Source organism: Trachurus japonicus, chromosome 24 (genome assembly GCF_045865225.1).
Source record: "Trachurus japonicus isolate A0001 chromosome 24, Traja_1.0".
Taxonomy (NCBI): domain Eukaryota; kingdom Metazoa; phylum Chordata; class Actinopteri; order Carangiformes; family Carangidae; genus Trachurus; species Trachurus japonicus.
Window position 1 is genome coordinate 14,190,804 of NC_140930.1, and position 144,179 is coordinate 14,334,982.

At 41.0% G+C, this 144,179-nt stretch overlaps 6 protein-coding genes across 7 annotated transcripts in view; all 6 read right to left on the bottom strand.

Annotated features, from left to right (window-relative positions):
* Positions 1–581: 581 nt before the first annotated feature.
* Positions 582–29,369, bottom strand: ezrb (ezrin b). Its single transcript, XM_085771568.1, has 13 exons — positions 29,219–29,369; positions 22,373–22,456; positions 17,001–17,096; positions 13,482–13,756; positions 12,538–12,621; positions 12,268–12,414; positions 8,831–8,927; positions 8,144–8,307; positions 6,379–6,509; positions 4,887–5,047; positions 2,811–2,903; positions 2,389–2,628; positions 582–1,438 (listed from the first exon to the last, which is right to left on the bottom strand). The coding sequence occupies exons 1-13, from the start codon at positions 29,228–29,230 to the stop codon at positions 1,274–1,276; spliced, it is 1,749 nt and encodes a 582-aa protein (XP_085627694.1). The 5' UTR covers positions 29,231–29,369; the 3' UTR covers positions 582–1,273.
* Positions 29,370–34,079: 4,710 nt separating this feature from the next.
* Positions 34,080–37,897, bottom strand: rsph3 (radial spoke head 3). Of its 2 annotated transcripts, none has more exons than XM_085770390.1 (8): positions 37,648–37,897; positions 36,892–36,973; positions 36,661–36,802; positions 36,427–36,572; positions 35,988–36,191; positions 35,127–35,289; positions 34,873–34,959; positions 34,080–34,243 (listed from the first exon to the last, which is right to left on the bottom strand). In XM_085770390.1, the coding sequence occupies exons 1-8, from the start codon at positions 37,755–37,757 to the stop codon at positions 34,164–34,166; spliced, it is 1,014 nt and encodes a 337-aa protein (XP_085626516.1). In that variant the 5' UTR covers positions 37,758–37,897; the 3' UTR covers positions 34,080–34,163. The 2 variants fall into 2 exon arrangements, with proteins under 2 accessions (XP_085626516.1, XP_085626517.1); XM_085770391.1 differs by lacking the exon at positions 34,080–34,243 and adding an exon at positions 34,682–34,726 and having other exon boundaries at positions 34,814–34,959; positions 37,648–37,894.
* A 6,596-nt stretch (positions 37,898–44,493) lies between these two features.
* On the bottom strand, positions 44,494–66,919 carry tagapb (T cell activation RhoGTPase activating protein b). The gene is made up of 14 exons (XM_085770757.1): positions 66,844–66,919; positions 60,908–60,993; positions 55,391–55,561; positions 52,815–52,985; positions 50,952–50,993; positions 50,417–50,501; positions 50,270–50,323; positions 49,750–49,819; positions 49,368–49,525; positions 48,746–48,907; positions 48,009–48,118; positions 47,467–47,653; positions 47,062–47,143; positions 44,494–46,260 (listed from the first exon to the last, which is right to left on the bottom strand). Exons 1-14 carry the CDS (start codon positions 66,916–66,918, stop codon positions 45,077–45,079), a joined length of 2,637 nt encoding a protein of 878 aa, XP_085626883.1. The 5' UTR covers position 66,919; the 3' UTR covers positions 44,494–45,076.
* Positions 66,920–75,105: 8,186 nt separating this feature from the next.
* opn8c (opsin 8, group member c) lies at positions 75,106–83,137 on the bottom strand. Its single transcript, XM_085770861.1, has 4 exons — positions 82,788–83,137; positions 79,803–80,096; positions 78,649–78,980; positions 75,106–75,627 (listed from the first exon to the last, which is right to left on the bottom strand). The coding sequence occupies exons 1-4, from the start codon at positions 82,888–82,890 to the stop codon at positions 75,106–75,108; spliced, it is 1,251 nt and encodes a 416-aa protein (XP_085626987.1). The 5' UTR covers positions 82,891–83,137.
* A 7,445-nt stretch (positions 83,138–90,582) lies between these two features.
* ppp2r5a (protein phosphatase 2, regulatory subunit B', alpha isoform) lies at positions 90,583–133,756 on the bottom strand. The gene is made up of 13 exons (XM_085770134.1): positions 133,499–133,756; positions 116,946–117,142; positions 107,499–107,600; positions 107,306–107,398; positions 100,280–100,410; positions 98,358–98,417; positions 97,652–97,760; positions 96,885–96,938; positions 96,642–96,692; positions 96,410–96,529; positions 94,829–94,956; positions 92,716–92,817; positions 90,583–91,094 (listed from the first exon to the last, which is right to left on the bottom strand). The coding sequence occupies exons 1-13, from the start codon at positions 133,644–133,646 to the stop codon at positions 90,743–90,745; spliced, it is 1,647 nt and encodes a 548-aa protein (XP_085626260.1). The 5' UTR covers positions 133,647–133,756; the 3' UTR covers positions 90,583–90,742.
* A 2,333-nt stretch (positions 133,757–136,089) lies between these two features.
* dtl (denticleless E3 ubiquitin protein ligase adapter) overlaps positions 136,090–144,179 on the bottom strand; it is a 9,117-nt gene continuing 1,027 nt past the window's right edge. Inside the window, exons 2-15 of the mRNA XM_085770133.1 lie at positions 143,622–143,759; positions 143,414–143,506; positions 143,266–143,327; positions 142,288–142,408; positions 141,911–141,976; positions 141,618–141,733; positions 141,451–141,524; positions 141,227–141,333; positions 141,025–141,129; positions 140,395–140,507; positions 140,212–140,301; positions 139,898–140,021; positions 138,146–138,816; positions 136,090–136,971 (exon numbers count right to left, since the gene is read on the bottom strand). Of these exons, the coding sequence (XP_085626259.1) occupies positions 136,906–136,971; positions 138,146–138,816; positions 139,898–140,021; positions 140,212–140,301; positions 140,395–140,507; positions 141,025–141,129; positions 141,227–141,333; positions 141,451–141,524; positions 141,618–141,733; positions 141,911–141,976; positions 142,288–142,408; positions 143,266–143,327; positions 143,414–143,506; positions 143,622–143,759 (1,946 nt within the window). The 3' untranslated portion in view covers positions 136,090–136,905. The remainder of the gene's footprint in view (positions 136,972–138,145; positions 138,817–139,897; positions 140,022–140,211; positions 140,302–140,394; positions 140,508–141,024; positions 141,130–141,226; positions 141,334–141,450; positions 141,525–141,617; positions 141,734–141,910; positions 141,977–142,287; positions 142,409–143,265; positions 143,328–143,413; positions 143,507–143,621; positions 143,760–144,179) is intronic.

Here is a 144,179-nt window from a genome sequence, read left to right on the forward strand (position 1 = left end):
ACCCTCATTTCACCTCAGTGGAGGTCCAACACTAAATCAGAGAGTTACATCCATACATTTTGTGACTGTGCACCTTGGCTATGAAGTAAAGACCGACCGTCTGGGCCTGCACCCTGCAGAGGCACAGCCAGAGAGAAAGGCCACTTGGGAGGGTAAAAGCGCACAACACGCGCTCATCTCATCTCTCGCTCAACAGCGACATGACGACAGACGGAAATAAAATATATTAAACCTAAGTGTCCCGGTCAGTGCTCTGAAGATAAAGACATTCCTCAGCATGCTGTGAACTGCACGGCAAAAAAACAAAACAAAACAAAAAAAAACAACAAACCAAAAGTACCTAGATAGATAGCAATCTCCTTAACTGATTGAATGGCATGCAGCTGGATATTTCCTATAGTAAAAAATAAAAATAATTTACAATTAAATCTCTTTAATTTAGTGATCTAAAGGAAAACATATGGAACACAAGACTGCTATTATTTTTGGTCAATATATAAAACCTTTGAAACATATTATGTTTTCTTTATCATTAGTAGATAGCAAAATAGCAAAAATATACAAACCAAGATGAAATACCCTTTTTAATGTCCCATATACAGTATAAATATCTAGGCATAATTTTAACTACTGTATAGCAGTATTTAACATAAATGGAAGTGTTCAAATATAATGGAAAACAAAGACAAACATAAATTTTTCCTGCTTATACTGTTTTCCCCTTTCTGAGTGGTCGCCATAACGACAAAGTGTCCTTTTCGTCCTACACAACAAATGACATCGAAAAGAAGCCAGGCTTTGATTACATGTACTCTATGTGCACATCATGGAATAGTAATAGTAATAATAATAATAATAATAATAATAATGATAATGATGATAAAATTTGGCTATTCCCACTACTTCATCACACCTCTGGTTAAAAACAATCATGATTTGGTCTGAACTGATCAGATTACACAATCAAATACACAAATAAGATCTGAGACACTAAAGAAGAGAAGGAGGGAGGGGGAGGGGTTTGGCACTAAGTTTTCTTCAGAGGATTTGCAAAGCCCTGCATCCTGCCAGACGAACCCGTAACAGGAGTTCATCCCTGTATAAGTGATGCTTCTGCCGTGCTTATACTGCTCCAGTTAAGTCTGCAACTTGTGTGTATGTGTGTTGGGTGAGTGTCTGTGTGTGTTTTTGTGTTATGTCAGCCAAGGAGCGAGATGTAGTGACCATTCAGAAAGGGTACGTGGCCCCGAGAGGCCCGGAGGCCGACGGCTGCTTATAAGGCCTCGAACTCGTCGATCCTCTGCTTGGTGTTGCCCTGTCTGATCTGTCGCAGGGTTTTGTATTTGTCTCGGCCGGCCCGGACGTTCTCAGAGTGAAGGAGGTCGTTCTGGGTGTTCTTGGACTCATCACGCGCCTGAGCCAGCTCTGAGGTCAGGGCCTGAGGGCAGAGGAGGAGGAGGAGGAGGAGGAGGAAGAGCATGAGACGAGAGGACAAACAACACCACCATACTGCTGCTTCTACACCTCCAGCATTAAGACACTGTCACATCTCTTGTTCTTCTTCACTCATTCACTTACACTGTGTAGTTTACATTAAGTTTACATTAAATTGAGTAATGAACTGAGGTTTTGTGAGTTTCTTGGTGCTGATGCCAATATTCATATTTGAATCGAATAACCGATTCATTCGACAATCATGTTTATCAATACCCTTTTTTGTACTGATTGCTCCAATAAGGTTCAAACACTTGTGACAAATATGAACTGGAGGCTCAACATTTTGCAGTTTAACATTTAACAATATTATAATAATATTCTAAATGGCCTCAGTGCAGCACTGCAGCAAAATGTAAATAAAAATAACATAAACTGCAAGAATATTTGTCTTATTTCTTGTCAAAATGTTTAATTTCTACTCAAAACTAATCTCTTTCCACTTAAAATAAGACTCATCACCTTAGAAATGATCTTGTTTTTAGATCATTTTCACTTATTTCAAGTGCAAATATGCTTGAAAGAAGTAAAAAGTGTCTAAAAACAAGCTACTTTTTATGTGATGAGTCTTATTTTAAGTATATTGACATTGTTTCGACTAGAAATAAGACAAATATTCTTGGTAAGAGTTTTTAGTTTTTGCAGTGGAGGGCTATGATGCCATACAAGGCCATGAAGCCTACAATGAACTATTACACTTACACTACTGTGTTGTGTGGGGCAAAACTGCATAAATGAGACAGAACCAAAAACTGAATGAACATGACAGAAGCAATATTTTCCTCTAGCTGATGTCATTTCTAAATCAAACCCAGACTCAGATGAGTCCATTACATCAGTCGGGCCTTAGCGCTTCAATAAAACTATGGGATGTGTGGGATCCAGCGAGCTCACCTTCAGCTGCTTCTGGACGCGCTCGTTCTTCTCGGCCTCGGTCAGGCGGTCCTCCTCGTTGCGGTGGTCGTTGATGCCCTCGTTCTGCAGGTCGGCGCTGTGCTCGCTGGCGTTCTCCTCGCTGTCGCTGTTGTCGTCCATGTGGTCGTACATGGGGGGAGGGGGAGGTGGCGGGGGCGCCGTCATCACCATGTGCAGCTCCTCTTTGGTCTTGACCAGGTCGTCCTGGGCCTCCCTGGCCTGGATGAACAACACACACACACACAGGTTAAGTCAGTTTACTCCAGTTTGTGTGTGTTAACCTGAACTCACCGCTGTGCTTCCTGCTGCGTGGACAGTTATCAGGTCAGAGAAAGTGGCTAAACTGACCTAAATCCAGGCCTGGTTACAGTGTTTATGTGTGTTTATCTGCTGCCTCTCACCCTGAGCTGCCATGAGTCGGCCTCCTCCTCCTTGCGTCTCCGGGCCTCCTCCAGCAGGGTGATCTTGGCCGTGTGCTCTGCCAGCTCCGCAGCCTGAAACAGACACGCACCAGGACAAGATTATTAAAGAGCTCAGACGCACACAACAAACACACACTCTGAATATTTAGATTTTTAATTGTTGTTTATGTCGCATGTATGGCAGGTTTGCAGTGTCAAATGTCGGTAACACTTTATAATAAGTACACACTATTAAGCATTAATAAATATTGAATTCTTCATTTATAACGCATGAATACTTATTAGTATGTTTATAATTTTTTTTTTTTTTTTTTTTAGACTTTATTTATTTGCACATAAAAAATAAAACAAAACATTTACTTATCTCTCTTACTAGTAAGAAAGATACGAAAAATAAATGTGCAGGTGAGGTCTGAAACCCGAAAGGCTTATAACATGACCTCACCTTGATCTAACAAATAATTAGTACAGTACAGTAGAAGTACAGTCAAGAAATAATAATCACATACCTTGTGCAAGGTATAGAAATACAGTTGGTGTTTATCAATGATGTGTAAAACATTTTTAACTGTGTTTATAAACTACATACTAATGAGTATTCATGTGTTATAAATGATGAATTGAGTATTTAAAGCTTAACTAATGCTTAATAGTGTGTACTTATTATAAAGTCTCATTGATCTAAGCAACAAACAGTTCAGTTCATATTTTGCTTCATTCTTCATCCACTTGCGTGTAAACACTGAGAACCACTAGACACCTGTCTCCTATCCTGATGTGTTTATGACGGATGTGAAGCCAAGTTACGTAACACTGAGTGAAATTGTTGATAATGCATTTTAATATTCAAATTTAAACGGTCCACAGTGCAGCAGGCTAGACTAATGTAATGCTGTAACAGAAAGTGAAAATCATTGCTTTAACTTTCATTTTTACTCAAAAAAAAGTGAATAAACTATAATGCTGTTGAGGAATTACTCATTTTCATTTTGAAGTGCACATTGTCATATGAATCTGGTCCCCTACAGGCTTCTGTACTAAGACAGTTTCCACAAACAAGCTCCTACAGTAGTGTTGTAAAAATTGTTTTTCATATATTATTGTAACTTCTACCTGACATCTGTGTATGAAACAACCTAAAACATCGTCATCATAAATAAAATGTTAAAATGCTCATTTCTGCCAAATAATCACACTAAAGAAGTTAGTAAACTGTTTGCGTTGTGTTACTTGTGGGTTTAAAGGCACTGAGATAAACATTCACTGTGGTTTCCAGTTAAGTTGTGGCACAGTATTCTGGTGGTTAAACAATCTTAAATTTGATAGTACAGTGACTTTAGCTTCTAAAAGCTTTCTGGACTTTTGTTCCTATTAGTAAAATGTGCAATAATGTGACTATAGAACATGTGAATGTTGAATTGAATGTTTTTGAGGAGCTTGCTTTCTCTTGAGCACCACAATGACATCAACAACAGCTTTTCTTTCCCTCTGTATTTAACACTGCACCTGCTTCAGTGAATGAGAGAGGGTGTGAGCTGGCCACTCAGTGCAAACACAAGGACATTGTTAATGAGTTGTCCGTGCTTTAAAAAGTTGGTGACGACTTCCTCCCGTCTTTTCCCATCACAGTCAGTGGAAGTTAATCCACTGCACAATCTTCTTAGTAAGGTTTAAGTGTACAGTTACAGCGAGTGTCCGTCGGTGCTGCAGTCATAGGAAAACACAGCCTTTCTGTCAGGACTGTTAAAGTGGAAACACACACACACACACACACACACACACACACACACACATGTGGGTGGTCCACAGCCGAGCAGCCAGGGGTGAGGGGGCGGTAAGTCTGAAGTAAGTGGGGTGTGGTCCAGCTAGATGCTACAAAGTGGTTTTGTCTGGAGCTGCAGTAGCGGGGCGCTGCTGAACACACGTTGCTGCTGCAGAGCTGACGAACTAACGAACTAACGGCTACATGTGGACTGAAAACCTGCTGTTGACACATCTGGGACCGTTGTTGCTTAACTCTTAAATAAAATAAAGTAAAATAAACAAAAGACTGACCAGCTGCTCCTGACTCTTCTTCTGGTCCTCGGCGTGGCGGGCCAGCTCCTCTTTAGCCAGCAGGGCGGCCTGGCGCTCGGCCTCCAGACGGGCCGCCTCCTCCTCGGCTCTCCTCCTCTCCTGGTCCAGCATCATGGCTCTCTGCAGCTGCTCCTGCAGGTCTACACCACACACAGAGACACGTGAGACCGACGCTAAGACGGACTACAAAACCACATCGTACTGTATGTGTGATCAGAGAGGTCGCAACTGATGATGATTTGTGATTGAGCCGATAATTATCGTGATCAATGGATACATTGTTTCACCTATGATTAGACAGAAAACCATCCATCATGATAGGTCACATCTTCAAAATGCATGAATCATTTAAAATAAGTCAATTAATTTTCTTTCAATCAACTAAAACTGAATCACAGTTCAATTGATTACATTGGATAAATTCTTATTGTTACTTTTCTTCTACCTATTGCCTATACTCCATTCTGCTTATTTCTTATTAGGTCCTTATAAACTTGTGCCTGTATTTGTTTAGATGATTAACATAATTAATGGTCTCACTTTTCTTCACAATACAACTTGTGTGTTTGTCACTTTGTATTACCACTGATTCATGTGTATTCAGTTCATCTTTTATTATAATTGTATTGTATTTCTTTTATTACACATATCCAGAGTGGTATTATTTTGTTCATTTGTGACATTTGACCAATATCAAAGCTGCTCCACAACATCAGAGCTGCAACAGTGGTAGATATTATCTACAGTATTTTGTTGTTGTGTGCTAACAGCTGCGTTTAGACCAATGAGTGTTGTGCTTGTACTGAAAACAGAGATACAATGGCAAGACAGCAAATGATGGTTTGATAAGATAAAGTTTCAGGAAACTACAAACAAACACACCCTGGACATCAAACTCTGACAAAATGAACCTCCTGGTTTTTTCTATACCTATAATCAACTGGTATTTAAAGCAATTCACTACACTAACAATCACTACAAATCACTTTTATAATAAAACAAAAACCCTTCATAATCTTAATAACTCAAATTTTCTGTAACACTGTAATTTTGTCAACACTTAGCGACCTACTTCCTGAGGCCGATCAGTGCATCTTTCTGCTCAAATGCCTGTAGACAAGATTTTTACCACCACAAACTGGTGGAACTGGAAGTGAAGCATCAGGCCGCTCACACGTGGGTTTTTTTTTTTTTTTTGGTTTGGACAAAAATAGAAACAGGAAACTAATAAATACAGTATTGTTGACCAGGCTTCATGTAAGCAGATTATATAACCACTGAAGTGACTGTTTCATCATCATCAACAGTATCAAAACCTGCACATGTGACCTGTCAGCCTCTCTTTCATCTGCCTGCATAAATCACACATGCTGTAATTATGTGCACATTACACACACACTTTTCTGTTCTCAGGCTGAATGATGGATGGCAGCCACGCCTCCTCCCTCTCTCCCTCCCTCCCCCTCCTCACCTTTCTCTGCCTTCTTGGTCTTCTCCTCAAACTGGTAGAGCCTCATCATCAGATCCTGCTTCTCCCGCTCTATCTGCTCCTTCTCCTTCTCGATGGCCTCCCTCTTCTTCTTCTCGTTCTCCAGCTGGGCCCTGCAGATAACACACAGCAGCCGGTGGTGAGGCGACACAAAGGGCGCTGACACGGCTGATGCATAGTCACCGCACACACACACACACACACACACACACACACACACAACTCACTCACTCACTCTGCATCTGTCCCGGTCACGTGCAGATTACTGAACTCTTTCGGTCAAATGTCGTTTATCTCACGTGATTTGCAGCTGAGCGACGTCAAATTGCTGCACGTTCACAAGCGTCGGGTGACAGTTACCTGTGATTAACCTCCACTTTACAACATCCCATAAACGGTGGCATGACAACAGCTGCGGGAGCTGCAGCTGTGAGACGAGAGTGCGGTCATCGCCAACAGGGAAAGACTGTACTGTAACTCAGTTCATGGCTGCAGCTATTGTTTCATTATTGATTAATAGGTTGATAAGTCAGACATCATTAACATGAGAGCACTAATGATGCCTCTTCCAAAGACCAAGATGTAGTAACATTCATCTTTTATCCTTAGATCTGATTAAAAAACAATTTTGCACTCTAGCTTTTATTCACCCGTTTCTCCAGTTTTATAAAATCACCAGCTTATCTTCTATTTCAGTGTATTTAAATCTTATTTAACTTGTATTTTCTTTTCAGTTTTTTTTTATTTCTTAATTATATTTTGTGTTGTGTCATGTGCAGCACATGTTTAGTTTATTTGTACCAGGGACAATGTAAAAAATAACATTAGTCTCGAGATGAGAAAATATGCTTTGTACTTTCAGTTTTCTTCCTCATGCTACAACATTCTTATTATTAAAATAGTTTTAACTTATTGTACTTCTCCTCAGGTTGCACCAACAAGCTGATTTCTCCCTGACAGTTTCATTAGATTTCAATTTCAGCTTCGCCGGAAACCGTCTGGTCAAACACACACACACACACACACACATACACACACACTGACCGGTCAGAGCTACTGTGTGTGAACCCCAACTGTGTAACTGTGTGTGTCGGGGCCTGGTGATCTAACGGCTCTCTCACTGGTGTTTACTGTGTCGTCTGGGCGCTGTTACATCACTGTGTTTGAACAGCTGTATGGGACAGACAGTGGGCCGACAGCTGTAGCCCAGACCAGGGTCAACATCCATTCACTTTCAGTTCAGGCAGTTCAGGAAGTGCATTTCCCACACTCGAAGAGGAATGCTGCATTATTACCCAATGACTGGTACTTTCACTTTTACGTTTTATGGCCTTAAAACAATCGATCAATTCATCAAGAAAACACTTGCACATAACCGTTAGTTGCAGCTGTAAAACTCTTGTTGGTGCAAAGAGGGAACATATTCAGAGATGTAAAGTCAAAAAATATTGCTGGACCACATAAATAAAATCTAATTCAGTGTTAATATACTGTATTTTGTAAATATTGGTGTATTATTGTTTTGAAAATTGAATTATGTAAAACCAGACATTAAATAATCAGACTGAGCATGAATGGAGCTGAAATTCAGTGAACAATTAAATGAATTATCACCCAGTAGAAGTCAAACCGCCACAATTTTAGGCTGAGAAAAAACAACTGAGTGTCTCAAAACATCCCTTAAAAAACAAGATTTAGACCCTTGTTGTCTGTTATTTTGTGACAGTGTTGACGTTTCTCTGCGTACCTCTCCATCTGCTTCTGATGCTTCTCCTCCCGGGCCTGGACCTTCATCTGCTGCACCTCGATGGTGTCGGGCTTGCGGCGGCGCATGTACAGCTCGTGGTTGCCCATGCACAGCTGTAGGATGCGCTTGTTGATGCGCAGTCTCGGAGCGTAAAACACAAAGTCCTGACATTTGGAGAAGAGACAAACAAACAATGAGGGTGACAAGTGAACACAAGGGCCAAATAAACCTCCTGCTGCTGCTGCTGCTGCTGCTGCTGCTGCTGCTCCCTTTCTGTCGATTGTGCTCTGCTGATAAAGGACAAAGACTGCGAGCAGGTGCAGGGAAACCTTAAATACAGATTACTGATAGAAAACACTTGTACTCAGTCTGCTCCACTTATACTGCAGCCTGAGGGACCCAGATACACCACTTATACTCCTCTGTGTGTGTGTGTGTGTGTATGTGTGTGTGTTTGGAGTCCAGCACTTAATAGCACTACCTGGAAACTGGCCCTGGATAATGTGTATGCTGGGTCAGACTGAGGATGTGTCTAATGGGTCTTGATACATGATACGGAGATGCTGCTGCTGCCAGGAGAAGGGAAGCTGAGCTGAAATAAAGAGCTGAATTCCACCTAAAGACGAACAGGAACTTCTAAATCTGTCGTGGAAAAAAAGGAGGCGGAGGGTGTTGGTGTTGACTCACCGGAGATTTTTTGTCAATGGGCTTGATAATGAACTTCTTATCGTTGAAGGAAATGTTTCTGATCTCACTCCAGGGGAAGCCGATCTTTGGGGTCAATCTGAGGAAGCGACAACACAAACATGAGCGTTATCCTGTGATACTTGGCTGCAAAAACACACTCACTCTGAGGGAAAGCACGCTGAAGGTGTTATTAGAAGATTATTGAAAGAGGTGGATCATTGAAAAAAAAAAAGGACAATTGCAACACTAGCAACCCAACCCAAAACAATCAGTGAGCAGACTCCAGCTTGAACCGAAGCACCAGAGAGGAGTTCACACCCATCTCAGCGTGTTTGCACTGGCTTCCTGTTTCGCTTGGAATCGATTTTAAAATTTTATCACAAGTTTATAAGACTTGAAATTGTTTAGCAGCACTTAGCTGACTGCCTCTCCCTCCAATCATCAAATACTGCCGGTTTAAAGGGTTCACTAGTTAAGACAAAGAGGAAACAGATATCTTAATCCTGATTCAAGTCATTTTTATTCTTACTTACCAAATCTTATTGAATGTTTGTATTTTTATTCTTTTTTTTTTTTAAGCAACGCTGCATTTACTGATTGATTGGTTCGGTCATTTTTCAAGCAAAATGCCAAATACATACGTCATATGAGTCTGAAGGCTGTGACTGCGAACATGGATTTCTGTATATCCACTGTTGAAGTGCGAGGGATGAATCTGCGGGTGTGGCTCACCGTTCTATTGTGCCAGACGCACTGAACGGATGCCAGTCTCATTCAACACAATACAAAGTAGTACTGTAAACATTGACAAGCCGATAGTGTTGTAATCTAGAAAAGCAGCCATCCAGCACGACCTCGCAGCGAAACTCTGCTGTGAAACCGGCCGCTGCCCGACTGGAATTTGACTCCGTTCCCGAGCCTGACACACGCTCGTGGAATTGACTAAACAATGTGGAAGTTATCACAACAATTGAACATTTCTCTGTCAGAGAGTCTTGAGATTTATTGAGCTGCAGATCGATAGATTCATGTCTGTCGGTCAGACCACAGCTGGTGCAGCTGGATTTCATTACAAAGCCTCTGGTTTTTTCTGCATAATGTATTGATGAATAAAGTATTGTGGGATATATTAGCACTTGGTAGAAATGTCTGGGTACCGATGCAGAGTAAAACTGTGAACTGCAATTACTTGTTTCTTTGTTTTGTTGGATTATATTTTCATTTGCCATTACTGGTGCATCTGATTATTTTTTGATTTGTTTGTTTGTTCCACAAAATGTCAAACATAATGAAAACAGTCTGATTACAACAAAAACAAGGAGATATTTTCAAATTGTTTCTTTTGTCCTATTAACAAAACCAGAAATAGTCTGATTATAATTATACAAAACAGGCAAAAGTAGTAAATCCTCACACTGAGAAGCAGAAACCAGCTTTTTTGTTTTAATATGTTTACTATAAAAATGACTCTGGGCCTGCAACTAATGATTACTTTAATTATTTCCATGATTAATTGTTTTTTTTTCCTGTCAATCTATGAAAAACCTTTGCAGCTATTTGTTTCTGCTCTAAATGAGTGCGTGAAAAAACAACTTCAGATACACAATACTAATTACTACCTTTGTACGATTCATTTCAATCATTTAATTTGTCGTAATTTGCGATTTGTAATTTTGAATAAGTGACTCTGGAAATGAAATGCTGTGTGTGTTTGACTTCAGTTGCTAAGAGCTAAAACTCTGGGCTCTAGGAAACCTCTAGAAACTCTGTCCTTTGGAAAAAAAAAAGAAAAGAAAAAAAAAGAGCAGTGCTGTGGTCGGAGCAACAAGGAGTTAAACCAGCACCAGACACTGCGCCTTGGCGAAGCCTTGACTGAACTGCTGCATTGTGGGCCGGCTGCCCTCATTGGAGAGACAGTGTTGTAGGTTAGCCTCACATTCTTAAGTGCCGCACAGCTTGAAAAACCAGTCGGCGTAGTCATGGCTACAGCAGAGGGCACCGTGGAGGAGAGGCATTTCTTTTTTTGCTGATCCCAGGGAGCACATAAAGAGACAGACTCACACACACACACACACACACAACACAACACAACACAACACAAGAGCTTTGTATGTTCCTCCACAATGCGTTTCCCACTTGTTGGGAGGTTTCATACCGCAGTAAAGTCACAATCTGGGACGAATGAGACGGCAGATGAACTTTCACACAATAGCAGTTACGAGTAATTAAATCATTTAGACTTGACAGGAACCTCCTGTGCTCATATGAGACGAGGAAGCTCCAGTTAAAGGTTCAATTAGACGCCTCATGGGGCAGCCGGCTGCTTAAACGCTGTCATTACCCTGCCACCGACGAGCTGCATTCAACTCCTTCCACTGAAAAGGCGGACAAAGTAGACCAAACTGCTTTTCAATAGACGCTGGCATGAAAGCTGACACACACACACAGTGCAGCCGTGCTTTTAATACGGAAAGAGCGACAATCTGGCAGCGAACAAACAACACGACCGAGCCAGAGGAGGAGGACGGCTGGAGGGATTTCCAGCTCGGGGTCAGTGACTGAAAGGCGAGTCACGTGGGGATGAAGAGTTCCCCCCCCTTCAACACAGTGTGTTTCACTTCAGTGAACCCCGCAGACCGGAGGCCACCCACCACAGGAGCTCTCAGACCTCATTTTCGCCCAAATAGTCGGTGATTACCTCCCCAAACTGTCTTGTCCTAGAAACAAAGTGGCAATCACAGGCCAGACTGGCTGCAGTGCTGACAGCCTGCCAGGTCTCTAAAAAAAAGTAGGTTTCCCTTTGACCACACTGCTTCAAAAGGGATAGAAATCACCTAAACAAACAAATACAAAACAGGAATATTTCTTTTTTTTTCTGCCACACTGTGTGCAGGAGGAGAAAGGAGAAGTGGGTAGTGATTAACTACAGAGATGGACCTCGCCCCTGCGCTTCTTGTTTCTTGAGGCTGAAACGAGCAATGGATTAAGAGGAAAATGAAGGTCTGCAAAAGGACAGCACAGATTTTATTTAAGTTGAACTATCTGCAGTATAAACGGTGCACAAGTGTGTGGCTGTGTTGAGACTGTGTCAAGCAAAAAACATATTTTCTGACAAAATTGTGCCCGAAAACCTTGAGATAAAAACTGATTTGCTGAGATGCTGCATGAGTGAGTTACTGTAAGTAAACTGCTGAGTCTGAATGTTACAGCTCCTCCTAAAGACTGTATCCATCTGGCCTTGATTGTCACTCCTGTCATACTGTCTTGCTGCGAAACAGGATGAGTGATTAAGTGCAGACGTGGACCTGGCCCAGCCTGTTTAGCTCTGTGTGTGTGTGTGTGTGTGTGTCACAGGGCTGCAGCGAGACACAAGAACACAGACACCAACCAACAACACGGCTGTTTGCTCCGAGGGTCTGTCCTAACACAATGCTTACTTGTCTTCCTTCTCGTAGATGTTGAGTCCCAGGGCGTCCACTCCCAGCAGCAGCTCTGTCCCCTTCTTGTTCTTGATCTCAAAGTAGTTGACTCCGTACATTTCCAGGTCCTGGGCGATCTTCAGGTACTCCAGCATGGCGTCCTCCCTGCGAGGATGGACAACGGAGATACAGGAAATTAGCCGCTGTTGTTTAGTTTTTTTTGTTTTGTTTTGTTTTTATTATTTGCATTTTATTCGCGACTTTATATCAAAAACATTTCACACTCACTTCAGCATCCCGCGGTGCTCCTCGTGCCACACCTGGATCCTCTCCTCCCACTGCTCTCTGGACAGCTCGTGCTGCTCCTGGACTCTGCAGACGGGGAGGGAGAAGACGACAAAGATCAGCCCCCGACCACCGCACAAACCGCTAACAGACAAGACCATCTGATAATCTCTGATGTTTGAAGCAACATTATGGGTCATTTTCATACAAACGCATTATGCAAAGCTCATCTTCGTGATGGCACAGTGGACATTTCCCTGAGGTGCAGTGTTTTTCCTTGTCTGCACCAGTTTGGCACTGTGGTTGCTTCTCGTGCACCACAGCCAGAGGGAAAAAGCACAATAAGGGGTGTGACACCGGGTGCTGTGGCAAACCAGTGACACTGGAATCCAGTGCCAAGACAGACATGTTTTTTTTTTAGCTTGTAATAACAATAATACAAAACATCTGTCCTCCTCTTCAGTACTGTACATCAAATCAACTGTTGAGGCTTATTCACTCTTGACAGCTCTTTTAGTTGGTGCAGATCTCTGGAGACGCTGCCGACCTCTGGACCGACACAGATCACACGCTGCAGAAAAGTGCAACGACCTCCCGACTCCTGACATATTCAGAAATGTCAACTTGCCGTTTGTTCCTGACGGGTACAACACTTTCCAGTTGGTCCAGACTCTCCTCTCTCCAAACTCAATGAATCACTGGAGCTGAATGGAGACGATACCAGTTCCCGACACGCCCTGCCACGGTGTCGCTTCCTATCTGTCCCTCGTTATTAAGCCTCATTATGACAATATCAAATCAATGTCTGCTTTCCTTTTGGCTGCAGCTGAGGCCACTTTGTATCCGGTACTGTCATTAAATTAATCATGCAAAGCAGTTTCATCTCCATCTCGAGTGCATATGCATGTATCATATAAATTTTCTAACTCGCTCCCCTCTGATCTCACCTGTGTGGCAGCAGACGTTCAGACAGCAGGTATCCGGGCCGGTGGACCTCGTTGTTGTAGTCTCCGAACTTGGCCTGGACGGAGTAGGAGGCGAGCAGCACGGCGGTCTCTGGCGGACAGTAGACCTCATCGGTCAGGATGGTCTCCTTCACCTGCAGGAAGAACAGCTTCTGCGTGATGTCCTGGATCAGCTCCTCGGACACGTCCTCCGGGAAGAACTTGGCCCGAAACTTAAACTGGAGCGGGTTGTCTTTCTTCACGTCCTGGGACGACACCTGTCGATGAATGAATTAAAGCAGAATTACAAACTGTTTTGTTTTTGTTTTATGTTATTTTTATTCTCTTCTTCCTCTTGTGTGCCGCATATAAGGATGTGGTTTTCTTTCTGTAATAATTATGTGAGTGTCAAATTTGTTTGATATATCCTGTTTGGAAAAGAAAGTCAATTTAAAAAAAATACAGTTTTACAGCAGGTCTGTTTGAGCGTTAAAGGAAAACATAGACATTAAATAGCTAGACAGCCCATTAGCTTCCTTGTGTAGAGTGAGATTAGAGGATTGATCTCTCTCTTAGCCTTTGGCTTAGCCTACAGAAAGTCAGGAAAAAAACACTTAGCCTAGTAATATGCATCTTATGCTTCATCTGATTTGTTCAGCACAAAAACTATGTACATATATTATAAAGTGTAAAAACGTCAAGTTGGTGCATCAAACTATTTCTTGGCTTCTGTTTCCAGTCTTCACGCTAAGCTAAGACAGCAGCTCTGTTGTCTCCAGCTACGACCGACAAACTGAAAGTGGATAGTTCAGAGAGTTGTGATGATGATTATGCAAAAATATTACCACTGTACAATGTTCTCTCTTTAAAACCTGTGCTACTGGCTAACACGGTATTACCACATAAATCCTGTGTGTCAACACTTTACAAGTAGGAAACAATACGTTCTGCAGTTTCACGGGCGCCCTGCCCTTTCCAAAAAGGGATCTACCGTTCTCATTCAGTGGAAATAGACTTTTAATAACTCCCAGCTACAGTACAGTATGTGTTTACACAATGTGCCTCTTCCTCTAATTTCAAAGCAGGAACCAAGCGGTCTTGATAGAGAGAATGGGGCCGTGCACGACCGGGAATATTCCAGTTTGAGCTTTGCATTGTGCTGATGAGCTGCAGCGCACTGTCAGCACACAGTGTACAGTTTACTGCTGCTGACCGAGGCAGGCGTAACCTTTTCTCTCTCGCTGCGACCCTCCTTTATTATTAGGAAGTGCAAAGAGGCAATATGGAAGTTTCTCTAGATGGATTAAATGTGGTTTCCTACGTTTGTTTCCGTCAGGGAGGCATCCAGCAGAAAACATCTCTTCAGCCCCATTAGACAGCGACGGTCTCGTTCTGCTCACTACATTATTCACAACGTCTGATCAATGTTGTGCGTTAAAGGCAGTAGAGTCAGGTGCATGTTAAAGGGATAGTTCAACATTTTGGCAAATTGGCCCATTGCCATAATCGCTATAGTCATAGCAGTAGGTTCATTACCTTTAATTGTAGGTGTAAGCTATTTTCAGTACGGCGGAACGCAGCAGCTGGCTGCTCAGAGCTACGCTATGGAGGCTAAGGGAATTTCTTGGTTTCCCTCATTAAACTCATCAAATTCAACATCCCAAAACTCCACAGCGCTTTTGTAGACAAGTTGTGACCTGCACAACCGCCACGCTATGAGATAATGACGGAACGATACGAAACGGAGCCGTTTTCGAGGTAAATACAGGGTAAATACGGAGACTGCTTGCTGAAAAACTGTCCCTGAACTCAACGCGCATCAGCGGTTTTGTATGAATTTACCTCGAAAACGGCTCCGTTTCGTATCGTTCCGTCATTATCTCATAGCGTGGTGGTTGTGCAGCTCACAACTTGTCTACAAAAGCGCTGTGGAGTTTTGGGATTTTGTATTTGATGAGTTTAATGAGGGAAACCAAGAAATTCCGTTAGCCTCCATAGCGTAGCTCTGAGCAGCCTGCTGCTGCGCTCCGCTGTACTAAAAATAGCTTACACCTACAATTAAAGGTAACGAACCTACTGCTATGACTATAGCAATTATGGCAATGGGCCAATTTGCCAAAATGTTGAACTATCCCTTTAAAAAACTGCTCTGATTTTTACACTGCAGTCCTACATATCATCCAAACACACCAGCTTTTCTATTGCACACTTTTTTTTCTTCGCATCCAAAACTTGCGCCGAAATTACCCACAATGCAACACCACCATTTTCAGTTTAGTCTGATTGTGCGCTCCATAAGAACTAAGGAGTGAGATTTTTCAACTTCTTCAGAAACCTCCCCTGCAGTCGAAACTTCAACTCTAAGGAACTGAGTAACACCAAGTTTGCAATCCAAGATGGCTGCTCCGTGCATCCACACTGACTTAATTCAATTCAATTCAATTCTTAAGCTGTATATTAACCTGTTTATTAATCATTTAGTCCTGTTTTTACATCATCATTAAGTTAGTTATACTGACAGTACTGTGCAGCTTCCACCTGTTGACCTGTTGTGTTGCTTTCACACACAATCATGCAGCTGGTTGTGATTGGCAGCTTACATAAGGATTGCTTTTGCAACTTGTTACGACTCAAACCGACACGAGACAGTTTTTTCTTTTTCTTGTTTTTTTCTGCAGACACGACAGACTTCTACAAAACCTGTTCTCCTTTAAGAGCCTGTAAGTAGAGAACCAACTGGTCTAAAAACAAAAAAAAAAAACTGCAGGTCGATCATATAGAACCGTGGCAGCAAAACAATCTGGAAATTTTTCCTGTGTCCTCTTTGACTTTATTCTTCTGCTCTGTTCCGGTCACAGCCTTTGAATTGGTTAGATCACTGGTCTCAGGTCTTACAGTTAGTGAAGTCCAGCTAACCCGTGTTTACTCAGGGCAAACACAGAAGAGGCAGAAGCCGTTATGGTTCACAGAGAGGTCACGCTGTTGTCCAACAATCCACCTCCAGCAGCTGATTACATGTACAGCTCAGCGGCAGAGTCAGAAAGTCAAAAATAAGCCGCCATGTCCCGAGTGGAACCTCGATGCAGCATACGATTATGTACATACTGTAATATGGTGGCTACTGATTGACTGAAAGGCAAACAGTGAAGGTCTGATCGTATCGTCCCCTTCAGAAGAATGCATTCTTTCTCTCTTACTCCACAAAGAGCAGTGTTGCAAAATCTGAATTGTCGGGACTTGATACATTGAAAAAAAAAAATGACCCGAGTAGGTGGAGGGTTTCATGATGTGTAATGAAAGCGGAATTTTACTTTGTTTAAAAAGGGAAATATTATGTCAACAACTTTGAAAACAAATGAGATGAAGTTTCTAAAAATAACACAATGATGTATAACTGTATCTATAGTTACTGTAGCCTACTGTCATTTATGACTAACTCATGATGGAGGATTACAACACAGAGTGGAGGATTTTTATGAGACAAAGTCAAGCAGCAAACATCTTATTTTAGCTGCGTCTTACCTTTTTGTCCAGTTTCAGCCAGGTGTGGTATCTTTTCTCGTCCATGTACTGAAGTCCAAAGTACCAGACCTCACGTACGCCGATGGTTTTCACCACCTGCACAGAAGAAGGCCAGTCTTAAAACACAGCAGCTCTGCTTACAAAAGACTATTATTGATTATCATTAGCTGCGGTTTGTTTTCTCATTAATTCATTGACAGTTTAGCCAATGAAATACCCAATAGTATTCAATTTACCGTCATACATTATGAAGAGAAGCCAAAAATAAACCCTCGCATTCATTTTTTTCACCATTTTTGTTTGACAAATTATAAAAATCACTAAAAATGATCAACTTATTATCAATATAGTTGGTGGTTTTTTTTACAAATGAACTTTTAAGGGGACGTACTGAGCTACCAGTATCACACATCCTCCCCTGTTGCTTGGTAATGATACAAACTGTAGTCAACTACTGTCAAGATAAAACACAGTGCTTTTCAAAACACAGTTTATTTAATATCTACAGGAAGTCAGCTAAAGTTGAGGATGTCCTACTGATGCTTAACTTTGGTCATTGAGGTGCAGAAACAACAACATTAAACACTATCGATATCGCTATATAATAATTATTAATTCATACATTTTCTCATAAAATGTGAGAAAACTGTGGAGAAAATGCACTTCGCAATGTGATGAATTCCTACGTGAAGTCTTTCGAATTGCTTGTTGTTTTCTGACCCAAATCCCCCAAAATCAATTACATTCATTTCACATCGTTTTTTCGCTTAAAAAATGTAATGAACAAAACAACGACTGCAGATTAATCATCTGTGGGTTTACTAACTGATTAATAACTAATAATGTCAGTTGCAACTGGCTCCTGAGCCGTTAATGAAAGAGACCAGAGGCTGTGGTTTTAGTTTAAAGTGTATGAGGATCGTCGTGGGAGGAAGTCGACATATTTATAACCGAATCCAACCCATGTCATTCTGAGCAGCTCCTATACCGTTTCAAACAAAGCGGTGCTATTGTTTGAGCTTCGAGGGGGAGTGAGACTGGACCAGCATCCTGTCTCCGACTCCAGGAACATACTGAGAAGACCGGACCGGAGCGCCCCCAGCTTTACAAGGCAGCCCGTTAGTTTTCCCGGCAAGTCTGCAGCAGCCAGAACTCACCGTTATTATCGTTATTAATATTAACGTCTAAAAAGGCAGATTATGAGCACAGTTTTTCAACCGCACTGGAAACATCAATCTAACCTCGGAAGAATGTCGTCACATCAGCAGTTCTTCGACTTGTTCAACCAGTATTTTTCGACTGTGCAGCAGCTGAGGCACAGAAGAGTGAAAACCCAGTTATAGATCTGGAATAATCACTTGCGCTGCAGGAGGAGCTGCCATTTTCCACTGGCCTCCGAGAGAAACCTCAACGACCAGAGGCTCTTTATGGCCGTCAGACAGGGAGAGTCATTTTTCCAACAGCATCGTGCAGGAATTCATCTTTTTATGTGTGTGTGTGTGTGTGTGTATGTGTGTGTGTTAAGTTAGACGGGCCCTTATTGAATGCATCCCTGCCACATTCCCCACCCAGTCAGCAGGTGAGGTGCTAAGTTTCCTCGATAAACTGTGACTCAACACTCTGGCACTTCGGCCAAACCCCAGTCCCAATGATAAGCTCCAGCCAAGGTTCAAATTAAAAATCAGCCCCTCCGCCCCCCCCCCCCCCCAGTCTCTCTCAGCGGGCGACACAAAATACAGGGCAGGCCGACCTGTGGGAGTGAAGATGAATGGCTTTTTCTGATGGATTGTATTTAGCACAGCGCCGCCGCCGACAACAACAAGCGCGAGAATGGAGCCTGAAATGAGAGAGCACTCGAGGCCGCCGCATCTCACCTGTAATGAAACTCATACAGTAAGCTCCCCCTGAAAACAATCGGCCCTTTTCATGCTGCTTTTTTCCCTTTGGGGTCGGCAGACTGGGAGGCAGAGACAGCGAGCAGCGAGAACACAGACACCTTGAAGCAAAGATTGTTTCTTGTTAACCGTTAGAAGCTGAAAAGCGATTTCCTCCTGCGCGACTTGCCAACTTCTAATAACACCACGCTTGACTTGACAAATAAATAAACTACCTTCCATAATGTGCTGAACATGCTATGTGCTCCCGCTGATAAAGGATACTGAAAATAATAGAGTTCATTAGAGGAGGATTAAATCTGAATCTGGGGACACAGGTTCAGTAAACTGACATTGCTTTGGCAGGCTGCCTCCACTTTAATGGGTTGCTAGTTTGCTCCAATGTACGTCAAGAGCTATTAACACCTCGGATACTCGCTCTAAGTAAGATTACTGAGAGCAGAGCACTCCCATGCAACAAGAAGGATTTTTGCAGGGGTTGATCTAGTTAAATAAAAAGACAAATTCAATCTGAATTTGAATGTTTATAAGACTTTGTTTGCTACAGTAAATCTGTTAGTGACTGTATCCAACCCTCGAAAAAAATGATCCCCTATACAGTATATCAAAACCGAAGGCCAAACTCAGTGAGAGCAGCGTTTTATGAGCAGAAGCATAAGTCTAACTTCATTCTGGCAATGATTAAAAAAAAAAAAAAAAAAAACCTGTAAACTCCGTGAAACATTTGCAGTCGAGTTGAAGGGACTAAAATCTTTACAGATTCTGTGTCGGGGGGCAAAAGTCAGTCGGCGTGACTCGAGTGAGTCTGCAGCCTCGTGTATCACACTCGTCTGTCAAGAGAGAGTGAAAGTTTCCCGGTCTTGGTTAAGAGGGGTAGCGCTCCGGCCCTGTGGCGAGGGAGAAGGAATGCCACTGGGCTGAGACGGCATTACTCACTGCATCCTCTCTGGGCTGAGTAACGTGGAGTCAGTCCTCCAGCGGGCCGAGGGAGGGAGGGGTTCGTCCGGGGAGCAGGGCCCCAAATAGGGACCGACCGGTACAAAGATGAAGGAGCGTGTCGGAGGGGAGGTGGGTGGGCACTGGCCCAAAGGAAACTGCTCTGTTGCCGTCAGACCACACACTCATTGTGAACGGTGAAGGGAGCGTTACAAAACCAAAATCCTGCAGCGTGTTCCCTCTCTTCACTTTGCAGCCATATTATACATATCTTTATATAAATACACAAACATCTATAGCTGTAGTTTTGATATGCGTGTCTGGTGTCTTACATGAATCTGTTCCATATGTTGCTCTTGGCACCTGTCGGACACATAACTCAGACTTGGATTCAGTTCAAGATATGTATTAAAAACTGTTGCCATGCCGATCCTCTTCCATTTTTAACCACATCCAAACCATTCCTCCACAGCTAACAGAGGAGACTGGTCAGCAGGCCGTAGACTAGGACGTCAAACTGACAGCGAAAACATCTATTGTAAACTATGATGGCTGTCATTTTCACTATTAAATGTAACAACCAGCGGCCGTCGTACAGCAGTGAAACTGTGCGAGGGCGTGTTGTTGGGGAGTGGCAGCCTTTTCTCTTTGAGAGCAGCATGACAGGGACTAAAGGCTATGATCAGCCCTGACCACACGGGCCACACCAGGCCTCGCGCTCGCCCCGACGCTGAGCTCACCGCTCGTTACTCAGCATTTCCACGAGGCCTCTCGAGCACACTGTGACTCCTGTGTCTCCTCCACAGACACCCGGGTGCCGAGCGCTCTGACTTCAGACACGTTTCCCCATGCTCAAATTAGAAAAACTACTACATCTTTGCACTTAAAATAGAGCACTGACCTGTCTGACACTCTCACAGGGAGGTGAGTGATTACCGAGGGCCGCTCGCTCTAACAAGTAGGGTGGGGAATTCACCATCTCCCATAAATAGAGACGGATGTCAAAAGGTGAACGGCTCTTCCTTCCTTTACAAAACCACATATTATAAAAGCTGTTCACATCAAAAACAGTAGCTCTTCTGATACTTTCTACAACTGCTGATGTGGTAACAGACATCCAGCTGTGAGATTCATATCACACAAAGCAATAACTGACTGTTTTTTTTGTTTGTTTTTTTACACTTAATGTGAGTCTTTCTCTAAAATCTCCTCTACAGAGCTGCTGATATGAAAGTGAATCCCTTGACACGCAGCCAGCCACGCAGTCGGCTAAACTCATAACAGAAAAACGAGTTATACAGGAAGTGGCTAAAACAATGCCTTTCCTCCCCCAGTGATGTCATACAGCTCCAGACTATAAGAGCTCATACTAATAAAACGTTATTGACATTTGGATTTTGAAGCTCCCGGGATTCACAACAGCTCTGTACCAGAAGAGGAACAGGCGCAGATCACATGTGACCAGCGGTGGGAGAAACACTGGGTTAATAGTCAAATATCATGCGATACCGTCGTCATAGTTATTGCACAACCACCATCTGCTGTAATAAGGAAATATTAATGAGTTTACTTCAAAATTAACAGCTGCACAATCAATTTAGGGTTAAAATATCCCAGTGTTCCTTTACAAATACGTATTCTGAGATTATTTTAGTATAAACAAGACAACATGCTTTTTCTAAATAAGCAATAATAAGTACAATGGGATCATTATCTCCATTTCCATGGTAAAAAGTTCCCTATAGTAGAGAGCACCAACCACAATAGGAACATCTTCAGGTTTCGTTTATTGTCATTACAGCTTTCACTTCCTTCACAGACTTCATTCAGGACTTTACAAAAATCACCACAGCCATTCACCGCCAGTCACGTCAATTCACCACAGAAGTTATAATCTCACAGCAACTTCTTTAGACTGAAATGTTTATGAACCAGGAGAAAACCATTAACCTCCCTGACTCTCACCGTGAAGACAGAGACTGATAAGGAGTCAGACTCTCCACGCTGCTTTAATCTCGTCTGTAGGAGATAACTTTTCCGACCTGGATGTAATGAACGGAACAAGGCATGATGGGCCGTTTCTCTCAGTGACGTCAGCTGAGTTTAACGGACACAGCGACGGATGCTGCTGCAGCGTGTGAGTGGGTTTCTTTTTAGTGACGCCAGAGGAGACGTTAAAGCGAAATACAGCTGGACTCTTAAACTCTTCCACAGAAGAAACTCAATTCAAGTTGCTCAACATTCCTGAAAAAGATAGTTATTTTAATTATGTGACTGCGGCTACAGTATTTTGCATAGTTTATCTTAACTGAGGTTAGGATAAATATAGAAAACCTGAAACTAAACTCACTAATGAACACATGATGTCTTGTCTGTTTTAAAACCCCATATAAATCACAATTTGTCATTTGTCGATGGGTGGATTGTCTGTATGAAAGTGATTTTATTTCATTTTATTTTATTTTGAGGCCATGATGATAATATATTCGTGCCAGCTCTGGTGCAGGAGGTGAGCATGTGACTGATGGTGTCCCACTGTACCTGGTCAAACAGCTGCTTGCCGGTGGTGCTGGGCTGGATGGCAAACTCCAGCTCAGCGTCCATGGTGGTGACGCGAACATTGACCTGTGGAAAAAACAAGAGAAAGCAGGAGTTCAGATTAGAAAGCTGACCCAGTCAGACCAACAGGCACAGGCTCTCATAGGTAATTACCAATATGTGGTGGTGGTGGTGGTGGTACTGCAGAGCTTTACTCTATGTGTGTGTGTGTTTGGGAGAGAGGGTGTATTTGCAGAGTAAACACACGGGGCTCTGTGTTTATCTCTGCTTTCTCAGAGACAGACGGGCTGTTTGAAGGGAACTCAAAATGTTTAGGATGTAATATGAAGCGCACGAACATGAAGCATATAATCATCGCTCTGTGAACAAAATAAAAAAGGCATACAGTAACTAACGCTACTCACAAGCTAATAACAGGCACCACATGTTATTCTGTGTGGATGAACTGAGCTGAATAAAGCAGCTCCTTCACTCACTCACTCACTCAACCCCATTCACAGAAAAAAAAAAAAGAAAAAAGTCATCATTCAGCTCTCTGTTTAATGATTGATCAGAGTGACCTGTGCCTACAAAAAGAGGCGGTCCATCCATCCATCACAGTGAAACCTTCCTCACAGTCAGCCGATGAACTTAACGTCCACTAACAGGGATCCACCCCAGTGATTAATGCACAATTTCAAAACCATTACAAACCGCATGACTGATGCAGCGGTGCACACACAATAATAATAAAGAGCTGACGTCAACCGCAGTGTCCCATAATGGGAAGAAACAATATTCAGTATTGTAAGGTCGGTCCGTAATCAGCAAATGGCATCTGAATTTCACACAAAGGCCATGCAACAATGCACAAATATTTACAATAGCAGCTTTGAGGTAATGCACATAACTGAATCTCCTCTCTGTGAGTATAATGTCAAATGTGTGCGGTATTTGCGTGGGAGATGAGGGGGGGGTAGGGGGTTATGAAAAGACACAGACCCTCTGGGTATTGACTGAACTTTATTACTGCTCAGTGACAACGACACAAAGAGGTGAGCGTCGGACACAGAGTGGCGAGAGAGACGCAAACCCTCCGGTGACATCTTTCAACTGCGGCCCATTGTGAGCGGCGCTGAGCAAATTCAATGACAAACCCCGCTGCAAAAAGGGAAGTCTAGAGGCTGCAGCAGCGGTGACTAAAGTCTGGGTGAGTCGGAGGCTGAGCTACAGTGAGTACACACACATAGACACACAACTGACTGACGGACTTAAGTCCTCCAATTCGATCACAGCATTGGATGGAAAGGACCTAACAACCAGGATAATGTAAGAAGAACACAGCAGCAGTCTAGACAGTGGATGTTCAAGGATGTCCCATTTTTTTTATCCATGTGTGTGTGTGTGTCTGCTGATGTTAAGTAAGGTTAGCCGAGCTGACTCACTCTGGAGATTAGAGGCCGGGATCTGTGGCGTGGCAAACTTTTTACTTTACCAACGCAAATCAGAAATAATGAAACCCTCAGAGGCTCAGAGTTTGTAGCTCGGCCCCAACACACACACACACACACACACACACACACACACACATGTGCATACAATTTGAAACTTTTGGATTCAACCACCCAGAGTCAGAGTGACTTACACCAGCTTCAACTGACTGCTAGAAAAAGCAGGAGGGGAACGAGGAGGAGGAGGAGGATGAGGGGGAGGGGGGGAAACGCTGCATTTACTTTACCAGAGCAAAACAAAGCTCCCCTTTCAGCTGCAGCGCCCCAGCAGCCCCTCACTATCATCATCTACATCCTAAGTGGAGCCAAATAACCCCCCCAAAAAACGGCAGCAGAAGCGATATTCTGCCTATCTTCTTGTTTAAAAAACTGATTGTGGGAACTGGTAGATGTAGCTTTGACAGTTTGGGATGATTCCCTCAATGCCACGGTTTATATTTTAGAGCGAGAGGGGGAAAAAAAGAAAAGAAAAACACACCCTACCAGGCAGAGAATGGAACATGTGAATGTGCGCAGCAGCAGCAGCAGCGGAGGAGCCAACAGAAACCACTGAGTGAGTGATATCTGATCTCAAAGAGAAGTCCTCCAACGGCAACTCACAATAAACTGAGGGCCATTCACAGAGGTAAAGAAAACATGACACATGTGCTAAAAATACACAGAGCGAGGACCCAGAGTTCCACAATGAGCGATTTTAGTCACAGGAAAGTACAGGCGTTCGTTTTTTTTTTTAACCGTATAAATCCCACGTAGCAAAAAAAGTGTGACGTAATCGTTTCAGCCACAGGGGCCTTGGAGCCCGGAGCTGACCTGCTGCAGCTACTGTATCATGACACATAGTCACACTACTGCTTTAAGGTACAAAACTCTGGTTACCAAGAAACAGAAACAACAAAAACACTTGAGCTCTATGGTAGCGCAGGAAGTACAGATAAATAAATTAATTAGTTAATAATCTGTCATACACATAGTGAGAGCAGTGTGGGTGAAACCATAGACTGTATATGGATGAAACACTGAAATTCCCTCTATTTGTCAGATGCTAATTAGCTTGTAGCTACAACCTAGTACAGGAGTCAAATAGTGACTTTAAGTTGTGCAGTGTCACTTCCACAGAAATAATAAATAGCCTACTCTCTTGTGGCTGTTTAGTTAGTATGAAGTTATAGTCAACTAGATTAACTAGTTTAGCTAACATATAGCTTGGCATTGCCCCAAAGGAAACTAAAGCCATGTTGTAACCACATAACATACTTTATTAACTACTTTTCAGTTTCTTTTCCTCTTTATGTGCAATATATTTTCATCAAAATAAAAAAACAACATACTAATCCAATGTAGCCATAGCCAACTGATTTATTTAGGATCCCTGTCCAAATTAAAACAAAATGCTTTTAAATAAACCAGGACTTTCATTACTAATCATTTTCTTAATCATTTGTCTATAAAATATCAATGTACTTTTTTCAATACAAGTCAAAGGTTATCTATTGAAACATTGCAAAACCCAAAGGTTTCTTAGTTTACTAGCACATCAGGACAAAGAGGGCGCATACAGAGATTTCAACCGATAGCTAAAGTCTAGACAATCCATTGATTCATTGACTGGAAAGGGTACGGTACTTTTCTCTTACTCAAACAATCAATCTAGCCATTTGCCAAGAATTCAAAATATTTTCTAGTTTTAGTCACCAACATGGAAGTAGGCCTACACACCTTCCTACACACTATGTATGATCATAAATTGAATAGTTGTCCTTCCGCCTTTTCATTGGAGAGGTTAAGGAGCTGCTGAGGGTCGGGTTAAGGTGGTCATCACTTCAGTAGTTAAACTGTGAATAGGCTGCACTGCATTCTTCAGCTGAGACCATTCAATATTTAACCCTCTGCATAGTTTGCGTGGCTTTAGAGGAGTATTTGGTCGCAGTGAGTTGCTATGGGGAGCAGTACAGCCATAAATGAGCCGCTGCCATTCGAATGTAGAGCGGCAGGCAGCACAACAAGGATGGAGGAGAGAAAAGGCCCATTGTGTTTTCAGTGAGGCATTGAAAAGTCACATACATTGTGTGACATTAAACACAATTAAAGAACCCGTAACCATTTTGGGATTCATCAATCAGGACAGTTGGGCGTGTCAAACATGAATGAGTTATCAATTATTTATTTAAAAGAAAGAAATATTAACAATAGGACTGGACATGAAAAAGGATACACCCATACATGTTGACTGTGACCACGCCTCGAAAATGGGTTTGTGTCACGGGGCTGCGACCGCAAGGAAACAGGATTCTGGGAGAGCCAAGGAGCGCTATCCTTTACTTCTGACAATGTGTCATTCAGATAAGTGGAACATGAGTCAGAAGTCTTCACTAGCTGCTCAAATCTGGTCCAACCTCCTCCTGCTACTGGGCATCTTGGTCCGCTCTGGAATAAAAACCAGTTTCTGTTTCCCTAACACACCATGGAGGAATGTTTGATTTCATGCCAAGTATCTGAACTGTAATAATTCAGACTGTCAATGTGTCAGTCAGAATCAAAGCCGAGGCAGGCGAGCACTGTTATCCTCTTTGATCTGTGATTAGGAGGAGGGCCACTACACTCGTCACTCGTCCGTACGACTTTACATTCAAATTAGTCAACAGTGATACAGCAGGTTTATGAAAGGCAACTTTTAAAAGATGTTAAGACACCCACTGTTTGTCTTATAGATTTTTGTATTCAGTGTTAGATGAGAGGTGAAAGGTCGGGAGCAAAAGCAGGATGACATAAGAGGAGGATGCCGAATTCAGATTCCTAACCTCAACTCACATTAACTCCTCTGTAGTTGGAATATAGTTTTATTTTATAAACATTCAACGTGGGTGTTGTTCCTTTAAGACTTTCTTAGAGATTTAATGATCATTTACTTTTCTGAAACTTTACTTTTATGACTTTGGGGTCAAAATAACCATGACACTATAAGTACATGAAAACTGACACTCATAGGGGTCAATGTTAACAATATTTAGTTTTAAGGCAATACTTTAGTTACTTTATCTATTGAATATTCATTTTTGAACATCCACTTTTCCATTCATTTATAAAGCATTACCATTAAACCAGTAGGACATTTAACCTGGGCTGGAACCATCATTACTTCATCAATCAATAGGGAACAAAATGATCTTGTATTGTCTGCTTCCAGCTTCTCAAATGTGACATATAACAATAAATGTAGTATATTTTGGGTGTGTTTGCTAGTTTAATGGTAATTAATTCAATTTTTGCAGGTTTTGTGTAGCTCAAGGTTCATCTCGCTGTAGCTTTAGGGGTTGGTTCTTCACATCCCATTCCCACCATCCCCAGCCGGCCTCACCCACTTCAGGCTATACAGGCCTAAAAACCACTGACACTCTTCAAAACTTGAAATCCAATTTCACACTTTTCCCCGAAGCCCAAACATAAACCCCTTCATTTACATGTCTCACCCCAATGCTAAAAGTGAAAGTCTTAGCATTGGCAGGATTAATATGAAGGCAGGAGGCTCTCCGCGTTCTGCTGCAAAACAGCATCAAAGGAATAACTTCATTAAAATAGACTTAGTGTCCAATTCATATCATTCATGCTATGCTGTAAAAGCTGAGTCGGCTGTGAGGCCACAAACTCAACAGCCTGTAAACTGAAAGACAAAAAAAAAAAAAAAAAAGGAGTTCTTGATATCATGGAAAATAAAACAGTCAGAGATTATCGTCTAAAAAGGCTGTTTTGTGGCAACTGGGCAGCTGCTATCTGACAGTTATGATGTCATTTCCACAGTGACGCTCATGACAACCCCGAGGCAATTCTAAACAAACCGACAACACACTTTATGACACTGACCCAGGCTTTAGTCGCTGTCATCACGCCGCTCTATTCAACTGCTACACATCTGTCACAGTCTGAGACCAGCAGGACTCAGGCTGCAGACGCTCTTCACTCTGTTATTGACTAAAATCTTTCCCAAATTTAAATGTGTTACAGATTAAACTTCAACATTTGAATGTTCTCTGACGACTTTCCATCCCACTTTTTTTTAAATAAAGGACAAAATAGGCTACAGAGAACAAAGTTGTAAGTGTTCAGTCCTGAAAGAAATGTCCACATTTGATGAAATTTCCATCCCATTTTCCGTCGTACTGTAGAATATACATACGTGGGCTGTTTATATGCCTACCAGAAATTTCCAAACAGTGAGCTGTGCCATGTGCCACTGTGCAATATGTAATAGCTGGCTGGGGTGGGGCAAAAAGCAGTACAGAGTAAAAAAAAGAATCTATTTTTAGTCTTTTCTTTTGCTTTTCTACTGATGAAAAACCACAGACAGTCAGTGACTACTTCACTTTTCCAAGATGATCACGAGAACCCAGATTTGTCAACCTGGAAAAATAACCTGTAATGACTAAGGAGGCGACTGTGTATTCATCACAAACTGATGCTAATATAAACAAGAGATTTCCCACCACCACCCCTCTTGTTTATGATGTAATGTTGCTTGAGGGCCAGATACTGCGAGTGCTCTTAAAGATATGCATCTTGTGACTGTGAACACATGAGAAATGATGCTTATCTGATATCCATCTTTATGTTTCTTGCTCCTAACTTTACTAACGAGGATGTTCTCATACATACACATCCATCTGTCTATCTATTCATCCATCTATGGGACAGCCCCTGGGGGTAAAAGATGAATGTGTGATTTGACCGGCATTCCCCTTTAACAAACACTTCACTGTTTCTGTCATTTTCAACACCATAATTGCAAAGAAAAAAAATGGTAGAACTTTGCTTCTGATTCAGTGAGTGAAGGAGTGCCTGTTTATTTCAAAGCCTCTTACAAACCATTAATTAAAAGTTTAACAGAAGCCCCCTCTGAAAAAAATCATTTGAATTACCACATCATATGGTCTCACAGTGATCAGTAGGCTTGAAAGTTAAGGAACTGATAGCATCCTCTTTACACTGGCAATCTGCTCCAGCTAAGATGTGATTTGAGGTTTACTTTATCCAACTGAACAACAAAAAGTGAACTTATTAAAATATAAAATCTCAGATCAGAGTTATTCATTTTTTACAATCAATAAAATATTCTAATGTGAGTATATTAACCTTACCTTTCACTGTACCACATATTCAACAGTTTAAAATCAAAAAGTAGGCTACTCTTTACTCTAGACTAGAGTGGTAAAAGATGTTAAGGTTGTTTTTAAACACATTGGCTTCATGAACCAATCCTCCATAAACGCCCCCTGTCATGTTTCAGTCAAGCTTGACAACAAAAAACCAGTGTGTTGAAAATATCAATAAACAAATGGCTTCTTACCGCTTTAGGCATTTTGGTGTCCTTTTCCCGGCTCTAGTGCGAGGAGCTGTTCAATTAAATAAAAAAAGGGGGAAGTTTCCAGAGAGACTTGTGCTCCGTGTGTCTGCGCTTCTCGCCGTGTCTTTTCTAGAAACAGAGAAAGAAGAGAAACGAGTTTCAGCCACTTCTGCGTTACTTAAACCCGGCTGAGAGCAGCTCGGCACTCCTGCAGGCGACAGTCATCAGGATGAATCACCGCCACGGCCGACAAGCTGGCGGAAGGAAGCGCCGGAAGCTCACCTGACTGACCTTCACAGTAAAAGCACGAGTCTGGTCAATACTGATTAATTCAGGGTTCAATGCACACATTGTACATTGTACCTAACTCTCTGACCCTGTGCTTGAAGTAAGTTAGGACTATTACTACTGTTAAAAAGACTTCCTGGAAAAGAGGCCCATTGATAATAGTTGTTAGGTATAAAGTTGTTAGGCAAGTTAAAAAATTGTCTACTTAATTACATTCATTTATCTATGTATTTATGTATTTAAATATTTTATTTATGCTAAATGCACTTTATTAGGGACACCATAACAATATTTTTTGTTACCAGAAGAGTCTGTTTGTCGTGGCATTGACACTTCAACTACACTGAGAATCTGCTCCATGTTGATATGATTGATTGATTGATCGATTGATTATCATATCACTTTTGCAGATTTGTCAGCTGCCACTCACCTGTTGTACCACACCCTAAAAGTGTTGGATAGGTGTTGGATTCACAAGGCTTGACTATCCCAAATTATCATAAGGTGCGTTTCCACTGCAGGAACTTTGGGGTAATGTTACGGGGCCGGGGCCGTTGGTGCGTGTCTCCACTGCAGGAACTTCCCCAGCAGGGCCATTTACAGGAACCTTTACGAGGCCGAAAGGAGTCCCTACTCGGATCGGCCCCCGAAAAACTCCCGGGTGGGGCTTGAGATTTAGCCTATTCTGAGCTGATTGGTCAAACTCAGAATGGACGTGACGCCAAGAGATCAGGAACTATAGTCAAACTAGCGTGGTCATCCCTGTGACCTCTAGGTCATCAAAGCCACATTTCAGTTGGCAGGAGTGCGACTCGCTGGATGTAGCTATTCAGCTTTTCACACAGGTGTCGCTAAAAACAAAAAGTGCTGCAGTGATTTTCAAGAACCCAAAGTGTGGTTCTCAGATTGCTTCCAGGCAGCATATGGAAATTACAATGCTACAAAACAAAGAACAACTGTAAATCCTTACATTTAAGAAGCTGGCCTCAGATGTTGAGTATTTTTCATATTATATGACGTAATGCCTGAATTATTTCTCAATTACTTTTCTGTGAGCCTAAAGAGTTTTATTCTGAAAATCGCCACCGGAAACGCTCTATTTCTATTCTACCTTGACATGGCTGAATCATCCAGGCACCGAGGCAGGTTAAATATGGTACTCAACATGCCTCACCCACTGGTCATGATAAAGTTATAGTCCCCACCCTGCTCTGTTTTAAGCCTTTTCTTTTGACGTCTTCATTTGCTAACAAACCCACACCCCAAATCCATCTTTACGGAAGCCGCTTTGGTCTTGTATCGCTCAATAAGTCGCTTTTAGAAAACACAGTTGTTAACAACAGGTGACCATCAACCAACCAAGACGACCGTCCACTCACACTGTGACATTTGGAGGCTGTTTTGACACAAAGTGGTGATTCTCACTATATAGTATATAGGCTATATATATCCTATAGCTATTCCCTGGATAAGGCTGCGTCTATGTCATGGGTGAAGTGAGTACACACCCACAGCGACAGGGAAGCGAGTCCAGCCCATGAGCGACTAATTCCACCTTTTTACAGATGACAAAGATTTCACAATAACTCATATTGTAATACTGTTTAAATACCAAACCTTTTCTGTCTTATCTGAAGCTGTTACAATGTTTCCTCTTTGTGCGCGATCAGCTTCCTCCGCCACATCCTCCCTGTCCCTGTAATCCCACTGACACCTGTTGTGAGATTTGTCTCCTTTGTGCAGAGCAGCAGAAAGTGCGCGGAAAAAAGTGCGAAAAAAGTAGCCTACTACATGCATGTGTAGCTATATCTTTTACAAGGCACAGCTCCGAGCAAACTGGACTTTAAGGCTTCAGACTATGTGGTCCACTTCGTGTTGAAGTCTCTTACCGGAGGTGTTGTGGAGGTTGTTGGGGGCAGACAGTGGGTGATGGTTGTAGCCTACCGCCGCGCTCGCAGCCGCAGATTTCCCCTCCTCCCTGTTCAGCCAGGCGCAATATGGCGCTCATACATCCAGCCTGTTCCTGCTGTCACCGGTAGGCTGGAGGGTTCACAAGCCGGGGTCCGGGGACCTGCACCACACCACCTGTTTCATTAATTGTGCAAGTGACATTTTAACTAAAGATGGTCTAGCTCAGTTTTGCATAGAAACACACACTCTTAAAAGTAGTTTAAAAAAATCACATATGTTTCTGGCATGGACCAATGGGAATGACCTAAAACATTATTGCCAGTACTATGTTTACTAGTGACCCCTAAAACAACACATCAAGTGCAGGTAATAAGCATCACCATGGCCTCCATTGTTGAAAAATCCAATGGTTACAAAAGCTTCATGTCAATAACAGACACAAAAGTAAGACACCAGTTTGTGATGTGTATGGTCATGTGCCACACACACATAGTAGGTACACAAAGGGTATTGGTAGGTAGATTTAGGAGCCAATAAAACTCATTCAGACACGAAAATTGAAACCTAAATTGGCAACCAGTGTGAAAACTTACTATGGCTTTTGTTTCAAGTTTACAGAGGTTGTGGCTAAACATTGGCACACTGGCACACAAATCAATGTGTTTGATAAGTCTACACAGGCCTATATATCTTAAGATACTGATATCTATTAGGGTTATGAGATTATGTTGTAAGAATTTTGTTGTTTGAATCATTTATAGTTATCATTAGCCCATGAGTTTCTGAGTCTAAAAGACAATGAATGACAAACCATACCATGACTTAACACTCAAATTACACGTAGACCACATGAAGGTCAGAGGTATAGTAGGCCTACACATATCCTGTTACCTAAATTCAACAAATCTTATGTTTTATCAGTAAATACAGATGCTACTCTTGTGTATTCTGTACCTTTTTTTTATTTCCATTTTTATAGTTTTACCCAAAAGTCAGTCTCATATGCTATAATAAAATAAAAAAAAGTTTGAGAATAAATTGTTATTGAGTAATATTTGAGCAATGACTGTCAATACAATCTATAACACTGAATAAATACAATAAATCTGCATTTATCTGTTGTGTAAAGTCTGAGGTGTCACCTTTTCTCTACAGTGGCATCACAGCAGAAACTTTTTTTTTTTTTTTTGCTGCTCTGAATTCACTGGGGAAATGAAATGGGCGTCATCTGTCCCGCACTGAACCAAGGAAGCACGGCTGAGCGAGGTGGGAGGCGTCATAGGTGAGCTGGCCAATCAGGAGCCTGGATTAAAATAGAGTCGTATATATCGGAGGTTAGACCTACTTCTCACCATAATACGAAACCGAAGAGTGATGTGACAGTCGTGCCAAACACTTTGTACTATTTCACCTGCTATGACGTTCACCATCATCGTTATTCACCACTGCTATTAACGTCAGGGCAGGCCCGTCCTTAACTACAATAGTTTTTGGATCAATAGAAATAAAAACACAAGTTAAAAAGTCAAACAATTAATGGTTTAGTGCATTCATTTAAGTAGCCTACACATAGAAACCCCTATAATCAATAAGAAAATGTGGTATAACAATCAACCCTGTATAACACTGTTTTTATTTTGTTTTGTTTTGTTTTGTGTAGCTATAGTCAGATGAATAAAACAGAAGAAGTCAGTCCCGGCAATGCAAAATATTCTTGAATTTGCCTGTTAAGGCACCTGAATGAACTGTTTGCTGAGCAATACCAGATGCAAATAGACAAAAGTCACAGGGGAGCACTTTGAATGCTTCTTTAAATATTAAGAGTTCCTAAAAAACAAAAAAAAAGAACTGTTGCTCACCTGCTTTATGACTCCTACAGTTTTTAAGATAAAAAAACTTTTTCGGTCAGATTTTCTTTGGCTTGTGTTTTAAAAAGTAAACAGGAGGCAGGAACTTCCTTCTGATAAGCAGCAAAATGAACAAATATGCTGCATACCTAACAGAAAACAGACTGTTATGATTGATTATCACAAAAATGAGGCGAAGGACAGAGACTCAGATAACTAAGAATGAGTCTAGACATGAAACACGTCCACATTTCACATTATAACTGCACTGTTCTGGTTTTGACTATAGTCACTGAATATCTAAGGGCTCAAGCAAAAGAAAATCACCAAGTCGATATAGGCCACAATATGACTGAAAGTTTCATTTAAAAGAATCTCATACTGCCTCATTCATGAAGCGCGAAAAAACAGGGATAATAAAACAATAAAATTTTAGAGCCAGGGTTCAGAGGCTTTGTATCTGGAAAAAATAGAAAACACAAAACTGCTTTTACTGTTTAAACACTGAAGAAACTGTCAACGTCAACTTTCATTGAAAATTTAAATAAACTCTTCATTAACCGAAACCGTTGACTGGTAATAAACGAGGACTGCAAATGCGAAAAATGTGTAATAATACAACATATAAATTTGCCAGTATTTTACCAATTGACCATAAATCTATAGATTTTAAGTTTGGAGCAAATAAACTTAAGATCGCAGAATAATCCTCATTACACTGGTATCAGATGTTCCTTGATGTATCGTGGTCATTTCGATGTTGTACCCTGAGCTTAATACACTGGTTTTATGTCAACAAAGAAACAAACGGTGGTAGCTTTGTTTGCAAACATTTATTTTTACTTATACATTCATATCATCGATGTACCTCGGTGAACTTTTTAGCGCTGAATGGTTCTGTGCTAAGTGTCAGATTTGGCTGGTTGTGTCTCCAGCTCCTTGAACCTCGTCAGCCTCTTCTGGGTGACATCATGGATGATCGCTGAAACAGACAGACGGGATGGAAATGTTTTAGTTTCATTCTGCTCTGTGAACAATGCTGTATGTCTTGACAGTGGTGACCTCTGTAATGTTTGCAAAGAGCCACTAGATGGTACTCCAACAGTGTCTATGACCCGATGACCCCTGGAGGAGGACTTGTGAAATACCTTCGAGGACAGTAACGTCTGCCTTGAAAAAACTAACAAGTGAAATCTATAAAACTCATGTTTGGTTTTCAGATGGAACTCTTTAAAGGCTAAAAACGTATTGGCTCAATCTTAAAACAGATGTTCTTAAATTGAAGATTCAGATGTTTTGTTTTGTATTTTGTGGAGACCCTTATCTTAGATTTTTCCATCAGACAATTATGGGTTTTTTTTGTGTGTGGTCTGATATTTTGTAGCCAAGCAACGCTGAGTTTGTGCACTGCTCAATGAGAAAATTCAAAGTAATACTAAGAAATACAGCTGCACAAATTAGGTAACTGTAGAAATTGAAATATGTCCGTGAAGGTTCTCCGTCATCCAGGTCATCTTATTCTTGTGGAGTTGTAGTAAAAAAGCAACTGGACTTGTAGAAATTGAACACAGGAGTGCCTTAATTTGAAAATATTATACAGTCTTCCCTTACTGTCCAGCATCTCTCTGGCCAAGTATCTCTTCTCCAAAGTGTTGTTAACCTCATCCATCAGCCATGGGAAGAAATGAGTCTCGATATCTGGAAAGCAAACCACAAATAGGTTAAACACTCATAACAAAACTCTCACACAGAGTATGAATGAGGTTGTGTGTCAGGCGACCAGTAGCAGAAATGTCCATGGAGTGCACTGATGCCCTCATGTGTTGGAAAGGGGTAGCTGTGTGTGAATGGTGCAGGAGGCCGACCTCTCTCCACAGAGTCATAGAAGTAGCCGTGGCTTCTCAGAGAGCTGAAGACCGCAGGTAGAAGATCAGACAGGTACTGCTGGGTGTACGCGCGGGCGGCAATCTTCTCTGCGGTCTCCTTTTCTTTCTTCAGCACCTCCTTCTGCTGGGCAATTCTCCGCTCCTGAGACAAGACAAAACAAGATCATTGGTATCTCTTTTTTTTGGGTAATATGCCGTTAAAGTTGTTATATTTACTGTCCTAATGTTTCGTGTTTGGTTCCATTCTCAATAACAATGGTATTTTATGACTGACTACTGAGGGTTGCCATTGAATAATTAGAAGAAGAACTGAGAAGGAACCGACAAAGGGGGAAAAAAAGCTATCAAAGTGGTGGGCACACTTTTTCTGTTTTTATGTAAATAACAAATTTGCACGTTGATTAGATATATAAACATAACATATAACCTAACATAAACAAACAAACAAACACATCAACTGTTATCAGAGTCTAATACTTTTGTACTATTTAAGTCTAACTCTGATAACAGTTGAGTCAGTGACCTTTTTCCCACACAGAGAGATAAGCACAGTGAAAGCGCACAGTAAAAGCACATAAATACCAAAACCTCTGGTGTGAAACAACCATTACACTTCTAACCATGCTAGACAACAGTGTGGCTCTGCAGGGTCACATGTCTTGCAGTAGAAGAGTTAGAGTCTGGGAATGTAAGGTCAAATCTTCAGATATGATCCAGATTCTTGCATTTGGCCCGGTCTCAGCTGCATGTTCAGGACTGATGCATGTATGGCATCGTGGCTACTTCCTGATTTTATCCTCACTGGTGTAGACTTACTCCTATTTTCTTTCATTTGCTTACTTTCTCCTCTCTGTGGCGTCTCTCCTGCTCCTGAAGGCGTTGCACTTCTGCCAGCTCATTGTTTCGGAGCTCTTCGAAGGCCCTCTGCTGGGCCCTCAGACATGCCAGCTCCTCCTCCTCCATCACCTCCAGCAGAGACTGCTCGATGGTCTTCCCCACCAGGACCTCCAACACCGGCTGCACCTCCCTGTCAAAGTTGAACAACTGCAGAGGATACTAGTCGTCAAAATGTCGTCGTTGATTTGATTAAACCTCCACTATTTGTATATCGTATTTGTCATTAATATCTTACACAACAGTTTTTTCTTGCACACGCTTTGGGGACTCACAATTGACAGAGACAGTAGATGACATACTGTATACTGCAACATATTATTGGGTCAAAGTAAAAAAAAAACACTACACATCGATACAACGACCTGCCATTCAAATCACCCACCTCTCCCTCCTCTATCTGTGTTTCTGCATCTTTGCCAGATTTGGCAGGTATGAAGAGTGGGGTTGCGGGTCTGTCCAGGAAAGAGTCAGTCTGGCATTCAATGTCTGTAGCCACTATAATATCACCCAGTTCTTCAAGATAAAGATCTGGAAACAAAGTCAAGAGCATTAATGCTTCTGGTTTTCCAAATATATGGAGGTAATAGTTCTCTAGTTGTCAGGAGAGACGCTTCACCTGTTTGCACATCAATGTGTTTTCTTCCCTGCATGGCTTCAGGAGTCTTGGGTTTGAGCTGCTCTCTGGCGCGTCTTCGAGCAGCAGCTCTCCTCCTGATCTCCTGTTGCCTTTGTATTTCAGCAGGGTCTGGCTGAGCTGTCTGTCAAGGGTGCACAACGAAACACATTTTCAGGACTAAGTGGAAGGTCAGCAGTAAAAACACAGCAAGATGGGTTATTTCGTACTTACAGTCGGTATGATGTGTTTCGCGTAAGTGTTTCCTCTGACAACACGGCGGTCATAGGAAATGTTTCCATAATGACTGCGTGTTCTGAATTGTAAAAAGAAAGAAAGAAAGAAAGAAAGAAAGAAAGAAAGAAAGAAAGAAAGAAAGAAAGAAAGAAAGAAAGAAAAGTCCAGTTGATGCTGACACTTGTGAGCCATTTAATCCCATCGGTCACAAAAGTGACCGTAAAAAATATGTAATCATGTTGGCCTAGTATGTGAAAGTTAAATATGGCACAGTATTTGAGATATGTCTTAGGTATTTTCCTCTTGTCTGGAGGCGGGGGAAGTATTTAGAATATTTCCTGTAAAGGTAATTTTACTACAGTTTAAAAATGTACTTTCACTTCAAAGTGAAATGTCCTTCATTCAAACTATGTTCAAGAAAAAGTATTTACCTCACTATGTAATCTTATATACATATTGCATAACTTTTTCCTATTTATTATCAATAATTTAACTAACTGAGGTGCAGGTTATAACTTATAGTTTTTCGTTGGTAGCTAATAATATCAGTTTGATAAATAACATGGGAGAGTATAAAGTGCAAAATGTCCATTTGTTGAAACATAAAGTACCATAAGGTGCAAGTTACGGATGTAAATACAGGCTGACAGCAAGTAGGCCAGATTACACTGGATGGGACGAGTTACTTTCAACATCTAGCAGTTTAGCTGTTCACATTTAGCATGTAGCATAAACAACATTAGTGACACGTACTGTTCAGACGGAGGGTCTCGGTACTTGGAGCGGTTCTCCACGGGTCTGGGCCGACTGGAGAAGGTGTAGGTCGCGTTTGGTTCTCGGTGGCTGTGCGAAACAAAAGCCATCTGTCCGAAACTGCACCAGAAAACCGCCAGACACTGGAGTGGTGAACGGTAACGTTGATGTTTGTTTGTGGCGGACAGGCTGCTAACGCAAACTGGAGGAAGGGGAGCAACGAGTTGTTGTAGCAACCGTATCCAGGAAGTGCAGGTAACAGTCGTGACGTCACTTCCGCCTAAAACATTAAACCGTGGATGCGTGGAAGTGCAGATCCTCTGTTAGTAGTAGCCTACTAATATTATCTGTAATATTGTACTACTACCAGCAGCACTACTAGTATTAAGATTATTACCATCACCACCACTAGGCTACTAACTACTACCAGGCTACTATTACAGCTACCACTACTAGCTACCAGCCTACTACTTAGGAATTTACCAGAAAAACATTTTAGGGTACTTTTTAAGGAGTATTTGAACTGTTTTATTTTAACTGTATGACTGCGATTGAGGGTATAGCTTTTATGTAATATTAGGCTATCTGTATGAGTTTTGTTTTTGTGTATGATGCCATTCATGTGATGTTTTGGTTTTTGTCTGTTCTATAGCTATTGTATTGTGTTTCACTTCTACTGTATTGTGTTTGTATTGTATTCTGTAATGTTTTTATGCTATGGGCTCTTGGAAGAAGAGATCCAAATAAACAAACAAAAACTGCCACTACCACCACTACTATTATTACTACTACCACTACCACTAGTTACCACCACTAGGCTAGTTACTACTAATAGCTACTACTACCAGTTTTTATCTTCAACTAGAAGCAGCAAAGTCTGGCATCTCAGAGTTTTTTACTCAACCTTTGCTTTATTTTTCTTGTGTTTTTGTATGTTTTTGTCGTATTTTGTCAGCTACTGATGGATACTTCAGTGTGGAGAGGAGTTTGTTCAGGAGAGAGGAGCTTCTTTCATTGAAAATGGACACGGTCTGGAGGATACCATGCTGTTCCAGCTGAGATGAAGCAGTGCTTTCATTGTTGCCGTGTGGATGGTGCAAAGGTCAAAGGCCTGGAAGTGGAGATGTAGACTACTGTAGGTCCTCTCTGCTGTCAGTCATCATGGGAAATATCAACTCTCTGCCCAACAAGAGTGATGAGCTGGAGATGTTGGTGAAGACTCAGAAAGTTGAAATGTTTTCAAATCACAACAACACTTGTGTAGCTACATCCCATCCATGGCAACTGCTGAAGTTCCATGTGAAGTTCTCCATGAAGTTGTTGCTAGGATACAGACTAAACATCCTGATGCACTTTTAATAATCAGGAGACTTCAGTCCTGTTTCCCTGATGGATTCACTGGGGGATGTGGTGGAGACTGAAGATGGTAGAGTCCATCCTAGACAACTGGGATCATCCACTTTCCAACACCTTGATGAAACAAAATAAATTGTGGAGGTGAACGGCTCCTCTCTCTTCAATACAGGACAGAGAGATAGGCTATAGGAGGGGCGCATGGCGTCTGTCCGACTACCCATTTCTCCGACCATACATTTCTTTATTTTTGCGTCCATTAGTCCGACCTCCCACTTCTCCGACTTAAGTATCCCTAACCCTTAACCTTACCCTAAACCTAACCTTAACACTGTGGAATGGGTAGTCGGAGAAATGAGCCGTCGGACTTTTGGGCAGTCGGACTGTTGTATGCTGCTCCCCCTATAGGAGATCCTTTGTAGCCTACAGCCATCAGGCTTTTTATTTCTTCTGCGAATGATAGATGAGCTGACAAATTCATTTCCTTTGGGGGATGAATAAAGTAATTTGTATCGTATCTTTAAACACAAAGTGGAATTTAACTTTCATTTAGTAGCTCTAATGGATCTTTCTATTATACCACACAGTCTTCTTTAGATGATTTAAGTTTGCCCTGGAAGTTAAGGTATTTTTTTCTGAGTACTTTAATTGCTTCTTAACCATTGACTAAAGGAAAGAACTTCTAGAACAAAAACAAAAATGTAGTCAGACTTTTGCTAAAAGCAATGCAATTTCCAAAGTCAAGGATGGCTTTACATTCTCAAAATATGGAGAAGCAAATAAATAGGCTACATGAAAAAAAAAAGAAAACGAAAAAACCTTGAACTATATCAAACAAAGGTCAGCAGACATGGAGTACAGTAACACAAAAGCACAGATGCTAAAGGAAGAACTTTCACCCTGTCTAGTATCTTCTTCTGTGTTGCAACACATGAAGTTCTGAGTATTGATGCACGGACCACTTCCTGCATAAAGACGTCAAAAGGTGACAAAGTAAACCATGTGCTGCTCTCTCGGCATTCACTAAGTGAAAGGTGAAGAAGAAAATGTGATTTAGATTTTAAAAATTTCATATAGCATTTACACATTTCTGTTGATACCACTTGTTGACATATAGCAGAGCAATTTATTATTGTGGTTCTGAGGTGCAGGCCAAACATCTGGTAAGACCAATCAAAGCAAAACTGTGCCACATGTGTTTTGCTCACAAGCAAGACTGAAACGTGGGTGGCATGAGTCATTTAGTGGAGGAAAGATGAAACTTGACTGAAGATGTTGTTAACCACAAAGACCATTTTCAGCTCTACGAAAAGACTCAAAGTGTAAAAGAAACACACACAAAAAAAACAAAAAAAAACACCGAAGCACCAAGATCTACATGGTACTGTGCCAACTCTGTGGTCAGAGGTGCTGGCACGTTTGTTTGTTAACTGTATTGCTTCCTTATATCAAAGATGATTGTGCCACAGTTTTTCATTTTCATTTGTTACATAACAGGGCTCTGTCTAAATAAGCAAACAAAGGGTGCTTGTATAACATTTCCTTAGCTACTTACATTTCCTACTACTACTACTGTTACTATTATTATCACTATTACTACTGCTTCTGCGTGTGCTTATACAGTATGCGACTACCTCTACCATTTTGCTACCACTGCTGTTACTAGTATTTCCACAACCACTGTTACTGTCACTACATGTGTACCACAGTTCTGCAGCACAGAACAAACATAAACTACTAACACTATACGACTATTTGATGCCATTTTGCATATTTGTTACATAACAGGCAACACTCACACTATTTAAATAGCCAAACAAATGATTATTATATAACATTTCAATGAAAATTACACCACAACAAATGACCAAATATAGCCTCAGCTGTACGAGACGACCCTGCCAGAGTTATGTCATGAGCTTCTGATCTTTTTTTTAAAAGGGAATAATTAATGTCTATTCAGATGAGTGTAGAGGTCTCTGTGCCATAAAAGGCTGTGAAGTGCTCTCCTCTCTGCATGTTATATTGTTTACGCTTCAGCTGTCACAAATCATTACTCTTTATTGAAGGGAAAGCTGTTCAGCTTGCCACTGCGTTGGCCTCTTCTCATTAGTGCTGACTGCCAGCCATGAGCTTACGCAACCAGGAGGGCATGTTTCCACATTCACACTTTTAGTCCTTTAATATACACACGTCTACTTCTTTTTTTAATTAAAATCTCCATATTTTATTCCAGACTTGTAGCATTTATTCCCCTTTACACCATTCACAATCTTAATTGGGACACTTTTCACAATATTTCTCACTTAACTTACGCATAGAGGAAGGTAAATCACACACCTCAGCGTGTTGTCAGGCTGACTCACTCGCTCAGCCTTTTTAAAACAGCAGGTGGCAACTCGTGCAATTAGGAAGACAGGTGGTAATGAATCCAGACAGGCAGGCAAGTGGAAAAGATGGGTTATTAGTTGCAGTAATGTAGCTATATGTACAGTGAAAGAGAAACAGGTGATAATAAAAACCATTAGGAGGGTGAAATGTGATGGTGAAACAAATTACTGTAGATGAGAACATAGAGCATTGTAATTTATAAACTTTACAATGTTAATGGGTAGAATACAATAACAGGTACTGTAGAACAGGCCTCAACTATATTTGTAACAAAAACAAAACGTTATCAGGAAGTCCATGTGACGTGTGGTTGAAAGCTTTTGGAAAACCAACCTTACTGAAACAATGAATAGATTTTGTGTTCAATCTCAGTCCCAACTATTGTAAAAACAAAAACGTTTATTTTGAAATAAAGTTTAAAATATATAACAAATAATGGCATGTCCACACAACTTTTTCATTTCAAAATGTATCTCATTTGCCTGTAGAAATGGCGGCATGCACACAGAGATGTGTGACACGTGTATGTACTGTGACGTCAGTTCACTTTGAGCAACACTGATTATTGAAAAACCTAGGCCTATTACTTTTCCAGTGGAAAAAAAAAACTGGCATGCTATTACTCATACTGATTGAGCTGAGCAGCCAGGAACAATGTAGACTGACGAGCACAGTAAAATGGATAAAAAAAAACATCTAAAGAGGCATTGTCCATCAGCTGGCAGGATGTTGATGACCACAGAAGGCAATGACGATATAATGCCTTTCATGAGGCCCTATAGGTCGCTTTACAACAACATGAACAATAACCAACATGGCCAACCAAATTAGCGGGCAAAAGCCTGCAAGAACAGGTGCCTTCAGCATCGGTTTGAAAGAGTCCAGAGTCTGTGCTTGGTGAATCGCCAACGGGAGCGAGTGACACAAAAGTGGGAGCTGCCACACCGAAGGCCCTGTTCCCAAAGGTGCCCCTGCTCGTGGGGGAGTATGAGGAGGAGAGCCAGGCTTTAAGTTCTACTCTACTAACTTTGCTTTCTTTAAGCATTAACGTGTACCGCCTATATGACAACTATACTGGGGCACAGCTCATTCATCCTGGGGCAAATCTTCCTATGGGGTCTGGTGACGCCCCCGCCCCCGCCCAGGTCAGCAGACAGCAGGTTCTGTGAGTTGTGGAGAACATGAAGGAGGTCCGTTAAAGAGGAACTATGCAAGTCTGGACGCTTTTCCACTGTTTCGCTAACCCTCCACCTGGCCATGTGCATTTGTTTTTAACGAAGTCGGCGAAAAAGCAATCAATGGAGCGATGGATAACATTATATAACATATACGATGTTACAACGTGTATATTTGTGCAATCTTGACTGTCATAAACAAAAGATTGCAGGTTACGGAGAGCGTTTGTGCCACAAAGATCAGAGCTGGGACACCGGGGCGGCGGCCAAGTACTACACTGATGTTACAACGTTGGTTTTCAGCCAAGAGATGCCAGGTGGAAGGCAGAGAGCCTCCATTCTCACTCGTAACAAGTTGCAAGTCATTTATTTAACCATCACAATTACTCCGAAGCTTTTTAATTAAGGTAAAAAATGTAGCATAGGCATGGGAAAAATCAAGTGCATGAAGAGATTAGTGGGTAGGCTGTACATACTACGCATAGTAATCTTGATTTCAGTCAGTTCACATGACTATGATACAAACAGCAGCAGGTTAGCATGGTGATGTTAGCTTTTAGCCCAAAGTAGCCTACTGCTGTGGCTGTGGACATTCAGCCAGTTTTTATCATATTTTAGAGATTACTTATTTGATAACACAAATAATCAAATATGACCTCTACTATTGGTCACTGCTGTAGTTAGTTAGTAATAACATATTCAAGTATGATAATGGAAATATATCTTTGATGTTTTCACTGGTTCTCCAAAGCCTCTAGGTTCTGCAAGAGTTTATTGAAAGATTTCATCAGTTGCTGTTAGGAAATCACCTGTAACGCCACCTCCATGTGTGGGCAAATGTCTGCAACAGTTGATGCAGAAGGCTTTGCAGATACAGATAAGAGTTCCTTCAGATCTTGTTGTTTGACAACGTTGCATGAACATACAATCTGCGTCACTGGATGCTCAATTACAGCCCCTGAGGCAATGTGTCGTAGTGCACGTCGGGGTTAGAAGTGGTATCAAAACCGACCACAATTCAAGCTGCTGACCTAATCCAAAGTCATGTGACCTCTTTGTTTTCTCAAATCTCAATCTCAAAAGTTTGCAGTTATACATATTGAGGAGTGTCAGAGGTGTTATGAAAGCAGTATTTGTTCCAGATAGTGTGTATAGTAATATCAATAATATATTAATTTTTGCTGACATGTGTGCTAATTCAGCTTGTGGTGATATTGTGTTGCAGTACGTGGTGAAGATCTTCCTGTCTTTGTCCCCCCCGTGCAAAACTGTTTAATAAACACTTCTAAGTTGTTTCTGTTGACCTACTAAAATGTATTTCTAGATTATAGATGCTGTTTTTGTTTGTGTATACCATGTGTTATTAATTACGTATTGGGCATTTTTGGAAATTTTCAGTCCTAATATTCAAGACAGTTTTGCCCAATTGCACTCGACCTCAATCTCGCTGAAATATTTGGATGATTTAAAATCAGCTTGTTGAGGAAGGAAAGACTGTGTTAAAATACTTCAAGAGAGGAAGGAAGTCGAGGTGGCATCTGCTCATCTTGCACTCAGCAATTCAGAGAAAAACCAAATCCGTCCATGTGACCATGTCTGGTTTCCTTCTGTTTTAGCATATGTGCCAGAACAGACTGTTCTCTCAATGAAACCTGTGAGTCTCTCTCTGTTATGCAACACATCTAGCAGAGAGAAGTTAAACCAGATAAGCTTTTCTAAGAGGTCTATAACAGAAACAGAGGGAGAGGACACTTGACACTCTTGATATTATTTTGTTATTGTCTTTTAATCATTGCTTCCATTTTGTTGTGTGGTTACATACAACCTTTCATACTCCAGAGGACCCTCTGGTAAACTTTACAAATCTATATATCTATGTGACATATTTACATTTTTTTAGCATACAAGTCAACAAAGCATAGTTCAACATCCCAAAAGTGCTTTAATGTAGTGGAAGAAGGCGCCCATGCAAGGTGAAGAGGATTTACAGAAAGCAAAAATAAACACTATATTAACAATAAACTCATAGCATATTCAATTATTTTATAGCTTCATTGTGATAGACTAAATATCTATCATGATAAAAACATATACAGTACATGTACTACAAATAGTACTACATAGACAGTGCAACCTCAGAGGTGGCACATAGCTGACATTCAAAGTGAAACAGTGAAGAATGAATATGTACATTTGTATAAAGACGTTGCTCTGGCACAGAGTTCAGTGATCGGGACCTTGAACACAGTTTCTCTGCCTGATCAGTCACAGGACAGAGAAAACATGTGGAGTAAAGAGCAGGAAGTAGCTGCTGCTGTTATAAAGCTGCTATATTAAGTTTTATACAGTAGGTCAGAGTGAACCTGACTAACAATGCATGACACGGCCTTGAAGGAATCAAAGAGAATAGAAGAAGCTTGGTGAGTGAGTTGCTAACTTGCAGTTCTGCCTTTATAAGAAGTGTCCGTATACAGATAAAACCAGATCTATGAAACAGTCCCAAAAGCAAATCAAACATAAGACTCCTTGGCGTAAGAAAACTCCTCAAACACCGGCTGGCTGCATCTCCGTGACAGAGCCTCGTGATGGCGGCCCGACACGGACTCGGACATGGCTCTCTGGCGGAAAGGCTGCCGCCGTTCGACCACGTCGTTGGCGCTGTCCTCTGCTGCCGGTTGTTGGGCAAAACCGTCCGTGTAGCGAGCAGCAGCAGCGGCGGCGGAGGAGCAGGGAGGCAGGGCGTCATAATTTACAGAAGATGGACGGGATCTCCTCCCCAGCTCGATGGCGTCCTGTACGGTCATCGCTCTGTACTGCGGAGGGAGACCCACATTCTGCATCGCCTGGTGGTACGACGGCGGCCGGGAGGGCATCCGGCTGTCCGCGTGTTTGAACACCTCGATGGCCGACAGGGGGCGTGGGCGTGGAAGCTCAGCGGGTGGATCTGCTTCGCTCTGAGAGTCCTCCTGCAGCGTTTCACAAGGGAAGGCGTTTTCCTTCTGAGAGTCCTTCTTCATGCTGCCCCGGCCGAAGGCTCCTAAACTCCTGGTCCTCAGCAGGGATTTAGTGGCGACTCTCATCGACTGCGAACGCCTCTTGTCCTCTGAAATCGGCCGGGCGACGACGTCCTGCGGAGCCTTCACAGCCGCCGAAGCCTGGCTGCCGGTGGTGTTTGCTGCTTTCCTGGAGCTGGCCGGCGATCCCGTCGGAGAGCTGGTGAAAACCGAGCCCTCCGATTGGTTCGAGGCTGCACTCTCCAGGGAAGAGCATGAACTCTTGACGTAAATACTGTCCATGTTGGTGCTGCTGCTCAGCTTGGGAAAGGACAGGACCGACCTGGGTCCGCCTCGTCCCCGGAGCAGGAAGGAGTCGTCGGAGATCTGCTTTTTCAGAGGCTGCTCCTCGAAGTCTCCTCTCCTCTCCGTGGAGAAGTCCTCGTGGCTCCTGGCGTGGGCGCACAGGCTCTCGAGGTCGGGAGAGAGCAGGATGATGGGCTCGGAGCAGCGGCGGTTGAACGGTGCCTTCGGGTTGAAGGCGCCATCGGACGCCCAGGAGGAGTTGGTGGTGGAGGGGCTCAGAGAGGAGGAGGAGCCAGAGCATCCATGTGCGGAGCTGGTACTCTCCCCGACCTCACCATCTCCATCTGGGTCGGTGCTGTCGTAGGCAGAGTCGTGATGCTGGGAGGACAAGGAGTCTGCGGAGCGAGGAAAAGAATCGACAATTAGCATCTTTAAATTTTAACTTTTAAAGCAGTACTAAAGAACTTTCAGTTTTGGTTGAGTTTGGCGGCGCCTGTGGACCAAAGCGGTAGTGTTTTGCCTGAAGGAAGACTCCATTTCCCATGAACACTAGCGTGAAGCCCTGTAAATATCCTGCATTAAAATTAACAGAAGACATCAAAACTAAGTTTCTGTTTCCAGTGGATCATTTCAAAGTGAAAACACAAACATAATCCATTGCTAAAGTGCTGTTTTGCCTGTTCCTTCCTTGTTGTGACTCACAAAAGTGAAAGTGAAACTTAAGTGAGAGCAGGGTTCCTACCATGCTCCTCAAAGCTGCTTAGTGCCAGAGAAAGAGATACAGACCCCCTCAGGCCATGACAGAGGTGTCATTCAACTTTTTGTAAGTCGATGTATCATCACAAAAGTTATGAAAATATTTTATGAAGGTTGAAAAGTTCCTTAGTGTTGGTTTAACTCAAATTAACTTCAGACAGGAGGTGGAGAGTGAGTTATGTTGTGTTCAGTGCATCAGATTAACATTTCATTTCATAGTTTTTCTTGCAGAATTTTCTATGTATAAAGTGAGTCACATTATTATGTGGTCACATCTTTATACATCTCATATTCATAACCTGTTTATTCTCTGTTTGACCATAGAAACCTGAACTTATTATCTCTCGAAAGCAGAGATGACTCATTCCTCACTTAAAAGGAGATCACAACCTCACGTGATAAGCGGTAATAGGACAAAATACAATGATGTGCAAATGTACCTTCATCAGTGTCAAGCAGATGTGGGATATTTTCACCGAGGAGCTCAGAGTGGTTGATTAGGAACTCAGTCAGCTCTGTAGCCTGAAAAAAGGAAAAACAAACACAATCAGTCAAATTAACAACATCTGTAATGAAAAGTGAAACTGAGAATTAGATAAAGAAATGCGAAAATCAAAGCTTATACAAAAGCAGGGATACGATCCAGACACAGCTCAGCGCTACTCTCAGTTTTTTTTTTTTTAGTTTTGTTTTAAAGTAACACCTGACTAAACAAACAGCAAACAGGCGTCGGTGCCAGCACACCTTTACTTCTGAAACCTCCTGAGGTTTTTCTGCACCGTGAACCACAAGGCTTCGAAGCAGCAAAAGTGAGAAAGTAACATTCATAGCGAAACTTTCTATACCTTCTCCATCTTTTCCTTCTGCTCGTCCAGCGGTGTGCCGTCGAGCTGCAGCAGCGTGGGGGCGATGCACACCGCCAGGTTGTGGGCGTCCATCTTGTTGATGTCAGCGTTCTCCAGGATGTGAAGGAGGACGCAGACCAGATGCTGCAGGAGGAGTTTGTTGTGGCCCGGCAGCCTCTCTAACACCCTGAGTGGCAGGTAGCAAAAAAAAGGGGAAGGAAGAGAAGAAAAAAAAAGGGAACAGGAAGATTAAATTGGCGGTCTTTTCTGTTTTTTTTTTGTTTGTTTGTTTCTTCCTTTTTTGAGAACTGACATATTTAAAAGGAGAAGTGTCTGCACTCGGCCTTCTCTGGGGGATTCTCCACAAAACTCCACTCACAAAAAACCCCCCATCTATATAATTGCGACCACAAACGGCCATGCAAATATCAGACCAGATTTCCCTTCTTATATAAATGTCATGAGTAAATACAAACAAAGGTTGAAAGCTGCAGGTAAATGACACTGTTGTCTAGACTCCTTAGCAGGTATCGATTACTTACTTCCTGATTTCCTGAGCTCTCTGCTGAGGGTCCTCGTGGCCCAGAGCCGCCATCCAGCTGTCATACAGCTCAGACACCAGCAGGCTGCCAGGAAGCTCCCTCAGAAAACTCTGCAATAAACACGAGTCAGGCAGAGGAAAAGAGATGAGTGATGGCTGATGAGTGATGAGTAACAGGAATAGCTAGGTGTGGCACTTAACGGTGGTACAGTATCTGGTGCTCTCTTTGACCACAGTTTCTTTTTTAGCTCTACTCCAATACATATATTAGCAGATTTAATTTACCTTGCAGATTATGAATGCTTCAAGATATAATCAGCGAATGATTAATGATGCATTAGCATTGATTAAGCTACTCAGCAGTGTATGAATAAGAGATAGTTACAGCCCCATCATCATCAGATGCCACTGTATTATGCATGTACTGTATATCATGCATATATAATTCTCAAATGGGACAAAAATGTTCAAATTTTAATGCTTGTACCCCAATTTTTAATCATTTCTTAACATCTCTTAACAATGCATTTATACATTGTGATATATTATTGTAGTAGCAGCTGCAGCTGTGGAAGCATGGCAGTAATTGTTGCAGTAGGGATAGTCAAAGAAAGTGTTGTACTGTAGTAGTGGTGGTTATGATATAGTTTTAATATAAATAGTGATACTAGTGGGTGAGATGAATTACCCACTGCTTCAGTTGAACCTGATACATGTGTGAGGTGGGAGGTGACGTACTTTGAGAAGATCGTTGAGCAGAAAGACCGACTGGCCGTCCAGTTCGACCTCCACACCGCTGTTGAGCTGCTCTCTGATGTCCTTCATGATCTTGCTGTTGCCGGCCTTCCTAAACACTCCCTCAGTGGATGGGCCTCTCTTCCTCAGCAGCACCAGCAGCTCCTGGTCAGAGGAGACAGAGGAGACGACAGGTGAGGTTTTCATAGTACAGAAAAAAAACAAAAAGAAAGAAAACAGACAGGCTGTGTGGGTGTGGGGGTGTGTGTGTGTGGGTGTGGGTGTGTGTGTGTTCTGAGTGGGATTCGGGCTGAAACTAAACAACATGCACTTCAGACACACTCGCAGTTTCCTGTTGTCATTAGAAATTCTGAGAACTCCTGTCAAATGCCACTCACTTCGAGCGCTTGTGTGTTTTTCATGCTCACATGAAGGTGAATTGTGTTTGCCCTACATTCAGACTTAAAAAAAAAAAAGAGGAAACTCTACCAAAGCCGTTATATAACTCTGAGGTGACACTTGATTCTGGATGCAGAAGTTTCGCAAAAGAGCAACTTGACAGGAAGAGAGACGGAAACAACTTGACATTAACGTCTGACATTTTATGTTTGAAAACCCAACTTACCATGACTGGTTTGGGAAGCGAGTTGTCGGGGCATATCTTGTGGAGCGGTCGCCCAAACAGCTGAGTCTTGGTGTCTGAGACCGATTCTGTTCGGCTTCCTTTGTGGATGAAACTAGAGCCCTTCCTGATCCGCTTCACCACTTGGTTCCACTTATTTTCTGATGGGAGCAAAAATGTTTTACCCATTAGTTGATTCGATCATGTCTTTTGTTTTTTTTACATCAGTTACAGGTTTTTGTAGGTGTGCAACATTGCAGAGCAACAGAGGATGTGCAGGAGTCGAAGGCACGGTGGCATTCGCTCATTTATCAGTAGTTGTTCTCTTCAGTCTCATCTCCACACATTTCACAATTAATGACCCCTCCCTCCTTTTCAAACTCACCAGTGGGCTGCGCCTGCTTGTCCTCTTGGTTATTCAACTGTTTTGACAGAGCGCCAATCTTTGTATCACCCTGGCAACAAAATAAAGAAGGGGGAAAAAAAGCATTGTGGTTATGTTTATGCAAGAGGAACATGAGCATGCAAACACGAAGAAAGAACGATAGACTGTGCCCTTTTTTCTTTTTCAACTGCCATGCACCACACACACAGCCCTCGCTCTCCATGCCGACCAACACGTGATCGGCTCAGACGGATATAATCAGACTACAAAAGACACTAATAGTAACCAGAGACCAATCAAATCCACCAGATAAAAACACTTTCTTGACATAATTGTGTGCGCTTTGAATTGTGCAATTTTTCTGTAATTTGCAGCAGTGTGTTTGTGTATAATTTTATATATACTGTATATACATATATACTGTCCCAAAAGCTGTCTCCTTTTAGCACGTGTGGAAAGCTGCGGGCGTCTTAATGATCTTTGATCTAAAGAAACCAGTGGAAAAGGGGTTTTTACTCACATCACATGGTAGCTCGATGATTTGCTCCATTCCTCCTCCTGTTAGAGTTTTAGTCTAAAAGAAACAATTAAGAAATGTCATTTAGTGATAGCTCTTTCTTTTTTTTTCTTGTTAAACATGGTCCGGTGGACAGGGTGCGAGACTTACCGCAATGTTGCCACTCAACACCTTCATGAGGACGTCCGGAGGTGAAAAAACACAACCTGCCCTCGCTTTTGCGTCTATAATTTTTCTGCCATAAGAGGAAAAAAAACAAAAACACTTCATAAGTCTATGTTTTCATCAGATCTCTGCTTGGGCACTCACATTTTTTAGTCCTCACTGTAATTTTACATCACCACGGTCATTTTTAGTTATTGTGCATCAATTTAACAGCGAATCAATATTTATTTTAGTACCAGACACAGCATGAATTAATTCTCCGTTGTTTTACAGTGCTATCTTGATGTTATCACCCTTTCTTTATCTAAAATGTTGAAGATTAAAGATTAATGTGCCTTAAACTCTTTAATCATTACTAAAAGTTCATGTTAATCAGAATTTGTACAGTATTACTTTGCAAAACAGAGAGACTTTACTATCTAGGTCAAGTACTGTCCAGCTATAACCAGTCATAAGGAGTAAAATAACATTACTGATGGTTAATTGGTGTAAGGTAATAAACAATGATGTTGATTCTTACCTGTGAAGAGTATCTAACCAGCGTTCTTTCACCTCAGGGGAACTGCAGGCAAAATAACAGCATGGTATGAGTTACTGATCCACAGAGAGAGTCAAACAGGCCGGTAGGCTACAGTGGGTGGAATGAAGCGACTGAGCCACCAGCAACCTCTTTTTACAACTCTAATGGAAACCGTAACTCAGTCATGGGAACAGGAAGCAGCGTCACGGCGCGCCCCCAACCAGATACCTTCCACTTCCTCATAGACGAGCTCCGGCTGTGGCTTAGCGTCCGCCGGTGGAAACATGTCGACGACACCGACACGTATTACCTACGTACACACCTGTAGAGCTTAAGCTTGTTTTTGTTGCTTTTTTTTTTTTTACAATGTGTAACATCTTGAAGCATCGTGTAGGTGCCAACAACAGTGAACATGTCAACATGCGAGCACATGGTTTCTCGTATACAGGCTACATGAGCGTCTTCATGTTGACTGAGAAGTAATGAAAGTTTCACACAATGAATCATTACAAGAAGCAAACAGCCAATCAGAAACAGGATTCTCATTTTAAGACAAAACATCTCAAAACCCCTCCGGGGCATTCATCACTTTCTTGGAATAGAAAAACAGCCTCATGGTTTGATTTACTTTGTAAGAAATGTGGGCGTAAATGAATAACACAAAATGACTGGCACATACAGTATGTACCATTTTCTAACTGTTGCCATTTAGGGCCTTTGATGAAGAGAAAAACAACATGCAATTTCATGGTAGTTGATTAGTCTGTACAGAAAAGCACCAGGCCAATTACTCCTGATCATCATCTTTACTGTAAAAGGTCAGTGTTTCAGGATAGAGGCAGCTGAGGTAAGTCCCATCACATGAAAACTGGTTTTACAGCCGCATTTCCTATTTTGCAACCACTTGTCTTGTGATTCTGTCAGGAGGACTTTCTCTTTGCTGCTTCCCCATTTTCATAAGTCCGGCCGTTTACCATTTAGGGCATTTACTACAAATGTTGAGTATTTCACGAACAAGATCACGTTACTCTGATGGCATTTAAGTCTGGAAACTCTTTTAATTCATATGTGAACCAGTTTCAGACACTTAAAGGAGATATTTGTATATTTTCTCTGCCATCAAGCATTGTCTCTTGCTTGGTGCGCTGGTGAACGTGAGTGGATTCAGTAACATTTGCATTGCTTTCCATCACTGGACACAGCTCTTGATGAGTAGAGGAATTAAACTTGATGCTAAATTAGCATGTTAATAGCTGTTAATGCTAAAACCTGTTAGCATTGTCTACTTGGACCCAGCTCTTGATGAGTTTGATGCTACTCTCACATGTTTCTAGTCCTTAATGATACTGTAACTTTGGCTTTGTGGCACTAGCAAAAGATTAACAGAGGAATAATCTTGAATAATTTGGGTTATTAGCTTGATTAGATGATGGATGCTAGCCCGAGGAAAAAGTGAAAAGGCCTACGTCTCCTACTCAAAATGAACAGCTATATAAATCACGGCAATAATAAATACAGGAATAACACAGGAGGATGAATAAGTGTGTAGACTTTGGGTAAAAGTAAGTAGCTTAATTTGCTTACACATGAATAATTACTAATATGACAATTTAGCTATTTTAGGTTTAGATCGATGCTAATATTTTCCGTAAAAACAAGAATACATTGTGAATTAAAAATTGTAACTTGTTCCACTAGCTACATTTCACATCCAGCCATTCCTTTAAAGTGAAATCTCTTCCTCTTTATATGCATGATCCTTCCTCAGTCAGCGTCCACTCAGCATATAAACACAGGTGAATAAAAACACGGCAGCTAGACAGTGGTGTCTGTCTGTGAGTCATCTGCTGTGTGACTGCTCACCGGAAACACACCAAACAAACAGAGAGAGCCCAGGCCAGGACGAGGGTCAACCTCAGGTCAATATCCCCCGTCGTCGTCGTTCCCTCCTCGTCCTCCACTTCATCCTCAAAGCCGTACAGCCAGATGTCCTCCAGGCTCACTTTGTGCTTCAGGCGGTAGCTGGCAGTCGACCTGTTGAAAAGAATCAGAAAAGAAAAGCACTGATCTTTTAGGAAAAAAAGTCCTTTCTGTCTCCACCTCTTACTGACGTTTTTTTTCCCCCCCAAGTCAAGGTTTCAGTTCCATAACTTTCTGTCTCGGTCACTTTTTAAAAAAAATAAAAACAAATTGGACCACAGTTCAAAAAAACCTTGATTTCCTATTTGTGTGGGAAAAAATGTTTTAAAACCTGCATCATCAAGCAAACATAATTGTCTGAATGCTAGTGGTGCTGAGAAACCTTGCTCTCGCAGTGGAGTTTGGATGAATAGCTGCACTTAAATGACTCTGAAACAACTTTCACCAAGAATGACTGGTGGAGTTACAGTAGTAAATCAGTCAGTCAGTGGATCCATCTTTTCCCACTACACCTCCATAAAGCCATGAGCCTTCAGGTGACCCCACCGACCTCTGGGTGTTTGCAGCAGGGTCATGCTGACTGACTCGTGAAGCGCTGATAGATTGGAGCCGGGGGGGAATAAAGACAGAGGGAAGGTATCTTGGGGATTCAGGAGGTGTTTTTGGTATAGAAATAGACGAGTGAAGTAAAGGGCAGAGTTAAGATAGATTATAGCTGTGAGTATTAGTCAGGGATGGACTAACAAACCAAACAGGGTGACATAGTGGGGCTCAGGCAATGATGTACATTGGCTTTACGTACAGAACCAGGAGATTGTTGATCGTTTTGCAAGATTTCAGACAGTAATCCAGTGCAGGATTAGACCACTGTCTGTTAATATTACTATGCATTTGCTATTTACCTATTCATTTGGGAATACTGTCTGTAATTCATACAAGTATAAACAGAAGAAAAGTCTGCACACTTCAGCTCCCTTTCCAGCGCATTTATTTAGCACATCCAACAAGCTACGTTTCGAGCCACATGCTCTTCTTCAGGCTTCGGGCATGTGGCTCGAAACGTAGCTTGTTGGATGTGCTAAATAAATGCGCTGGAAAGGGAGCTGAAGTGTGCAGACTTTTCTTCTGTTTATTCTGGTAATTTGTTTTTTGAGTCCAGCACCTGCCTTACTGGATGTGCACGGCTACTATGCCTTTAAAAGATAATTCATACGGCCTTTGGTCAACATTTTGGATCCTTATTTGAGTTATTTGTCCCAGGTTGAATTTAGCCTAGCTTGGCATAAAGACTGAAAACTGGAGAGAAAACAGTCACAACAGGGCCTCCAACTCCAGACCACACATATGTTGGCCTTTACAGCCTTACAGGAGTCAGATGTTAGGATAAAAATCAACCATAAATTAAATTTTATTTGTTTGTGTGCTGATTAAACAGGCATATCTTTAATCTTACAGTAGGAGAGAATTAGCTGTTTGCCACTGCTCCTGATCTTCACACTAAGATAAGCTAACAACTCTCTAGCCACAGCTTCATACAGATAAAACTGTTTTATCATCAAAGTCTAAAAGGGCTGAATGAGCGATTTTTTCTGGATCTTTAATCACATCTATTACTGAATCACTGATGTTGTGACTTACTGGCAATTATTCCTGCACCAGTTTGTGTTTTAAATCATCACAATCCCCTGGTGTTTTCATGTGGCCTCTAGACATCTGACTGATTATAATCCACAAGCTGAAGCGTGGTGCCCGTTTAATGTTTCTCGACAATTAACCATACACTGAATAGTAGTCCTACCACTTGCACTCATTTCTGGATGTAATGAATGATCACACACAAAGACTGAAAAGGCTCCTCAGTGTGTTTTCTGTATTGTGTTGTCATCCCCCTTGTACTGCTTATACTGGAACAGTGGGCTGGTTGTGGTACAGAGATGAGTCTGACGTCTCCCACTCACGAGCTGTACATTTCCGACTGCATAAATCTGACTAATCTGAGCAACAGCTTCAAGTTTGTACAGATCAATTTCATCTTGTTTTGTTTGTTTTCAAGTCAACAGAACTTCAGCTTTAACCAGTGTTGAAATAACTGTCTGAGATGTAGACAGACATATATTTTTAAAGAGTTTCCCATCATGTGACTACTTTGGTCAAAGGGAACCACCAAACTTCATCTGTTGAACTGAAAGACCAGAGTGACTATACACACAAACAGTGTGCTGGGAGATTCCCTGAAAGCCCAAGTGTGCCGTCCAAAAATACATGTTTTATCTTTTACTTCCTCTTTCGCTCTCCTATTCCAACTGTGCAAATATGTGTCATTTTTCAACAGAAAGTTACTGAAATACCCACATCAGCATTAAAACTGTACCAACCACATCTGTTTTCAGTTGATTCACCCATTTCCCAGTATGTGTTTTTGCTCCGTGCTTGAGTTGCTTTTGCCTTTTTTCTTTTTTATGGAAATAACTGATAATCGCCATCAGATTAAATAATAATATCAAGGCTACTTTACTTACTTGAGTTTGGCGAAGACAATGGCGTCGCTGAAGAGGAACAGGTGTATGTCGGTGGTCTTCGTGCCCTCGGTGACCTGGACACACTCGTCCAGCAGCAGGTCTCCGTTCTCGCTGGTGAGGCCGAGGACGAACGGACTCTGCTCCACAGACACCCAGCAGGAAGCCTCCTCCCTGGGGACACACACACACACACACACACACACACACACACACACACACACACACACACACACACAGACACACAGAGACACAGAGAGAGAGACGGTGTGGGTGACGGGGACCTCCCACATGACCAGGCTAATGTTTTTGGGTGAGTGCATCATGTTTCTGAGAAGTTTAAGGATGACATACTTTTTAATGTCTTTCATTATTAGATCCTCCATCCTGTTCTTGTTTTTAACCTGTCACAAATTTGGTTTTTGAATATGTGGGTGAGGTTTTTATATTATAAGCCCTTTTGGGTTTCATACCTCCCCTCTGCACATCCCAGTCATGATGATTGTCCATGCTGTTTTAAATGATATGTTTGTGCAAAATAAATAAAAAATAAATAAATAAATAAATAAATGAATCCCCTAAAGCTGCGTTTACACCGGACCTTTTGTTTTTCGAACGAGCGACGAGTTTACATACTAAGTCAATGCAAATGAGCGATTGAGCATTTTATCGCCCAGGCGAAAAATAGTTTTTTCGCTCAAGTCGCTCCGTCGCTCGAGATGAGAAATCCCAACTCTCCGGCCGGCAGTCGCTTGTCGCTTAGTGCTGATTGGCTGCCGTAATCCCGGGCCTGACGTCATCAATGCCAAATTGACGAGCGAATACAGTTGTGCGACGGAGCGTTTTTTTTTTAGCGATACGAGCGACAGCGACAAAAATAAAAGGTCCGGTGTGAACGCACCTTAAGAGTCCCAACTATTCCTGGAGTATCTCAAATTTGTATTTGGTGTTGTTTTTGTCACCTCCTACAAAGTTGACATTTGCGATGGGTAGTAGGATAAATATTCAACATCTTAAAAGTTGAATCTGGTGTGAAACCACCAAGTAAACGAGAATCAAAACGTCTTGGTTGACAGTTGAATGCAAAGATCATTTAATAATAATACAGTCTCTATAGCTGTGGAATACATAAACGTACATATATAGATTCATAGTTGCATTGTACAACCTAATTATATGTTGTAAAATCTAATACTAAACTTTATGTTTTCCTGTTTAAAATATGATGATGCCAGTAACACCTGACATTACTTGCGAGAACAGGTTCATCATGTAGTTTCATAGCTAACCACAGCAGCTGTCTTAAACATAAATATGAATATTAACAATTTCCTGAGACGACATTTTCTTTGAAATCACAAAATACATATGTAACACGTAGTGCAGCATACATCTTGCATGAGGACCTTATGAAAGTGGATGTTTAAGAAGTGAATTGGTATTCAGGAAACTGCCCGGCAGCCGTCATAACAAATTTAACACCAAACCGATATTCAGAGACATTTGTTCGAATTGAAATGTTTCAAAGAAATTGGAGAGATCATAACTTGTTTCAATTCAAAGCAATAAGATCATGAGTGCAAAAAAAATTACATTAGGGGTGCAGTGAGCTGTCCAGTGTGTCCTGCTTCAACCTTTGGCGGTAATGATTTACTTTTTCTTTCTTTTTTTAAGTCAGTTAGAGTGTCTCTCTGTCTAGAAGATGGAAAAAAAGCGAATATTTAAGATAAAAAATTCATATATTTGTAGTAGACCATTGTTGTTTTTCAGTGGCCTAGATAAATGCTCTCAGACAAAGAGGTCGAGACCTTAAGCCCACTCTGGCAGTGAGTGAGTCAGACATTTAATGAGGACACGTCAAGTTTACGTTTGATAAACACAAGGTTGAAATGACAAGGTGTGATACTTGAAACCCCCAAACATCAGTGGTGCTGTGTTGTGCACCACCAGGTCTGGTGTTGTGGCCTGAAAAAACCCCCACTCCTCTATTTGTAATATAAACACATTCACCGGCTCTATAATCGATGGACTCCAATAACGATGATCCTTTGCTAAAATATCACGAGGCCATGGAATAATGCTTTAATTTGAAGAAAAATGTCACATCTGTGTATGGAGGCGCTGAGGGATCAATATCTCGTCAATAACCCGATGCGCTTTCATTACACTCACGGCACCGGGGTCTTAAACTTGGTTGTATATTTAGCTGGATGAGAGAGGAGCGTCAGTATAATGTAATTTATTTTGTACGCCTGTTCATCTTTGCGACAGCTTCGACCCCCGTCCTTTGACACAATGGTAAAATAGATTTTCTATTAAACCGGAGAAAAAAACAGAGAGGCTGTTTGTCTTCTTCTTCATATTGGAAGGATTACCTCTCACCTACTGTATAACCTGATATTTCACAACGCCTGTTTACTGCTGCCCGACTGAATTACTTTGATGTCAAATAATAAAACAATCTGTATATTAAATCCGCCCCGTGTTGCTGTTGTCCTACTGCGCCTCCAGAGAGTTCAGTGCTTGACTTGCAGTCAAGGTGTCACTGAGGACAAGTAAGAGTTGTTTGTTGTGCATGTATGTGAAACCAGTTTTGGTCACTGCTCTTCCCACTGACTGTGGGCTCAGCACAGAAATTCAAATGGGAGCATCGCGGGTACTTTCCCTGTTTGTCTTGAAGATGACACATTGAACACCATCAAATAAAACAGCGGTGAGACGCTTATCATCTGCAAATAACATGAAACAACTCAAATATGAAATGACCATAAAGCTCTGATACTAATCTATACCTGCCATTTAAATAATAGTGTAATCTTAATCTCCTTTTCCTCCACTACTTTTTTCCCCGCTTTGACACCATTGTTCTCCATTGTAGCCCATATCTAGGACACAGTCAACAATAGCATAGCAACTATAGCCTCACTCTGTCTAAAATGTACAGTGAGGTTATTGTCTACGTCAGCGGCAGTCCCACTACTCTGAAACTAACACCCATGAAGGAAATACACAGTGTGTGAGCGTGTCAGAGTGGGTTGTGTCTGACATTTCTCTCTTTCTCTTTTTTTGTGCCTAGTTAGACTCGCCCACTGGGTGCTCTGGTGGTCTCTGTGTGACTAGCAGGTCGACAACTTCAAAAAGGTTACAGAGCCTACACTGTGACACTCCCACTCAAGCTGTGGGTGTGTTGTGACGTGAAGTGAAGTGACAGCCTGAGGGGTGAACTTTTTTTTTTTCTATGGACGTTAATTAGTCAGTCCGGCTAAAACTGTCAAACTGTCTTTTAGAGACCAGCTGGTTTCCAAAGGAAGGTTTCACACAAAACAATGAGCTGTGAACTTTTACACAGACGGTCAAGTCAATACACTTCAGTAGCTGCACACACACAGATTATGTGTTTTTTATATATATATATAGAAATATATATAACCTAAATCCACTTCTGGTCTTTCAGTCAAACACTTTCTTTATCAAAAAAGAAACACAAAAACATTGCTGAAACATATTAAAGCAGTGGCCCAACAACATAAATGACGGATAGACATTTTTCAATTATTTGGACTTTGCTGCTGCTGTTATCTATTGGGTTGCCCATTTTATATATTACAGAGAATGAAAACCAAATCAAATCAACTTTTTCAACACAGTAGGAATTAAATTATGATATAGTGGGATCAATCAATAACATACAGTATGGACAACCATGTTTTACCTGCAAAGTGAAATTCCCCCAAACTCCCCACAATAACGAAAAGTCCTCACACCCTCAACTGAAGTCTTGTTTATGAGCCCGCCCTCCTGAAAGTTCACTCAAGTCAAGTTTGTGGACTTTCAATACAAACAGTGACCTTGCTTGCACTGCAAATCGTTCAGAGTCAAAGGTTCAGATATGTTGAGTAAGTATGAAAATGTAGAACTTAACATAATATCTAAGACTTGTGAGAACCTCTGCTTTGAGAAAATAGGTTTTGTCCATCCAGTGAAATGACACAGTCTGAGAGAGAAAACTAAATCTTTGGATGTTGTCGCTCGCTATTATTATTATTATCTAATATTGATGATGTCAGCTGGGGAATGTACCCTGATCTTAGCCATATGCTACTATCATTACTATCGTGGGCGCTGGTGGTTGGTGGTTTTCTGCCTGGTCCTCAGTCAGTGCGGTTGTGAGTGAGGTTCAGGAGTTTGAGTTGATGAGCTGGTTACCATTTCAAAAAAACAAACAAACAAAAAAAAAAACCCATGTTGTGAATCCCCCTCTGGGACATCTGTGTTTGCGGCGTAGATGAGGTGGGCTGCATGGCCTGCTAGCCAGCACGTGGTCGTGTGAGGAGGTGGGGAAACAAGTTTTTTCTTGTGTGTCAAGTTCTTCAGATTGTTTTCTATGTGCTGCCACCTGTAGGCCGGAGGCTGCAGTGAAACGTTCTCAGAGTTTATATAGAAATGTTCCCATGTAAACACAAAACCGTTGCCGAAATACTTAATAAATAGCAGATTTGATATGAGTAGCTAATACACAGACTACAGGTCAGGTCTGTGACTAATAAATATTTTTATCATCATGTTTACATTTTTTTCAAGCCAAAAAACCCAAAGATATTTAAACAGCGAAATACAGCATATCATCATAGAGTAGAAGCTGAGAGTGGTACAGTATGGTTTTTTTTCTAGGACATTACAGTATAAACTTATTGTCAGAGTTCCTGATTGATTTTCTAACATAAAGAATAATATAATTTCTTTAAAGTTCATAGGTTTCCACAGTCTTCCGTCATTTAAATTAAGAGTTTAAAAACAGAATTATTACATATCATGACTCAAAGATTTCGAAATATTTTGAAAATGTATATTTTTGAGAAAGACCCAACAATCTCACAGAAAATGAGGATGCACAACACAGCATCAGCTGACAGGTAGGCTAACTCTGCAGATTAGAAGTAAACACAGTTGAACATGTCATAACAACCTTGAAAAAGTGAATTAACCTTTAACAACGTGGGGGAAATTGTTGCTGTCTTGTGTCATCTCTTATAGGAAATATTCTGTCATTATCTCTGCGACCTTTGACCGCTGAACATTTTGGATCTTATATCTGCTTCCTTCGTTTCCTCTCTTCATCTTTGATGTTGTTTTTGGCTAAAGGCCGGGTGGAAATTGTATCCCAACTCTCATTAGGTTCACGTCTGGTTCAATTACCGGTGAAGTACTAGTTTCACCTTCTAAGTCGATCAATAAACGTATCCCTGCCAAGAAAGCAGTCACCAGTCGTATGGCAACTCTGCCTATAGAAAACACAACCTGCTTGAAATCAACAAAAACAGCCCCCAACCCCCTGATAAGATGCACCCATTAAGTCCTGTTGACCTACTCGGCCGGTCAACAGCAGAAAATTGAACAAGATTGTGGTTGTACTTAACAGCTGTCTGTTTGGGAGTATTATAGGAATAAGACACAGGGCTTTTAAGGGTTAGAAATGTTCACTGGAGGGGAAAAGATATATTTTTTAAATGATGTCCACACCTGATAGGAGACCATGGCATCCCCAAGGCCTTCCCAAACACCAGCGACGGGGCAGAGCGTCGCCTCTGAGCCAAGTGTCTGAGGTGCTGAAAGAAAAACAGAGGATGTAGTTGAGAATCGAAATAGAGTTCATGTACACAGATATGTATCCAGGGCCTGTTTCTGTGATATCATATGTGTGAGTTTTTCAAATACATTACTGAAGTCACGTTGTACGCCCACGTTACATACCAGGCATTTTCACACTTGCTTTCACACTCATAATGGCTTCAAGTGTGTGTGTGGTGTTTGACACGGCTTTCTTTGACAAACTTGTTCAACATCAGAGTGAAGCAAATGTCGAGGACAGATGCAGAAGAAATACAGTACTGTACATGTTTGTGTAGATCAATCTTGAATCACATTTTTTGTTATGTGTACTGACATGTTATCATACATGTAAATACACAAGGGGATCTTTAAAGGACCACACAGCCATGTGGTTTCTCAGTCAGGTTTAAGTCTACAAAGAAGCAGTGAGAGCGCACTCACTGCAAAACCTAGCGTTCATTCTAGTTTGCAGCGCTCACTCACTCGCTCGCACTCGCTGGCCTCCAAGGACCAAAAAACGCGTTTACTACGACTGGAACGACTGGGAGTATTATAGGAGCACGGAGCGCTGAGGTGAATATCTAAACCATTTACTTAATTTTTCCCTGTTAAAAGGGTTTTCTATGGAGGTTTTCCTCAGTTGATGTTGTGAGGGTCTAAGGGCAGAGGATGTTGTTATGATGCCATATAAAGCCCTTTGACAGACAAACTGTAAAAACGGGCTATAGCCTACAAATAAAATTGCCTTTTACGATGTGTCTACTGTTTCCTCCTCCTTCGTCTTTCCTTCTGCCTTCTTCTTAGTTGGTTTATTTATGCATGCGAAACTCAATAAATGTGCTCTCTGGCTGGCTGGATTGTTCATTCAGGCTGCCGTACAAACATGGCGACACTCTCTAAAGCAAGACCGTTGCTATGTATATATAGAAGAAGAATTATAAGGCTACGAAAACCAAACGATTTTTATTTTATAGCGATTATACACTTACACAAATATATTCAAGGGTAGCATAGTCTGAAGATAAAAACACAGCAAGCAGACCGTCCTGGTGCAAATAGTGGTGAAGCATAGTCTATTCAGATTTTGCCAATAAACCTCGCTAATTATGACACACTGGACCTTTAAGGGATACGATTTTTAATGTTTCTCTTTTTAAGACTTTGAGGCACACACTCGTGACAGACCAGGTTTAATCTGCAAATTAGATGCAGGGACGGTTCCACCTGAGCTAAGAGAAGAAGAACAATGTACTTGAAACAACAAGTGGACAATTCACAGCTGAATGAAATTACTGAGAGCGTGGCCTTGATCCAAATGACCTCCTCCGTAGACATCAGCTACTTCTTTGCCCTGGGTTGTGCCTTTCAGGTTACAGACTGTACAGGACACTATTGCTGGACGTCTGCCGAGCAGGACACAGATTGAAATAGTTGAATGTCCCACTCACTACATTTTTCGAAACAAACAAACAAACAAAATCTCAATTCCTTTTCACATCATTCTCACGACTGTTTGACCATTCGACCACTATTTCACGCCTCCTTAAAGAACATGGAGGCTCCTTTCCCTGGCTAATGCAGCTACGGTTTTTCCAAACAAGAATAAGCAGAACCAGTGAGAAAGCTTCGTCTGAAAAATTTCCTGATCAAATGCATTTCAATCTACACAGAAACGACTTCAGATAAGAAAAGTCCATCTGTGAAATGACTTGAGATAACCGCTCGCCGACAGTCTCCTTTTAAACTTGAGTTCATAATACACAGGGAGAAAAAAATAATGATGAAAGGCAAATCAATGCCTGCTTCCTTCAAAGGAAGCACTTTCTATCATAATAATAATAATAATAATAACAACAAGTATCACAATTGATTGAGGAAACAAGACAGTTTAATGAGCTTGTTGAAAATGCTATAAAAAAAAGGCCATTTCAAAATAAAAGGATAAAACAGAGCAGATCATAGACTTGAATAAAATGTAATATTTTTTGAATGGGGACAATCTGAAATATATGAAATTATATATAAATTAAAAAACTGTAAAGTGAATTATTAAAATTGTTGATTGTAGCAGTATCAAGCAAAAGGGCCAAACTTGGTTTCTTGTTTGTTTTATTCTTACAATAAAGTGAGGATTTGCTGATATTTGTTTTTTGTATTTTGTAAGATTTTCTGTTTGTTTGTAATGTGTAGTTCACTACAGTTTCAAGTTTCTCTATGATGGTTCTGCAAATAACATGACAAACAGAGATAGAGATAGAGATAGAATAGTATTACTACATGCTGAATTCAGATTTAAGGTAACAACAGAAAGTTTTTCTTTTTAGCTGATAAATGTCAAAAACAGTAGGTCTACATGGCATCAAATTCTGCACATAGCTCCTTCTGCACTGTAAAGATCCAGTGATGCAAGATGCATTTTTGAGTCTTTTGTCTAAAGGACAGTTGGTGGATTTTTGTTTGTTTTTTAATAATTATTTTTTTCTCTTTTAATTTTGTTTCTTGGTATCAATTGCAAGAATTTGCTAAAATCACAGGTAGGAGTGCATAGAAAACAAAACAACAACAACAGAATGAGAATGGAGTGGAGTTTCAAGTGCATAAGAAACTACATGGCATCATCGTTGCATGTGCAGGCGCCATAACTAAGAGGGCCTCAGCTCGCCTCATTTGCCAAAACAGATTGAGAAATTGTTTGTGCTCACTCTGCTGTGTAGATAAATAGATGTGACACTTTCGCCGTGCGATGGTTGAATCTCACTGACAACCACCGGCCCATGAGAATGAGTCCCTGCAGCATGTGATTTGGATTCCCTGAACGTATAGCTGCTGTTGGTGGCTTAGGGTTTATCTCACCGGTGTAGAAGTGACTGACAGATTACACGTTGCCTAGCAACAACATGGCCGACCCATAGTAAAAAGGAAAAGCATCAGATCTGGATCAGAGCAGAGATCCGGTTCAAGCCATACATCAAATTGTAAATAAAAAAAGGCTCAGGTCAAAATTTCTGATGTAATCCCAAAATGATGAGAAAGCTCTGTTTTAGCCGACGGAAATGTCAGTGCAAGGAAAGGAGGAAATTTCAAAGGCTGGGAAAGAGTTTGATTATGTAGGCTAATAATCGTCAAAACAAATGAAAAAAATGGAAAAAGCATGCACATCCCTAAGTCTAAACGCTGGGTGCCGGACAAAACAAGTAAATATTAGGACAAAGGAAAGTCCGCACACCAGCAATAATTTATTGCTTATTATTATTAGAGTGTAACGTTTTGGGTCAGAAACCCTTCCTTCTGACCCGAAACGTTACACTCCCTTGTTTTGGTGATAATAAATTATTGCTCTGGAGCTGTTGCTGGTGTGTGGACTTTGCTTTTGACGTGAAATCATTAATAACCAGTTACTGGCATTTCAGAAATAAAATAACATCAAATTCAATTGACAAGATTACATGGCATGATCAGTCTTTTTTTTTTTCAACTATTAGCATTAGACACAAAATACAAGTTAAGTTGATGATATTTAGTTAGGTCAGCAGGTATTAATACATTAAAATTTCACCAAAGTTAGGGCTCATCCTCTGGGGAGTCTGAATGTCTTTGCAAAACATTTAACGAGTCTCCATCTTGTAGCTGTTGAGATATTTTGGTCTGGACCACCTCACTAGCACAACTAAGGGCTAAATTTCTGTTGACAATCCTGGACTTAAGTTTATCTTTTCATTTTCCCAGCAGGGGCAATTCTCCACGCACTCATCAACACTGTTTTGTTAATTTGTGTGAAAGACAACAAACAGAGTCTCCGTGTTGTTGTGTCTGTTCTTGTGCTCTAATTGCCGTGGACAAACTGAAAAAATTAGGTTGAGCAGACTCCAAGATGAAGCTGAAAAAAAAAAAAAAACCCTGCAAAACAAAACAAACAAAGGCAGGAACACTTGACAAAGAGTCTCTTTCTGGCCTTTGTATCGGCAGGCGGAGCCAGGCTGGAGCTGGTGCATGAACCAGGACCAGGGTGACCTACCTATGAGTCCTGTTGCACAAATGTACTTCTCAGGGGGGGATATGGATCACCACTGTGTGTATGTGCAGTACCAGCAATGTTGATGCACTGTATGGGATGGTTTTGCTTACTCATTCAGTTTTCTATCATGAAAACTCTCCATAAGGATTTACTGGTACGAATGCAAGTTTCTCTTCACTCTGAACAACACAGTATAAGTTGCCTCAGAATTAGTTAAAGTTAAAAAATAAAACAGTTTAGGTCACCAAAACCTGAGAAAGGAATGTTTATCCTGTAAAAGCAGGCCTTTATAGTTTTCTTATCTGTCATAAACAATAGATTGCGGGTTACGGGGTGCGTTTGTGTCGCACTGATCTTGCAAAGTTGGTTTTCAGCCAAGAGACGCTACGTGGAAGGCAGAGAGCCTCCATTCTCCCTCGTAACAAGCAGAGATAGACAGAGTACTCGACCCCAGTACTTGAGTAAGAGTACAAATACTACTGGTCAAAATTTACTCCGTTACAAGTTAAATTAGCTCAGTCGACATGTTACTTGAGTAAGAATAAAAAAGTACTTGCTTTTTAACTCTTGCGTGAAAACTGTAACCAAATGAACCGTCCAACTAACTCTCCAGGTTTCCTGCTTTGACAAACACAGCTTGTGTCCAATAGTATTTTAGAAAAAAAAAGAGCAGACCTGAGAGTAACGAGTACTTTTCAGCCTTCCTAGAAATTAACTCGAGTAAAAGTAAAAATATTTGTCTTGGAAATGTATTCAAGTAAGAGTAATAAGTACCAAAGAAATCTAATACTCAAGTAAAGTACAAATCCTCTGGATAAGTACTTAAGTACAGTACTCAAGTAAATTTACTACATTACTGTTCACCACTGATAACAAGTATAATGTCATTTATAAAACATCACAATTAGGCCTCTCAAAAGCTGTTTAATTAAGGTAAAAAAAACGTAGCATAAAGCTACAAATCCCACATAGTTCCTCTTTAAATTCCAACAGGTGCCCAAACTTCTGTTGATGTCTTACAGTACAAAGCCTTGGTCGACGCTGAAGCGGTGACGGATCAAATCGCGTTATTACACCTGCAAATCTCTGTGTAATTCACCATGTTATTGAGTTTTTTATGGCAAGATTCAGCGCTCGTGTACAGTAGCCCAACAGGCTTGGGGTTGGGTCACAGTATCGTTCAAGCTCAAGCTCAGATATCACACAGATATTTCTGCTGCTGACAACTGGTGCTGACGTTACAGGAGGCTGACGAGACCCAACCACGTCAGAGATTTGCCTTAAGTTCACTCATTTTTTGCACTGCAAGAGTACTGTTGCCAGGGGAACACAGAGGTGGACGGCTCTTATCTGTCGTATATTTAATGAGTACGGTCTCGAATCATCTTCCCAGGCAAAATGAAATTTGACAGAGATGAAAATTGCGTATTTTTCTTCCGCTTTTAATTCCTTTTTAAACTTTGAGAGAGATCAGTTGCGTGGTCATAATGTACAAAAGCTACATATTTTTTGATAATACTGGCTCCTTCTGCTTTATATCCTGACTTCACTTTACCATTGTGTAACTAAGTGTACCGTCGCAGCTTGACACTCAAAGCATGGAGAAGTGTTTCTCTTCTTGATTTGAAGGTTAATGACCTTTTCTCACATAAAACACAGCCTTCAAAACTCTCGTTATGCACAAAGCACCTGATGAGCAAGATGTACTTGTCAGATTCATGAGCCTGGAACAATAACAAAGCAGCATCAGCATCACACTGAGTCACACTCAGCACTCGTTACCGACAGGACCTTTTCCCCCCTTGCCATCGGACGGTGGGTCGATACTCACAGGACGCAGAGACGCTGCCGCATCATCGTAGCTTCCTCTCCTCATCGCTGCAATCCCATAATCTGGAGTGTCCATGCCGACGAGCCCCCAAAACCCCCCGTTGGTCTGTGCTGTGCTGTGCTGCAGTTTGTGTATTCAGTTGGGTCAGGGTTGGTTTCAGCTCTGCAGAGAAGAGAAGCAGGAAACAATTCACGTCTGAGTTTGAAGGTTCTGCTGTGAACGAGCTGGAGAGCGGCCGCAGAATGACGCCTCCTGTCCTGCACAACAACAACTTCTTCCAACAACTGCTGCTAATGAGGTTTTGAACAATGGAGGCCTGGTTGGCACACAAAAGAGAAGAGGGTGTTTTTTGTATGTGTGTGTGTGTGTGTGTGTGTGTGTCTCCTCCCAAAGCCCTCTCCATCCACACCTCACACCCGGCCTGTCCCGTTACGCTCCAGTTGGGCTGCTTCCTCCGATAATGAGATCGCCGTGCGTCCCATCAGGGCCTTGCTGCCTCGTCCCCATTTCCAGGCTAATGAGGGTGAGATGCCATGAAAAAAAACATGAATAGGTGCACACACATACAAACATATTAATTCACTTATGAACTTTCAAGAGCTTGTAGAGCTACAGTACGTATAGAGTTCAGCTAAAGTTACAGTAAAGTAGTGTTGAACTTCAAAATGTCTCCATCACAACAGGAAGCAAACAAGCTTAATGAAAAACCAACTTTTTCAGGTGTGAAATTTTTTTGAATCGTATTTCCTTCGGGTTAATTTAATAGTATGGTGGCCTTCAATGAGGGGAATTTAATTAAAAACAGTTCTGTTTTCAGAACTGCGTGTTTAATACTTGAGGGTCTCTCTATGCCTCCAGAACATTGGTGATTATTAGAGTCAAATATATCCTTGAAGCGGAAATCAACACAGTGGTGAAGCAAAATAACAAGAAGCCCAGTGGCAGTGTTAGTCAAAAAGAATTAATTGGTACATTGATATAATATACTCTGAATCAGAGTGGCCAGATTCAATTGTGGATATTTAGGGGTATAGTCGGGACCTAAGTTTTTTTTGTTTGTTTGTTTTTTTATCCCCCTGTTGATTTTTGCCCTTATTTCACTTCAGATCCAGTTTAAATTAATTTATAACCTTTATATGACTATATTATTTCTGAATGATTCTTTCTCTGATTAAATAAACTTACAGTACACCATAAAAACTATAGACTAGTCAGCAAAGGATCAAGTTCTTCACTATTAATTACATGGATTTACTTTTGTTCCCAACCTGGGAATCAGGATATCACACAAGGTCAAGGTGTCATGGTGTGGATGTTAGATAATATGGTGCAGTAAGTGAGGAAAATTGCATCATGCATTATTAGCTGCGTTTCCATTACAGATTTTCGCAAAATAAAAGCGATATTTCTGAAACTTCGAAAAAGTGCAATTGCCTTTTGCGGGTGTTTCCATTGAAAGGTATTTTGCGAATGAGCCTTAATGCGTCTTGCGTTTCTATGGTGACGGCACAGCGATCTCAGCTGCCGACAGCTGTTGCTGTTATAGTTTTTAACAAAGACGAAAACAGCGCTTGATTGCTGAAAGGCAAAGCCTGTGTGGCGCTGCAGCGGCCACAAGTAAGGACGCACTCACACGGGCCAGTTGTACCGTGCTGAAGCTCTAATGCCCCCTCCCCTCTCCCCCGTTGGCCCGCACTCACACCACCTCCAACCCAAGCTGCTCAGCACGGTTTCCTCCGTTGAGAGGGATTATTTGTTTACCAACACGGCGGATGTGCGCTTTAACCTGACTGCAGAAAGAACGGAGCCTTTTAACACCAGCGGTGATGAGGCACTGTCGCGCTGACAACAATATACAGTAGGTGGTTGTGTCCACACACCCGTACTGGTTTATGTGACTTAAGGTGACATTTCGGCGCAGGAGGGAGTGTGGAGTGTGGATGCGAGCCAGTCTCCTTCAACCATGCAGGGAAAAGGGGAACGATAGGAAAGGTTTTTCTAATTTATTGAGAAACAATGCCCAGGTCAGCAATGCATGACAATAAACATGTGGTTCATTTGTCCCCTCAAGTTAGGTAAACCAACACAGCGTGGACACACACAACTCCGGTGACGCCGGTGACGTGTAGAAAAGCGAAAAAAGTGTTTCCATTACACTTTTGCGATACAAGTTTGTATCGATACGTCTCAAAAACCACCTCATGAGAGCGTAAAAACTTTTTTGCAATATTTGAGAGTTTTTTCGAAATGTAGGTGTTTCCATTACCAGTTTTTAATTTCGATATTTAGGTTTTGCGCATTTCAAGGGGTAATGGAAACGCACCTATTGTAGGCTACCAGTCGTCATCAAAAACACCAAAGCCATGTCGATGAGGAGAAACTAAATTACAACAGAAAAGGTATGAAATGACCTTTATAGTCTCACACCCATAGATCTGTCCTTATCTACACATATAGGGCCGGATTTACTAAGATCTCAGATAGCGGACACTATATTGTTTGCGTCCGCTATAATATTGCGAGTTTGGTTAGTGCACGCAAAACAGGTGATCTACTAAGAGTAACCCGCTAAATGAAAACACGTGCAAACCGCAATATGTAAATGAGGGTTTTGCGCGTGTAATCGTTTCCGCCATGGAGAGAGTGGACAGAGAGCTGGACGGACGAAGGGACAGAATGACATTTGATCCGATGCATACAGTGACAGCATGTGTGTTCATCTCTCTCGCGCTCTGTTTAGATAAATAAACACAAATCGCTACAGGGCCCAACTCGTCATATAGTGACGAACAGGCAGCAGCTGCAGCGACAATCACACACCTGTAATATGTGTGTTGTGTGTGTGTGTGTGTGTGTGCCGCCCATGATCCAGTGGATTAATAGAGAGCTCAGGTGGGACACATGGATCTAAACGCTCTGACCACAGACCAGAGGGATTAAAGACGGGTGAAGGCAGTGGTGACGTGTCTCAGTCCGGGACCGGGACCGAGAGTCGGAGCTGAGCAGCCAGGTGAGAGGAGAGGAAAGCAGAGGAGAGGAGAGGAGAGGAGCGCACTGCAGGACAGACGTGCCCCGTGCGTAACGGCGCGTAAAAGACTTTGAACACGGCTGAAAAACTGTTACAGAATGACCCAGACGTGAGGAAATGCAGAGATGTAAGATCACGGGGCTCTGACAGGTATCAAATCAATAAACGCATACGTTTTGGCAAAGTTGTATCAGTTAGTACATGGTTTTCAGACGTGGTGAATAAAGACGCAAAAACAGCCACCGCAATCTCTTCCTGGTTTGGTAAATCACATTGCGTGTGCTAAATAAATCTATTTGCATCTACTCCTCCCAGTATTTTGCACGTTCTGGCTGAAACGCCCATATTTACATATTCATCAAGGCAAACACGCTAAATGGATCGCACGTGCTATTCTGCCCGTGTGAGGGACGCAATCCTCGGTGCGTCCGGTTAGTAGATCAGGTTCCACGTGTATTTGCGCGTGCACTCACGTTTGCACACGTTTTAATACACGCAAACCTTTAGTAAATCCGGCCCTTAATGTCCAGTGATTCACACCTGAGGATGGATTTCACAGATAATCACCAGGGAGCATAGGCTCTCAGGCTCTACAGTGCAGAGGCACTTCAGTGAACTAAAGAGTTAACCATCCTCACAGTTCATTTCAAAGCCAACAAATGGAAATGAACAGGTGCAGGGAAACATTGAGACAAAACGTAGAAAACTCGCCAACTTTAGTTAGCAAAGCTGGCTGAGTCGTTTTTATTAGGCTTGTGGTGGCGACGGGTCACGGGGTTGAACAAAACTGGGGGGCATGGTAAAATAATATGCTATTTCATAAATAATTGTAATAATATTTTTCAGATTTTTGTATTGTTTTGGTTAAAGTAGGCAGAGATATTATTACTGTATACTAACAAAAAAAATAGGTTAATTGCAATTTTTATTTGTTTTAAATTCAATTAAAAAGGTTTTCTGGTCAATGGGGACACAAATTTGGCTGTCATCTAGCAACCAATAATGATTTTTTTTTGTGTTTTATAATCCAAAGACACATGGATCCATCAATGTATGGCTATGAAATGCCTACGCCGAGTAATTAATAGAGCGATTCCCTTTTAGGAGGTGCATGAGCGACATCATGTCAATCAATCAGTGCACAGTTGAGGCAGAGCTTACCAAAGTCCTTATCTCCGAGCTTACGGGTAACTTTATGTGTAAGTAACACAAAACACAGAAACTACATAATACAGAATACAGAAACTCATTCTCAATCTCATTCGTAAACTAAACTGCAATTTACAACTGGCGAACATTAGCTAAAGACACCAGCTCACGTTAGTTAGCTGTAATGTAGCATTTACAGGTAAGCTAACTTGTTAGCAAGTTTCTGAGTTTTGTCAAGCATTATAGTTTATTTACTCTAACTTAAGACAAAACTTAAAAACTAACCTGCAAGTTTATTGTTTGATGTGAAGTTGTGTCCATGCAGTGTATCTTCAGCAAGGACGTACAGAGAGAGGCACAGAGCACCTAACGTTATGTCCGCCAAGGGAGGCAGAGGCTTCGCTGCCTCATTGCGTAACTCTACTACGTGTGAGCGGCACGTACGTTCACGTTGCTTTCGTGAATTGTAAACAAACAGACGCCCCCCCTCGGTTTTTGCGTCCAGCAGTTTAGCGGCTAATTCAACTGCAGTGATGGATAACTGTACCGGAGAGGCTCAACAACTTTATGAGCTTCATTTGAGGAATAAACGGCAGCTTTTACCTGACGGGAGACGGCTGAGCTACGGTAGCTAACAGCTAGCAGGTTTTACCTACTTTCTCTCTCTCTTTCTTACACACGCACGCACACACAGCCCAGGTTGTCTGTGTTGTAAACCTTATACGGTAATAATAGCTTGTTGAGTACAGTTAACATTATTGTTGCTTCGGTTTGAGTGTGGATTAATTGTTAACGGTTTGTTGTGTAATGTGAGTGGTGGTCCAATATCGTGATCCTGTTATTGATGAGTTGGGTTTTAATAACAGCTGATAACTGTGTAGATGGCATGGATTGTGATGAGAAGGTGTTGCACATATTTTAAAACTTATCTGTGCAAACCACTGTGCAAAACCTGTTTGCTGTGACTTTTTGCGTGATAAGCTGATATGCCCAATAAGTTACCGTAGATATAGTAGGCTAACAACTTGTCAGCAGGGGAACGTTCAAACAAACAAGCAGCACGTTCTTTCACCCTTTTGTATTAGCGTTTTGAGTTGGCTGGAGGAGTCCATTTAGTCTTGTTTTGAAAAGTTAATGGTTTTCATCTAGTCATCAAAAGCTCAGCATGGGGCCAATTCAGAATAGGTCACTGTTTTCATGACTGGTTTGATCTTGGCTGTGTCTTGCAGCAGTGGCAGTGATGGGCTACTGTCACTACAACACGTCATGAAATAGCCTAACATCTGTTGTATGTTTTTGGTAGATCGATTTTTGATGGATCTTTTCTAGGCATGTCTGCACAATTTCCAGCGGAGGCAATTTGAGCTGTCAATATTTCTCTTTGTAAAGATTTTCCCATGATGCAGTTTTTGCCTTTCAATGTTGACCATATTCTTCAACTTGTTCATATTTCTAAAATGATTTCAAAACTGTGTTGAGTGTACAGTATGTCACTATAGTAAATTCCTAGTGGAGTTCTGGGGCAAGTTCATCCTGAGCAATACAATTAAGTCTTGTTTGATTTGCTGATTTGGATGACGGGGGAAAGGAAAGCGTTGCTTTCCGGTTTTGCTCGTCAATGCACCCTATTGTCAAGAGGTTATATAATCAGTGGCACATACACAAAGCCTGAATAAACATCATGCTGGTCAAGACCTTCAATCAGAGCAGACTCAGACCGTATCAATAGCCAGGGCTTTCATCTGGCACTTTGGTCTCATGAAATTGAAATGTCAGTTACATTGTCATGTTTGGTTTCTCAAGTCCGTCTGTTAGTTTTGTCTGCATGGATGTGCATGTAACTACCTCATTCAAGTTGATTTACAGTATCTACTCCAGAGGTCTGCACATGCTCCAGACAACCCCTCAATAAACAGACTGACAAACTATCCAAAGGACAACACTTTTTTCACAGTTAAAAACTGGCTGATGGGGGAATTCAGATTCATATTGTTATTGACCATACTTGACTTGATCCAGCAGACTAGTTCAGACGGGGCTACTCTGAGGCAATGGTTCAACATTGACATAGAACTGTTTCCTGCAAACAGTCAATTATCTCTGCATAATTGACAGCAAACAGTCAATTATCTCCACATTTAACAGATACATTGCAACACCAGCATTCATCTGTCAACAAGAACAATTTTAGTCACTCTCCTTTTACCTCTGCTTTGGTCTCTACCAACTCCTGGGGGAAATAGCTTTAGCTGCTAAATTCTCCTCTAAATTCACTAGCTAATCTGTGAGTCTGTAAGTAAAATCATGATTAGAAAACTATTAATCCTAGCCCATCAACAACTATCAGCAAGTGTACAGGGGGTTGGCTACTATAGCTAGCTAATGGAGCACAAGGAGCTGTTTAAATTGTGACAAATTAAATAGTCTGCCATTAACATGCATGAGCATTTAAATCACTCAGACTATGGGTTAAGAAATGAGATGAAGCCAATTCTGATCTGTGAGGGGATTTATTTCCTCTCATGTATGCAGCGTTTGAATCACCAGAGAATTAAACCATGAACTGAATAGAAATGTCGGAATATTTAAGCAATTTGAGCTGTGGAGTATCAACAATCACAAAGAATGAACTTCTTACTTTCAAACAGTTGAAATGAATTGAATTTGACATCATATTGCAGTATGTTTTTTATATACATTATATTGTAGAAACACCTTATAATTTAAATGTCACAAAAACATCAGACTCTTAGAAAAATAAAGCTTTAGACCAGCTTTAGAATACAATTAAAGGAGATGAAAAATGACTACAAGGACATATTCACAGCCCAATATCTGAGACCTGAAAACAGACAAACACGGACAAAACATTTATATCAATAGTGGTTGAATAAACATACGTCAGAGATTTGACTGATTTAACTTTAGTTGTATGACGACACATTTAAATATGAAAATAAGGATGCCTACATGAGACAGAATAATATACACATTCATGTTTGCTAATTCTGTATGTGTAAGCCTAAGTAAATGTAATCAAGACAACAAAGGACATGTTTTGCTCTGCAGCTGCTACAGTACTTGTTACTTATGAGTCAAAATAATCTAAGGCTGTTAAGGTAACTGACTAGGAACTGTTGTCCAGAGTTTACACACCTTTAAGTCACAGATTGATGTATAAATAGTATGTGAGACGTATGAAGATATTCATATCAATCTAATGTTGTGTTTTGTGATACTGCATTGATTCTCAAAAACACTGTATGCAAATATTAGATTGTTGTTCCCACTGTGATATTTTTTTTTTCATGACCAAAAGGACAGTTCAGTTTAATCCTGTTTGTAAAGTTGTAAGCATTAATACTAGTCGGTCATGGGGGTTTCAAAAAACTCATCCGTTAATTGCGCAAATGACCTATTTTGGTTGTGGCAATGGCATTTTTTTCCCGAAATGTAAAAACCTTCACATAGCAAGTGTTGAAATCTAAATGTAAAAAAGACAGGAGGTAGCATAAAGGTGCACTGCAAGTGTAAGCATTAGCAAAGTGGGTAACAGTGTTACCTAAGGAGCCCAAAGACAGACAGACCGAAGCGCTGTCTAGTAGGCACTGAGGAGATTGACACAAGCCAATGTGATTTGCAAAATGTACTTTGGGAAAATCAAATACTTTAGCTGAGAGCAAAGTTAGCAACAGCTACATACAGCTAATGGAACCGCAAACAGCTAAACAAGTAGATCCCTATCAACATGTTTTGTCATTAGTGCACATGTATTTATGGATTGTACAATAAGTAGCCTATGGACTTTGTCAATGATATTGGTATTGGATAGCGCCAGCAGAGACAGACAGGAAATGCAGGGGATTGACGTTACCGCAAATGATCCAACCAGCCAGGACGGTTGATTTGCTACTTATGGCATTTGTACCTACCTAGGCCTATGTGGTTTATGCACCAACAATTTAACTATCAGGTCGAACCACAGATTAAACAATTAAGTATCTTAATGTATCGCGATATAAAGACCTGTAACCCATGTAATGCATGTATCACCGGGCTCTTGCCAACACACAACCCCATGATGTTCATATGGAGACAGGTAAGGAACCTTTGTTAGGTTTATTGTGTATGATGATGGGAGTGTTATTGGATGTGGACCCCCAGCAGGTGTACACCGGCCTGCCATGCACACGGTTGCTGTTGGTGTGCGTTTCTCTGCCTTTGCTCTTGCTCTTGCTCTTGGTCTTACTGTGAGTTCTGTCCTGAGACAAACCAAAGGCCTTCTTTTGAATGCAGCCTCTTTCCTGGAGCTGAATGTGGATTGGGTACTGGGCTTGAGGGCCCGCACTGATCTGGTCCCCGACTCGGTTCCCCCCCAGTTTGGGGCAGAATGACAGGAGAAGGCAGTGGAGCTCCCGCTGGAAAGTCTTATTGAAGTAGAAGTAGATGAACGGGTTGTAGATGTGGGAGCTTTTGGCGAACAGGGCGGGGAAAACGAAACCCTCCGGAGCCATGTACCGGTGCTCCTTGTGGAAAATGAAGAGGAAGGACACGACAGCGTACGGGGCCCAGGCAATCACAAAACCAAGGCTGATGCAGAAAAACATCTGGAAGAGGAAGTAACATATGACAGAAAGTTACTACACTACAAAGGAAACTCGGAATGAATCATTTCTTACTATGAGTAGCTACTAATAACAGGAGTGTAGTCACATGTTTCCTGGGAGACAAGAGAAACATCATATGCTCATTGTTGTGATGACAACTCCTAATCTCTTAACAGTCATGTGAATTATGACGGAAAAATGACAGCATCTCTCATGTGTTCAAATGACCTACAGTGACGTGTTTATTTTCAGTCGCAAAGCAGGAAGTCTTGTGATGTTGTGCAGAAACATTTGGAAAAAAAAAATAAAAATACTGTACCCTTGTCACCACAGGCAGGGGTTAGACAAAACTGAACAAAATTGCAGTAGTCATTCATAAAGCATTTACCAATCTGAAATAATATTATTAAACAATCTCTTATGACCCATTGATAAGAAATACTTTAGGAGGTCTTCTTAGAATCCATAAATTTGCTTAGAAATCATGGATGTCCGCAGCCTGCACGAGAATCATCACATCGTTAGGTTTCATTAGTATTTGTTCAGTTCTGTTCACGTGTTTTGAATTGTCCTGAGCTCGTGTGGATGATAGCTCTTTATATGTCCGTGTAATAAAGAAGCTGCAGCCTCATGGAGCTCTGTTTGTGAGCCTTTATTGTAATGGTAATTGAAAGCCATTAAATGCATGGACAACCACTAGACAGAGCATCTTCTTCCTTGACCTCACCCTCAACGAGAAACTAAACAACAATTAGCCTAATATATGGACGGTAAAGGGATAATACTAATTCAAACGCTTCCCCCAAAGGCCTGTGGGTTCATTGATCCATTCAGAGAGCATGAAAATAATGAGAATCTCATGCTATCGTCTTTCACAGTAACCAGATGTGAAGACAGTTGACTGGCATCAATGTTATGTAGCTGTGGCTCAGGAGACAATGTGGGTGGTCTACTAATTAGAGGATTAGATTGGTGGCTCATTTCTATAAAGATTTGTTGTGTTTCCTAAAGGCTTTGAAACTGTCTCCGGAGCTGTTTTTCAAGGATAGGAAGGAAAGTCTAAAGCCTGATTTATTTTCCGGTTAACTCCACCCCATAACCATGTAGGTGCCTTGACATCATTGTGCACCTTTAGAACTTCTGCATTAAGGGAACGCGTCGTTGTGCAATTCACTTCTATTACTGTACATTAGGCCTAACGATCTACAGTCTGCGGCGCCTTGAAGCATCATTTTTGAGGTACGCGTCAGGCAACGGTGTAGGGATTCGCGGCACCACAGAGTGCTCCACGAGGGTACGCCGTCGACGTGATGCAGAAGTATAAATCAGGCTTTAGTCTAATCTTCCATCAATCCATCCATCCATTGTCTATATCACTTATCTGTGCTGGGCTGTGGGTGGTCTGCAGCCAATCCTATAACCAACATGGGGCGAGGGAGGGGGAAACCCTGGACAGGTTGTCAGTCTATCAAAGTTTAATCTTGCCAAAGCAAAAATGCACCAAAACCACATCAAGACCTTAGTTTTGTCAGGACAAGTCTCCAGCCCAGTTTCAAGTAAATTAGTAAGCCCACTGTTGAGGCAAGTCATTAACCCTTTTTCTAATCTTGTCTCCAATAATGTCAAGTCATGAACAGGTTCAAGTCTATAGGGAACCTATCTCGAGAGGTTACACTTTAAAGGGATAGTTCACCCTAGAATGATATTTCGCTCATTATCTACTCACCCTCATGTTGACTAAGGGCTGGAAGAAGTCTCAGAGTCCTCCGTCCCTTCTCTGAGTTACAGGGGGTCTTAGCGTAGCAGTGCATTTCAAGGCAACGGTTGTAAAGGGACACCAGAGCTCTTCGTAAAAAAACACACACAAAAAAACATCCAAATACCTCCATGCTGCTCGTATGTAATGTCCGTCTTGTGCTGAAGCCCCAAATTGCGTAATTGTCCCGAAAAAAATTAAATAAGTCCACATTCCAAGCATGTTTGTAGCATTAGCTCTGTGTCTGTTGTCCGGTCTTCCGCTGCCAGCGCGCATGCGCAAGGTTCGCACTGAGACCGACTCGAGTCTCAGTCTGGTTGCGCATGCGCGCTGGCAGCGGAAGACCGGACAACAGACACAGAGCTAATGCTACAAACATGCTTGGAATGTGGACTTATTTAATTTTTTTCGGGACAATTACGCAATTTGGGGCTTCAGCACAAGACGGACATTACATACGAGCATCATGGAGGTATTTGGATGTTTTTTTGTGTGTGTTTTTTTACTAAGAGCTCTGGTGTCCCTTTACAACCGTTGCCTTGAAATGCACTGCTACGCTAAGACCCCCTGTAACTCAGAGAAGGGACGGAGGACTCTGAGACTTCTTCCAGCCCTTAGTCAACATGAGGGTGAGTAGATAATGGGCGAAATATCATTCTAGGGTGAACTATCCCTTTAAGTCCCTGATTTTTGTGACTTGAGAGTGACAAAGTCTCAAATCCAATTACTTGTAGTGTCCAAGTATCTATAGTGTAACCATCCACCAGGTTAAATGTTTAAGCTTTCAAATTCTCAACAAAGTCAAGAGAGTAAAGGTTCAAGTCATAATGAATCACTTTTCATTGAAGTTAAAGCAGAAGTAAGCGATCCAGTTGTTTTGGCTAACTTCCTGTCAGTCGATGGACTTAGCAGTCCCCGCCCTCTACGTCACCACATTCACGCGCATCCATTGGCTGCACACACAGAGAGGACCGCCCCTTTATTCCGTTCTCTCTCCTCATTGGATAAAGGTTGTAGAATACAAGGAAAGTTTTCTCCTCGGCTTACAGCAGAGCAGAGTGACTGACAGACCCGTGTTTCAGACCAAACGCTCTATATAAGTGATTGCTGTCAGAAGATATAACCATTTAAGACTTATATTAACACAAACATTCCGCTTACTTCTACTTTAAGTCTCAGGTTACAGGTGTGCCCAACACTCAGTCTTACACACAACACAACAATACATATACTGTATCGGACCGTCTTCCCACCCCCTTCCTCACCACAGATAGCCGTTTCTCAGCGTGCCGCAGGTTGTTGCGGATGCCTCTTGCGGACAGCGAGTAGGAGAAGCGGGACACCTTGTAGAGGATGCGACACTGAGACACCACGATGAAGAGGACAGGAACCAGGGTGAAGCAGACAAAGGAGCAGATCACGTAGAAAGCGTCCTTCGCTGAGGTGTGATAACCCCTCCAGGCGATAGTGCAGGACAGCCCATAAGGCTCAGGGACGTACTCGCCCCATCCAAACAAGGGGAAGCTGGACCACACGGCGGCGACCAGCCAGATGACGCAGCATGCGATCCGGATGTTGGCCTCTTCCAGCCACACAGCTGGAAGACAAGATAGACCTGTCAGTAATCTGTGAATTAATGTTTACTCATATACTTAACATTTCAGCTGCTTCAATCCTGAAAGGAACGATTTCACCTTTTGGAAAATAAACCAAGGGTTATATGAAAAGACTAGAGCTGTGTCCTGATTCAGGGTAAGAGTCTTTCAGAGGACACTGGTATTAACGATAAAAGGAATGTCAAACTACTACTAAAAGAAGATTGCTTTAACGAACAGCATTGCTTCAATTACTGTCTAAATCTGTATTTGACTGGGTCACCATGGGCCTCTAATGGAAATGAAATCATTGAAATCGACCAATTACATCCTTCAGTTCTTAATCAAAGTGGACACATCACCAGTTCGGCGCATATCAGGCTCTCTTCATCATGGGAAAGAATGAATAAATGTGGTACTTTTGTGCAAATAGGTACAGGCAAGCTTTTCACGTCAATCAAAACGTCATACGACATATGTGCCTTTTCACCGCCTTTTGCCCAAGCCATTTTAAAAAACACTTACTGACGCACAAAGCAGTAAAGTGCTCTGATATTATTTTGGGTATAACAACAGAAGAACAATTGAAAGATGTAGCCCGAGAAAATGTGTCATAATGCACTTTGTGGAAATTGGTTTGGGTTAATTTGGACCCTCTGCACAGTCTCCTCAGTCTTTGTTTTTTTTAATGTAAAAATAGGCTGTTTTACATCACTATAAATCATGTTATTAGATGTTATTCTCATTTGATGCATCCCTTCTTCTTTGACTAGACACCTTTGTCAGTTTCCCTCTCAACCAATTAACCCCAACCATGCCCTCACCGTATACCAGGCTGTAGCAGGTCTTCATGTAGCGGATGATGCTGATAGCAGTGATGGTGAACATGCCGCACAGTCCGAAGATGTAGCAGCCCAGGCCGTAGTAAACACATGTGATGTTTTCCCCCAGCCAGGCGTGGTGGAAGGAGGACAGGATGGAGAGCGGGTAGAAACAGATGCAGCAGAGGAAGTCCACCACGGCCAGGTTGACGCACAGCAGCTCCGAGCCCACCATCTTCTTCCTCCTCCGGTAACAGATCACCAAAACCAGCCCATTGCCCATAACAGAGAGGAGAACTACAGGGAGGCAAAAAAAAATGCATGAAGCAAGCCCGCTAGTAACTAACAGAGTATTTACAAATGCACAAAAACACAGAAACATTCATTTGAAGACATGTTTCTGTTCACCTATTGAATTTAAGTCCAGTATTTGCTCCTCTTTTTGCTCTGTTTTGGTTTCCTCCACTTCCGGAAACTTTTTAATGCCATCACTGTCGTCCATGTGGAGCTGAGCATATATACAATCTGTTTAATTTATTTACTTTTTAGAATCTCTTGCTGATAGTCTTTCGTTATTAATCCAAACTTTTTAATAGGTTACTATGGAAAGGGTGACCAATACGAAACACAATGTCTATTGACTGCAACGATCAGGACAGATTGAGTCAGTCTAACTTGAATGAAGAAAGCACTGACATAATGTATAAAGTCATTCACTATAAATGGCTGTAGGCCTGACTGTTTTTTCAGTGTTTTACCTTCTTCCAGCTCATTGTTTTGATTTACTGGTCCATAACTTCACAGTTTTGATTTGATCTTTAATTCAACAGGTGGACACATATGCATGCATACAAATTAATGAGGTATTTGTTCACAAACAACCTCTCCATATCACTTTAGAGGATGTGTGAGTGTCTGCAACTATCGCAGGTTCGTGAATTGTTTCCTGAGTGGATTCAGCTCAGGGACCCATGACGGATGACAACACATGGAATGACTCATGATCTCATTAACACTGAACGTTTGACACGTAATTAGATTGTAAAAGGTGTCTTCATACACCTAGCTTCAACAAATCTCAAACTATACATGGCAAAATTTTTTGCCATTTTTCAGTTAAAAAATAATCATTACAGGTTTCCATTTCAAAGAGGAGAAACTTTATTTTTCTCTCTCTCATGCTCGATTTCTCTCAGATGCATTTCTTCATTTATCATCTTTAGCCAATCAGAGTGAAACATAAGGATTACTGACATGTTTCTGGAGCTTGTCTGTCGACCAACTGGAGCTTAGACTTCAAAAAACATTATCATTATGAAAACGCAATTAGTGCAGCTCAGTTCATCACACACTGATGGACAGATTCAATTGTGATCTTTTGCTGTAATTTCTCCGTCTTTGAGATTTTCAGTTTGCACTTATACATTCAACAAAATGCTCACACGCTCACACTGAGTGTTTATGAAATCCTATACTTCAACACTCTTAGCACAGGGGTTAATTAATGGTGAAAGGTAACATTTATTATATGTAAGTATCAGCTCCCACAGCCTCAGTGTGTTTGCTCTCCTGCGTGTTAAATACCACTATATCTACTCTGTGCCCTTTATAACCACACAGGAACTGTATAATATGATGTAAAGGTTAAAAAATGTACTTAGTGAGGCTAGTAGGAAGTGGTTATAATCTGCTCAACAACATCAACGTGATTTCATCCACTGCTTTTGTCATAATTACTATACAGTACAGGCAGGAGAGGACTGTGCCTCTTGAATAAAAACAACACATAAAGGACGAGTGTTGTTTTTCACATCACTCACACGAATGCAGAGCGGACTGTGTGGACTCATTTTAGAGGCGGACTAACACACACAAGGTGGTGTTGTAGTAGCAGGACGGTGCATTAACGAACTGACTCCAAATATAAACCACAGTGCACATGGTGCTCGGGATACATTCTGTGCAACCTTGTTGCTCTTTGAAGTGTGTTTTTCGTAAATTGTAGTGTTTTTCAATTTATCCTTTATTTAATCAGGTAAAACTCAGTGAGATTTAAAAACCTATTTTACAAGAGCAACCTGGCTAAGTGCACAAACAACTCTTAATAGATTTATACAAACATAAAAATGTACAAAAGACAAATTACATCATGCAAACACAAGAGCCGATAGATTTCCTTTCTCGATCCTTTAAAATTGATCTGAATTTCCCAAGACTAATAAATAAAGTCAGTTTAAAATCCTTCTGCAAGTCGTTCTAGCTTGAGAGGCAGAAAATTTAAACTCATTTTTCCCCAACTCAGTCCTGGGACCTGCAGAAAACTGTGGAGCTCAGAGACCATTATATTGTATGTTGTATAGTACATCGTATAGTATAATGTATATACCAGTCTACTATGTCATCTTATATGTTTAGTTGTTGTCACACTGCTCTATGAATAAAAAAAAAAAATAAAATAATAATAATAATAATAATAATAATAATAATAATAAACGATTTTTGCTCATTGTTTAAATTTCAAAGAGGAAAAGTGTATGGAAACAGAAGTACTAACAAACACCTAGAATATCCATTATATGAAAATAAGAAAACAATAAAGATTAAAAAAATTGAAATTTAGTCTGTCTTACATCTATTTTGTTACTTTACATGATCAAAATCTGATTAAAAATTGATGGATGAAGAGAAAATTATGCACAAACATCTGTCTGTACGGTATATTTATCTACTTAATAAGTTGTTTAAGTGTCATTATGGCAAAAACAACTCACACAGCTAATAACGACAATAACAATACATGTAATTAACTACATTTACTAGATACAAGGTTGAAACTGCAACTTTATCTTACACCTAATGTTTTCAGTCACACTTCATACAACAGGTTGTATTTATGTTTTTCTCCATCAGGAAGCTGCAAAGAAAGGAGCTGACAGGAGAGTAGCTATACTACAGTATTTTCCAAAGCAAGCAGAGAGATGCACGTACCGACAGAGAGGATGGCCAGTCCCACACATATGTCGGCGGTGGGGGTCAGCTTGGAGGTGAACACAGAGACGGTCCGGTTGTCATCAGAGGAGTTCAGAGTCATTAGTTGTTGTTGCTGTTTCTGATGTGTTGAGGCAGGTAAAATCCAGACTCTCCTCTCACAGGGCAAGATGTTTTGTGTGTGTGTGTGTGTGTGTTCATGTGTGTGTGTGTGTGAGTGAGAGAGAGAGCGAGAGAGAGAGAGAGAGAGAGAGAGAAAGCACTGGATCCGGCTGACTTTCTTTTATGCAGGCTGATGTGAGTCGCCATGGAAACATGAAGCGACAGCTAATCAGATCAACTCCCAGGGACGGGGATGGGGATGGGGATGGGGATGGGGGGTAGAGCTGCTACAGCAGGTACACAGCTACCAGGTTACGGAGTCCCAGAGGCGACGAGATGTCACTGCAGCTCGTCTGATGAGTGGAGTAAAAGTCTGTGACTGTTTGAATTCATACCTGATACATACAGGGGCATCTCTATAATTAGAATATCATGGAAAAGTACATGTCAGTAGGGCCTACTTCAATTCAAAAAGTGAAACTAAATATGGTAGTCTATAGATGCCATTACACACAAAATGAAACATTTCATGTCTTTATTCATTTAATTTCTTCTAACTGTAAAAACTTATGGCTCATTCAATGAAGACCTAAGATTCAGTATCTCAAAAAATTTGAATATTACAAAAGACCAATTGAAAAAAACATTTTTAATATGGAAATGTTGGCCTCTTGAAAAGTATGTTGATTTATATGCACTCAATACTTGGTTGGGACTGTTTGACTTTTCCATGATATTCTAATTTATTGAGATGCAGCTGTGTGTTCTCCCACTGTGACGACTCAAAGTGTGTTTGTGAGAAAGGCCGAGTGTTTTTAAACTGTATCTGCACACCTCCATTTTTACACAATCATATAATCACCGATTTAAAGTCATAAATATAAACGACTGATTTATTTGTATGTTTTTTTTTAACAACCACATAGGTTGTTTTGCTTTCTTTTATCCTCTCACACACCACATATAGGTTATAGTAGAAGTATAAGAATATGGGTTATAGTAGAGTCAATTATTTGTGGATGATGGATGATCATTATATTATGGAAACCTTGGAGTTGTCTTGTCTTGTTCTTTTGTTGTTGTGTCGGTCATGTATTGAATGTATGTAATGTTGTTATTGTTTTGTATCTGTCTTTATGGTCTACATTGTCTGTATTTATTTGTTTGTGTTGTTTTATGTCTTTGTCTATATTGTCCAGTGTGAATGTGTATTCTTTTATTGTCTCCATGTATATGTTTTGGACCCCAGGAAGAATAGCAGATGATATGCAGATGCTAATGGGGATCTTAATAAACATATTAAACATGAACATGTGAGTTTCCTTCTTTTCACATAAAACACCTTGACCTATAGGTTATTACTAGGTCGACCTGTGGTGTGGACACACATTTTGAAGGGCAAGGGTGAAAAGAGAGAAAAAAAGGACACATACAGTGCATCCTCGCCACTGAAGAAGGCACTTTAGCATGTGTTTTTCAACAATTGGGCCATCAACATGTTGTTGTCACACTGCTTTATGAATAATAATTTTAAAAAATCATTAACCAGAAAGATTTTCAAAGTCTTGAATCTTTAACGTTTCCCTTTTCGCTCATTATTTAACTTTCAGATAAAAGATGTACTAACAAACACACAGAATATCCATTACATGAAAATAAGAATATAAGAAAACAATAAAGGTAATGAAATAAATAAATTTAGTCTGTCATACATTTCTTTTGTTACATGATCAAAATCTGATTAAAGATTAATGGATGGAGAGAAAATATAACCAGAAACAGCTGAAAATGTATCATTAATGCACAAACAATTTACATATTGATTTATAAAGAACAACACACAACACAGCTGTCATCACGGCAAAAACTATTCGCATTAACGACTCATTTATTTGAGGTTTTTGACCTATTCCTCTTCAGGTTTAGACACTATAGCACTTTGACAAAGGCCTGTGTTTGAGTGACACATCCGTCCACCCACCGCGCCAGTCATTTATAGGTCCATTATATTGATATAAATAGGACTAAATATATTACATGTACTAAACCACATGCTAAGAAAACACCAGAGAAAGCCATGGCTGATCTCATGAGAGAGGAGTTGAGGCTTTTTGCACTTTCACTGTATGCTGCTCCCCAGAGTGAGTCCAGCACCAGTCTTTGATTTTCATCCAAATGAACACACACACACCTCTGAGCAGAGACGTGTAAAAAGCTCCACACTTCTCTCACATGGGAGAAAGAAACCCAGACTGGGAAAGATGAAAAATGGTTTGTAAGTTATTTTGTGTCTTTTTTATGGTCTTTTATTATAGGCATCTTTTTTTATATATAGGCATCTATACAGTTTTAATTCACAGCAGACATCATTTTCATATAGAGCAGGTCTAGACCTTCTCTTTATCACGGTATTTACAGAACCAACAATTCCCCATCAAGAGCAAACAGTGAAGACGAGCTGAACCAGACTCAGAGTGAACGAGAAGTCAGAGAAGAAGAGACAGATAAAGTTTTAATATTTTGATGATTGTATAATCTTTCTCAACACTTAAATTAAGAGTTTTGCATCTTTCTGTAGGTGTTTTGTCTATTGATAGTTATTTCATGTGGATTCTTTGTCCTTTTGTGGACAATATTTTTTATAATATTGAAGTTATGACATAATATTCACACTATAAACATATTGTGATACATTGCAATAACTTTTTTTATAACTGCAAATTATGTTCTGAAGGGAAAACACGTGTTTTTATCTAAATAAGATAAAGTTCTTAGTCTGATTATCTCACTTAAATCATTTTTATTCTTCCAAAATGGGATCATCAAGCCGACAAACTGACAAACACAGTCATAACACACACTTTAGTATTGTAGTGTCAGTTTGTATTTTTGATTTCTATCATTAAAGATTGACACTGGACGTCCGTATTAATATAATATTGTCATACAAAAATGTCTAAACACTATGGTTTATTGATTTTTCCTCCCACCCCCGGGTCTCAGTGGAGCTGTTCTGCATCTTTGTGGTCTAATTGTGTCTGTTTTGTGTCTCTCTGTGTATATTTTTACACCAATTTGTGGTTGTTTTGCTTCTCATTGTGCTGTTTTCCATTTCTCTGCAGCTATATTTTTCATCTTTGTTGTTGGTTTGTCTCTATTGAGTCTTTCTGTCTCTTTGTCGTCCTTTGTAGTGAATTTGTGATGCAACAGAGTCCAATCAGGTTGTGCATGTGAGTGACAGCGTGACTTTAAGATTTCAAATAATGAGTCAACAGCTGTGATTCATTCCTGGGAAACAATGAGCTGCAATGAAGAGTTTCCATTCAGTGAACTGTCTGCTCTGCTTCGCCAGCAGCTCTGCCTATTATCTTTCCCTAAGAACAACGGCCGCTGCTGTTTACGTCTGTGTCTCCTTTATATGCAAGTCCTGTGTTTCCCCGTTGCATTTACCCAATAACATAACAGATGAGTGTGCAGCCGGTCTCTCTGTTGCTTAGTCAGGTCTATTCCTCCTCTGCTGCTGTGGCTGTTTGTTCAGGTCGGTTCATCTAGTGACTGAAGAATTCATTTACATCTGCATTCATCCTGTTGCTTCTGTAGGTGGAGTCATCAACAACCATTATCATAATCAGCAGCAGCAGCAGCAGCACGTTTTCTCCCGTGTTGGAGAATTACAGCAAACACAATCATAAAAACACAGATTTTGATCACAATCACACATTTATGTTTATGAAAGAAAATCAAAACATTGTTAAATTCATTCCTTTATCGTCAACATGACAATCACAGCTGCTATTACAGCAGGTTTATAGTCTGAAGTGGACGAATCATCCTTCAGTACTAATCAACATCGATGCTCTGGCTCTTTGTTGATTAATGTAATTAAACTAATTTAAATTCAATTGGATTTCATGTTGAAAATTTAACAATAATTTGGGGAAATTAACCAACCTCAGCTGGAAGAGCTGGGGTCTGAAAAGAAAAATGTTTCTTTAATCAGAACAAAGCTGTTTTCTCCTCACAACATGATAGTTTGTGTTTATTGATCATCACGTCTGTGTTTCAATGACTGAGACTTTTCAGTCTTTTCAAATGCTGCTCACAACATCTTCAGATAAACCGCATGTATGTTAACACAAATGTCAATATGTTAACGATCACTTCTCATTTTGAATCAAAGAACAAAAAGTTTGTAAAATCAACACAGTTAAAGACTTTTAACTAAACTCTAAAACTCTTTTTGACCTGTGACCTTGTAGTGCAAGGTGTTGAACTGATGGAGCCGCAAGAAAGAAAGAAAGAAAGAGGGGAGGACAGAAGGAAGGAAAGAAAGAACGAAAGAAAAAGAAAGAAAGAGGGAGGAAGCGAAGACCAAAAAAAGTTAGTTTAAGTATGGGGGAGCACCTATAAAACAAATATACACCCAATATTTCTACTCCAGAAGAAAGCCATAAGAACTGCACTTAGAGCAGGATACCTCGACCCAACAAACCCGCTCTTTGTTAAATTAAACACCTTAAAAATACATGACCTATAGTGAAATTGAAAACCACTGTCACTATGTATAAAGCACACAACCACCTGCTCCCACGTTGTGTCCAGAAGTTGTTTAGGCAAAGAGAGACCCAGTATAAACTAAGGGGATTTTGCATCTTTTTCAAAAAAAAAAAAAAAGCCATGCAAGGACTAGCATGAAAAGTAATTGCATATCTGTATCTATAAGGGAGTAAGTCTTTGGAATAATCGTGACTATGAATTAAAAAACTGTTGCTCATCACAAAATCAGAAAAAAAAGTATAAACCCAACATTATTGACAACTACTGTATAGGAATATTATATCATGACACATTGGAGAACTGAGAAGTAAAGCTTGTCTGCTCTTAGTCTTCTCTTTTGTTTTGCAAATATAAACCATAATATTGTTCCATCTTGTTTTTTGCTCTTAAAATGCATATCTTGATATATAGGCACAATACGCCATGGCTTCAGTCTACACCGTTTGGTCCATGTTTTACTGACCAATCAATGCATTATGTCAGTCAAAACTGAAACCAATAAACAAGAAAGAAAGTAAGAGGGAAGGAAGGAAAGAAGGGATGGAGGGAGAAAAGAAAGAAAGAAAGAAAGAACGAGGGGAGGAAGGACAGAAGGAAGAAAGAACAAAAGAAAGTTAGAAAAAAGAGGCAGGGAAGGAAGGAAAGACAGAAAACAATAGAAAGAAGTAATAATTTAGAAGAAAGATAGAGTAACAAAATGTAAGAAAGAAAGACAGAAAGAAAGAGGGGAGAAAGGACAAAAGGAATGAAAGAAAGAGAGGGAAGGAAGGAAAGACAGAAAACAAAGCAATAATTCAGAAGAAAGAAGACAGTGTAAGAAAGAACGAGGGGGAGAAAGGACAGAGGGAAAGAAAGAACAAATTAAAGAAAGAGAGAGGGAAGGAAGGAAAGACAGAAAACAAAAGAAAGAAGACAGTAGCAAATGTAAGAAAGAAAGAAAGAAAGAGGGAGGGAAGGGGGGAAGAAAGAAGTACCTCTGTGCTGATGAAAGGCACGAGAAATGAGCTTGCGCCCCCTGTTGACCGTGAGGACGAACTGCAGGTGGAGAAACAACAAATGAACGACAAGACTGACGTTGATCTTTTGAGTAGAAAGATAAATTCGACTTTATTTGATGGTGAAACCTAAAATAAAAGAAGTGTGATTAGAAAACAGGTTCCCCACGCAGTGCGTTAATGTCACAGAGGCTGGAATGCTGTACTGACAGAAAGGCATCAGAAAAAAGACTGGACCTACAATACGAACTTAAAAAGAAAAGGAAGAAAAGAGAGCGGGGAACACCAGTCAATTTAAAAACAAACCAACAAAACAAACACATAAACTCTCAGGTTGTTGATCTGTGGCAGTCAGATTAAGCTCGTTAACACGTTTTCTCTGCTCCAAACACCAGAGAACGAAGAGTTAAAGTGAAAGTGAGGTTATAAAGTCTGGAGAAGCGGAGGGTGAACAGGTGTCGATGGTAAACAATCTCGTGGGATTCTCAGGTGTTAAAACGCTGATTTTCGTGATTTCACTACATCATCATCATCATCATCATCATGAGCTGTTTGTTGTCACGGATACACAAAATCCACCTCCTGTGTATTGTATAAAAATAAACAGGTAAAGGTAGTGGTGAGAGTCTTTTCTTTTTCTTTTTTTTTTTTTTGTTTAGCTTTGAGAGACACATTAATGTTCCTAGAAGCACAGACTGCACTTTTTTTTTTTTTCCTAGACCACAGAAACATTATACTGTACATAAAATCTGAAACTGAGTGGCATGTCCCTTTAAGTAGCCTTCAAACTAACATATACACATGTGTGCACTCAGCAAATATACACTCGAGCACATCCTGCATCATAATCCATCTGCAAAATTAAAACATTCAAAAATATTTGCCTTGTCAATACTATGGAAAAATATAGTACTTTAAGTCTCTTATCTTTTTTTTTATTTTATTCTTTTTTTTTTTTCCTTTTACATGTACATATAGTTCAGTTGTTTTGGAAAAATATTTGCTTTGCTGCTGAGAGTTAATATGAAGCCACAGCTGGCTATTTTAGCTTAGTTTAGCTTAGCATAAAGACTGGAAATGGGGGGAAACAGCTATTTAACAAATCAGCCTGTGCCTTATATATGATTTAATTCATCTGTACAAAAAACAAGAGTGTAAAAATGACAATTTGTTGTTTTGTAAGATAAACTAAGCTAAGCTAAACTAAGCTAAACTAAGCTTGACTTTTCACGTCGCCCTCAGCAACAAGGCAAACAGGTGTATTTCTCAAAATATCAGACTGTTACTTGAATTCAAGTCAGGATTAAAAACCATTTCATTCTCTCAGAGCTCTCTCTCTCTCTCTCTCTCTCAATACTTTAGTGTAAATAATCTCATAAATGCAGGTGTTGTGTTACAACTATTAGCTTCATGTTTTTTTCACCCAGACAAAAAAAAAATTTACCAACACCTGAAACACGGAAATAATCTCACAAATATGACACTTAACCCTAATATTTGTGACCCAGTTTTACTCAACCAGTCATTCATGGAGATATCAAACCATATCTGGGATTATTTTTCTTTACAATGTTTTTTTATTTTTCGTCCTTTTTTAGAATTTTTTTTTTTAAGATTTTCTTTTTTCTGTTTGTTTGTTTGGGTTTTTTTTGGCCATGCACCTCTCGTTCATCTCTGACACGAGAGGTCTGTCTTCTAGCTTCTTCTGCTCCTGACAACAGCCCTTTGTTTCTACACGTTAAAGGACAATAAATTTCTATTTTATGCGTCTGGTCCCATCTGCCCCCTCCCCCACTCCCCCCCCCCCCTCCAAAAAAAATACTCCCAATGTTCCCTTCTTCCTTAAGGTTTTACACCCAAGTGTTGGCAGCAACAAGGAAAAGCACATTAAAAAACAGACATCTTTAAATAGCTATTCAGCTCGTCTAAGTGCAGCACAATCGGAAACATCAAATTCAAGTCATGATCATTTTTCCTCCCCTCCCATGTATCATACAACGAATATAACAAATAAAATCATTTTCAGTTAACAAACTAAATGTGAAAGGATAAATCTTTGATCAGACAAATAAACAATATACTGCTGCCACACTGTAACATCCAAAAATAGTCTTAAGTTGAAATATATATAGATATATATATTTGTTTTTTTTTTCTGCCAAAGAATCGCTAGCGCTCTAAGTCACTCTAAGTAGATGTAATATACTGCTGAGGTGTAATTTGTGTTTTTCCATCTCCGTTCCCCAGACGGTCCTGAACACGGTGTCAAACCGTTACGGAATAAAAAAACAATGTCCGCTGTCATTTGGCACATGGGGAGCTCTCGCTCTCGCTCTCGCCGGCCGCCACGCTGACGTCGGGCTCTTTGTCGTCTGTTGTGACGGCGGCGGCGGCAGCGGCGGTGTCGTCAGCGGTGACGGTGGCGGTGGTGGCAGCAGCAGAATCAACACTCTTGTCCTGGTTGTCGTTGTTATTGTTATCATTATTACTACTATTGTTGTTGCTGTTGTTGTTGTTGTTGTTGTTGTTATTGTTGTTGTTCTGGAGACTCAGGAGCCCGTGGCTGTTGTTCTGGACCAGAGCGGCGTTGCTGAGCCTCAACTCGTCCAGGTTCTTCCACAGCTCGTCCCTCTCCTGCTCCTTCTTCTTCTCCCTGTCAGGACCACAACACAACGCCTTTATTTGACTGATACGACCAAAATACAAAGATTTCACCCTTATGAAATATAGGAATGCAGTAAATGTTGGTGGAATAGGGTATTGTTGCACTTGTGTACATTTATATATGTTTACATAGGCTAATAATAATAATAATTGAGAGGAAGCAGATTATTTATATCATGTACTGTATTAATTTATGGAGAAAGGGTAGGAGCAAGTATACAACTTATTTGTTTGTTTTGCATATTGTTTGAATATTGTCTGCCATGTTTTTATGCCACGTCCTTTGTTTATTTTATATTTCACTAGCAAGGACCACGCCACAACAAAGTGCCATTAGACGATTTAATGGGATGAAATGATGAACATGAATGAATGATATTGTACAAGAGTGGTAAAGGTGCGGGGAGGTTGATGTCGCGTCACGTCTTGAATATTGTCTGCCAGTGGGGTTCCGTTTTATGCCGAGCTGGTCCAAAAGTTGTTAAATTATTTTATATATTTGTGTTACGTACTTGCATATTTGAAATAAACACACACTTCACTTTCTCTAAACCTTTCTCGAAACGTTATAACTGATATTAAATGCATCTAAAGATCTGATGTATCAATGACTGTCCAAATAACAAATGTATAGTCATAGACACCAATTGAAAAACTGTGTTTTCTATTCACTAAGAATCAAATATATGAAAAACTTGTTAATTCAAAGTGAAGATTTGCTGCTTATTGGTCTCATATAATCTTTTGGATTAACAAACAGGGGAGAAACAACAGGTGAGAGCAAATATTAAAGACTATTATTGAAGAAGCTGAATCCAAGTCACGAGAAAATCCTGTGTATGACTAAAGTAATAGGGTAACACTTTATAATAATAAGGGATCAATGATGACACAAACCTTTTTAACTGTTTATAAAACTATATACTAATGAGTATTCATGTGTTATAAATGATGAATTCAGTATTTAATGCTTAACTAATGCTTAATAGTGTGTTATTATTATTATTATTATAAAGTGTTACCAGTAATTGTTCTTTTTAAAAGAATAAAAAACAGATTGCCAGGTTCTAAATGAGTTCTGAGTTCCCGTCAGTAATATGACTGGTTGATAAAAGTGAAACCCGTTTCCATGGACGACCTAACATAACACACAGCTGCAGCTGCAACACAAACAACAACATCTGGTGTGCGTCTGTGTCGTCTGCAACATGTGAAACCGCGGCTCAAACATACGGCGGAACAACACGACCTCTGGAGAGACGTTTGTACATTGTCACAGGTGAAGCAGACGACCTGCTGCTACGTCTGTTCCCGTCAAGTTCTCCGACGTCATCGATGAGTTAACACATCACAACACAGAAGATAAAGACTGAATCCTCCAGTGGGAAGAAGATGTGACTCCTTCAGTTTAATATCTTGTTATTATTATTGTTAAATATATCATATTAACCCTTTTCTGACTCAGATAGGGAGGATTTGTCACAAAAACAGTTGTGTATAATTTTGGACATTATTAATCTCCGCTGCAGCTCTGTCATCGTCGCTCTGTGATATCAAGATTTCAACCGACTGAGTCTGTGTGTGTGTGTGTGTGTGTGTGTGTGACTCACCGCTGCCGGTCTGCTTTATAGGAGGAGGTCAACTCGTCAAACAGTGTGCAGTTCATCTCCATCAGCGTCTTCAAAACGTTGTAGACCAGAGCTACGATTGTCCTGCAACGCAGCAAACAGACGCTGGGTTAATGAGGCGGCACAGAGAAACACACAAGGAACTGCACAAAAAAAACTATAAAACTATTAAAACTACAAAGATCTGAATTACAAGACACAACTGAGGAGGGTTGAAGATGTAAACCTCAGTTCACGAGAGCGGTGTAAAATTAGAAAAACATTTGAGATCAATAAACATAAATATCATCAACATGAGCAAAGATAATAATAGGTTATCTCACAAAGCTGTTAGTTTTTGTTTTCTCTCTGTTGTATGGTTTTCTGTTATTGTTCCTGTTGTGCTTTTCATTCTCATCTATTCATCACTTTATCCATCTCAAGGTTTAAAAAACCATTTTAATGATCAAACTGTGAAACTGCAGTGAATGTTTTTCCAGGTGCAAGTTGCTATAAACACCCCGGTTTATGATGACTACGAGTGTAATTGCTCAGTGATTCATGTTTCATGTGTTTATGTTCACCACACAGTCAAACGACACAATAATTAACATGAACTCTCCATATTGACTCTTTCAGGAGCAGCGACAAGAAAACCACTTGTATCTGATCAGACGACGGTTTGTGCAGAATTATGAGTGTGTTATTCCTATTCTTCTTATTATTAGTTTTTTAAGATATAAATGTGATAGTTGTGATAGTTATTGCCTTTGCTGGATGTATATATAATGTGTGTCATCTTTTAATATTGTAGATTATTTAATCATTTATTGACCCCATGGTCCACTTTACATTTTTTTTTTCTTTTTTACTTTTTAATTCTTTTGCTGCTAAAGGAAACAGGAGAAATTTAGTTGTATATGCTCTTATGCAGTGATACGACGGAGTATTAGGGCCACATAGAGAAAAAAAACAACAAACACAGACACTTCGAGAATAAAGTCATACATTTACGAGAATAAAGTCGTAAACTACGAGAATAAAGTCGTACATTTCCTACGAGAAAAAAGTCATAACATTATGAGAATAAAGTTGCAAATTTACGAGAAAGCCGTACATTTCCTACAAGAAAAAAGTCATAACATTACGAGAATAAAGTCGCAAATTTACGAGAATAAAGTCGTACATTTCCTACGAGAAAAAAGTCATAACATTATGAGAATAAAGTTGCAAATTTACGAGAATAAAGTTGTACATTTCCTACAAGAAAAAAGTCATAACATTACGAGAATAAAGTCGTACATTTACGAGAATAAAGTCGTAAACTACGAGAATAAAGTCGTACATTTCCTACGAGAAAAAAGTCATAACATTATGAGAATAAAGTTGCATATTTACGAGAATAAAGTCGTACATTTCCTACGAGAAAAAAGTCATAACATTATGAGAATAAAGTTGCAAATTTACGAGAATAAAGTCGTACATTTCCTACAAGAAAAAAGTCATAACATTACGAGAATAAAGTCGCAAATTTATGACTTTATTCTCAAAGTTTGTGATTTTTTTTATTTGTCAATGTGACCCTAATACTCCGTCGTACAATGACCATAAACTTAACTGAAATAAATCAAAGAAACACACAAATCATTAACTGTAGCTGCTCTCTGCTACAAGGTGACATGACGCTGGTGAAACTGCTGAAGGAAACACAATCACATACTGTATGATGTAGTTTAAGAAAACTGTATAAACTGGATTCTTTTAGATTGACAGCAGCAGAAACATCAGACATGTCGTCAAGGCGGTGGCGTCCATACGTCTCCGGTATTTACATGTAAACACGACCTTGAGAGCAGCACATGACTGCAGTGTTATACAAACACGGCCGGCTCCTGTGCATCTCTGCTGATCCCTGACCTTTAATACAGCGAGTGGTGGTGGTGGTGGTGGTGGTGGTGGTGTGTGTATGGAGCGATCAGGGCTGAGAGCGGTGACAGCTAATGGTTCACACAGAAGCGTTGATGCTCTTCATGATACGATTACGTTTATTTTGTCTATGCAGTGAAGGATCTGAGGTGGATGTGTGATTATGGGATGAGATGAGATGAGTACGTACGGGTTCCAGTGCTCTTTGGAGATTCTGTACAGGCTACCGAACATGATGGGGAGGACCTTGTCGATGTTCTCCTCGATGAGGCTGAGGATGTACTCGTTGTTCCAGAAGTACAGCGCTCGCTCTGCTACCTGTGAGGACGCAGACGGGAGAACAGGTATAATATAAGGACAAGAGCGGAAAAAAAACAAGACTCGGCAGGTGCTGTACCGGTTAATGACACAAATGGGCTTTTTGATTTTCACCTGCTGATCAATCACACTTCACTCATGAAATAGAAACGTGTGAATGAATGCGAAGAAAAGACCTCGTGCTGCTCGAAGTCACGTGTGAATAAGAGCTAAAGCCACTTTAATGGAAAAGTCATAACAATGTGCAAAGAATAAAGGTGAGCGAGTCACTCACAGCAAGAGACAGCAGCTCAGCTCAGTAATTATGAGGTGGTTTGGTAATTAAGCTGCCAGTAGACTCTGTCAGAGCTGCAGGCTGGATGGTCACAGAGACTTTAATGAGGTCAGATTAGGAAGGGAAGGTGCCAAGAAAGTTTTTTATAATGAAAAAAAAACAAAAAACACAGGAGATCACACGGTCACTGGTCGTCTGTGTGGAGGCCTGAAAATGTGCATCTGAATCACCGTCGACCTGCTCTCTATGATGATGATGATGGCCACTCACTCACTCCTTTCACTGCCTTTTGTGTGTGCAGGCATGAAAACGGGTCAGAGGGGAAAATGGTGAGAGGATCGACCCCTTGCGCAGGGCCCCGGGGGCAACATGTTGAATATTTCATATCTAAAAGCATCAATCTGATGCATTTTGAGAGAAAAATCAAGCAGAATTACAGTATGAATGTATAATAAAATATCTATGTATACACGGCCACCTCTTTCAGCCAGCTTTAATTCTTCTAGTGATATACTGTATATTACCTGAAGCAAAATGTCCACAGAGCTTCAAGTCCTGGGTAACTTAGCTCATCAAATTCACTACCGTTAGCTATATTCTACTTTCCAAATCAGCGAGGCGTCTTCTTTTCAGCTTCTGAATGCTTTGTTCTGCACGAGCGAACAGCTTGTACACCTCACAAACCAATCAGGTAGCAGTATTCCCCTTCCTTCCCAGAGAAAAAAACTGGAGATGCGAGGCCGTTCGCGCTTATATTTCCATGCTCTCGCGCTTGTAATGTAGAGTCAATGTTTTTATCAAATTCAAGGCTCCCTTCAGGCGTGCGCACATGTTCGCAGTTCACTGATAATCTCTGGTATACCTCCTTGTCCTGTCCATTACCCCGCCCTCTCCCGAAAATATATATATTTTCTCATCGGATCTACACGGTTCACGTAGGTCACCTATTTTGGCTTCAAAACGACGAATTTCGAACTTTAGTTTTGAGCTGTAACCATCAACACTTCCTCCATGTAAAAGGGTTATCTCAAGGAAATGGATAAAACCAGAGTTGTGAACTGAAGATGAATATATAAGAGAGAAAAAAAACCAACTAAATCCACATTATGGAAAGGCTGCTTTTCTGTGTGTGTGTGTGTGTGTGTGTGCGCTGGAGTGACAAACTGCCTTTAGCTTTACCTGAAAGTGTGGATTGGCCACACATTTAGAGATCTGTTTGAACAGCGGCTCCTGGATCTTCTTGAATTGCGTCGGCTCAATGACGTCTAGGATCTCCTCGATTTCACCGAGGAACATCACCTAATTTGTAAAAAAAAAAAAAAAAGGAGGTGCAGGATCAGGAAACTGGGCCTTGAAATCTGGTCGACAGCTCTCGCAGGTGGGCGGTGTGTTCACAGACGTGTATATTTACCTCCTTCTGGCTGCAGGTTTTAGGCCAAAACTTCAGCAGCCCGCGGATCACCTGCACAGTCAAAAAGAACATTTCTTGAGAATTTCTCTCTAATGTCGAATAAGAACAACAGAGCGTGTGGTTTCTAGCACCCACAACACATTTCTCTGCAGTGTAGTCTAATTCAGTGCTTGAGGTTTTGTGCTTTGAGTGGGAGGAATGATAAAATATATATAAAAATATTTTAAAAAATAAAAAAAGTACCGGTTCAGTGAGCGTAGGATCCTTCTCCAGGAACTGGACCACACAGTAGGCCAGCTGAGTGACACACAAAAAACAGAAAAGGTATCGTCTGCATCACCCACAACACAGTGAAACAACATCGACCTGTTATAGCGCTGCATCACAACGACGGCTGCCTCCGTGGTTAGATAACGCATCTGGAGCGGAAACATTCACTGGGGGACGTCTCATCATTAGTTTATGAGTTCACACACGGGTCGGAGCCGAGTCGGCGAGTTGTCGTTTAAAACGGAGGGGGAGGTGGAGGTGGGAGTTCAGCACCAGGTGAGATAAAAAACAGTCAGCTGATGTTTACTGGTCAAAGCTTTTGATGTTTTATGTTTGACTGCATGAGCTTCTTAAGTTAAAGTTATTTTAGGAATGAAAACTTATTCTGAATAAAGACTTGGCGCTTTAATACGTTTCCTATTGATTTATCTGAATTTGAAAGAAGCTGCGACAGTCTGGTCTGTGTGATCATCTGAAAACTTTCCACTGTGCTGTGTAGTTTCACTCCACAGCCACTGGACGGCGCTGTAGCACTGAGATATTCAGTGCTGCTATAACAAACCCCAACGGCAGCAGCTGTTATAAATTAGATCAAATCTTTTCTGTGTTTGTTTTGAAACAAATAAATCCAGTTTTCTTCAAATTAACAGCTCGAGATAGAAAAACAAACATACAGGAAAAAGGACGTGGAACGAAAATTCATTTATAAATCGATAGAGATAGGTTTTTTTTTTTTTTACCTGTGCGTGGAAAAGGGCCAGTCCTTTAGCTGTGTGTAACGGGATGAGCACCTTCATCAGGAACTGCTTGTGCTCTGCCTTCAGAGGTAACGCAAACCCGTTGATGATACTGTAAACAGAGACACAACAGAGACAATGAGAAGATTAGTGAAAGACAAATATAAACACTGCAGGAGCAGAGCAGAGCTGTGGAGATTTAGCTCCAGAAGAAATTAATTCAGACCGAGTGAGAGACGAAGGGGAACAATCCAGACTTAGTAACTTCAAAATTTACCTTATGGACATAAAATAATGGCAAATATATACAAATATATATATATACACAATATCGAGAGTGGAGGAGTTTTACAACTAATGATGTTACTTCTTTGAGCAGAAGTGTAGAAGTATCTTACAACCACAGAAGTGCAGAAGTATCTTACAACCCTAACATGTTTCCCTCAAATGATAAAGACTGGTCATATCAGCAGTGAAAGCCAATTCATTGTAGTGATTTATAAATATGTCAATAAAATTACTACAATAACCCAGAACTTCAAGAGTTCAAGGGTCAAAAACACAAAGATATTCAGTTTACAGTTTATATATATATATATATACACTGTATATAACAGCTTGAACAACTAAAGATGATTTAATCAGTTGTCAGAATAGTAACAGATCCTTCCTTGTCTCTGCTGATGGCCGACTTCATGTCATGACTCACCTTCCCAGGATTTCGAGCAGCTCAGCGACGCCGTTGAAGTGCTCGGTCTCGTAGATGAACCTGGAACCGCGACAAACACAATGACGACAGAAATTATGAAACACGACATCACAACAGAGTATTGAGAGCAGCCCGGATCAATTGTTCTGATCATTGTGCCATTTTTTCTCTCTTTTTTTATATCGTCACACATGATTCGATAGCTGGTTTTTAGGATGTGAAATTTGACTGAAGACCAATGATTCTTACACAAAAGTGAAATGTTTGAGCCTTGATATGAACTTTTATTGATCCTACAAGAAAAAAATGTGACAGTCTGAATACAAGCTGCTGTAAAAGCGGATTAAAACCTGCAAATTCTCTAAACAATTGAACGTTTTTTTTTTTTTCCAATATTTCCCTCTATCCTAACAAGTTTTTTAGTTTTTAAATTGTTTTTAATTTGCAACATTTTCTTCTTATTGTTTTATTTATACATATTTTACGAGCTATGTAATGTTGTGCTTTGTTTTGTTTTTGTGAAAGCACATTGAGTTTGCGCTTGTCGCATGAAATGTGCTATATAAATACAATTGTTGTTGTTGTGTTGTTGTGTTGTTGATCGAAACAAGTGACAAATGTTAAGGAGACCTGGGGGGAACATGAAACATATTCAGACCCAAAACGCTGCTGACTGTTGCTGCTCTTATGTAAGTGAATGACCCATCTCCTCTGCTTGGTAACCCATTTCCATGTGGCTGTGCAGTGCACCCATGGTATGTACAGACACAGCCTGACAACTGTGGCACTATTTTTGTCCTGAGCGGCAGATGGTCAAAGTGGGTGCACCCGTTTTGCCACCTTGCCTGTTGGAGACGACATCGAGTGTCCCCCTGTTTCAATCATCTGAAGCTCATTGTCACGCGGCAACGGGAGCCGTAAACATTCAGCACGCTGCCTCCATCTGCACTTAATATTTCCACCTCCTCCTCCTCCTCCTCCTCCTCCCTCTGTTTGTGTGATGTGGATCGACCCGTCTGAGCCTCGTGATGTGACGATGAATGTAATACGTAATAGAAATGTTTATCAAATGGCTTAAAGCGCAACGGGGTTCACCCAAAAAACCCAGGACCAGAAACTGAAAAACCAAACCAAAAATGAACTAATACACATTGAAAAATAACTTTCAAACTTTGTGGGAGTAAAGGAAACTAGTATGAACAGTATGAACAAGCCATCTTGATATTAGTCAGCACGACTCTTGACATCAAATATGACACGGCAACAACTGAACCGAAAACAACAATGGCTGCTGCACACTGTGTGCTGACACATTTTGCACACACGTCCATATAGTCAGTCTGGTTAAAACTGACAATTAACAAGGTGACGGACCCGTAGGTGTGAAGACGTGAAGAGCTGCATTATATTTTGACAGACTGAACAGTAATGACTGTGGTAACAACCAGGTGAGGCTATGAGCTTGAACAAAATAACATATATAACTTATTATTCTAACATATTACATACATTTCGGTATTGACAGATCCCTAGTTTCTGTAAATTGTCGGTTACAAAAAATCGACTGTCCTGAAAAACCAAAGCTGTTGCCAAAGACTTGGAACAACTGGTTGAACAGGTGAGAAGAAGGAAAGGGAACAGGTGGATCTGAAGAGTTGTCATGTGGTGAGAACAACAGCAACCAGTCACTTACTCAGGACCTTTTCTCTCAGAGTGATTAGTCATTTGTTCTTCTGCTCAAATTCACCAAGTGTGAATATTACACAGACAAACTTTGATTTTCAAAACATGTGTAATCCACACATCCTAAACAAGCTAAGATGAGTGTATGTATGTACAAAGCTTCCTCGCTGCCTGGTTTCAGAGAGTTTCATCTGCTTAAATTTGCTGCAATTTTTCTCCCGATTCAATATTCTACTCACCTCAAGAAAATATTGTTGATCTGCTTCCTGATGAAGGCTCGCAGCCCCAGGAACTTTCCATAAATGCGATGCAGGATGGTCTTCAGGAAGTCCCTCTCCCTTGGGTCCTCGCTGTCGAACAGCTCCAGGAGCTGAAAGAGAATAAAAGACAAACTGTCTCAGTCCTGCATTCATTTGCAAGTAATGTCAAGCTAATACATGCAAGCAAATACAACCCAATGTACAAACTGTAAAGCTACTAAATGAACTAAGAATACAAATACCCCAAACTCCCCACTGATGAGAAATTCAAACATGTGATTACTGTGTTGTGAATAACAAACATGGCCGACCTCCTTAATCTTTCCTAAGACAATTAAACAACAAACAAAAATGCATCATGAAGAAGTGGAGCAGAGAACGATCCTTTGTTGACACATCTACCTCCTGACATGTTCAAGTTAGACCGGAGAAAGACACAGAGATTCTCATAAACCAAACCCCATGGTTCACTGTCATTCACCACTGAAACAAACAGCTTCATTTCTAATCATGCAATATTAAATACAGTAAATAAAGAAGGAAATGAGAGAGAGAGAGGGAGAGAGACGAGGCGGTAATTACTGTTGAAGGTTTTGACTTATGAGTCTGTTTGCCTCTACTTTTCCCAACTTGTTAAAAACTTATTCTGACATTGTGACGTCCTGCTCTGATGAATTAATGCAAAGCCAGGACACGGTGTGATCGATTAATCAATCCCCAGCTGAGATGGAGTCAGATTCACACACATCTCATCTTATTATCAATGCACTCACTGGAGGACTCACTCACTCAGTACATAATATTTCATAAGAATTTAATAGTTTCTTTTTGAGGAAGTGTTGGCGCTTTCCTATTACAGGCCAGAGGGGGGTCCTTCATCATAAAATCAAATCTGCTGGAAACCCTGAATACTGGATTACAGCCGGGTGATGGCTTTACATTTTGTTATATTAATTTTCTGCAGGACCAGACCATAAGTACCGGCACCCTAAGGACTCGCCTTTTCTACTAATTTGATTCCTATAATAATGATGAGCGTTATGTGTGGCCATCAGCTGTGGACATACGTAACTCTGTCACCACTTCTCAAGTTTGTTATGGCAAACTAGTTCACAAACAAGTTGCAGCATTATCTTTCCACTGGAAGTTGTGTCTGTATCTACAAAATGAATTGTCATGTTCAACACAGTGTTCACTCACTGTAAAAAGCTCCACCAGTGAGTCTCTAACTGTGTCTATTGCACATCTGGAGCTGAGGTTTGGGTAAAGTACACTGGGTTTTTACAGCATTTTAAAGCACAGGTTCCTGCTGTATCAGAAAAGGACACTGAGAGCAGCACACATCATCCAAAAAATAAATAAATAACTTAAAATAACTGTATCTTTCTCCATAACCTGAACTTGACACGGCTATTATTGGTACTATTAAAAACAAAGCTGTTGCCTGGAGCAAAGTCTATTTAGTACATAATATGTGTTAAACTGGCTGCTCCCATTATATCTTTTTTATTAGATACAGTATATTAGCATGATACTTAAACTCTTTTTTTCTGACATTTTACAGACTGAAGCATTTATATATTAATTTAGAAAACGAATCTGCAGTTTATTTTAATAGTGAAACGATACAGAGACAATAGAAGTATTGACTCCTGAAACTCAAAGTGAAGAAAAACTGGAAAGTGTAAGTTGAAATATTCTTACACTTTGTGTTTTGGTAAATTTCTGAATTTTGCATCATTATTGCGCAGACAGCAGAGTTGGGTTTTGACCGTTCAGGAGTTGATCAATGAAGGATAAAATGGGATATAGACCTAAAGCTGCCAGAGTTATATTTCAGAGATGCTGCTGGTGCCTGAGGTAACGTCAATACTCAATCACAACAGGTCACGCTAGGATTTTCCTCCAGAGCCTGACAGCCACATGTCCCCAGATAACCCAGAGGTCATGGCACAACTTTTACCTTGAGGAGTCAAAAATAAGTGAGTAGCAGTCTACATGTCTGTCTGTATTCTAACACAAGGCACGATCATAAAGGCGTTTTACTACTAGAACAAAGGAGAAAACAGTTCTCCTTCACGGTTAAACAAACTTTCTCCTGAAAATAATGTGCAATCATGTCAATCTTTTAATTTCATGATCTAGATAAAATGATTATCCGCTATGTGAACAATCAGGTCATTACTGAAATTAATTCAGTAATACCTTGATTAAAAGCCTATGTGCACCAAATTTGATTGAGACACAGACAGGGCAACAGGTGCAGCCAAAAAAAAAAAAAAAAAAAAAGGCCACACGTGCAGGATGTGATTATAATTCGGACTGTAATGACTTTCAAGTGAAGCAGTTTTCTATTTACGTATAACACCTCAGGCTCACACTGACATGACACTGACTGGACAATGTCACACCACAGCCTGAGGTTCATCTGTGCTGCACGAAGCCGGCTGCGAAAACTGAGCCCAGAGTTGCACAGAGTGAGAAACCGACCATGAGTTGATTTCATCTGGTTTCGTTACATGTGAACTCCTGTTCACTCAAATGTGTCCCAACTCGGGGACTCGCTCTGCTAAGGCGTGTCCCTCTGTAGCCAGCGTTGACCAAAGGCATTATTACCGTTGCCCATCTATCCATCTATCAATCAATCTATCTATTTATCTATCACATCTTTAACATTTTCTTTGAATTTGTGATTTTATAGTTTGTTATTTAAAGTACATAGTGTAAAATCTGTCTTGCTCTGTTGAGGAATAGTTTTTATGATGATTTTTTCAGTTTTTCTATGTAGGGTAGCCTCTGGAAAACAGGATTTCTATCTCTGTGGATACACCTGAATAAACACTGAACAAATAAATAAAGGTTTTTGCAGGTTGGATGTGGAAATCAGTACAAGGACATCAGATACTTGCACGCGGCTCTATAAACATACATACAAGAGTAACCGATCTGTCAAAAGTTTTGGAAATGTCAATATCTATAATAATAATGAACTATCAAATGAGAAAGAACAGGCCCCTCATTTCAACACAGGCGCCTGATACCCTGCAAAGCACTTTAGTGGTGCTCCCTGACGAGAGGAGGAAAAAGAAAAAAGCTTAAAATACTGTCCAACCACGTGTCTGACCACATGTTCTGCTCTTAGCTCCACATATGGTTGTTTTCCCATGTCGCAGCCTGTTTTCTGCAGCGGGATCACCAGCACCAGGGCAGTGCTATCTTTAAAGCTGGATTCAAAAGACCAAAATATATAAGTACGGAGTGAATATGGCAGAAAAGTGATCACGAGCTTGGTCTTGAGGAGCTGCACTGAGTCACTTCAGGCGATATGAAAATCCACATCCACAGTGTATTAGTTTTTCTTATTTCGATCACTGGTTCCTTCTGTATACTTACAGATGCATGTAGTTTAAAGGGATAGTTCAACATTTTGGCAAATTGGCCCATTGTCATAATCCCTGTAGTTTTAGGAGTAGGTTTGTTACCTTTAATTGTCGGTGCAAGCTATTTTAAGAACGGCGGAGCAGAGCGGTGAGCTGCTCAGAGCTACGCTACAGAGGCTGATGGGATTTCTTGGTTTCCCTCATCAAACTCATCAAATACACAATCCAAAAACTCCAAAAACACTCTTGGGGGGGGCAGTTTTCGCCAAGCAGTCTCTGTATTTACCTCTAAAACAACTCTCGTAATGTTCTGTTATTATCTCATAGCGTGGTGAATGTGCAGGTCACAACTTGTCCACCAGAGCGTTTTGGAGTTGTTGGATTGTGTATTTGATGAGTTTGATTAGGGAAACCAAGAAATCCCATCAGCCTTGTAGCGTAGCTCTGAGCACCTCACGGCTCTGCTCCGCCGTTCTAAAAATAGCTTGCACCGACAATTAAAGGTAACGAACCTACTGCTGAGACTATAGGGATTATGGCAATGGGCCAATTTGCCAACATGTTGAACTATCCCTCTAATGAGCAATTAACAGCAGCTCCAAACTAAAAAATGTAAAGAATGTGTTTGATGCAGTGAAACAGCCTGAGAGCAGGTTCACAGATTCAGATGATTAGATCAAAGTTGACATCAAAACATTGTGCAAAAACACTACACTGCTACGCTCCATGGTTGTTTTACTCCACACCCTTTCTAGAGCACATACTGTACAAACACATACTGTCGGCAATACAGGGATATCATCAAGCACCTCATAAGGTAACCACAGAAAACACCAATCTGCTTGTAAAGTCTTGCAGAGCAACGTTGTTTCTGGGTCCAAACTGCACTGGCAAAAAAAACTAAACAAAACAACAGCGCTGGCTCTCGACTTTGAAACGTGCCGCAGTGCTGTGTCCCTCCTTGTTTTAACAGATCTGAGTCCAAAAAGACCTTGCCATTGTCCTTCGACCGCTGTCCTTCTGATGGGAAGTAGAAGAGGAAATGGCTGCAGCCGATAATCCGTAAACAAATGAAGAAAAAGGAACGTTAACTACTGTTAAACGTCACCTTCGCCACCGTTAAAACTAATGTTAGCTAGCATCAAAAGTCATGTAACCTTCTTCAAAAGCCAAACCGTTGCTGTGCTGATGATACCCCTGCCCTGATAGAGATTCACTGGTTCAGCGTTGTTTACTGTTTGGATGCCAGGCTTAACAAGCCGATAAGAAACTAAAAAAAAAAAAAGCACGATAACAGAGAAAGAGAAGAGAAGAGAGACTCCTCCTCACACTGAAATGTATCCTCTACCTCTTCTCAGGATGCTTCGCCTGTTGTGCATCATCCCTACTCAGTGACTTAAGCTAACTAAACCACAGGGCTTCCTTCCCTTTCCTTCGCTGCCACCCAAACCTCCATCTCATTCCCGCTGCTCCGACCACAGTTCGCTTCTCTCTCCCTGAAGAGTAAACAACGTGCGGCTATTTAAAGCCTCCCCACGACACACTAACATCATGGAAAGTCGGTCCAGGCACCTTGGAAGTGGCCCAGCCGGCATTCCAGGATCTGTGGTCGCTGTTCGCTGCTTCTCTGCAGCTTCACGTAAGAAGTGAAGCATTCCTGAGGTAGGTGGGTACAGACAGAGCCAGGACAGATGTAGACGAGCTGCAGCGAAGTAATGGTTTGACTCATCCAGTGAAGCATAACGTAGGTTGGTGAACTCCCAAAACACATAACAATGCATTTACCACATTCGGAAATACTGATCACTTGACCAACCACCTGGAAGAACCGTGAGAAGCTGTCAACAATTTAACTCCTGCTAGTTCCAGTAATTTCCAAGTAAAACTGAAAAAAACAAAACAAATCTGCTTTTTTAAATGCAAAATGTTCTCATGCTATGCTATTATTATAGTGAACAAGGGTCTGAACTGTTGGTGAGATGAAACACAACATCTGAAGACCTCATACTAGGACCTGGTAAACTGGAAACCGCACTCTCCCAATTTGCTGACATTTAGAAAATAACTGGTTGACAGATAACAACAGTCTGCTAGTTTCCTCCTCTAACCTGCAATTTAGATGATTAAATAACAAAAAACACCTTAAATCTTTGGTTTCAGGAGGAAAACAAAAGTGGCACAAGTAAAAAAAAAAGAAAAGAAGCTTTTGTTCTGCTGCTATTGCCATTCTTATAGAGGGATTATCAGCCTACGTCACTGACGTTCTACTGCGCATGTCGCCTGCAGAAAGAGAGCAGCAAGAGCCGTGATCAGGTCTTTTTGTGCTGGAAGTTGCACTAATTGTTTTGATAAAAATAACAAAACGCGCAAATTTAACAGAATACCGTCAACTCGCACCCCTTTCAAGGCAAACGAGAGAGAAAATAGTACATTGGCGATTAATTTCGAGCAATATAACGTGTTAGATATGTTGGTTTGAATGGTGATGAAGCTAAATGCTCACAGGCACAGCTGTAACGTTATAACTGCAGCGAATGAGTTGTGAAATGTTTACTACGACAGTGACTGAAGACGAGGTCACATACTAATGGAAAGCAAGCTGAGATTAATTAACGTTAAACTACATTGTTTTAGATTACCGGTACATACTCAGCCATGCACGTAACGTTATAGTTACGTTATGCAGTTGTTCCAGACTTTAGACATGTCCGTCCTCTTCCCTCGTCTCCGACCAGGCAGCACCTCAGTCCTCACAGACACTGAGTTTTGTAATCGTGAGTGTTTTCCTGAACATGATTGTCTGTTAAATAGCTGTAGGTAACGTTAGGGACGCACAGTGACAGTGTTGTTTTTACCGATGACCGACGCTGTGCTGTGAGTGTCCATGTATTGTCCCGTGGCTGAGTTGCCGCGGTACAAACTCGATCCTCTGTCCTGACGTTTTTGTTTTTTTTTCCTGCCGTTATAAAACTATAAAACAGTCTATGTATAAAACACACACTACATCAGTAGGTGATAAACTGTTGTAGTAGGCTGACAACATCGCTAGCTAACACCGCTTTGACTACACTAGATCCATGGAGGTAACCATGACAACCGGTTCTTTCTGCAGTCAGGTTGCGCACGCATCCTGATTTGTTGGTAAACAGATAATCCCTCTATAGTAACACATTTCTCTTCCTGCTAACAAACATCTTTTGATGCAAGTGCCTTTATGCAAATAACTGGCATCTCCTGTTATCCTGATGCTGTGTAAAAAGAAAATATTTCTAACAAGAAGTCCATCTTAAAGCCTCTGACTGACTGCCTGCCTTGTCTGATGCTGCCAGGATAACAGAGATCTTTGTTCAATGTTGGATGAACCAACCTCTGAGTGCAACACAATGAAGAAGAGACTGAAAATCTGCACAGTAATCTTAATATTTAGACCCAGACAGCTGTTTTCTCACCAGGCTTTCCATTGTGAAACTTGTGCAACAGCTGCAAGTCATTTTTGATTCCCATTTGTGTGTGTTTTTGTGTGTTGGCTGGATGTAATGGGTGGGGTATGTGATATTACAGTTTCAAATAGGTATGCAAATGTGTGAATAACTAAGTCAGTGTGTTTTCAGAAAGAGAAACTCACCTGCAGGACAAATTTCTGATCTATGTAGCGCTTCGCGATGCTGGGCTGGAAATCTGGGTTTTCTAGAAAACGCAGGAGAAACTCGTAGACCAGCTGGACGACAAAGAAAAGCAGAGGAAATGGAAAGTTTAGAGACTAAATAGGATGTAATCTGAAGGTGAATAAGCACAGACTTAATATATCAGATTCTTACCTGCATGTGAGGCCATGAAGCCTCCAGAGTGGGTTCATCCTCCTCGGGGTCAAAATCAGGATTTTCACTTGGTGGAAGAGTCCGGAAAATGTTGGTGCAGATCTGGAGAGGAAAGAACGAATCAGATTTGTCATACAAAACAGACAGAAGAGGTTAATATCCCCAGAGAATGTGGAAAGACAGGCAGACGGAAAACAGGTTGTGACAGTTGTTTTCAGACGACCAACAAGTATCCTTCTCCTAAACGTGCAGAGACATGATGGGTAGAGAAGATGGGTGACGTTTAATTGACAACTTTTTTTTTTTTTTTTCCCCCCCAACAAATGCTCTTTCATAAAATCTGATTTGGTTTCCAGGCCTCCACTCCACACACCCACCTCTAATAACAACAAGGTGCTTGTATAGCAAGTCTGAGCCTAGATTGTAATATTGCCAACTTTGTGGTATCGAGATCGAGACCAGTTCAAGACCAAGAGGTTATGGTTAGGTTAGAGTTAAAATCTAGTTGTTTTCGAGACCACAACACAGGTCATATGACGTCACGCCAAAGAATTTAGACAAAGGTGCAGAGTTTGCACTTGGAGTATGATACTGAAAAGATGCTTTTACTGTAATATGCTGATGTTTTGTGGTAAGCAGTTGTTACCGTTTCCCAGAGATTAAATAAACATGGGCACAAATGGTGAAGATGTGAGTGACAAATTCGGTACATTACGTTTACATGCACAGCTTAATCCAGCTATGCTCAAAATTCGATTTTTGCGTCTAATCGGCCTTCTGTCCTTGTCCCAGTTCATATGCAACTGAGAAAATTGAATAACTGATGGGAACGTGTCCTACTCCTCAACACCAGGTGGCGATATGCGTCGTTTCAACAGGTTAATACTGCCTTTTTTCCGGTTAACCTATTAGCCAGACGGCAGACCGGCATTTTTGAACAACAGCGAGATGGTTAATCGTACGGCTTTGTTCATCTCGTACGTAATGTGCGCTTTACTTATTGTGCAGATAAGGTTCACGCTATCCCTCATCCTGGTGATTTTGAGAGGCAGACAAGAACGCCATAACGCTACAACAACAGCTTCTGTGGCCGGCTTTCTTGGATGTTTTGGGTCCGGGGTCTTACGGCAGCGCAGGGGGTGTGGAGCATGCGCACATTCGTTGTCCAGTTAAACTGTGATAAAGGCGTATACATGCCGGAGAAAGTTGAATTCCAATCGCGTCGGAGTTGGACAACTTTGATATTAGTCGGACTAATGTGCTTACATGCACTCAGTTGTTCAGTTATAGTCAGATTAAGGCAATAATTTGGTTTTCTCAAGTGTCATGTAAACGTACTGATTGATGTAAGATGTAAACTGCTACCTGCTTTACACAAAAAATAATTCACAGCTCTGAATTCTTAAAAACTTCTAGTACAAGTCTGGAGAAGAACAATTCAAATACACTTGAATTAATATCTCTCGGATCTCTAGGAGCAACTTTGTCTGATCATGTTTAATTCAAGCGATGATTCATGTGGTCACCAACACAGAAAGGAGCTGGATAAAACCATCACAGATTCTGCATCCCCCACAAACCCCTATTAAAATTCTGTACCAAAGACAATCGTTGTAGTCGGCTCTGTCCCACCTTGTTATTTTTAGCCAGGGTAAATTTGAGAGTGACACACACACAGACACAGCAGTGGCAGGCTGGAAAAGCTGGCATTACGTGATTGGATGCGCGCTCGCATGCTGACGTGATAAAGACAACATCAAATTACCTATTGGCAACTGGAAAATCCAAATGACATTTATGGCGGAGGAAGGCGGCCAAGGAATTTTAAACTTGACGGTCACCCAAGATCTGTGAGCAACTTGGATTGTAGGTGGATTTTGAGAGCTGCCAGCAGATATCCATAGAAAGCAGCGAACGAGGATACGACCGCCGAAAGCAGAAACTATTACGGCATCCTCTCTGATATTTTCTACCCTGTCTGAAATGTTTTCACTTCAGGGAGGATCAGAGAGAAGTGTTGCATCCTCTTTTTTTTTTTACTCATAAATCCTCCTATGTCTTCTTCCCCTCGTCACAATTAGCGTGTTGATTCCTTCTCAGATTACATTTGGAGGCCTCAGTGGTTTTAATTATTCAGTAATTCAAAGAAAAACAAGACAATGATTAGATTGAGGTCTAGAAAAATGAATTTCATTTAGTGTTTCAGAAAAGCACTTTCTCTGTAATCCTCTGTAATAGTGGCGTCTGCTTTAACTGGTTCAGTGGTTCATGCTTAAGAGGCTGTATAGAAGCAATGTCTAACTTTAACCTCTGGTGTAATAAATCGTTTCTGTAATATCATGATACACACAGCTATTTGATTAGTGGCCACTTCATTAGGCACAGCCTCTGAAGAGCTCCTCCGTGCCTATTTCACTCCAAAGCAACCATAATTCAAGAAATTAATTCATAATTTATGTTTTTCCAGTTGGATCGAGGGGAGGATGTTCAGTCAACTGAGTTGGCTTCAGATAAACCACACAATACTTTTTTGTTTTGTTTTAGGAGGAGGAGGAAAAACGGTCCATCTTCCCCCCCCCCCCAATGATTTCCATTATAAAAGCCTTTGGAACGAACGGAGCTGGGGTCTTGGTTTTCACATGACCATTATCGTCTGATCGTGTTTATCAGTGGAAATTACTGGTACCCACTGCTTGTTCTTGTGCTGCTGCCGTCCATCCCCTTCAAGGTTGAGTGAGTTGTGCATTCAGAGATGCCCTTCAGCTCACCACTGTCGTACTGAGCTGTTATTTGCCTGCTTGTGGCCTTCCTGTTATTTTAGAGAAGTCTGACACTGTGGTGCAGCTGTTTCTAAGCTGATGAAAATACCATCTGGCAACAACACTTGATGTTCGATGGTCAAACTCGCCGAGAACGAGCCTGCATTAGTGAAACAGTTAAAGAACCTGTTGATGACTGACTACTGCATGATTTGATATCTAATTACTCACGGTGTATTTCATGCCCACCGAGTCTTGATGTTTGCATTTAGGTTCACTTTAATACATAGAGCCAATCAGACGCTCATGTAAGAGTCAATAGTTATATTTAGTTTAGCTAGGTCAATTACCCACGTCACTGGAAGAACACTGTATTACTCTACTGGTGCCAACAGAGAGCCACAGGAGCATTTTAGCACTTTCAGGTCCCTTGTTACAAAGTCAATGGATTTTTGAATGGATTTTTGGTTAGATAACTAGTAGCTAGCTATTATTACTTTGTAAAAGAAAAAAAGAAGCTTTTATAAAAGAGGTAAATGCAAAAATCAAACTACAGGTGATTGTATTTAGGCATCAAATGTCAGTAAAATGACCTTAATTTGTTAAGATTGCTCTAAGTATGGTGAATGTTTGTTTGTCACAGAGCTCATCTTCTGCAGGAATCCAAATGCCAATGAACCGGGGTGATGCCAACATCTACGTAAGCCCAGAAAATATGTCATCGATGCAGCATCAAAGCCACATTCAGACCCACTTCTCATTTATTTGAATGGAGCCGGCGTGGTGCTGCTGCTGCTGCTGCTGCTGCTGCAGGGTCATCTTTGCAAGGTGAAAAACATATTTCTATTTTCCTACCCAACATTATGAGGGAATAAACAATACAAAGCTCACTTGTAAAACCAAGTCTGTCATAAACTTCTGTGCTGTGTTTTGGCATCTGATTTAAGTCTGTAACTTAAAATGATGCAACTCCTGCATTGTATTTTGCATTTTGGTAGCTTCAAAGATGCACTCGACTGCTTAAATACAAGGCACAGGCACATTGAGAAGACTATGGGACAGGTCTGCTGTGATGAAACAATAACACACATTTTGCATTTTCTTCCCTCTAGATTAAAACACAACAACAACAACAACAGCAACTACTGCTGACATGAGGATGCACCACTAAGATTGATCAGCCTCCCTGAATACAGTCTAATGGCCTCGCTTCATTATCTGCAGACTATGCAGATGTATGCAGATGCGGCCGATAATGAAAGCAGATGTATGCCCTCTATGAGCTTTCTGTGGTGTATTACTGTGTTGTGTGTTTTCCCTGGTACGAGGCACATCAGTGGATGAGCTGGACTCAGATGACTCACATCAGAGGGCTAGGGGTTGCCAGGTGGGACACTGCAGCTCAGCGTGATGCACGTTTTCTTTTTTTTTTCTAGGAGTGCTCCTGAGTTCAAACGCTCACAAAGTCAAATCTATAATTACCGTTTTGCTTTAGTATTGCGACCACCACCACTCAGGCTAGTTTCATAATTTTTCAGTGTATTGTATTGTAAAAATCACATAAAATATGAACAGTTTGTGGTAAATTAGGTAAGAATTGCACTGTAATTCCTTGAAGTAACTCAACCTTTAAACTAAACCAAATCTAATTTGTTCATCCTTGAGTCGGAGAACACAATATAATGGTGAGGTTGAGACCTAATCTGCACCATGTACAGCCTGGTGTTGCTGTTTAAATTAAACAGCAGCCAAATGAATGTATTAATCTGTCTATTCTTTGGCCTACGGTCTCTGAGCTACACTGCTGTCTACACATAATAATAGGTTATATAATTCACAAAATAAGCACAAGGCATGCTCCTTTAATTCCCCCAGCCACTTCGCAATATTGAAAAATAACTACGGTTCGACAAAACATGAGAAAATACTGTGGGCGGATGACAAACACGGGGGGCGTGTGAGAAATTTTCATGTGTGGCAAAAAGGAAACAGTGATGTGTGTGTGTGTGTGTGTGTGTGTGTGTGTGTGTGTGTCTGTGTGTGTCGGTGATGTAGGAGGATTCAATGTCAAAAAAAAACAAGAAGAGGTTGTTCCTAAGTGACAGCGCTGGAAGTGAAACTGGTGTGGGCTCAGTGGTGACAGGGAGGCTGTAGCTCGGTGTGGGGTCAGTCTGAGGGAGACAGTAGTAGCAACCTAGCAACACCTAGCAACGCACCGGATGAGACAGAAAGAAATAGTGGGAGGACGGAGGGAGGGAGGGAGGGAGGGAGGGAGGGAGGGAGGGAGGAGGAGGAGGGAGAGAAAATACATGCACTATCAAGGATAAAAAAGGACGCGAATTAAAGCGAATTAAAGGGGAATTATAAAACTCCCTGATGCTCTTTTTATTAGATAACGTCTCTGTCTTTCTACTCTACTGTCCCCAACAAAGAGGAGGTAAGAAATCAGTCAAAATCATTTAAAAAAAAGAAATTTTCTATAACATACTAGTGATACTAATTATAGAGTCAGCAACACGTCCTTTTCACACAGATGATAGAACGTGACTGTTGTACTCCTAACAACCTCGGTGATCAAAGCGGTCCTTGCTGCAGCAGAATAATGGGCTGCACTTTAAACACTCACCTCTTCATTATCATGTGATGCCAAGCATGGAGTATCCGGGAGAGCTATTATCAGGCCAGCTTTCTGAAAAGTGCAGCTGCTATTTGTCTAACCTCGTTCAGGGAGCCCGTCTCTAGTGCAGTCGCTTGCGCCGGGGCCGCCTCTTGAGCTCGACTCATATCTTTCTAATATACTCTGCATAGATAAATGAGATTATGAAGAAAGGCCGCCGCCGATCGACCAGCTGGAGTCACGCGTTTACACCGCCCCCAGGTAACGAACCTGCTAACCTGCTGCTCTGGTGGCCCGAGTGGTCAATGAGGAAAAGTATTATGAAGAAGCTACAATAAGTTATGTATTTTATTATCTAGTGCATGATGTGTTCAATTAGAGTAGCTGAAGTTTGTTGATCATTTCTTTGTGATTAATTAAAAGAAACACGAAACTAATCTGAATTGCAATTATTAAACATCAATATTTACTGTCTCTCACTGGCTGTGATGAAATGATTAGAAGATTTTAATTTTTCTGTTTTGCATTACTGCTACATCTTGAGTGGAAAAGCAGAAATGTGTAGCGCTCCAGATATTTTAGCACTGCTACACCTGGAAAAGGAATTTGCACTAGTCATGTCTTTGAAATTAACCGCGGAGTAACTATAGCCGACGCTTCCCACTTCTGGTTGTCGTGATTGCATTAGTTAGCCTAGATCTTATTTTTATTACTTTGGAGCACTGTCACCACCACAAGGATTTGCTGCTATGTTTACTCTCTGTGCTGGCGCATTAGGAAGTTTACCATGCCATGTTGCAGGCAGAGCACAAAATCCCATTTATCCAAGGTGGAATATTTATATTTAGGGGGGGAAAAAAACAAACTTGTTGTTCTAGACATTTTGAAATGACGGCATGATAAACTGTATGCAGCCAGTAAAGCCTATAAGTAAATATAATAGTCCTGCAATAAAACATTTAGCATGTTTTTAGTAACAAATTAGATGCATTTTCATACCTATTTCACAGTGTCATTTGAAATGCAACGATTTGTAAGACTTTTAAAGACGTGCAAATATCCTGTGAATCCTAAATCAATAGTTGCCAGGTCTGACATGGATTACTGCCTGCAGGCCATTAGTAATCTGAAGACTCCTTGACTCAGCTGTGGATGTGCTCATTTGTCTCCATCATGATTATCTGCAGTGTGGAGTGAAGCGCTGCAACAATACCGACCGCTCTGCTCTGCTCTTAAGTGTTGCACATGAGTCATTATCATACTGTAGGAGGGAACGAGGTTGCTCAGGGCACCTACTACTACATCAACACAAATCTATAACATGCTGGTCAGTGATACCTTGCAAGAGGTGGGGTTGGCTGTTAAACACAGTATCAGGTGTTTAAAAAAGATCCTGCAGCAGCCAAAGTGTTCATCACTGGAAACCGAGCCTTTGCACTCTGACTTTTCTCACGAATGAGCTCATGGAGTTCACTACGTCTCTCCAGATGAATATTTGAACATCATTTATGTGGTAACGTCACATCTCTACTGTACATGCAGCTCTTCAGGTTACAGTTTTGTTGTTTCCCACGTGGCTCGAGAGCTCACAACATGTTTTCCAGACTCTCATAGACGACGACAGAAGTCGTCCGACACCACTACAATTAACACAGGTGTGCATTTCTTGCAAATTTGCAGTAACACACGCTGTTGTGGAAATAAGAGAAGACTGCTGGAACTCAAGAAAAGTGTTTCTAAAGTGGACTTCTTACATCACTGTGAGGAACAAAACCTCATGAACTCCTCATGCTGTATCGATAAGGTGTACAGTTATATAAATATCTATTTTTCTTTCCTAAAGAAGCATTTTGTGGAGATAATTTATTCCCTCATTCTGGGGAAGATGTACTGGTGTGGGTGGAGTTGTGTTTAGTTTAGCATTAACATGTCTGTACATAGCAGAGTCGTCTCTGAAGAGGTCACATGACCTGCAAAGTAAAATGCCATTTCTTGGAAGTTTAGAAAAACCATCAAACTCCAGCTGGAGCCTTGTGTGACAGAAACTAGCATCAACATAGTGAGCTATTTTTTTTTTCTAGGAAAGGGTTTGGTGATGAGCTGAAGACGCTGAGTGCAGTCAGTCTCAAACGTCTGACAGGTTAACAGCGTTTGTTCGCTATGATTAGAAATGAATGAATGGGTGGGTGGCATCTTATTCCAGAACACGAGCTTCAACTGGCAGCAGCAAAGTCTGGTGGTAGCTCGGAGTTGTTACTCAACGTTTTGCTTTATTTTTGTCATATTGTGTCAACGACTGACGGATACTTCTGTGTGGAGAGGAGGGCAAGGAGGCTGGAGATGTAGCCTACTGTCAACTCTCTGCCCAACAAGAGTGATGAGCTGGAGATGTTGGTGAAGAGATGTAAACTGAAGATGTTCAACAGGCCGTTCTGAACGACTGGGATCATCCACTTCATGACACCTTGATGGACCAAAACAACGGCGGTGGTGGACGGAGAGATGTAGAAGATCCTTTGCACCTCCAGCCATCAGGCTTTTTAAACCAACACTAAGGAACTTTTCAACCTTCATATAATATATTCATAACTTCTGTTATGGTACATCGACTTACAACAGGTTGAATGACACCTCTGTCATGGCCTGAGGGGGTCTGTATCGCCTTCACTGACACTAAGCAGCTTTGAGGAGCATGGCTGGAACCCGGCTCTCACTTAAGTTTCACTTTCACGAGCCACGACGAGGAGGGAGCAGGCAATGCGGCACCTTTCCGTCGGATTGTGCATGTGTGTTTACTGTGAAATGATCCGCTGCTAACAGAAACTTAGTTTGGACATCTTCTGTTAATTTCCATGCACCAGGAGATCAGAATGTTTACGACGCTACGCGCTAGTGCTCATGGGAAATGGAGTCTTCTTTCAGGCAAAACACTACCGCTTTGGGCCACTGGCGCCACCAAACTCAACCAAAACTGAAAGTTCTTAAGTACTGCTTTAACTTTCTGCAAATGGCAGATGAGCTGCAGGACAAGTGCATTTCCCTTTGGGGATTAATAAAGTAATTTGTATCTGATTTATATCTGATCTTTCAACAGCACTAGTAAAAAGAATGGAAGGGAATTTCTCTGAAACCCGAACACCTGTTTGAGAGAAATTGCGAAAAAACAATAATCAACAGAGTGAGGGACAGATATTCAGTTTGTACAGTACAATGAGAAATCCAAATCCAATTTCATCGCGTCGGATGTAGTGCAGTGGGTCAAAGTCAGAGGAGGAAAGAAAAACACAGATGGGAGGACGATGACACCACCTCCACTGGGCTGCTCCAGTTTTTGTGCTGTGGATTTTGTGTTGTTTACATTAAAAAAATGTATGCTACTTTTTTTCTATCACTACAGAAATATGGTGTTTCTTCTTTTCTTTTTCTATTTTTCTTAATTTCATTGGTGGAGACATCTATTGGTCATGATCTGTTATTTCCCATGTTTCCATTGTCCTCCTACCTACCCAGGTGATTCCAATCATCCTATACAAAGGAGCATCAGCGTGCTGAGGTGTTACACGCTGAGGAAGGCTTTTGTGCCGAAACGCGTGGGCTGCAATCCACTTTCATTATGTTTTTATCTTTTCTATATGAAATAGCCCCTTTTGAATAAAGGCTTTTCACACATTTAAAGAAGAATGCCTTGGATTTCCCTTCTTTTGACGTCTATATTCCCACCAAAGAGCAGCTTTGTCACATGATTAGATGAACCTTCTGAGCACTCTGGACTTTCATTTTGTTTGGGGGAATGGGTTTTGAATAAAGATGGTTAACATGTTGCTCATATTCTGCTGACATGACACACCCTGTCTAGACACACGATGAGCCTCCATTCTTTAATCCTGCACAAGTGCACAGGATGTTATAGTGACACAGAGGGGACATCTCTCTCTCTGCCGTTTAATAATAGCACATGACTTAACAATTAACTGCTGCTGTGGTTACACCGGGCTCAGCAAGTGTAGAGTTTATTTTTCTAAATGATAAAGGAGCCACGGATATATATTTAAGCGCTGTATATATCCTCACCATGTTGGTGATCTCCGGGTACGCCGACTCCACCAGCACCCCTCTGTTGGTGGAAACATAGTCGACGAGCTCGTTGAGCGTCGCCCTCTTGATCTCCTTGCTCTTCAGGTCGGTCACCGAGTCGCAGAAGTCGAAGAGCATGCAGCACTGCTGGAGTTTCTGGGTGAACAGTTCCTGCTGCTCAGTGGAGGGAGCGTCTGGAATCACACAAAAGGAGAGAATATACTCGTTATTACTGCTTATATGTATAAAAGCAACAAAAAACAAAGCTCCATGAAGGCGGATTACAGATGCAACAAGCAGGGATGACACTTGCTACTGTTTCCAAAGGTAATATGAGTTGTGCATTACAATAGTGTCGAGTCTAAGGTAGTGCATTTAATTTTGCATGTGCCAGGAGTGAGTCTTTGTGTCTACAGCTAATTCTGGTTGAGCAGCAGGTCTAAAAACATGACAGCAAAACAGCCTCCGAATAGCCACTGAATAGTGTTACATAGTCGAGAAACCAACACACACAATGCACCAGTGTGTTTTATTTTGCCGCGCAGACGCAGCCCAGTCATTCTCGGCTTTGATTGTAAAGCCTTTTATGGATTAGACGGTGAGAGCGTTCGGGGTTATTAGAGCTGTCAAACTTGACCCCAGCTAAGCTATAAACAGTGTTTGGCAGCCGTCCAGAAACGCGGTGACACACTGTACAGTGATGTTCTGTTCCTACACAGCAGAAGCTCATCGCCGCAGCAGACACGCGACTCCCTGTGTAGCGGCAGCAGGAAGACACCGGCTAAAAGTGAACCCGAACCCTCTCAAACGCCGGTGATTGACGACACCTCGGGAACCCGGCACCGCCAAAAAGGTTGTGAAGTTACACAAATACAGATGCCATCCGTGACACTTGTTGACACCGAGGGACATTTCAAATTTATGTCCGGATTGCACATTTCTCTGCGTAAAATTTAAATACAAGCTGATGAAAATGAGTTGTCCCTCCACAAACACCTATTGCAATGTGGCCAGATGCAACATCTAAAGTGCAAGAGACTTTTATTTTTTCTCTAATCCCATTTTTATCTAATACCATAAAGCATTTTGGGAGGAGGTGCCTACAAATCTTATTTTCCAGACATTAAGAGAGCATGCTTGTTCAGTTTCAATGCAATACTGTCACTTTTTCAAACAAAAAAGTCGAACATGTGATGGCTGCAGCTTTTTTATGTGAGGACTTGCAGCTTTTTGTTGTCTTATAGCTGATTGTTTGGGAATTTGACTTGCAATCTGAATGTGTGACTTTTCAATTCAAAGTTGTTGCGGCCGTAAAGCTCATAAACACACTTCTGTATTAGCGCTCCCCTCCCACAGTGTGTGTTTTTGTTTGGTTTTTTTTTTAAACAGTGAGAGTAGAGAAGTGAGAGGGTGAGAAGAAGTCATGGTGCGGTTTCTTATTGGGCAATATTATGTAACTGAACAGGCATTACCCCATAAAGTGGTGTGGCATGGGGACATCGCACTGTGAGGCGCAGCAGCTAAAAAAAATTTCACAGCTAGTGAAAAGGTTCCAGTGGTGTTGACAGCTGACGAAGTGCTTACGTAACTGAACTCCATAGGTCAAACGACCGGCTGCTGCTGCTCCGAGTGAATGTAATATCTGAGTGTAACTACACCGGGCCGACTTGTTATCACACTTCTTTGCCCCTAATGCCAATTTTCCAAAGTATCGAATCTCAAAGGATTCCACAGGGAAAGGGCAGACCGAATACCAACGTGGAAAAAAGAAATAAAAAAAAATAAAGTATAAAAAGGGCCCATGATGCCCCTGTGGCCCGAACGCTGCCATCATTAAGATGACTTATGGGTAGCTCACATTTCTTCCCTTGTCAGTGGTATGTGGGAGATTTCTGTAGAGCAGGGTGTCAGCTCTTCGGGGCAGGCATAGTGGATTCAAAACCCTTCAGTGTTTCCTAGGCAGTGATTGGAGCCGAGCTACAGGGAAGACGTACGAGCGGCAGTGTAACAGTCTGACAACTAGGTGAATGATCATTTGCTTTCTAGCCACGAGTTAATAGAGGAGATTGATAGGCTCTCTTAAATGCATGATAAATGTGACGGCACAGACTGAACAAATGAGATACGTGCTATAGTCGGTGCAATTCAGAGAGACTGGGAAGTGTTTGTTTCCTCTGGACACAGAGCCAGCATTGCAGTTCCCCTATGTTTCTGGTGACTGTGCTATGCTAAGCTAAGTTGGGCTAAGCCTCGCCTGGCTGAGGTTTCATATTTACTGTAAATATATGAAGGTGCTATCAGTTTTCTCATCTACCTCTCAGCATGTTTCACAAGATGTCAAACTGTTTCTCGAAATCTAAGCTTTAAAGGAGACATATTATGTCCCTTTTCTACAAATTAAAATAGTTCCCAGGTGTCTTAAAGACATGCCTGTGACATGGTTCAGTCAAAATACCCCAAAATACCTCAAACATCAAAGCTCTTTTTTCATCTGTTCAAAACAGCCCTGTTCAGTGCCTGTCCCTTTAAATGCAAATGAGCCACTGCTTACCCCACCCGCTCTACTGGTACCAATACTCACAGGTAGGGGAGGGATTAAGGCAGCAACTAACGATTATTTTCATTATCGATTCATCTGTAGATTATTTAAACGATTCATCGATTAGTTGTTTGGTCAAAAAAAGTTAAAAAATGTCAATCAGTGTTTCCCAAACCACAACATGACATCCTCAAATGTCTTGTTTTGTCCACAAACCAAAAAGATACTCAGTTTAATGTCATAAAGGAACAAAGAAACCAGAAGTATTCACATTTAAGAAGATGAAAGACGAAATAAGCTTTTTTCTTTAAAAAAAACCACCCAAACAGTTTATTCGATTATCAAAATAGTTGACGATTAATTTAATAGTCGATTATTGTACGATTCAATGATTAATTGTTGCAACTCTAGGTGGGATTATGCAAATTCGAAAACTAAGGACATTGGGAGACAACTGAGGAAAAAGCTTGTAAAACCACAAGGATTTCAACCTCAGGAGTCTGCAAATTACAGATTCTGTTGCCAATTCTCACATTTTGGGGGCAGGAAGGCAAGTCAAACACCCAAATATATGTTAAAGAGCCTTCAAAAAGTGATATTTCCATAATATGTCCCCTGTAAAGGTATTATCAGCTTGAGGTCCATGTTTTCCTCCATTGTTCCCTCATGATGGGTCATGGTCATGCAACGATGACAAACACGGCCTCCCCTTGCTGGATCATATGTAACAAATCGTTTTTATTTGTCTTTATCCTCCAGAGGGAAGGGAAGGCCGGGGCTGCAGGATGCAGTCTGACATGTAGATGCTTTTTTTCCCCCCAATGTGAGGCTATTTTTGCCTTTCAGATACAGAGGCATTAGTGCACAAACTCCTCAGGGTGCTTAGCACAGAGGGGAAGTATTTCCATTAGGACCATGAAGCCATGTGTGAGAACAGGGAGAGAGAAGAAATCATCTGGTAGATCAGATAATATAATTCCAAATGAATCGAGCTGCCAAAGATCAACATGGATTCGGTTTCGGGGCGATACATAAACGTGTTAATCTGAAGGAGAGAACAGGGGTCCTTCACTCCCACATGAAGCGCTTTATCTTGGAAATCACATTGTAGACAACACGAGAAGGAAGATGAGGCGTCACATTTAATCCCTCTCCTGCGCTGCATATTTTGAATGTTTTCCCAAAAAGCTTTAGGAACCACTTTTGCAATTATCTAGGTGAAAAAAAAACCATGCAATTTCAGGACAACGCATAACCACCATGAGTAAGAAAGTGGCAGAGTTAAAAGGGGCAAGATAAAGCACAAGATGCATTATGAGTCCTCTGAGCTTCACGCTAAATAATGCTCTCATTGTGCTGCTGTTGATCTCTGCAGGTATGTGTGTATTTCTGCCCTGGCTGCACGTGAGTGTTTTTCCAGTTAATAACAATCTTTTGAATATCCTGTAAGATGAAATGACCTTGAATGACACAGGAAGCACCGCGGCCCCCAAAACACACTTAACATGCACACAAGCTATAAAGTAACAATAACAAACCAACCAGTCGACCAGATGCAAAAGGAAGTTGAACTTCGGACAAAGGATTGCCCAAGTTAGCAACTAGTTATCCCCCACAGTGCTGGAAACTTCTCATATACAAGTTTCATTTATTCTTTTATTAGTGGGAAAACATCCATGAAGGATCACACAACACACACACACCACATCTATGGAGTCCTAAAATACACTGCAGCTTGTTCTGTTGAAAACCCCTGATAATAAAGAAACACAGCAGCTCATCTGCTCTGTATTTAGCAACACCAGGATCTGGTGGCTGTCGACCGCTGTCGTGTAGAAACCGCGCGTTGCACAAGCCGTTCAGTCATCATGTCTTCTAAGGTCCATGCCCTGCTGCTTGTGTTTTTCTGCCCACTGCAGAGAGAGGTGAATGCCACTCTGGTTTGTCACAGTGAGACAAACACTATGTGGGGATGATCTTAAGTATCATGCTTGCAGGAACAAAGCATGTTTCAAAGGATAGTCAGTCACCTCATAATACTGGTGCTATTTCCAAATCCTTTAATTACAACTTGCTGAAATGCGCCAACTCCTCAATCAAGGGCTTTTTTTTTTTTTTTAGCAAAAATGTCACTGAAAAATAGTAAGATTTCATAAAGTTTGCAGCTCAGTATCAGTGACTTTCATTACAGTATGATGATAAACTGAGGAACTCAAGTAAAAACTAAAGTTTTTTGCGCGAGTGAAACATGCATCATATAACACGCGACCAAATCCAGATTTTGTGAGAAAAACAGGAAATATGACCTCATCACTACAACCACAGCACTGCAAAGAGAGCTCGAAGAAAGTGCTCACTTAATTGTTCAATTTACCACATGCAAGCGAGAAAAGACAAAAACAGGGTACACGATGGAACAAACTTGGTGCAGAGGCTACAGTACGGAGCATGAATGATTTGTCGAGTATGAAAATGAAGTGAGTCACAAGCGTTCACTAGATCTCAGTCCTATTGACACCTACAGGATATTTTGGAGGGGTGTGTTAGACAGCGCTCTGCACCACTGTCATTACAAACACCAAATGTGGGGGAAGTCTTTTGGAAACTGTTACAGTGGTCGCTGCAAAAAAATCGTACTTTAATCTGTCCTCCGTCACGATATTTCATTCATCTTACATCCTGTCCTCTCATTATCATCATCTTTTTTTTGGCACAAATACACATAATTATACAAAATGACAAAACAAAAGCACATTTGCAAATATTTAAATGTGAATACAGAGTTGTCTCATGTCCATGCAGTGCCTCTTTAAAACCCTTTTACTGGGAGCCTTTCAAATTCAGCTGGCACACACATCCTGTTTCTTCTAATCGTGACTGGGAACCCAGTGAAGCCATTTTGAGATGTGTGCACAGACAGGGAAAGCAAACAGTGCCAGGGTTGCAAGAAAGCAACGGTGATAGATGTTAAAGGAGGAAGTATTGTGCATTTAACTGCACAATTGCATCGAGTCATAGATTGAGAAATGTTTTCTATCGCATAAGATACACTTTCCTTCAAAAGATAAACTATACTCACTACAAAAGCGTATCGAATCATTGTGTTTATTGCGCACAACTGTCTGCATGTACATACACAAAAGCAAATAACAAAATAACAATACATACAGCTAAACCTGTCCACATGAGGCCCAACGGTTCACTCACTCACTAATGGCAGAGCAAATACAAAGCCATGAGGTCTGAAACCATCAGTGGATCTCTAAAATGGGCAAAGCATCTGGGCAAAAGTATGAAACCAAATCCGCACACAAGTTTCCAAGATCCATCAATGTGAAACTGCAAGACTCAGCACCAAGCAGCTAAGACTGTGCACAGACGTAGATGCAAACGGAGACAGACAGATTCATGGCTAAAATGCAGAAAGTTAAAATACCAATGCAAACATGTTGCATGTGAACAGAATTCGACGCTCTATACGGGCGATAACTGCAGTTATGCAACCGTTTTCCATTTCAGCGGCCCATGTTTCGTTGCCACAGTGAATGATGTATTGTGGCCTGGAGAAATTATGTTCTGCAGCTTTCGTCTGCAATGGAGGGCAACAGTTGGGAAAAACAAATGTATCAATCGCGGGTTGCATTTGTGGTGATCGTGCAGTTTTTCCCTGAATACCATGAGGAAGGCAAGAGCTGTGTGAAAATCTGAGTAGCAGAAGAAGAGAAGAAAAGCTTAAGAAATGAATAAAATGCCTAAAATGGTAACGGCCTGTGTTGTGTTAGAAAGATCCATCCACAAAAATATATTTCAGAGTAATGACGGTTTTTGTGCAGCTACAGTAAAGTGTCCGACCTCTATTTGCATTTTGATTACCACTGCTCTATGGAAACAGCACTTTGCATCTCTTTTCAAACCAAAATGTGGTCCTACAGAAGAAAATTACTGCCTCAGTATATAATCCTCTTGCAAACTGTAACAGAATGCGTCACATTTCAGAATTAGGACTTTTTTTTTTTTCTCAACAAAAGTTTATATGATGGTTTGAGCCGAGTCTCGTATGCAACTACAGTATAGGGACAGACCTGCACTGTGCACATGGAAAAACACTCGCTACAATGGCAGACACACTGATGGGCTTCTTGACCTATCCACAGTTAAACATACAACAAACATATTTACATCGGGCCTCGGAAAAAACTGCTTCACATTGCTGTCTGCCCTTTTGGTGCCCATCAACATTTCATAGAACTTATAGTCAAGCAGAAAAAGACCAAAACAAACTTGAGGGAAAGTATGCAGGTCAGGTGACCTCTGAACAGCGACAGATTACTCCTGCAGTTTGCATTTAGTTCAGCTGTGACTCACACTCATTCAGCTTATACTTACAAAGCAAAAGCAAAAGTTGCCACATATCAACTAAAGTGGTTTGTTTTGTTTTTTTCATGTAAAAGCTAATAACACTTTGCATCAATGACATGTTGCTCAAAAACTCTGATGCTGGAACAACATTAAATATTCAAGAATCCAACCAAATAGAAAACAACTATTAGATTGAAAGTCATAGTTATGCACAGCAGCTTCACTGATGGAGACCTCCCTCAGTCAAAGCAAAAAGCAACACTCCTAAAATAATTGATGCTTAATTTACGTCGGATTTAAAAGTAGCACCAAGGCATTTTTTCCATGCTGTCACACAAATATTCTAGGTTATTGATGGTTAAGGTTAAAGTAAGTCCTAAGGTTTAGGTTACAGTCTGCCAAAAGAAACATTTGTGCCTTAGAGCAAGAAAAAAAAAGTCCCATGATTCTGTTTTTTTTTTTTGTATTTTTAGCAAGTGTTATACTAAAAATTAACTCTCCTGGTGGATTTCTTCAAATCTCTATAAAAAGTACTCTCTCTTTCACATCAGATTTTGATTTTTTTTGCACTGGCACAAGTAAACCTACAAGACGTTCAAAGATCTAAGACAGAAAGAATTTAGTTCAGGTGAAAACAAGTGGATACACCCAAAGAATTTCACCAGTTCACAGCTGCAGGTGCTCTTGTACTGGGCACACTGGTTGGGTTTATGTTCCTGTCTATTAGACATGCGTACAGTTTTTACAACCATCCCATGAGAGATAAAATGATTCAATGAAAAGAATAAATCATCTTTTTGGACGTAGAATTTTCCACAGCTCCTCCGTGCCCAGTATCTACCACTAACCTGCAAGTGAGCCATTTACAGGCATCTGTAAATTGTAGTTACAGAGAATAACCTGGCTTTAATTCTCCTTGTTAAACCGCATGAGTCTCTGCGTGCATGTCGGTCACACCCCTCGCCACCCACCACTACGAGTAGACTCTAAATCTGTGGGAAAATCCTGACATATTGTTGAGGGCCTTGTGCGGTGCCTCGACATGTGCAGGATATGACTGTTGAGCTGGAAAGGAAAAAAAACAAGAGTGACAGGCTACTGTAGGGTAAATGTGTCTGTTAATGCATGAGAGCATGTGATGCCAAACAGGTCACACTGCAGCTGCTCAACTGGTTGGGTAAGATACCGTCACATCTTCAAGTTGCTTTTTGACTGTAGTCTCTCCACATTTGTGGAAAGTGCACATTTATATAAAGCTGGTCCCATATGTCACAGCCAAATGAAACACTGTAAACTAGCAGAGGACTTCAGAAAACACAATGGGTATGGTCAGTTTAAGATTATAAGTCTACACATGCTGATAAAACAAACTATTTTGTTGTTGTGCGCGACAGAGTTGCAGCCTGTAACATATAATGCTATAGCCTAGATAACCGTTATTTCCGTTACATATAAGGACCATAATTTCACACAATGAAACAATCACAGCTTAATATAAACATATTTCTTAAACTGCAATAATACACAAAAAATATGCATTAAAACCTCAGCAAATAACTTAAAAACATGGCGGCCTTTGTCTAAAAATTTTAAATTTAAAATGTTGTTGTGACGTCAAGTCGGAAAATCGGAGCTCTGAAATGATACCCAAGTTTCCGACCTGTAATTTCCGAGTTGTTTTGAATGCAGCATAAAACTCATTTGGTACCTGATTGCTCAGCTGTCCAAATGCACGACAAAGAGACTTATTCATCGCTACCATTACTTTTGGTCAACTGCCTTATTGTTTTACTTGTGTCCATAACTTGGCATCTTTAAAAAAAAAAAAAAAAAAGGACACCTAATTTTGTTTTTGGAGAAGTCTAAAGGAAGAGACCATGCAGATAATCATCTTTAATGCCTAGAAGGAGAGGAAGAAGTCATAAACTTAATAAAGCTTCATGGTGGGAGCCATTTTCAAAGAGAACCAGCCAGGTTGTAACTCTAGTCTGAGGGCATAACGTCCGTCTTTCCCCCCCACTTCCAGTTTATATGTTAGAAGTGTTGGCTTCAAGTGCAAAACCAGAGAAAAGAAGTGTCAACTGATTAGGTTCTCTGTAGACTAGTTTCTAATTACAAGCTCATTCAAAACCAAAAACAGTATCCAAAGGTTCATTTAAAGCTGGTCACATAAACCACGAGTGAAAGGCAGTCGACCGGCGCTCTTTTCTCTGTGCGAGGATGAGCCAAACATGAAAGGGAAAAGAATCCTTGGAAAGGAATCAAACTCTTTAGGGGTCTGCTTCTATTTTAGATTGGATGCTGTTGTACTATGAGCAGTGATCCAGCCTGTCACAGAGAAACCACTGGAGCCGTTTTACTCAAATTACCTCTGTGGGTTACTGTGAAACCTGAGCATGTGTTACTGTTGCTGAGAAAGATGAATGTCAGACGATCTGGCCAAGAGAGGTCATAACTGTGCGTGGAGAAAGGGTGAATGAGACTGGTACGCCAGAAGCCCCAGCATATTCCTATTTCTGTCTTGGATAGTAGAGTTCAACAGGTCGAGGTCCGTCTTCACGTCACCGGCTCCTCGGCAGCAAACGGTCCCAAACGGACACGTTCGTACTTGTTCCTTTGTTCAAGTTGCCTGCAGCTACTGTTTTTATTTTCAAAATGAAAAGACAACAGCAAACAGCAACAAGGTGGGTGGAAACACAAATGGCAGAACAAATGACACAGGCTAGTGTGTGGATGGGTAAAGCTCTATATTGCAAATAAAAACAGAGACAGAGAACACTCACTTAGAAGATAGCCATATTTATAGCCAGTGTAGAGACCACTTTCTGAATTGCAAGACTTGATGTCAAGTGTTTAGAGCTGTGACTATTGATCGCTGAAAGTGGCAGTGAAGCAGTGAGTTGTACGAAGAGCTGCAAAGACCGGCTGATCTTTGGGTAGTCAACTGAAAGGAAATGAATCAGCAGGCATCTTGATCATGCCCACATCATTTAGCTTAGCATGTTTCCGGCCAAAATACCAAATATTTCTATGGTTCAGGGTTCTGAAATGTGAAAATTAGCTTTTTTCCCTGGCCTCACATTAGACTACATTTATTTTTTGAGGTTTTAAATTTGTGAAAACAAGACACTGAATGGTATCACCTAATAGCAGAGCAGCTTTATTAGCCCTATTAGGATGTAGCTACATCCATGTAATCATAAAGCATAAGTTTCACTTGTCATGTCACATAAAGTGCAACAGTGAACAAACACTGCTTTTTGAAGCTAAAACACATATTTGCATGCGAGGAAAAGACTGGTGACGAGATGAAGAAAGGCAGGCCCAAACAATGAGGAAACAAGTCTGCATGTGTGATAAATGTTGGAGAATGCACTTTTCCTCCGATGCAAGTAGATTTGACTGCGGCGAGGAGCGAAAAACCCCAAAGAAAACATTCTTGTCTGAGTCACCGTTTAGTTGCTTTCCTTACAAGAAAACACAACACAGTGGAAAGACATGAAACTTGGCATATCTTATCTATGTCAAGACACGGTTGAAATCTAAATGGCAAAAGATCAAAAAGAAACGGCAGAAGACACACTCCACTCTCTCATACACACTCTCTCATACATCGACCTTCCATTTTAGAGAGTAATTAAAAGCTATCTTAAGTTTTTGTACTCCATTTCAAATCACATTATTCAATTTATGAAGGGGAAATTAAACACTCAACACTACTTCTGTGAAAATTCAAACTGTTGTCGATCTGCTGTGAAGACATACCAGAAAACATTCACACCAAATCATTTTAGAACAACCAATGGGAAAAGTCCAACCAAGCCTTCATCTCACACCTGGGATGCAGCTCTGGACTATGGCTGGTCCAGCCAAACATTGTGTATTATGTAACACCGCCCAGCCCCAGGTGCAGCTGGTCATAATGGGAACGCACAATCACAAGCACAAGCAAACCGGCTGCCACACGATAAAGTCGAAGCACCAGTTCTGTAGAAACAGGTCAGGTAGAAGTGATTCCTAACCTGCTGGAGGGCACAATTATGACAGTGACAGACATGGTGTCTGCGAGTTTCAACAGGTCAAATTAAGACTTTTTACCACCTCTATAGACCATTTAACACATAATTCATGTCCATCCATACTGTCCTGATGTGCACGCCACACTCAAAAGTGAGACTGGGGTTCATACACCCTACAGAAAGGGCAAAATGACATTCACTTCATTATTAAATCTATATTGAAGACCTGCCAAAATCACATTAACATTATGACTCATGGATTTTATACTTTAAAAAAAATAAATAAATACAACAAAAAACACACAAAAAATGGAGGAAAAAAACTCTATCACAGTCCAACACAACCTGTTTATCTCTGTTTCCTAGCAAAATATGTATTGATTTCGATCTGCTGGCAGACCTGATGGAAACAGACTGTGTGGGAAACAGTTGTCAATCAATAGGCCAATAGTGTGGACATGTACTCCACGAACGGGCATTATAGAGCCACTGCTAAAGGATGGTGAAAAATTTACAAAAACTGCGAAATATGTCCAATTCAATTTCCATAGTTGTGTGTGAGAAGAAGAGTTAATGGTAACTAACTGTTAGACTGAATGGAGAACAGATGAACACAGCTAGGTCTGTTTACATGAGTACTACTGCCTTTGTGACAAGAGGTTGTATACAGCCTTTTGTGCCTTAATCTGATAAACTGCCTCAGCTGACTGCAGGTTTGAAAATACAGGAAAAAAACTGAGGGTATGGAGGTTGAAAAGAAGTGAGCACACCAGACCTCTACAGCCCACATCCACATGTCTGCTTGATGCCAAGAACTTTCAGCATAACACACCCAAAATCTCCAACCAAGCCGTCTGCAGCTGAATCGTAATGTAGGAGTGTGGTATTGACAAAGAAGATGTGGAATAGAAGAAGACAACCATCTACTGCATCGATTTTCAACATGAGTACATCATGAGTCAAAACGATGTTAAAGAAGAGCAGATGCAATACTAAATCTGTAGTGCACTGCCAGCCAGTAGATTCGAGGATCAATAGATTTTTTTCAGAATAAAAAAAAAAGACGACAGCAAAAGAAAAAAGATCAAACACATCTGAACAGCTACCTTTGATTTCTGTGTGGGAACAAAGTCATGGAAATTAAAATCAATGCGCTTTTAGACTGATGGTGCGACTGTACTATATTTAGGCTATCGACAAGAACCACCACACCGACTACATGTAAGCGCGGGGTCTAGTTAGAAACCATGGCTCAGCTCAAAATTTCACTCCAGCGACAGAAATAGCAGCATAAAATGAAGCAGTCTGTATTTGGAAAGTAAAACATTTCCCTGGCTTGCTCTCAAGGCTTCTGGCTGCCATGGCAACAATGTTGGTCTCTGAGTGACTCATCTTTTCAGTGTCTATCACACAACAGGAGCTATAAGCGCTCCAGCCTCTCCACTGCAGGAGGGAAGAAGCATCTTTGCAGGCTACTGTCTTTTAGGAACTGGTCTAGTTACTCTAGGAGCAAGGACCAGTGTTAATTATCTGAAAATTATAACTTTCAGTAAGGCAGGTAAAGCATGCACACTCATTAATAAAAAAAAAGGACTTTTGTTGTTGGTTGCATGTACTCGTATCACTTTTGGCTTTTAGGCAACTGTTAACGGACTCAAAACTGTGTTATCAGCTGACAACACAACACCACAGATAAGGTGCAAACAATGTCGGCCCCACTCACAGACCAACAATGACACCATTTTGTTTGTTTTGTATCAAATGTACACCTCAGTATGCACAGCTTTACCTGTGCATCTGGCCTATTTGTAACACCTCGAGTGAACCACGAGTGCATCACAAAGACAACACATGAGGATTCAATGAATTTAAATCAGCTCCAACACTTGCAACTGATCCTGCAAAACATCCTCATGGTAAAGTACACAGTCATGTAGACAGGAAAAAGACTTATTTAGATATTTATGGAATGAAAGGCTCCACAGGTGTTTAGAATAATATAAAGTTTGAACATCTAAGAGCTTCGTGTACTCATGAAAACCCTTTGACACTGTCAGAGGTGGGCCATGAATAAGGTGTATTGTGCTAACTAGACAACCTTAGTGGTGGATAGGTGACTAATCAGAGAACACAGTAATACTGAGTAATCAACACGCGCACACAACGCAGATAACTGTCCCAACTTTAGTACAATGACTCCATTTGTATCTGATTTTTCGAACAATGTGGAAGGAAACATCGTGAGCGCAGCAGGCTGCAGTGTCCTACCAGAAGCAGAAGATGCACAGAGCGTAGCCGGACAATACAGGAGTCTGCAGCCTTCGGGACAACTGCACTCAAACTTTAAAGAGGAACTGTGCAGGATTTGTAGCTTAACAATGCTACATTTAACTAAAACAGCTTTGGAGTAATTGTGATGGTTTAATAAATGGCTTAACTTGTTGCAATGGAGAACGGAGGCTCTCTGCCTTCCACGTGCGTGTCAATTATTGCGTCTCTTGGCTGAAAAACAACTTTGCAAGATCAGGGCCGTCGTCCCGGTGTCCCAGATCTTGTCTTTGCTCACCACGACACAAACACGCCCTAAAACCCATAATCTCTTGTTTATGACAGATTTAACTACACAAATATACACGCTGTAACATCGTATATGATATATAATGTTATCTACCACTCTATTGATTGATTTCTCGCCGGCTTTGTTGTAAACAAATGCACATGGCCAGGAGGAGGGTTAGAAAAACAGCGGAAAAGCGACAGGATATACATAGTTCCCCTTTGAGTCCTAATGGTGATCATTCAGAACTGTTACACACTGCTGCCGCAAGACGAAAATAACAATCCCATGTGTGTCAAACTTTAAGTGAGTGGGTATCCCTCTGGCACCATCAAGTCTACACTTTATGTGGCTACATCATGTGCTGTCACGGCAAAATCACTCCAATTATACCAATTATTATATGACACAGCATTACAAGTGTTTTTCCTACTTAACATAACTTGAAACCTCCTTTCTACTTCAGATATGCAGTGTGAGAATGCAAATTTGAAGTTAAATTTTTAGCTTTGAGATTTCCATACTACAAGCAGTCACACCAGTCGAGGCACAAACACCCTCCTGCTTTTAGTGGGAGAAAATGGGATAATTTAGCCGCCACTTTAACTCTTGACGACCAGGCAGGTGCAACAGCACTGCTTCAAGTTGATTTTGGGTATTGTTGTTGTTGTGGTGCAGTGCTCATATCTACTATTTCAGCTCATGGTGTATACTATGCACTGCAGGATTAACAATAAAAAATAATTAAGACCAAATTTCCAACACACCTTGACTGCAGCTTGTTTTTGAGTTGCATCATGTTGAAAACTTCCAACTACTTGACCAGGCAAGTTTCTAACCTCACCTCTGCTCTTACAAATAACAGCAACACCGTTTCAAATGTGTCTAGACCTGTCTGTGTTATAAATGTGAGCAAATTTTAGTCCAATAATTCAATTTGACAGTGTCATTGTGCTAAATAGGAATATGAATTGGGATCAGGGTCTTTCACGGCTGTCAAATCTCCACAGTATTACTGTCTCTATTCAATATTATGCTGTGACTCAATAAGCAAGTGCATTATATCTTTGATATATTGTAGACAAGGTTGAGGTTCAACAAAAACTCTAAATCAATATCAAAATAAAGTAAACAACGCAAGACGGTTGCTGCACTACAGTCAAATAACTTGTGGTTAAGTACACACTGGAAATGGTTTTGAATGGACTTAAATACACAGTAGTACACAGACTAGACAGTGTCACATTTGACTGCAGGCTACAGGTAAACACCCAACAGGTACTTAGTCAGCTGCTCCGTGCTTAAATTTGTCACGTTACCAATACACATGGAGATGAGATAGTTTTGTGTTTAACACATCATTGTTTGGGCCAAGTTTGTTGTGCTTTCATTTCAGTTGTCAGTTCTTGTCGGTGCAGTTTCCAAACCAAAACTTTACTGGTATCACGTACTGAAAGTATGAATTTCACCATCAGAGCATAAACTATACACCAGGGAAATAAATGCGCAACTAGCAGAAAACACTGACTCTAAAAATATGTGTATGTGTGTCATTTGCAGTTGAGGAAAATACCAGGCAATCGACACAACTCAACAAATATGTGAGTGAGTCATTCCCCCTTTAGGAGGGGCAGCGTTACAACTGACAGGTAAGGAGCCGACTCCATGATAGGTCACATGACATACCAGACCTCCACCCACATGCCTACCTCCACATACAACAGCAGACTGCATCTACTGACAACAGCCTCTCCTACACCTAATAGGGGAGACCCATATTATCCCATGTGTCACTTGATACACAGCATTTTTGATGCACTGACTACAGCTTAGTACTTCTTGTTGTCACCGACATGATAGAGCTGTGTACATATCTGAACAAACAAAATCCAAACAAAAACTATCTACCTGGATTTTTAATTCTAATTTCCTCAGGTGCATTGTGATAACTCTCGCCAGGTGTGGTTCAGTCTTGTGAAATGTTGTATTGTGAGTAAATTTGGGTGTCGGGTTTGGATCAAGCACCTTTTCACCTGCAGGTTACATGTTCTTGTTCCTGCACTTGTTTGGATTATTTGGCTATCGTGTCAGACTGAATGGGAACGAGTTAAGTCTGCATTGTATGTGCTTCTTTGTTGAGATGTTCCAGCAACCCTGCCTCTGGCACAGGGCTTGAGTTATACGTCAGCATGTTTTCACTGAGAGTGATTTGCAGCGTCATAAAATATAAACTTGTCAAGCCACAGAGAAAAGATTACCGAGCCTTCCCTCAACTTGCTCAATGTCGTCCTCACTTTCAACACTCTCAAGCAGAATTAATACACAAGAGGAAAGCACAGGCAGACCAATCTGTTGCCTTGTCGTGTCATACACACCATCGACTATAGGTTGGGACTATAGAGACACACTTTAAGTGTGAGCACCACACAACCCTGAAGATATCACTGGGCAGAGAGATGCATCCCACCTCCACAACACCTTGATGCAAAAAAGCATTAAATCTCACTGAACTCACTCCAACATCACACTATGGATGTGTCTGTGCATGTCAATTCAATCCCAGCTGCTCATGTGAGGCTATTCTGAGTCTGGTGAGAGAGAAAGAAAAAAAAACACCTTGTAACTTGGAAGAGAGTCACAGAACCGCACTAATGTAAGCAAAGCAAACTGAAAACTGAACATAAAACGGATGTACTCCACTTTGGCAGACAGTTGTTACAATCATTTTTCTCCCAAATTCCCTCTGGTCAATTCTTCCAAGCTGCTTGTTCAGATGAAAACAAGCATGTAACCTAACTGAGAGTGAAATGTTTGCAGATGTGTACAGTACACACACAACTCTTTGCAGCAGTGCATTCCCCTTTGGCCAGCAGGTTTGAAAACATGGTTGGTTTTGGGCTAATGCACGCTGTTGTGTGCATGCAGGGGTGGAGGAAAAAAAATGCATAAATTGCTGCTTTCACTGGGCTGAATTGTAATTGCTGCTGATTTAGCGTAGCACACAACACACACTGGTCATGACAGCCAGCCAGCCAGCCTATTTTAAGCGGCAGACCCCTTCATCCTCTTACCGTACCTTTGAGCTGCGGCAGCGGTGAAAGCTCAACCGGGGCGGTCTGAGTGCGGTACTGTGACGAGCCCTGGGATTTTCTCTGTTTCTGGGCCTTCCTCATGGACTTTCTCGTAAACCCGTCCACTTTCTCGGATGCAGAGATGGCCGACATTTTGATGCAAAAATATATATATATATTTAAAAAAAAATGATGAAGACTTCAGACAGGCAACTGTATCCCCTCGGTCAACTGAGATAGGGGGGGGGTCCTCCACAAAAAACACGCAGCACCACCACCACTTGAAGCTCGCCTCGTATCCAAACCTTGCGTTACTGTGTATGATCCAACATGTTAGGTCGGTACTGAAGTGCTTCGGTGCTGAGGTTAGACTGTGTCCAAAGGCTGCATCGTTGGAGGGGGGGTAACTTGTTTTCTGAAAGACTGGGGGGGACGATCTTCAACCAAAAAAAAAACAAACAAGCCTAAGTGCAACTCACGACATTGCCCGTAGTCCAACCAATACACGGAGAAAAAAAAACAAAAAAACCAAACGACTCAAGTTCCCCTAAATTTCCGACGGCTTTTGTTGCACCATCGTGTTCGCATATAGTCTACCTGTTGCAAAACGTATGAAAGACATTGTCATCAAAAAGTTTAAGTAGTAGTAAAGTGCTGCCAACTACAACCACTGTGCTGCTGCTGTTGCTGCTGCTGCTGCTAGGCTGCAAGCTAACGACCCTAGCTAGCTAGCTTAAAAAAATTAGCCGACGTTAATGTGTCGCTGCTACGACAACAACAGTTTGAACCGCTGCCGATCGAGACGGGGAGAAAAGTTACCACAGCAGCAACAGTGAAATCGATGTAATTCTCCGTAGAAAACGCCGTGTCCAGGTGTTCAAACGCTGTTTTTTCTAATCGTAGTTAAGACTTCCGCTCCGTGTATTTTTTTTTAAAGAACTATAAGTTCATTCTCGCTCGACGGTTGAGTCTCATTTAGCAAACGAAAAGTTAGCCCGAGTTACTTTGTCTTAGCTGCAGTCCTCGACGGAAAAAAAAACGGAGCGCTAGGTTCACGGGCTTTCTAAAAAAAATAATAAGAAGAAGAAAAAAGACCGAGTTGTTGTCAAATGCAACAAACTACTAGGTGTCGTGCTGAGTAGGCAGCCATAAAACACTCCCAGCACCACCGCACCGCTCCGCTTTGCTCCGACCGTCGCTCGCCGCTGTGCAGTGCTGTCTTGTGTCTGACCCGGCTGTTTGTTTGGTGGACTGCAGGAGCTTGACAGTGCTACGTCACGGAGCGACAGCCGCGACGGCCAATCAGAGGGGGAGAATTAAAAACCTAGAAACTTTTTCAGCCAATCAGCGGGCAGATATCGCGGGGCCCTGAACATGTGACATGTGAAAACAAATACGTGACGTTTGTGGCTGCTGCTGAATGAGGAGTGGCAGTGGTAGTAAGTTAAAAGTGCATTTCCATTTACTCCTAAAGATTTTTGCTATAATATTTGATGCTGGTTTGTTGATGTTATTGTGAGGAGATAGTAGACCACAGGCAAATGTAATCTCTGAAACAAATTTAATGTTAGATGGTATAAATTTAACAGACAAGAAATGCACCAATAGAAATATAATGAGACTCGGCCAAGAAATTACAACTCCATCAGCTAAACCATTTTGGAACTCAAAATTTATAAACATAAAGTGGAGCTCAGTGTGGACCTCAAGCAGTAGATACTGTGTCACAAACAAAATATACAACGTTTCATTTAAGATTATACATTTAATGTACCCCCATCTCCAAACTTAAAGATGTTTATGTGAACTGTAGTTCTGTGAGCAGGAGGTGGAAAATATTTGACACTTTTTTTTTTAGGAATGCTGTTATGTTCACTTGTTCTGGCTGGAAGTTGGGCACTTGTTTGAAACTTTAATTGGTATAAAGCTTAAACTTTTATTTTCTGGAACTGTCTGTGTTTCTTAAACACTATATCTCCTCTATATGTGATATATGTGAATAAAAAGCTGTTAAAACATATGATCTTTGTGAGCTTTACAAAATATTCATTGAATAAGTTTCTCTCTCTCTCTTTGTCTTGTTGTCACCCAGAAACCTTCGGCATGTTGTATGTTTGTGTATTAATATTGTATACATTTATACTTGTTTGTATTCATCCCTGTGTATACTCCTGTGTTGTGGTCAATAAAGAAAAAAGTATGTATAGTATTTATGGTGAGAGAAGGTTACTGCAGTATTTAATCATGTTTTAGATAGTGTGGGAATCTGTCTTTACAGCCCCTATATGAGTGATGGCACCCTTTATTCAAATAAAATAAGATTACATAAACATAATTTCTGCTTCTCCTGTGTATTTTTTCTACATCTAACCTCCTACCCATTCAAATTAATAGTAGATATAATTCAAACAAACCTGCTAAAGTAAAATATGATCAAGGACAGGCAATGACGATGAAATATTATGCATTTTAACGCAAATATAAAATCGGAAAATCCTTACTGTCATTGTACCAGTAGAACGAAATTGAGGCTAAAAATATGTATAACTATATCATATATAATAATAAAATGATATGCAACAACACATACACACACTTTGAAAACAATTTTCAATTTAATAACAACAGACCAAAACAAGTTTGTGTTAATTAAATACAAATGAGCCAAGCAACAATTAATGGTTATTTTGTACATATAAACAACTTAAGCATTTGCTCAAGAAAAATTACATTTAACTGAATTTTATGTGTAGTACTGGCAGAAAAAAGGTCAAAACTCATGTATGAAAATACTCAATAAGACAAAGATATAATGGCTTGCCAACAAACAGTTACAGAACTGACCTGTGACCAGCTTACAGTTTGTTAAGTTCCTAAAAATGTTTCAGATATGTAACGCGAACATTGATTTCTTCTTTCTTTTTTTTAGCAGAACTTAAAAACATCCATACCTGTAGACAAATATTCATCTCTGCACTTGAGATTTAATAACTAGTCAATCTCCTGAGCAACTTCATGTAACATGGGTTCTTGTATTAAATGGTACTGAATTGGTTAGTTGTCAAATTTGAGTAAAATGAAGGATTTACTCTGAAAAATACAATCTGACTTCTAAACCAGGTTAATTCACCACAGCATCAGACACTGTGTAGGAGGGAAATGCAAAAACCTATGACCCAATTTAAAAAAAAAAAAAAAAGGCAGCCCCTTTGGTTGTGAAAATGGAGCATCAAATATTCAGTATAACTGTTTAGTCCATCTCTGTGCAACATCCAGGTTCACATACTTACATAACCTGGAAACAGATCTGTGCCATTAGAGGCTTATTGTGGTCGGGTCCTGCTTAAAACATCCCCCAAATAAAATCATAGCATTTTAAACAAGCACAGAACATCTGATTTGTTCAGGTGCGTCACTCCAGAGGCGGCCTCGCGAAATATGTGGAGATTTTCTTCATGGTTCTTGGTGAGCGGGTTGTCTGAAAAAGAAAAAAACAAAACACATAAGTTGAACTGCAACAGCCATCTCACCAGGCTAGCTATAATGTACAAAACATGCATGTAAACATTAGCTCTGACAGGGAGGGGTAGCCCTGAGTTAACAATCAATCAATCAGTAACTCTGTGTGTTTCTTTTGTTAATCACTTTTTCTGATTCAGTGACTTTTGAGCTTGAGTTTCTAAACCGGCCACATTTCAGGTAACAGAAAGTGAAAGAATGTGATAATAACAACACACAGGAGGCCAGGGGAAATGACAAATGTTGTGTTTTCACAGTAAATTCCTCTACTGTTAAATAAAAGAACCAGATCACTCTCCCTTGAAGAAATAGTGCCACTTCTAAAAACATTTCATTACTTTTATTATTTCCCACGATCTAAAAGTTGTGTCAAAGACATACAGTATTTATGTTGACAAGAAAAGCTTTGTTTAATGGGATAGTTCAACATTTTGGCAAATTGTCCCATTTCCATAATCACTATAGTCATAGCAGTAGGTTCGTTACCTTTATTTGTCGGTGCAATCTATTTTTAGAATGGCGGAGCAGAGCGGCAAGCTGCTCAGAGCTACACTACGGAGGCTAATGGGATTTCTTGGTTTCCCTCATCAAATATACAATCCAACAACTCCAAAACGCTCTGGTGGACAAGTTGTGACCTGCACATTCACCACGCTACGAGATAATAATGGAACGTTACGAAACGGAGCCGTTTTCGAGGTAAATACAGAGACTGCTGGCTGAAAAACTGAACGCAACGCGCATCAGCGGTTTTGCATGAATTTACCTCTAAAACAACTCCATTTCGTAACGTTCTGTTATTATCTCATAGCGTGGTGAATGTGTAAGTCACAACTTGTCCACAAGAGCATTTTGGAGTTGTTTGATTGTGTATTTGATGAGTTTGATGAGGGAAACCAAGAAATCCCATTAGCCTCCGTAGCGTAGCTCTGAGCAGCTCGCCGCTCTGCTCTGCCGATCTAAAAACAGCTTGCACCGACAAATAAAGGTAACGAACCTACTGCTGAGACTATAGGGATTATGGCAATGGGCCAATTTGCCCAAATGTTGAACTATCCCTTTAAGAGGGCAGGGTGGAGAAAGATTAAAAAAGGAAGGAGATTTACATCCAAACCTGGGGGTTCTGTACTTACCGGTGAAGCTGGTGCTTGTTTCTTAGAGTTACTGGGGCTTTTTGGAGATCTCGGGCTTCCGTGACCTTTCTTCATCTTCTGTCCCATCACAGACAGCCAGTCCGTCCGTCTGGGAGAGTAATTCTCCTTGCCACTCTGTCTGGATGAGGCTTGCTTGTCCTCTGTGTGACAGTCTGTTTGGACCGGGCTCTCCTGCGCGGGGCAGCAGATACCAGACAGTGCCCGGCTTTTCTTGGCCGCGGGGTAAAGTTCAGTAACACAGTCACATTGTTCTGCAGCCGCGCAGCCTGCGGTTGCGCCGTCGCCCGTCTCCAGCCGGCGTTTGGCCCGTCGCTCGGCCGTAGAGCTGCTGATGCTGATGCTGATGCTGATGCTGCTGCTCGCCGGGCTCTGCGGGCACGGGCTCAGCACCCTGCGGAGGGGAGAGCCGAGCCGACCGGGGGAGCCGTGGCGCGGAGACAACCACTGCTTGATGGAGGTCGGCGTTCTCTGGCGAGCGGCGGCAGCGGCGGCCTTCGCATCCTGAGACTGGAGCGGTGAGGTGGTGCCCGAGGGCAGAGGCAGGGCGGCTCCACTGGGGGCGCAGGCAGCGAGCCGGGGGGAGGCCAGGCCCCCGAGACTCTCTGTTCTCTGGGTCTTGGCAGGAGTCGTCTCAGCTCTGACTGGAGCCCCTTGAGAAAAGCAGAAGTCATTGTTAGTCCACTGTGATGCCACAAGTAGTTCAACTCACATATTTTATATTCAAATGGCAACAAAACAATGATTTATGAAGACACTCTTCCATATTTCATGTGCTTCGACAGCAGCACAACACCAAAAATGTTTTTCTGGCTAAAAACAGTGATGGGAATAACAACGTTAGAAAAAAACGAGTAATCAAAAAATGTACAGTTTCCCCCGTTATAACGCCATTACCGTTACTGATAGTAAAATGTGCCGTTACATGGCTCAAAAAGTCCTGTCACAAAATAAAACACTTGCTAAATATCTCCAGATCCGATGTTATTCGACTAGTAAGGTTGACTAGTAAGGTCTACCAAGGAAGCCAGCATGAACAGAGCTACGTGACAAAAACACACAGTTAGCACTGCTCTCTCATATTAACGGAGTTTATGCACAGTCTGTGTTGTGTGCTGAGGAACTGGTGGATGTTGCAAAGCATGTGTAGTGATATTTTGAGCATAATAGAGGCCAAAGTCACGGTTTTAAAGTTCTGCCCCCATTACTTCGCTGTTTAACTGCAGTGTAGCGCAGCTAGCAGGAGGAGAGCTAGGTCCGGGCTGCACATATTTTTTCTCAGATCTTTTCCTATGGTAGCACTCGGCGACCTAGAGCTGTAGAGCGTTATTCAGAAAATGACTGGAATTCTCCTTTAAGGTGTATGTTATACACGCTTTTTTTTCAATCTATCAACTGGTTGGGAAAAAAGCTGTTTATCTGGAACGAACCAGCTAACTCCGTATCCCTACGCACAGACAGATAAACGGGAGGTTAGAGGCGGCGGGTCTAAGCTATTTGCCATATTTGAGCATTTTATAAAAAAAGTAACACAATAGTTACTTTTCTTGGTAATTAGTTACTTTTATAATGTAGTTATACAGTTAGTTTTTGGGGAAAGAAACTTCTAACTATAACTAATTACTTTTTTAAAGTAACGTGCCCAACACTAGGTAAAAATAAGACAAGCAGAACAAACAGCATATGAGTGATCAGATGGGAAACGAGCGGTAGGACGGTAGATGAAACACTCACTTGTGGGGGACTTTGGACGCGCCCAGCCCACAAGGTTGGCTTCTCCCGCCGCAGACTGCGCTCCATCCATTTCCCGCCGAAGCCTCCAGATCCGTATAGTGTAGTCATCCGAACAGGAAGCAATCTGCCAACAGAGCAGTGGGGATTACACAGAGCCTAAATCCAGCTTCCTGGCCTATTAAAACCACTCAGCATTACAGCAGGGAAACACACAAAAAAAAAAACCTCACAATCATTTGTAGCTTTTTCACAAAGGAAACAAGACTGAGACTATGGTAACAGCATGGATGACTGTGACCTGTTTGCTGTCCTACCTTAGTGAAATCTGTTGGACACCATGACACGCATGTCACCTCCGCACTGTGGCCTTGAAGCGTCATGGGAGGATGTCGAGGGTCAGACATCTGAAATGTAACAAAACACATTCATGATGCTGCAAACATAAGAATAAAACTAATCCCATTACATAAGACAACACGGTGGAGTTAAGGCCTTACCTTCCAGATGTACGTGTGATTGTCACTCGAGCCGCTGGCCAAGAACTGGTCGTCTGGGCTGATGGTGGACTTGACGTAAAACGTGGAGTTCTGGTGGCCGCTGAAAACCGACACTGTGGAGGAAAAAAAAAAACAGGAATATTAAAACTAGAGTCGTGATTGAGAGAGCAAACAAGCCTAAAAAAGAGCAATGGAAACATATACAGTAACATTGGCCTACAGAAGATGCAACCAGAGGAGCAGAAAAACAAAGATCCTGCACAACAAGTATCTGCTGCCTACTGCAATGTTTCCAAAGTGCTTCAAGATGGCTGCCCGGCCCTGCCAGCTGATTTGGTGCCATTTAGCCGCCCAGTTAGGGCTCCAAATCTCTCAGATCTTTAGCACATTCAAATCTCTGATTTAAAAGGTATTAGCATAAGCACACAAAGTCCCTGCATCTCAACATTTTCTCTGTATCCGACAGGAACGTCCTCCCTGTGACAGTTAAACTAAACACCATTAGTTTGCAGCCCCATCTAGTGATAAACGGTGGAAGTAAATAAGTGATTAAAAAAAAAGGAAAAGGCCTCTTTTGACACAGTTACACAACATGTGTAGTAGGAGACGGAGTGGAGCAAGAGTTTTTACCTGGAGTCGTTTTTACCCCACTGACGTTGAACATGTAGATGTTATCATCAGTGCAGTTACACACGACATTGGATCTCGTGGAGTCCAGAGCAAGTCCAGAGTAACCTGCAGGACACGCAAAACAAAAAATTAGTTTATTTTTTCATGATTTGCATTAATCTCCATGTAAATGTGACGCCGAGTGTTTAGTAAGAGAACTAACCCAGTCGCATGCGCATGCAAGAGCCCGGGTATGGGAACATCTGCAGCGGAACTGGTTCCTGCATGTGAGCAGTGTAGTTCTTCCTCAGATCCCACATCTTGACGACTCTGGTTAGAGAGGACAGACATGGAAAAAAAAATTATCAACACAACCATGCAAAATTTGATTTTTGAGTCATTTCTCAAAAGGGTGCATAATAATAACACGTAACAGCGGGGTCTTACCCATCAACAGCTCCAGAGGAGATGAGGGTGTGCTGATCCCGAAACAAAACTACTGTGACGCTTTGCTGGGTGTCCTGCAACAAAAAAAAAGAAAAAGATGAAGCATTTGATCTCTAGTTCACTTGATTTCAATAAAAGAAAGGGGGAAAGCTCTTAAGGACACTCACCACGCTGGGAGCCATGCCGCGCATGTTGCTCCGTCTCTTCTTCGTCTTAGAGGGCGGGTTTGGCTCTGCTTTATTATGGGCTCCGCTGATCTGTTTAACTTGTCTGTAGGAACCATCTGAGAGGAAGACACAACAACACACCGTCACAAATAGACAAATAACAACAATCTTTCCGGTTTTGTCTTGTAAAGTCTGTCATTTTCTACCGCTGCTACAACAATAAGATGAGGGCGTGGCAAAATGAAAACATCACAAAGTACCAAAAAGAAACTGAAATCTAATTTAATCAATACCTTTTTTGCTGCACCTGGTGTCCCAGACCATAATATTTCCATCTCTGGCTCCAGTGCAGAACACAGCTGTTGAATACAGAATGAACAAAGCCTTGTTAATGGGATACATATGAATTTTAAATGAAGATTTTTTTCATTATGAGCCAGTTTCCTGTGTTATGCATAAACCGACTCATCCGTTAACATCAACATAGCAGGGAAAACATTATATAAATATTCCAGTTATTAACGGGTTACCATAGCGCCTACGTCTACTTTCAATATGATGTATTACATAATCTAGACACCAAGAACACTGTGTATTTTAAGAGACGGCGAAGGAACAGTAATTTCCGCTGGCAATGTATTTATTCTCTCAGGTGGATAATGGACTGCACCTTTCTCCTGAGGCGCGAATGCAACTGATTTGAGGCTGCAGAGGTGGCCCTTGAAGTTGCCCAACATGTCTCCTGACTTCACATCCCATAACCTGGCCATCTGATCACCTGCAGCAGTCACCTGAGGAAGACAGAACAAGGGTTTAAAATGCGCCTCATGTGCTGTGATCTCTTTTTTTTTCTTCTGTAACTACCTTTTTCTTTCCTCTTCTTTTTACTTTTTCACATTTTGTTATTACTGATGACATATCTGCTGTATGTTTGTTTGTATATGCCTTTAACAAAAACCAATAAAAACAAAAGTGTCTCGTGTGCAACAAAAAAACAAAACAGAAACCTCAAGAGGCCACAACAGCATATGAAAACAGGAATAAATAGGTCTTAAATAGGGATGTCACGATTACGTATAGATTTTCTTAGTACGATTATTGTCAGAGAAATAATCACGGTATTACGATTATCACGATTATTATGCATCAATAAATTTCACAACACTATGAATGTGTAAAATCAAACATAGTCAAAATATAATTACATTACTAATCTCTTAATATAGGACCACTTAGGTGTTTGAATTGATTGTCATCTATACCAAATGTTAAAGTTTTTTAAAATCATTTTTACAATACAAATGAAACGCTAACATATAACCAATTCAGTGTTAATTTAGATAAATGGACCAGTATCTGTGCATTTACCTTTACCTTGGTGCACATCTGTAGATATGGTTCCAACATAATCTTTTTTGGAAAGTGACGGTATTTTGGAATCTTTACGATCAATTAATTGTGCCGTTTAATACCGCGATTAATTATGAAAACAAGCAATCGTGACATCCCTAGTCTTAAATATCGATAAAAAGACACTAGATTACATTAAATCCTGCCAATAAACATTTATAAAGACAGAATTTAAAGGATGCTTCTGGCTCATCCTGATTCACGTTGGACTAACCATAACTAATTAATGTATACTCACCAACTGAGGCTCCCCCGGCACCCAGGCGATGTCAAAGACTGCATTCTCATGCGCCAGCCACTCTGTAAAGTTCACATACCATGAGCCACTGATATTTCCTGATAACACACACAAAAACATCTGAGAACAAAAGGAGTGTCACACATACCTTTGAGGAGCGGGTTTTCTCTGCTCTCCGTGTTGTAGATCCTCACAATGCCTTCCTCATTAGCTGCTGCCAAGATGTTCTGCAGGTTTCCGGCTACAGAGGGAGATGAGAGAGGAGGAGGGTAAACAACAGTTGGTGAAATAAATGATAAACAGCCACCGGCTCCAATGTGCTTTATCTAGTGATGAAATGCAGCCAGGTGCGTTACCAGAGGAGAAAGACAATCCAAACGGTGGCACCGAGTCTCCCAGGTTCCCGTAGGAGATGTGCTCATCGTGTCGAACACACTGGTAGCCCTGCAGCAGGGAGCTCAGAGGATACCTGGACCACGAGTCTGCAGGGAGGGCTGTGGAGAAAACAGCAGTAAGTTAAGTGAGATTTTGCACTTTTAATTGGTCAACTTAAATATTCCAGTTACGTAAGAGTGCACACCAATGGAATATATCATTCTTAATATGTACATGTTTATTTCATTAATTTAACCAGAAATGCAAAAACAAAATCTTCAAATCTTCTATAATCCCCTCCATTTTGTACCTACATGATTTACCTTTCAAAATAAAACAAAACCCTAATCAACCATATCACTGCACTTCCTCAAAATACAGGCTTTCAATGTTTAATTATAATGTTAACTTGACATTCGTTGACTTCTTTGTTAACATAAACCGATTCAATCCCCTGCTACTTGTTAGTTTGCAAAAAAATAAAAATAAACTTATAATATTATGATAAAGATTCACAGTTCATGTAGACAGAAAGTTGT

Bases quoted from the DNA above. Each gene is read 5' to 3' on its own strand.
- ezrb (XM_085771568.1), bottom strand. The intron at 17,097-22,372 runs GTACAGTGGGAC...TCTTCTGTGCAG, and splicing joins GCAAGCAGCTGTTTGACCAG to GTGGTGAAAACCATCGGCGT. The intron at 5,048-6,378 runs GTGAGGAGGGGG...TGTGTGGTGTAG, and splicing joins GACCAAGAAGGCAGAGAAAG to ACCTGCAGGAGCAGCTGCAG.
- rsph3 (XM_085770391.1), bottom strand. From the start codon at position 37,757: ATGGCTTTTGTTTCGCACAGCCACCGAGAACCAAACGCGACCTACACC. The intron at 35,290-35,987 runs GTAAGCAAATGA...GTCTTGTCTCAG, and splicing joins GACGCCACAGAGAGGAGAAA to GAGCGGAGAATTGCCCAGCA. The intron at 34,727-34,813 runs GTCCAGTTGCTT...CAATTTCTACAG, and splicing joins CCTGTGTTCAATTTCTACAA to TTACCTAATTTGTGCAGCTG.
- tagapb (XM_085770757.1), bottom strand. From the start codon at position 66,918: ATGGACACTCCAGATTATGGGATTGCAGCGATGAGGAGAGGAAGCTAC. The intron at 49,820-50,269 runs GTGAGTAAAAAC...TTTTGTTGCCAG, and splicing joins TCATCGAGCTACCATGTGAT to GGTGATACAAAGATTGGCGC. The intron at 49,526-49,749 runs GTGAGTTTGAAA...TGCTCCCATCAG, and splicing joins CAAGCAGGCGCAGCCCACTG to AAAATAAGTGGAACCAAGTG.
- opn8c (XM_085770861.1), bottom strand. From the start codon at position 82,890: ATGACTCTGAACTCCTCTGATGACAACCGGACCGTCTCTGTGTTCACC. The intron at 80,097-82,787 runs GTACGTGCATCT...GCCTCCCTGTAG, and splicing joins ACTGGCCATCCTCTCTGTCG to TTCTCCTCTCTGTTATGGGC. The intron at 75,628-78,648 runs GTGAGGAAGGGG...TTCCTCTTCCAG, and splicing joins CTGAGAAACGGCTATCTGTG to ATGTTTTTCTGCATCAGCCT.
- ppp2r5a (XM_085770134.1), bottom strand. From the start codon at position 133,646: ATGTCGGCCATCTCTGCATCCGAGAAAGTGGACGGGTTTACGAGAAAG. The intron at 98,418-100,279 runs GTGAGTAGAATA...TCGCGGTTCCAG, and splicing joins ATCAACAATATTTTCTTGAG to GTTCATCTACGAGACCGAGC. The intron at 96,530-96,641 runs GTAAATATACAC...TTTACAAATTAG, and splicing joins AAACCTGCAGCCAGAAGGAG to GTGATGTTCCTCGGTGAAAT.